General features: G+C 33.4%; 4 protein-coding genes across 9 annotated transcripts in view; 1 reads left to right on the top strand and 3 right to left on the bottom strand.

Annotated features, from left to right (window-relative positions):
• LOC124363074 (eukaryotic translation initiation factor 5B-like) overlaps positions 1 to 21,098 on the bottom strand; it is a 24,127-nt gene extending 3,029 nt beyond the window's left edge. For 2 of the 3 annotated variants that reach the window (XM_046818160.1, XM_046818162.1), the window contains exons 1-9: positions 20,289 to 21,097; positions 15,042 to 15,138; positions 13,010 to 13,729; positions 12,242 to 12,284; positions 11,562 to 11,622; positions 7,325 to 7,416; positions 4,627 to 4,681; positions 3,444 to 3,570; positions 324 to 460 (exon numbers count right to left, since the gene is read on the bottom strand). In XM_046818160.1, the coding sequence (XP_046674116.1) occupies positions 324 to 460; positions 3,444 to 3,570; positions 4,627 to 4,681; positions 7,325 to 7,416; positions 11,562 to 11,622; positions 12,242 to 12,284; positions 13,010 to 13,729; positions 15,042 to 15,138; positions 20,289 to 20,694 (1,738 nt within the window). In that variant the 5' untranslated portion in view covers positions 20,695 to 21,097. Of the gene's footprint in view, positions 1 to 323; positions 461 to 3,443; positions 3,571 to 4,626; positions 4,682 to 7,324; positions 7,417 to 11,561; positions 11,623 to 12,241; positions 12,285 to 13,009; positions 13,730 to 15,041; positions 15,139 to 20,288 lie in introns of all 3 variants that reach the window. The other variant, XM_046818161.1, reaches the window with a different exon arrangement.
• Positions 21,099 to 34,072: 12,974 nt separating this feature from the next.
• LOC124363072 (MRN complex-interacting protein) lies at positions 34,073 to 103,463 on the bottom strand. 3 transcript variants are annotated; one of them, XM_046818159.1, is made up of 5 exons: positions 103,336 to 103,463; positions 84,170 to 84,255; positions 41,670 to 41,738; positions 40,116 to 40,275; positions 34,073 to 35,586 (listed from the first exon to the last, which is right to left on the bottom strand). In XM_046818159.1, the coding sequence occupies exons 2-5, from the start codon at positions 84,179 to 84,181 to the stop codon at positions 35,078 to 35,080; spliced, it is 750 nt and encodes a 249-aa protein (XP_046674115.1). In that variant the 5' UTR covers positions 84,182 to 84,255; positions 103,336 to 103,463; the 3' UTR covers positions 34,073 to 35,077. The 3 variants fall into 3 exon arrangements, with proteins under 3 accessions (XP_046674115.1, XP_046674114.1, XP_046674113.1); XM_046818158.1 differs by lacking the exon at positions 103,336 to 103,463 and adding an exon at positions 92,992 to 93,205; XM_046818157.1 differs by lacking the exons at positions 84,170 to 84,255; positions 103,336 to 103,463 and adding an exon at positions 48,707 to 48,925.
• LOC124363071 (glutamate dehydrogenase, mitochondrial-like) lies at positions 57,821 to 77,792 on the top strand. Its single transcript, XM_046818156.1, has 9 exons — positions 57,821 to 58,312; positions 59,932 to 60,132; positions 62,915 to 63,001; positions 64,382 to 64,569; positions 66,584 to 66,700; positions 70,502 to 70,666; positions 72,261 to 72,465; positions 75,312 to 75,454; positions 77,608 to 77,792. Exons 1-9 carry the CDS (start codon positions 57,913 to 57,915, stop codon positions 77,722 to 77,724), a joined length of 1,623 nt encoding a protein of 540 aa, XP_046674112.1. The 5' UTR covers positions 57,821 to 57,912; the 3' UTR covers positions 77,725 to 77,792.
• Positions 103,464 to 110,952: 7,489 nt separating the features above from the next.
• Positions 110,953 to 139,492, bottom strand: LOC124363070. Of its 2 annotated transcripts, XM_046818154.1 has the most exons (7): positions 139,067 to 139,492; positions 129,466 to 132,747; positions 125,934 to 126,572; positions 116,658 to 116,756; positions 115,588 to 115,829; positions 113,457 to 113,608; positions 110,953 to 112,307 (listed from the first exon to the last, which is right to left on the bottom strand). In XM_046818154.1, exons 1-7 carry the CDS (start codon positions 139,134 to 139,136, stop codon positions 111,326 to 111,328), a joined length of 5,466 nt encoding a protein of 1,821 aa, XP_046674110.1. In that variant the 5' UTR covers positions 139,137 to 139,492; the 3' UTR covers positions 110,953 to 111,325. The 2 variants fall into 2 exon arrangements, with proteins under 2 accessions (XP_046674110.1, XP_046674111.1); XM_046818155.1 differs by lacking the exon at positions 129,466 to 132,747 and having other exon boundaries at positions 139,067 to 139,491.
• Between the last annotated feature and the right edge of the window lie 4,687 nt (positions 139,493 to 144,179).

Below are 144,179 nucleotides of genomic sequence, written 5' to 3'. Positions count from 1 at the left end.
TGACTTCATTATAATAATATGATCATTTCTAAATATCAATCAGCAGTCAGGTTTAGTGTTAGTGGTGAAATTAGTGTTTGGTTAAAACAGAGTGAATTTATCAACTTATCAATGTAATACATCTAAGACATGGTACATGGTAGAAACAAGTTTGAGTTCAATTTATCATCACTATGTATGTGACTAAACTACAAATGTTTAAATATTGGTTTACAGATTTGTTACTTCTTTACTGATTATTTTATTTCCAACTTGTATAAAAAGCTTAAATAAAGTTTTACAGTTATTTGTTACGGTAAAAGTAAAATGTAGGAAATTTTCACCTGTGTCCGTGTTTTTGATTAACATCGCAGGAGAGCCATTAGAATAAAATATCCCTCCGGTTCCATCAATTTCCATCTTAACCGCCAAATTTCCTGAAGGATAAAACTTGGTTTCCTCCTCTTCTCTCTGTCTGAAACTGGAAAATATTTTATGAGAAAATACTTTGGAAATACACTGGAACTATCTAATGTGGCGTACAGGACTATAATAGTTCTGTCAGCATTATTGACCAGGAATACATTAATTAGAGAAATACTAAATTTTAGAATAACAATGTTAACTTTCAACAGTGTTATTCTTTAGACAATAGACAATAGACAATATACTTTATTTGTACAATTCATAGAGAATTACAAAAGCGTCAATAAAAAATGTTGTAATAGCGTAATTACAGTTTTAAAACATGGTCTCATCAGGTAAGTTCAAATTAGTTATAATGATGGTTCAAAGTTCTCCAGTTCAAAAATTCGTCAATAGAATAAAAAGAATGTTTAAAAAGCCATTTTTTCAGCTTGGTCTTGAGATTCTCTTGTGTTTTAATATCAGCAGGTAGACAGTTAAACAGCTTCGCCCCCATGTAGGATGGTTTCTCTTCGTAACGGGCTGTACGATGTTCTGGTAGTGCGAAGTCAGCAGCATGTCGTGTGTTGTATTGGTGTAAATCATGACATCTTAACAAGTTCTTCTTATGTGCAAACATTATTGTCTCAAAGATGCATAATGACACCTCAGTCAGCATTGAAAGTCTTGCAAAAGCTGCTCTGCAACTCTCCCTTAGCTGCAACTCTGCTAGAACTCTGACACATTTTTTCTGTAAGACTAACAATCTTTGAATGTTTGCTGCACTGGAATTTTGTTTGCTTTGGTTTCTTATTGCTTCAAATTTTCACTAATACCAAATATACTAGGAAAGGAATGCGATTAGATTTACACACCAAAAAACATTCAGTACAAAGTCACTGAAACAAACACTCAGTATACAAAGTCTAATCCACTTCCTGGTGTCCTTGAAACCTGAAATTTGGCACAATTGTAGGGGTTAGACCATGTAACTACCAAAAATAATCTGGAACCTGAAATATTTTACTTTGAAGTAATCTAAAAATATTTTTTTATCTATTGAAGTCTTTTCTCCCGAGCTCAGTAGCACATAAACCAGAGGAAATAGCTCAAACTGAGTTTGTATTGGTTAAACAATCTAATTTTCTACAAAAAATAAAAACTGTTACTTATTGTTATATCTCTAACAATTAATCCACAAAATGCTATCAAATTAAAAAAAAATGTAAAATCCATAAAAGTAAACATACACTGATATCTAGTTTATTACTAATATATTTTCATTTGTCCTCAAATTTAGCACACATCTGAAATTTGGCACTACCTGGGGCGTAGCCCCCAGCAACACTAAGGCAAGTAATAGTACATACAACATTAAATCTATTTTGGTATGTGGGATAGATTATAATTAATTATTATAATGCATTATTTGTAAAAACGTAACAATATTCTGGCACATCACTATGGCCAACAACACAGTCTAGCTTCTAATAGCAAATCTATGCTGTTATAATCACAAAAGACATTTTGTAAGTAAAAATTAAGATTTCATTCTGTAATTTTGTAGAAAAAAATTCTAAAATTGTTTAGTTAAGTAATTTTCTGTTTTAAAATAGATTCTTTTTTTTTTTTTTGTAAACACATAATTTTACATAATCATGGCCCCACCAAGTCAACATGACTTATCGGTGAGGTCCATAATGAAACTTAAAAAAAAGCAAGATACAAAATTACAGTTTCATCAATTATTTGTTTTGATCAGTTTAGTTCATGCTTTTTCAAGAAAATGTTATATTGCTCTTTGTGTGGCTGTGGTGCTTCTATAACTCCAGATTTTTAAATATTGGCATTTTATATAGCATTAAGGGGATAATACATACATTATTCAGAGTATAAATAGATAATAAATTATATAACTGGATATATAAACAAAAATATATAAAATATTGCCCATCAACAAATAGCATTCTAAAAATAGTTAAATATAAGCAACAAATCTCTAAACATTCAACAACAATAACAAAAATATCAATAAATAATTCACACCTATAATGGCTTGATTACAAAGAAATTTAATTCTTAATTTACTTCGGACTACAGCATACCGGAAAATCAAGTCCCAAATGTTGCTATGGTTTGCAGCACTTCCGTGATAAGACTTATGGTCTTGCCTTCATGAAATAAGTGCTATATAAATATAAAACAAAGTCGGGTTAGTTACACCATTACTCACGAATGGCTGTACCAATTAATTATAATGATCCCAGATTTGTTGGATTCGTCTCCACCCTAAATAGTAGAATAATAATTACAATATTGACATTCATGAAAAAAATCGGATAAATCAGTTATATAATACAGATTTACAGAGCCTTTTAAATTAACCAACTGTTATGTGGAAACATTGTTTTATGACAGCTCATCAATACGTTTAATTAATTTAACCACTATTTTCAATATGTTTAATTAATTTAACTACTATTTTCATTTTGTTTACATAGTCTTAAAAGCATAGTGTAAGCTTGATAATAACAAAAATTCTGATGTCAACCTTTTCTGCAACCACTGTTAAGCACAGAGTAAGACAATATCCATGCAAGAAAATTTAAATTTATATTAAAATATTGAACATTTTAGCAGATATTAAGTGTGCAGAGATTGGTCAGTACTGTAATGCAGTCTTCTAAAGACAAAGTTACTATTTAACATTTATTATAAATTTAAAGACTGTTATAGAACCCATCTTAGTTGTCTTTGACAGAAGTAGGCATCTCATTCATGTGTATGTATATATTTCTTTGATCGGGGAAACAAGGGAGAATCAACTATGGCATCGGAAATGTGACCATAAATATACACTTTTTGACATATTTTCTTCATTGTGGCAACAAGGTGAACTCAACATTGGTATTATAAATATAATTCACCGGAACTAGAAGTGCTCATACACATGTACCAAAAAGAATCTGGATTTTGTAGGCTTTGCACATGCAAAGCCTACAAAATTGTGTGTGAAGCCGTGCGTAACTGCTAGTTATTATCTATGTAGACATCATTACCAATAAGTCTGAGGGTTAGCGGGGGTGGTGTGAAATGTAACCACTCTAGAGACAGTTCGGTCTGTTGGTGTCAATGTCCAGCCCATCTTGATAAATATAGGGTTGGACAGCACATAATATATTATATCTGAAAGAAATGTCAATATTTTGAATACAATCTAACACGTCACTAATAGTCAATACAATTACGGTACAATTTTTAATTTTTAAAACTTTAAACTACAACTCAACATTTTACACTAGTTTACCTGTTGCTCGGAATTGAACTATTTTACCAGTTTTTTTTATTTAATTTTCTTATTTAGGTGACCCGAAAATTTCCTCTAAGTGTGAAAATAGTTTCCCTTCCTCCCAATCCCAATCCATTCTACATACACATAGATAAGAGAAAGTATACCTAGTAAATAACTTATTAGTATGCAAATATAATAGTATATACAAATGCATACTGTAATCAGAAAATAAAATAAAACAATAAACAAAATTAGTAACACTGTTTACTAAACATTAGTGAAGTCAATTTCATACATGTACTGTATACATGCAGTTTTTTTTGTCAAATTTGATTTTATGGCAATGTTTAAATAGTTCTTACGCATTAAATTATTTGAATTTTTCAATGGCATCATGACTCTCTGTCTTTACAGGTAAAAAATTTCTTCGTCCATGCTATTTGAATACATATATATTATATTTTTATAGAGAAACTATTAATCATTTCATATAGTAACTTAGTATAGATCTATAATTTCTATTTATGTGGATAGGAAAAGCAATACACCAAACAATATGTCCCTTATAAGAAAGGTTAGGTATAAGTTTTCTTTGTGTAATAATAAAATCATAAAAAGAGTGGGTATGATGTTAATTATTTACTTTGGCTTGTGTTGAATAGTTATCATCATACGTTCATTAAATTTTCACTGTCAGTGCCTATTAATAAATAACAAAGTTTTACAGTGAGATGGTGGAAATGAAAATAATAATAAAAATTCTCTGAAAGTGCATTTTCAAAACTGGCTCTAACACACAACCATAACCATAAACCTACCAGGTAAGTTTTTTTCTGAAAACCATACATAAAACTGTTCTCCAGAACAAAATCCAAAGGTTTAATGAAACAAAGTAACTAATACCTGGTTTTTAAAACATAAGGAAATTATACATGCTTCTTTCTACTTACTTTCAATTGAGGACAATCTTTTACTTCTTCTCTCTGGCATAATCTGTTTCTCTTTCTGAAAAATTTACAATATAAAAGCCACAAATCATACAAAATGTTTGTATATGACATTTTGAGGAACTGTAGAGGTAAGCTGAGAAATATATTTAAAAAATCCTAGGTAAAATAGCAGAAATATGTAGAAAATGAGTAATTTTTCAACAACAAAACTTTGATATAATATGTCATTCTTAGGTACTATAGAGAATGGGGAGAGAGAGAATAAGAATGTTTTAGAATTTCTAGGTAAAATCACATAAATCTGTGGAAACAAAAACATGTTTGTAACTCCCTTATAAAGAAATTTGAACTTGTTACAGTAGATCAACCTTCGGATGCATATTTTGTAAAAACATTATAAAAATTCTGCAATATAAACACATATATTCAAAACAGCCTGCAAACCATTTGAGTTATGATATTTCTTAATATTTTTTTATATTTGGCCTTGAAATGATTTATTTGACCTGTTTGTCTGTTTTAGCTTAATTTTTCATTAATTTTTGCAGAAAATGCTTCGACTATATATAATAGTGAAGAACAATTTTTAGTAGTCTTCATCCTGAGATGATCTCAAACCATCGTTCGCAAATGTCCGCAATCCTGTTATCCTTTCTATCTGCGTACTCGTAAAAAACACAACCACTTTAAATCGTATTCTTTTAACTATTCAGACCTGAGACTTGACAATTTTAAACCTTATGGGCAAGTATGAACTGCCCGTTGCATCGCAAATAGTCACACATGTGGCATAAACTATAAATAGCTTCTATTAATGACATTAAGTGTCAAGGTTTAGTTTACCTGATCCTGAATGACTATGACACAGTATAAGTTTTTTTGTAACTGATGAAGTACTAGTAGGTCAATAAAAGGGAAGATGTAATACACTACTACTATACACTTTAAATAAATGGTTAAACTTAATTTGTATTCTGATGATTATAGCTATAAATAATAAATAACTCAGTATGATACAAATGTGAACTTTAATGATGATAAATTGACATACAGGTTTGAATTTTGAAACAAGATAGAGGATACAATAATGATAAATTTCTTTTAAATACAGTTCTTAAATTTTAGGGCAGGGTGGTCGTGCTGGCTTAATGAAATAGAAATATTAGGTATTGTTTTTAATAAAAGATATTGTAATTTTGAACAATAATTTTGTTAAATTTTAATTATATTAATTTTTGAATTGTTAGCCAAATCGAATGTTCCTGGGTTTTATATTCTTCCAATGGATCACTGTTAAATTTAAAAGGAATTTTCTCACCCAATGTCTGTCTTCTGCTTCTCTGTACTTCAGTGATAATATTAATTTAATAAATTAACCTTTCTTTTGAATCAAATACTGCTGAATAAAATGTAACCAGTTTCTTTATTTAAAATAATAATCTTGCTTCACTTCTTCTATATCCCTCTCTCCTCTCCACCTTTAAACCTTGCTCTCTTCACTCTTCAATAATCATCCCTGCACACTGTATCACTGACTTTAGTTTACTTTATAACTTTTGAGTTTTATATGTAATAAGGTGAATTTTGATTAATTTTGATACATTTAATTTTGTATTTATTATTATTTGTATTAAAATTTGAGACAAATTATAAATAATTATTCCTTAATTATTTAATTATTATTACTAATAAATTTTTAAATTAAATTAAGTATTCATATGAATGTGAGATGGGTGTATGAAATGAGTCATTACAATGATGATATATATCATAGATTCTTATAAGGTTGGTGTAATATCTTTGAAATGTGATTTTGGAAGCAAGAAAGTGGACAATTATCGATATTGAAACTGATACAGTCTCGTAGCATGGGCGTGTATATAAGAGGGGCTTAGGGGCCCCAGCCTCATTAATTTTTAAAAACAAACATTAAATAGTACCCAGTAGTCTGTTTCAAGCTAGAACACATTTATGAGGTCTTAAAGCTTATCAAATTTATGGATGATGATTCATAATCCCCTGTTTTGGAGGATATTTTACATTTCCTAAACCACCCAGTTTGTCAGCTCCCTCAGAAATAATTTTCAATATACGCCACTGCCTCATAGTAAGATTAATGTCTGCTTTCTGTTGCTTACGGTCACTCGTACAGAATGATCTTCTCAATAAAACTGCCAACAAGTGTAAGCCCCACACTCAGCAGCTTTGATGATTCATGATTGAGGATTCAAAACAGCCCAAGATGATTAATTGAGCTTGCAGATGTTGCACAAGTGGGATGATTTACGCTTAATTTGGGATGGTCGTAAGAACCCTGGTTATTCCTGGATGATCACAGTGCCTCAGTTATAAGTGGAGTGTTGAATGCCAAATTTCCATCCCTTCACTGCCATGTACACCCTTATAAGTTTATATCCAAATCATCAAGGTTACACATTGAAAATGTTCGGTGATTCAAAAAATTAAACTAACAATCCATACCACTGCGAACACTTACATTTCTCTGTACAAGAATAATCTGAATAAAATATATATGAATATTCTTTAGCTTAAATATCCCACCAAAAGGAAACAGGACAGCAGAATACATTTACATAATAGCTATTCTTACAATTAAAATGTATTAAGTATTATTAAAATCATTAAAAAGACATATGATTAATCACATTTAAAAAGCTTTAGTTTCAAAATCTATTACCTTATGTTCCAAGATTGTGGGGTGCTTTCCGTCTTTGGTTGTTGGAGATGCTAGGGACGCTTTAGACAGAGGTGACTTAGCCTTTCCCTCCTCTATAAAACAAACATTGAATTAATTTTCAAGTACTAATATTTGTAAAGGTCAAAATTAGTTATGTCCTATAACTAATAACTTCAAATTTAGTGATAACCTGGAATATTGGTCTAAAAGGAATACGAAGATAGATAGTTAGAAATAAAATCACTGATATATATTAATCATGATTTCATCATTACAAGAGAAATAAAAAGAATAAGAAGAAAAGAAACCGTTTACAACGCGAAATATGTTATGAATTATTGTGTAGTAAAAGCTTTAAATCGGTACCATACATGTGGGAGTAAATCTACATACAATACATAGTAATAATTGTTTAGTCTACTAGGTTAGAAGTTAGGAGGTAAACATTTTTATCTGACACTGAAGATGGTGGGGAGGGGGGTTACGTAGAGTATCAATTCAATTTTGCCATCCTGGGAACTCCTTAATAAGTGAAGAAATTGGTTTAACTTATTTTTAACGGTCTTACAACTTGGCAAGTTCCCTTCCTGGTTACTCACAACCTCCAATTTTCCGAGCTGTTTACGTAACTATGACTAACAACAGACATTGCACTTTTGTAATATTGCATTTATGTTTACAATATATATTTTAACTAATTTTTTCAACAAATAAAAACACTCCATCAATAAAATTAAGTATGTATATCGCTAAAATAAATAGTTTAGACAAATTTTACAAGATACAACAATTTTAATTACTACTACTAGTATATATAATAAGTTTCATTACTTAAGTTATAACCAGCTATTTTATATAGGGCTGAACTTCGAATAAGGTTCCCCTGATGATTCTATAAATTATACCTGGAAATTTTATACACATGTTCCGCCCAAATAACACTTTTGGTTTTGTATAGATAAGTTTAATTATTTTTAATAGATCTCAATACTATTCTACATAAAGATTTATGAAAAATTCTATCTATAAAGAACACATATTATGAATATCAGAGGCATAGGTAGGGGAATCCACGGCTTGCGCAAAACGTAGAGAAGTTGTAAAATTCTTTATGTGTAATTTCTTTTGTAGAAATAACCTACCGTTGGTTATGTATTTTATATCCCCAATTTTCTACTATGATTTGTTATTAATTTATTATTAATTTTAGTATTGGTATTAATAATAAGTAATAGGGTGATATAAATCTCAAGCTTATGAAAATAAGAATAGTTTATGGTATTGAACATTATTTAAATTAAATTTGTTGCATACTATCACACTCTTTCCCACCCCTGACCAGATGCTGCAGCATTTCATGTTTGAGTTCTCCAAAACTTGTATGTTGTCAATATACTATATTTTTTTGTAAAATAGTGATTCAAAATGAACTTTTAAATAATATACAAATTAAAATTACATTTAAAATGAAGTTTATTTGCAACACTTAGAACCAAATTAAATTTCTTTTTTATTTTGTAAAGACAAATAAAAAGTGTTAAATTAGGTTGATAAATTGTTGGCACTTTTATCAGTGAAAAATAATTTAAAAGAGGCAAAAAAACTACATTTTATTTTTAAATCCTACATATTTTTGTTTCCCAAAGTAACAAATATTTTATCTTATGTTAATTATGTGTTAATAAATAGCATTTTGTAGTTATAAATCCCTAAAAATGAAATAATATAATACATTTTAATGAACCATCAGTGATTATCTATTATCTTAATGTTATATTTAAATGTTTGAAAATTCATTGAAATTCCAACAAATGTATTACTACTAAAAGTTCATTGGTAATTATCAATATTTTCACATATTATTCAGATTTAAGTATGTAATTTGAAACATTATTTGTTAGGAGTTACTTAGGTCCCAATAAGTTTGTATTTCTAAGCGTCAGCTCCCAATTGTGGCGGAGATTTTGTGTTCTAATGAATGGATATTGTGATTTTTATAATATTAATTGCGGTCGAAATAATAGATCATATTTCAAAAGAAATGAAAATGCGCATTTTGAATCAAGTAAAGGAAATTTCTGGAAAACTGTCAATAATCATTGATGAATCCACAAGCATTAGATCTAAATCCGTCCTCATTGTATATTTAAAATGTGAATTTAGCAAGGATAAACCACCAAGTACTTTATTTTTGGACTTAGTCGAGCTTTCCGATCAAAAAGCTGAGACAGTTTTTAACAGTGTTCACCATTGCCTTGAAGGATATGGTTTTAATGGCGAGTACTTAAAACAAAACTTGGTTTCCTTTACAAGCGACGGGGCGAACGCCATGTTGGGAAAGCACTCAGGTGTAGCAAGGAGATTTTTATCTGTTTACCCTAATATTATCATATGGCACTGTATGAATCACAGACTGGAACTGGCTATTGGGGATGCCATAAGTGAAGTAGCCGGGGTTAACCATTTCCAGTCATTCATGGATAAACTTTATTCATTGTACAGCACATCTCCAAAGAATAAGCGAGAGTTAAAAGAATGTGCACAGGAGCTCGATATTCAAATGAATAAAATCGGCAGAATTTTAAGCACAAGGTGGGTAGCAAGCAGTTTTCGTACTGTTTCCGCCGTGTGGCTTGGTTTTCAAGCCTTAGTCAGCCACTTCTCTAAAGCAATGGATGATCCTGAGAGAACATCCACTGATAGATGCAAATATAATGGTTTATTAAAGAAGCTGACTTCCCATAAGTTTTTGTTAAACTTAGCATTTATGTATGACATTCTTGCTGAATTGGCTTTGTTGTCTGAAAGTCTGGAAAACAGAAGCACGCCCCTTGTATTTGCAGACAAACTGATTCATAGATCAATCAGATATCTAGAATCTTTGAAAGAAAAACCTGGGACAAGAGTTCTGGAGGCACAAGTCGCAATGAGGGAAGGCTGTTTTGCTTCTGTAAAGTTAAATAAAACCCTAAAATCGTATCATTTAATGGTGAGCAGTTGATTTCTAATATAATCAGCAACTTAAAGAAGAGAATGTTAAGAATTTCTTCGCCGCTAGCTTAGGCGAAGAAATTGTCAAGAACGAGGAGTTAGTAGAGCAACTAAAAGTTTTGGAACCCGAATACTGGCCTACTGATATTCAACCTGGGTTTAGCCAAACTCAAGTGGAGCAGCTATGCAAACGCTTCAAGTTGAACATCAACAGAGCTGTGACTGCTTACAGGGATTACTTGGACAACAGCAGGCGGGTACCTGATGGAATGCAAGAGCTTATAAACTGCACTAAAATAATACCCTGTAGTTCCGCTGACTGTGAAAGAGGGTTCAGCAGTATGAATAACATACTCACACCATTAAGGAACTCATTGACAGTAAGTCATGTCTCAACCCTACTGTTTTTAAAACTCCAAGGGCCCCCGCTCCGCAGATGGAAGCCTGACCCCTATGTCATGACATGGCTAAGAAGACATCGTTCAGCAGCCGACACCCAAACAAGAATAGCAGAACCTCCAAAGAAAGGAAATGGGAATGGAAAAGGAGAGGAATTTTGGGGACCTTCCTCTGAGGTTATCGCACAATATTCATGTTCGTGTTACCGTTGAAAATATGTAAAAATATTACTTATACAATATTTAATAGTTTTTACAATGCATTTTTACGGTATTCTTTTTCAGGCTACAATAATGTATTAGCACGACAGCACAGTAATTTTTCAAAGTATGTCTAAAATCATAGCTTATCTGTTTGTCATTACAAATTGTGCTAGCCTAGTTTACGAAATAAAATGTCCTTTATTAATAATCAATAAGATTTTTATTGCTATACCCAGCGCTCCCATGGTGTAAGTATAATATATTTATATTACAGTTTTCACCGTGAAATAGCTACTGTTATAAAGTGTATTTAATAATGAACCAGAATATATAAAATTTATTACTATCGCTCTAGTTTTAAGTGGGTAAAACAACAGTTTAAGTGGAAGTCTGCAAATGTAACGCCGCCGTCGGAACGCCAAGCTGACAACACGTGCCGACCCGTGCGAGGGAGGCGGGGGAATCTGCACGGTAGCACACCTATTATACTTACACCATGGTCGCTCCGGCACAGCTAAATTCGGCACTACACCACTGTTAGTACCCCTCAGATCCCTCTTTCAGCTGAGGGATATTTCATACTGGTGAACCCCCAAATATGATTTTTATCTACGCCACTGTTAAATATCATAAAATTTACTTACTTATCTTTGGCCCACTTCCTTCACTCTTTTCTCCCATCCCTTTTGTAGACTTATCCACTGGCTAGAAAATGATCACACAACAATTAGTAATGATTATCATTTCTCTGTATTACGATTAACAATGTGACAACCACAGTTCCAGTGACTAATGAATGGAATACATTGAATTGTGTAACTTCTTATATAAAACATAATAATGCCTACAAAACTTCAAGAACCTATAGAATCTGTTTGAATCTCAACCACTCGTCTAAAAAATAAAAACATTGTTTTTTAATAATTATGTCTAGTTTAGTTATAACTCCCATGCTGACTCTAGCTTGTTGGTCTACAATGTTGCCTCAACCTTTAGGCATTTAGCAATAGTAATACTGCACAAAAGTTCAACTGTGAGTTTGGAGCATTAGATACTGTTCTGCAGCCATTGGGATCATTACCCAGAAACTGTCTCAATAGAGGATTATCATCCTCCCAGTTGACCAGTCTAGAGCCAGGAATTCCTTGTAATTTATATTATTTAAAATTGTGTGGCTGCACCCCATGGTGTCATCTTTGACATTGGAATGTCTTGTACATTAAATTTAAAATTGTTGGAAACATTTTTTGAATTTTTCTACTACAATCGTTTCATCCAATAAGATGAGCTCCTTTATTAAGTTAATAAAAGTTGTAATACTCACAGTAACATCTTGGTGGTCTGAATCTTCTCCGACTTGTTTCTTTCTGAAATCATAAAAGTGACATATTCAAGCTATTATTGTTCCTCTACCAAATCAAACTTAAAATGTATTAATATTTCACCAAAGTGGTTTTACCTTCAGAACAGCAGGTCTTCATTTATTTGTCAACATTCTGTTGAATAGTTACAAATGTCCAAGTTACAACCATGTATGTTGTTGGAATTTAACGATAAAAATTCGTTTTTCTTATAACAGCTCAATTGATTTAAAACTGTTTTTGTATAAACTGCGTTTAATATTTTCAAACATAATTTAACTCATAGTTAAATATTTGTTTCCACTAACTTAAATGTTTGATTCATAGCAGTAAATGATTTTTTTAATTATAATTTTTCAATAGTAAAACTAGACAACTATATCATCATTGGAATTTTCAGTTATTTTATGGAATTAAATATATTTTGGGGTAATTTCAGTAACAGTTACAAGATTTCTATTCTGCAAAAAAAGAGAAATGTGATCTTGCCAACATTAATTTTAGACAGCCATGCTGCTATTTGGAAAACGATTCAAAATATAAACATTGCCTCCTTGATGAGCTCTTTACATTTTAGAATTGGCCGTATTTGTATATACAGTGTTGCCAGAAAATTTAGGGACAGGTAAATAAAAAGCGAAATTTACACTTTAAAAGTACTGTAAATGTAATATTTTAATAGTACTTACAGTTATACAAAAAAAGCCTTTTAGAAATTCAAAGTAACTTACTTTTTACCAACAGAAGGTTTTCTTGATTTGTTGGTTTCATCATCTGTTTCTTCTAATTTATGAGCTTTTCCTTTTTTATCTGATTGTTTATAACTTGCAGATTTGTCACTTTTCTCTGTTTGAGGCAAAGAGGCTTCTCTAGCACGTTTTTGCTTCTTTTCCATATCATCTCTTTTACCAGGTTCAGATTTGGTTCTCTTTTTTGAAAGATTTTCTTTACCATCTGTATCTGTTTTTAAATCAATTGCACTGGATTTTTGTTTACTTTTTGGGCTCTTATTAGTGTTTATTTTCTCATCCAGTGATTTTTTCTTCTTCTTGTCGAACTGTACTTCATCATCAGAATCAAGATCCTTTTTTCCTTTAGTTACTTTTCTTTTCTTTATTTCACTTTCTGATTCATCAGCATTTTTCTTATTGCCCTTTTTACTCTCTTTAAGTACATCAGAATCAGTTCCCTTTCCTTTTTTCTTAGATTTTGTTTCTCGTACATCAACTTTGTCTCCAAGTAATTTTTCTTTTTGAGTAATTTTTGCTTTAGGTTTTTCCTCTCTTTTTACTGATTTTTCAGCTTTCTTTGGCTTTTGCACTTTGTCCCTTTCTTTATCTATCAATTTAGTTTTACCTACAGGTTTTCTTTTGCTAGTTATATCTTTCTCATGATCATCCCTCTTTTCTTTTTTATCTTTCTTTAATTTAGCAGCAGTACCACTGGGCTTTCTGCAAAATTCATTCATAAATAAAAACAAATTTAATATTCCTTCTGGATCAGTTAATATAATTAGGTAAATATTGTGAGAACAGAAATATTACTAATGGGATTTATATGTAATCAGTATCTCAAAACCCATTTGAGATACAAACACATTTTCTGTAATAAAATATTTAGGAAGTGTTATAGCCATTCCAAAACACTCTTTTCTACAGTTCCATAAATAACAGGGATGTATATTAAAAAAAAAAAAAAAAACAAAAACAAAAAAAACAACAACTGCCACATTGGAATGAAATGGCTTACCAATTTGGCCAATGAAGGAGACTGAGAATACAATACATTCTTGTACCAGGTTTCAACTTGTTTGATCTTTTTTGGGACTGTTATAATTTCCACAAGTAATGTTATATAGTATTATGGAAACACAATAAATTATATCTGAGACAATAATATTAAAAGAAAAATCATAATTTACTAAAGTAATAATCTCATAAATTATACTAATTTATAGATAAATTTCACTTAAAACCAAAACTTGAGAAACTGTAGTAGCAAAATTTCTTGGTCCTAACTGAAATTTTCACAGCATCTCAGTGATAATCAAATAAAAAATAAAAAATTACTATTTATAATAATATCAAGTATAGTATACCTCATAATAACATAAATTAAGTAAAATTTGTATTTTGAAACACCTGAATTCACACAATATTTACAGAAATATATTGATGTACTTAAGGAACTTTTGTTATTGTTATAATCAGAAAAAATACTTTAGAAAACTAAAGTGTCTAAAAGGAATCATATCATGTTGGTACATTAAGTCAAACATAATTTGGATTTTAATAAATTTATCATTGCCCTAGCAGTAATTGGTATACTTATATTGCTATTTTACTTTGTTAAGTTGAAATATTCTGTTCTAAAAATGAAAGTTGGAAAATTTTTGTTGATTTATTAATTGGTTTTGAATCTTCACTGAGAGCAATTTCTTATTTATATTCAAGGTATATATTTACAAAATTTGCAGAAGCAACAGCCTTATTTAAGATGACTTCTGAATCACCACCAGAGAAAGACCAGTTGGGCTGTTTCAAAGGAGATGACCACCCCTAACCACAAAAAAACTATGGCTTAGGAAAAGTTATGGCTTTAAATATTTGCAAGTGACAAAAATCTTATTTTGTAATGATTTGAACATTTCTAATAAAATTACAAGACTAACACATTTATATTTTGCCCAAACGAACCTGAATAAATAAACAAAATAAGGAGTATAAAAACTTTGCTTGGATCAATATTATTAACTTTACTAACCTCTTATCTTTTAAGTCAGTTAAAGGGCTTGTTGTTTTTAGATTATCTCTTGGACTTTCTCCAAGTTCTGGATGTTCACCTCCTCCGACATCTGGTCCTAAAATTGAAAATCGAATTATATATACATATTCAAATGTAACCCAGTTTGTGTGAAAAAGCACCGTTATTTTTTTACTACTTTGGCTCAATTATTAGTGGTTGTCTCTTTATTCAGTGAAATATAGTTCTTGATGTTCAGCTATAATATTAAAGTCAGTTTAACTCCCAACCTAGTAGACGAAAGTCACCGGTTGATATGACAATAAAGGGAAGAGACACAACAACAATTGCCGTATATATGCACGCAGAAACGACGTAAAGAAACACAAAGAACGTATTCTTCGATAAAATGTCCGAAGAATTAAATAAATTATGAAACGGACAAGATATATTCTTATTGGGGACGTAAAAGAGTTGGTAAAATCTTGACAATAAAACAATGGACAATACAGGCAGGATGCAAAAAGTGAGAATGGAAGAAGGTGGACAGAGAGCTATGTGATCAACACTAATTAAAAATACTAAACGGATTCTATAAAGATATGTGCAAGTTTACATGAAAAAAAAAACAAAACACTTAATATCGATATTGAATAGATTCTGATAATGTAGAACGCCACTATTAGATCGTATGGCGTAAAGGTTTGAATAGTGTGTGGTACAGATCACTAACTAGTAAAAACTCCTGTAAAATAAGGTACTCTAAACATCATGGACATAAATGACAGAACAGCAAGAAAGAAGCTGGAGACATAGTCGTAAATAGTTTAAAAACACATATGTTTTCTTTACAAACTACGTGTAGCGCAAAGACTAGATGAAGAGAGTTACAAAATATTAAAATCAAAATAGTCCTTCATTTTCCAGTCCTATTTTGTAATCAGTTCTACTTTAGAACGAGTGGAGGAAAATAAGTACCTTAAACATTACCAGATTGCTATAAAGATAATGAAGAATGAGATACCTATTATAACTAATGCGATATACAGTACAACATGAAATTAAAATTATTGAAAATAATTCATGTGCTGAAATAAACCCAATGGTTGGAGGATCTGAGGATCTAGTTCTAAGGAAACTTAGAGAAGGTGTCTTGAAAGCCAGAATAGAAAGCTTAGCCGAAGAGTTCGAAGAACAAGGGATTTTAACCTGATCGTTCCTGTGTAGATAATAGAAACATGTGGCAAAAAAAAGATACTAGCAAGAGATTTGAACTCCAATTTTCCTTTATAAACCTTTGTAAGGCTTTCGACTCCATCCTATTGCAAAATTATGGATCGCAATGAGAAGAGTTAGCATAAACCTACTGTACATAAATGGTGTAAAAGCGATGTACAAACAAAGCCATGCTGTGGATGAAGTTAAAGGGCCAGATATATGAGGACACCAACAAAGTGTTGGACAGTTGGCTCCTGCCTCTCCCCAATATTATAAAACTTTATCTCAACAGCGGCTTAAAAGAGTGGATTACAAAATGCAGCCCCATGGGTATAAGAGTAGAAGACACTTCTACATACAATCTTATTTGCAGATGACCAGTTAGTTTTTGCACAACAGATATATATACAGGGTGAGTTTTTTAAAGTGATCCAATAGCTAACTTTTTAAATTACACGACTTAGCACCACACTTTAAATTTGGAACTTGCTCAATTTTAAGTTTCACTCAGGGATACACTTTCAAATTTTTTGAAGATGGCCGCCATTTTCCAATATGGCGGTCAACTTTAAAATCTCTTATGGAACACCCTGTATTTTATGTTGTTTTTAGATTTTACTCAACAAAATAATACATTTTTGCTTTTGAGAGTTTTTTAATATCTCTAATGGTTCAGGAGCTACGTGGACTGGAAGTTTTCATAATTTTTGCTAATATGGCGGCCAAGTTTAAAATATTATATGGAAAACCCTGTATTTTATGTTGTTTTTTATATTCTACACTACAAAATAAGACATTTTTGCATTTTAGAGTTTTTCTATATCTCTAATGGTTCAGGAGCTACGTGGACTGCAAGTTTTTATCATCAGTCCGAAAAAATCCGAAAACTTGCAGTCCACGTAGCTCCTGAACCATTAGAGATATAGAAAAACTATAAAATGCAAAAATGTCTTATTTTGTAGTGTAGAATATTAAAACAACATAAAATACAGGGTGCTCCATAAAATATTTTAAAGTTGGCCGCCATATTGGCAAAAATTATGAAAACTTCCAGTCCACGTAGGTCCTGAACCATTAAGATCCATAAAAGATTTTAAAGTTGACCGCCATATTGGAAAATGGCGGCCATCTTCAAAAAATTTGAAAGTGTATCCCTGAGTGAAACTTAAAATTGAGCAAGTTCCAAATTTAAAGTGTGGTGCTAAGTCGTGTAATTAAAAAGTTAGCTATTGGATCACTTTAAAAAACTCACCCTGTATATATATATATATATATATAAAACACACAATTTCAATAGACGTCCCTTGTAGACGTTTTACTAAGGAGTGAAATGAGATGAATTACTAAATAAAAAAATATATATATGTGTGTGTGTGTGTGTGCGCGCGTGTGTGTGTGTGTGTGTGTGTGTGTGCGTGTGCGTGCGTGTGTGTGTGTGTGTGTGTGTGTGTGTGTGTGTGTGTGTGTGTGTGTGTGTGTGTGTGTGTGTGTGTACACAATTTCAATAAAGACTAAATAACAAAAAGTAGGCTACTTGCTCCGCCGAGACTCAACCTCAGTCACAGGCTGAGCATGTTACTACTACACCTCAGAGTTCTTTCTTTTTATAACTCAATTATTTTGTATTTGACCGTTTCTATCATAAATGTGCTTGAATTTCCAAACTAACGTATGATCGGAAGACTTATATATGTATATATGGTTGTGAATCAAGCCTGTATTGATGTATAGGTCAGGATATTGTGTCATAGAAAAATATGCCACAAAACGTCTTGCAATCGAAATAATCTACTAGAAAAAATTTGCCGGTTTAACTTTGACCATGTCAGAAATTATACTATGATTAAAACAAGGAAAGTTAGCCAGTACACATATAACTTGTAGACGTTTTATTAAGGAGTGAAATGAGATGAATTACTAAATTTGAAAAATAATTTAATTCAAAATCTAAAGGCTCACACGTCACACACCTAGAAGAGGTAAACTTTGAACGCCATGAAACCCTGAGAGGTAAAATCAAAGAATCGTATAAGATAAAATAAATTATTTATTTATTTATAGATTGAATATGTTATAGTGAGCAATTAATGTTAGTCAATGTCACATATCATCCCCTACTTAACAATTTCGGTTCTACTAAACAATTTATACTAACAAGAAATATATCTTAACTTTTAGAATAAATAGAAATTTATAATTTGAGATTTAGTATTAAATTTTAAAATTTTCCTTAAAGAAACAAGGGATAACTACTTATATAAATGTAGATAGAAGTAATAGATTAGCAATATCACACGTAATTATATTTGAGGTTTATGTAACTAATCAGCCGATATTTCACATTTTAATAAATCACGGATACATTAATAATAATTATGTGTCAAATTAAAAATTATTTAGCTTTATATCAAGAAGTATAAATATAATTCGAAAATTATTAGTTGTTTAGTTACTAAAATATTATTATTTTCTTAACTACTGAAATATTAATATTTTTGCTTAAATAATTGAAAAATTATTTATATACAGATTTTCATAAATACACATCACGCTATACCGCATAGGTCGTCGAGGCAGAACCCTTACGCAAGAGCCCGCACTCTAAGTTTCGCTGAGGGAAAGATGATGATATGAATTAAGAGAATGCCTTGCAGACTTCATAGTCGGATAACAATTGAATTGGTACAGACACCTGAGAAAAATGAATGGAGAGATGATACCACTGATGGTTTGTAACTGGGCACCAGCACAGATACATAAACGAGAAAGTAAAAATGTGATATGGGTGGAACTATGGGATCGTGAAGGATGCACACAGAAGTCTGCACTAAACAGTAAACTAACTTTGTTCTTGCCAATTAAGTAGGTACTATAAAAGATTGGGTAACGTTAAAACTTTTTTAATTGTGTAAAATGTCGTAAGAATGGTTCAACCAGTCTATGCGTTTGGTTATACGCTCACGATCAGCCTAAGAGTTCTTTTCCAAAGTATATATATATATATATATATATATATATATATATATATATATATATATATATATATAACTAATATACTTGGAAAACTAAAACAATATATTGTCCAATCATATTGGTTTTAACGTCTTTAAGCATAATGCTAATTTATTTATAAACTTCATATTAGAGTAATGTGTGTGTAAATATGTTCATTGTGTTTGGGTACAAGTACTTTAAAAACTGTTGCTAAAATTTAAACATGTCTTAGTAACTGACAGGCGTGGAGTACTTTAGGTTAATTGGGATGTAAATACATCACATCCTTGTTGCCAATATGGCAAAATCAGTACAAGAATAAGTCACCGTGAAAACAGCAACCGGTTACTTGATCCGCACTAAAGTACTGTTTGGTTGATTTTAAAACAGTAACTTATTATCATTTGTAGTGGCAACGAGGTTATCTTGAATGGTTGACCAGAAACATATTAGATGTAAACCATTCAATCCAGTTACTCATTCCGCGCCAAAATAAAAACTTGTTATCATGGTGCACTTCCAGTATCCTATTACTTATGAAAAAACACACATTTCGTCCCACTTTTATAAATACTAGCTTTCCGGAAACACAGATTTTACCTTTATTCAAATCAAACAACAAATACAGGAAACGTACTAGAGCAAGGATAATATTCTTTTCTCAGCATAGAAATTGGCATGGATGACTGGTTAATCGTGTAACAGTGAAGGTGTTAATGCAATGTACACGTACTAAGGAAAAATATTTGTAACAAAGGTGAAAGAAATAAGGCAAATGTGATTGATATATATATATATATATATATATATATATATATATATATATATATATATATATCCAGTTGAAGATTTTTTAAACGTTCCAATAGACATTAAATCTTTTAAAATAAATGTTTACAATGAACTTTTTTGCAAAGTGATTCCTAAATTTTAATTCATAGATGAGCAATATGATTAACTGGAATTTATAATAACTGAATATTACAACTTTTACACAACAGTTACGTGAAGTAACAAAACTAAAACGAATCCTTATTAATTTACTATTTTACTTACTTAAATCTGAAGTAGCCAACGACTCCAGTTGTTGGACGTCTTCAGTTTTTACTTCATCTGATAAAAGTTTTCTTCCACTTAACTCAAAATGTTCTCTCCTACACTGATCCTGCGCTCTTTGAATCCTTGCTATCTCGGTCTCTGACAGCAGTGGCCTGATCAGTGGACATCTCCTGGCCAGGAAAAGGTCTTCGATGGTCGACAGGCTGCTGGACCTACGGAACAAGATCCCTTCCACACTCCCCTCTCCTTGCCTGATCCCCACATCTGCAGACTGTGGCCTGTACACTATGGTGAACTCGTCCTTGTTCAAGTACTCCCATTGCAATCCCTTCCTTGGTTCTCCCTGCAGCTGTATTGTGTCATCAGCTTTGTCGTAGAGTAAATAAACTTTGTCCCCTTTCATTAGTGACAATTTAATTTTACAACTAAATTTACAGTTTTAAATTCATCAATGCTTTTATTCTGAATTTAAGTATATTTTTTTATAAGCCCCTTAATTGATTCACTTTCACTCTCTATCTCACTGAGGCCATTAACTTCGCGAGAGTCTGGACTGTTCATCAACTTATGTTATAATTTAAATTTTGTTACTCATTGGCTAAACGGAGGCCGCCCACTAAGTACTGAACAAATAAGGAAAAAATGAAAGGTTTAAATTAAATAATAATCTATTTTCATCGACAAAATACGAAAATTTGTTTACTCCTTTACTTTTTACAAAACACAATTTATTACACAAGTTCCCATACCTTTCCTGGATATTTAGACATTTGGTTTTATTTTCAAACAAAAACACCATAAAGACACTAATAATTAATTGTGACATTAAGAACAGATGATAATTGTTACTCAATTTTCTTGACATCACACGATTGAATACAATTCAAAGTCTGCCACACGTAGGCTATCACGATATCGCCACTTCTCCCAACACTGATGACTGTTCTATTTTGCACCCCCCTTCCCCCTATCTGTCTACCAAATTTAATAATGTAATAATCTATGAAACGATGTGCCATGCAAGCTAAAATCTGTTGCCACTTAAGCCATTTCACTTTTAGATTGCGCATTACAAAGCGATAAACCGGGAATTGTAAAAATATTACAGAAAAGTATCGATTATATTATATTTATCCAACATTGGCAATGACAAAAATACACAATATTTAAACTTAATTCATCAAAATGAGATCGTTATTAGAAGTTTGAAATGGATTACATCTCTTCACAATGATGGTACGATAGAATAGTCTAGTATCTATAAATTGCCTCACAGGACAAATTTCCGTGATATAGGCCTAATTCCCAAGCACAGTATACCATTTTTACAACTGATTTGGCATTCTAAGTTATCGGACTGCTTTAAAAAGAAAATAGATTAATTATAAAAGGTTATTGTTACTAAATATAATAAAAACTATTTTCTTTGCAACTGTGACCATTTGTAGCATGCATGGTTGCACAACAGCGGTAGCGACCGATCGGACTTGTGACGTCATCAAGCCACTCTACACGCTATGCAATCATCGTTGCACAGATTCTGAAATTTATGCAGCGATCGCGTAGTGTGTGGGAGATTGTACAGGCTTGTTTTGATAGATGCACGATGAATGATGATGCCAATCTTTCTCTGAAATATCATCAAATCTGCACTGAATGGTAAACGGACTGTAGGTCCACGTCATAAAACTGCCGGAAGCATTTCCTACCTACTTCTTAAGGGGTGGACAGTGGGTCCCAGGCCGGGATCGTGGACCCACTGTCCGACTCACGGGTTTCATTTGACGAGGGGTTGACAGGGGATCTTCATACTCATTCTGCAGCACTTGAACGAGTGTTCCAGCTCTATACTCTACATCTGCTAAATATTGTTCATTTAAAACCTATCGTTAGCGGCATTATGTAAGCTAGTATGTCTCTGTAGGCAATACGTTTCGTTATTATTTATTTTTTATTTATAGGCAAGAGCCACTATTTAAAGTAATAACATATTTTGTTTTCGTATCGTTACCTATTTAAAGTAATTTTAAACGACTATAAATGTGATATATTAGATATAACCTATTGGTTTTTTTTAATAATCAAGTGTTAATAAAACAATTCTATTAACTTGTACTACGTGAAGAGTCTACTCGTAGATACATTATTAGGGCCTATACTAACTATGGACCAAGAGGAGGAATAATTAATACTTAATTACTGTAGATGTTTATGATTCATTAGGATAATGCCGAATTACTCAGATAATAATATAGTGATGTGTGGAATTTGTTCAAATATAATTCAAATTAGCAATCTACTTCATATGTGATAGCTTGGGTTTTTGTTTGAGTAAATATTTACTGCCTTAGCAGTCTACGCTGTGCGAGTGTAATGGAATCATCACTGATCACAATGAAGAATGAGCGCAGGTATAAAAACTAATACACGGCCAGGTCAGTTTTTAAAAGTAGGACAGTTAGTCCACGGGTGTCGGCGTGGACTAACTGTCCTACCCTGCAGAAAAGTGACGTCAGACACCCTCGTCAAAACTAGGCGTGGACCTACAGTCCTACAATCGCACTGAATACAGAGTCGATTCGTTTTTTTATCAGTGGCGCGACGTACTATTCTGAACTTTTATTCACAATAGCCAGCGGAAGGATGATAATTATAAAACCGTAACAAAAGCCTATTTTAATTCTAGCGACTAGTAGGGCCTACCTTGCCGGCTCTATATGTTTTGAAGGTTCTTTGCAATACATTTCACTGTTTTTGATCTTTATTTCTTAGTTTCCATATATTTCTGAATTTTATCCTCTGCAATGTGCCTTGCCGCCCCAAAAATCTGCCATCCAAGGCTTTATCCTTTTGTAAATCCAGTTCTGCCAAATTTAAAAATTGGTTATAATACAGTTAAACAAAAAATCTGTGTTGCACTAAAAGTTTGTTTAACATGTGCTATATAACAGTTCAACTACTGATGAAAGTTGAAATATTAATTTAATTCCTCAAAATTAATATTATTGGCTGAGCGTTATGGAAGCTTATCACTCGTAACGCTGGAAAATTTATTTTGTCTGTCCGCACAATATTTAAAAATAATAACTGACATACCGTATAGACTTTAAATTTTGGATTGAAGCTTCATTTCTATTGATTCCCCGAGAATATCATGTCACATCTCAGATGCAAAAAAAGGTAAGCATAAAAAGACTTCACTCTTTCAAAATCTGTCACAGAGCTGACTGTAGTGTAAAAGAAGCAGAATTTAACTTTCTCTAATTGGTGTTCTACATGTTCATTCCATTTTAGATGCCTCTCTGTAACTATACCGAGGAATTTAGAAACATGAACTATATATACCACCAAAGCAGGAAAATTTAAACTTTGTAATGAATTGTTTGAAAATTGTGGGAGTTTATCACTTTCCTTTTATTTTTATTTGGCCATTACTGCTGAAACAGTGACACTAGTGCGGTGTAATCTGTCAATAGTGTAACAGAAGTTCTTATAAATAAAAAAAAAAAAAACTGTGCAATAATGATCCTTGATGAAATCCATGCAGAACTTATTCCCAGGATGAAAAATGCGTTTCCATTGGGCATCAATACAATGAAACTTTTGTTTTCTATTTAAATAAATAATAAATAAAAATGTCTTTTTATTAGAGCGTTTCTAAGTATACAAACTTCTTTACAGAACAACTCAAGTCAATTCTACAACATACGCAAAATACTATAATTTAAATTAAGCTAACATTAAATACTACATACAAATAAATCATTGAAACTATATTAAATGGCTACTTACAGGAACAAAATCTACTCACATAATTTAGTTTTAATACTTTTATTAAATGAAGCTAAGTTGACTAGACTTTTGAGGCAATCGGGAAGGTCGTTGTACAATTTTGGCCCGAAATAGGAGAAACTCTTCCTTCCGAGCTCTAAATGTACTCTAGGAAGATGAAGACTTCCTCCGTGACGAGACACCCTTTGTGACACTTGATCCCGATACAGTAGTCTCTCCTTAAGGTACTGGGGTTCCTCAAGGGTTAGGATCTTGTGGGCCATACAAGTAGTCAGTACTCCACAGACCGCTTCCATCGGCATTAAGTTCGCAGCATCACGATGGGAGGATACATGTCATGATCAAATTTGCGGAGAGAGAACACAAAACGCACAGCTGAGTTTTGAACTCGCTGTATTCTGGCGATGTCCCCTTTTGAAATACTGTTCCCATAAGCCGGATAGCAGTAGTAGAATACTGACAAAACCAAAGACTGAACTATCTGCAATTTTGCAGACTCAGGGAGTAAAGATCTAAACCTGTAGAGACCCCGCAGTCGCCCTAGGGCGCGTTGAGTAGCATGCGTGACATGATCGGAGAACGAGAGCTCACTGTCAAGTACGACGCCCAGTGTTTTCACCTTGTCGCAGACTTGCAAACTCACGCCCCCGAGCACAACACCCACACCCCTCGCTCTCAGGGTCTCTACAAGATCACGTGGTGCTATGTGCAACACACTACACTTGTCTATGTTCAGCCTCAAACCATTTACAGACGACCAGGCGAAAATCGCCTTGAGGTCAGCATTGATCCGAAACAGAGCGTCCTCAGCAAAGGAAGCATCATAAGACAAGTGCAGCTGGCAGTCATCGGCGTACAGGTGCACGTTGCAGTTCTGCACACAGCTGGGGAAATCAGAAGTGTACAGATTGAACAACACAGGACCAAGACAACTGCCCTGAGGCACTCCTCGACGCCTGAAGAGTGGAGAAGATGTCTCATTTCCCAACCTTGTCACCTGACTTCTTCCACTCATGTAAGATTGTACCCATTCAATGACATTTTCACCAAAACTGTAGGACTTCATCTTGGCTATCAGCAACTCGTGGTTAATTGCGTCAAATGCTTGAGAGAAATCAAGTAATACCAAAGAGCTGCACTTTCCTGCATCTTTAGAGTCAATTAAATCACTAAACATGTTTGCTAAAGCCGAGCAAGTACTATGGTTTTTCCTGAAGCCGGATTGAGTTTTTGGCAATACCTTGTTTTCTTCAATGTATTCTACAATTTGGCTAGTAATAACCTTCTCCAAAATCTTTGATATTGCAGGTAAAATCGAAATTGGTCTTAAATTCTGGACACTTTTAGGGGCAGGTATCTTGGGAAGTGGCACAACGATACTTTTTTTCCATCGTTCAGGAAAGTCGCCTGATGAAAGAGATACATTAATGAGATGCGTTATAGCTTTCAGCGCATACGGACTCACAACTTTGATCATATCTATAGATATTTCATCAATTCCTACTGCTTTTGACTTGATGCTATTCATTGCAGCTCTTACATCATTATCGTCTGCAGGTGAAAACTGAAATATAGTCTCTGAACTGTTGTTACTGTTCTCTTTCAATCTTTCTATTAGTTCTTCACTTGCTTCAATACTATTACCCATTTCAACAAAATATTTGTTCATATCGTTGATATCCAAGCTGTGTGGTATAGTTCTGTTTGTAGACTCGGTTGCAACATCACACCTTTTCAAGCATCTCCAAAACTCCTTTGGGTCCTTGTTTGAAGCAAGTTTTTCAGAGAAAAATTCTTTCTTTGCTCTCCATACCAAGTTGTTCACTGCATTCCTTAGGGTTTTATAGTTGGTCCAATCTTCAGTGTTTCTAGATTTTACGTACTTGTTTCTCGCTCGGTTCTTAATTTTTATAAGTTGTTTCAAGTCGGCAATCATCCAAGGAGATTTCTTTCTAGTTACCCTCTTGCATACTATGGGAGCTTGCTTATCAAATACTTCTGTTATTTTCCCAGTAATAAACTCTTCGATTTCGTTTACGTTTTGCATCTGTATTACGCTATCCCAATTTGCACTGGATACCTCTCTAAGAGTTTCAGCAATGCCAAACTTAGAGAAGCTTCTATATTTTATTATTTTGGCAGCTCTTTTCTTTTCTGCAAAATATTTCACAGTATATATTAGCTTGTGGTCCGTGATCTTCACCCCTCTTTTGTCCATAATGCTAGGCGCATCAATAACGCCGCTCTTCTCAACTTCAACAGATCTATCCACGAATATGTGGTCTATTAATGTACTTGACGTGTTCGCCACTCTCGTTGGCTCGTTGATGAGTTGAACTGCATTGTTTTCCTTCGAGAGTCGGCGCAAATATACTGCTTCGCTGCAAGTCTTCGATGAGAGATCGATGTTGAAATCGCCTAAACAGATGATGGAGTTGACCCCAACAGCCAAGTTCACAAAGAGGGAATGAAACAAGTCAGCGAAGTAGGAGTACCTCACAGTTGGAGGTCTGTATACTGTACATAGGCCGAGCCTTAACCCTTTTACCTTTAGCACAACACTTAGAGCCCCTAATGCTGGATTGACATCATCACCGAGAGAACACACATCAAAAGGTATGCCCCATTTGATGTACAGAGCAACACCCCTACCAGTGACCTGGCTGGAGTGCTCACCCTGAACACCAATAGTGCGATCCCTCCTCAGCATAGTGTAGCCCAGTATGTTATAGTTATCTGAAGGCGTGGCCGGATGTAGCCAAGTCTCAGAGACAGCAAACACGTCATAATCAAAATCATGCACCAACGCACACAGCTCGTCAAAACCTGTGTTTAACGATCTCGCATTCAAATGCGCAATTCTGAGACGGTCCCCGTCCCCCCTCCAGCAAGTTTCCCGAACACTGAGAGGCATCAGCTTCCTCAGGAGCTCCATGGTTGCCGTCAACCTGCTCAGTGTCCGGACTCAGGCCAGAGGTTACGACAGGCTCATCATGGTCACTAGGGGAGGTAACTGACGACTTCAGTACACCACGAATGGTCTCCACAAAGAGACCTCCCAAGCGAGATGCGCCCCTTCGGTTGAAGTGAACGCCATCGCGTGAGAGGTCCCTACGACTAACACAGGTATTGGCCATCGTTCAGTGAAACAAGAAAACAGTAACACTACGTTTCGAGATCTGCAATCTGATCTCTTCTTCAGGTAAAGAAGAGGTATTGGCCTCGACGAATTCAACGCCAAAATTGATGCACATGACTTCAAGTTGAGCGTTGAAATCATACAAGGCCTTATACCCTATGTCTCGTCGGATCAAGACACTGTTTAGAACTATTTTTGTTCCAGGAAAATGGGTCTTAGCCACAAACAGCAACTCCGCCATGCTGTGAAGAGCCTCGCGCTTTCCGTGACCTCCATTATAGCCTGGACCTCCCCGATAACCCCTTTTAATTAAGATTATTACATCCTACATGCAAATAAATAACATTTAAACTTACACCTACATAACCTAACAGAACACTTTTAATGTCAACTATTTTTCCGCCCGGGCAGCACTCCACAAAAGCACCTTTCATCTGACAGTCCTTGGTTGAATGTCTAAGGTGAGAATCTCCTACAATCAAGACAGTGTTAAACTCTCTGTGACAGGCAATGTGTGTGTCTGTACTGATGGAGGGTGCTGGAGGTGTGGTGGCAGGGTGGTCCACTCTGCTGCAGGCTTGCTTGCTCGGCCCTGGATTACTCGGAGGAACAGTGGAAGTCGATGCCTGGTTACAGATCTTTTCCGACATTTACATTACTTACAATGGACAGCTCCGCCAAGATGTCATCTCCAACCGAAGATCGTCTCTGCTTGGCTCGGGATTCAGCCCTCCTCAGCTCCGCTCGCAGGCACTTCACGTCCGCCTCCAGCACCTCCAGTATTGTTAGAAGGTTCTTTCGATCTGCTGAAAGAGTCGTTATTTTTGCTTCATAGTCTGCAATTAAAACATCAGTTTCCAAACGTTCGTCCAGCATACTACGAAGCCTTAAATTTTCCGTCTTACAGTGAGATAATTGTTCAGTAAGGCTGGTCACTTCAGTTTCAAACTGATCCTCAATTTCGCAGCAAGCTAAAGATTTGTCTTTAAAACTGATGTCAAGGTTCTTACATCTATCCTCAGCAGATGTGAGTTTGCCCTGTAAAGAATCAACTTCAGACTTTAACTCGGAATTAGCTTTAGAAACGTCATTTAATTTGCTCAAAAGTGAGGTTATGTGTGGACCCAATTTTTCCACTGCGTCTTCACCAGCATTTTCAATCATTGCCTTGAGTTCACTGTAAAACTCTGAGGCTAAGTCAATAATTTCTTGATCTATGAAGAAGAGCCCGTCAATGAAAGAGAGCAATTGACGAGATCTGGTCAGAGGCGCCATTTTGTTTACTATGATTAATATTTAAATACAACTACTTGGTCTGACTAAAAGATGACTTCCAACTAAAATAAATATTATGTCTTAAGATTAAAAAAAAAGTCTGGAACAATAAACGTCAAAGGGATAATATTAATTAATTTAGTACTTAAATTCAAACAAAACCCACAATAAATTGCGACAACATCTAATTATGAAATGAATAACAAATTAAACGTACAGTAAATAAATTATTAATATAGTAGCTAATAACAATTAAACATTGAACACAACAAATGTAAGCTATTATAAATTATGTCATTTTTAAGACTAGAAATCACTCATGAAAGTACTGGGCAATGTTTTGTATGCAGGCAAGCTTATTAATAGTCTGTGTAAAATTGAAGGCGCCAAGACAATGCTTCCGCGACGCAGCTAGAGTTTTGCAGACTACGACGGGCGGGAATTGTTAGTGGGGCTTCTCCCGGCAGTAGGCAGCGACTCAGATCAGATGCGCAGTCCGCCTGATAACAGCTATCAAGTCCGCTCCTTGTCAGCCGGCCTCTCTTGTTAGTGACGATGTTACAACATTTACATTACTTACAATGAGCTCTGATGATAGCTGCTCGAGTAATAATCACGTCAAGGTTTAATCAAAATGTCCAGAGGCACTCACTATCATCAGCAGTCAGTGAAAAATTAATAAAAAGCATTTAAATACAGAGCGATACAAATACTTGACTATTCAGACAGACCAGGTCTGCCAATCACCAATCACATATTTGACAAGTATGACCACAATCAATCATTGACTTTTCTATGAAGACTGTGTAGTAATTAATTTTCTGATCCATACCGTAAAAAGATCTGATAGATCATATAAAATTGAGGCAGTAATTTGTTTTTTGTCAATGACATTTAAAAGCTGAGTCGTATAAATTGTAAACTGCTGATTTTGACGAATTTTTAATGAACAAAATGTATGTTTGCATAAAATAATGTGGTATTTCAGAATACAAGATGTCATGATTTTTGTTCAAAGATATTTTATAAAATATGTAAAAGAGATACCATATAGTCTGTATTTGAAACATCCCTCTTCTCATGTTTTAAGTGGTTCAACTATTGGGTCATTTTTATTTTTCTGGGAAACTTCATTGATTATGACTGTTTATACACTGAGGTTAAAATGCCATTCCAACCAGTAGAGTTTTTATTTTTAAGGACCACTATAATACTGTGAATTTCATAAAGATTAGTTGGTAATCAAAATATTTTTGGATATATTTGTTTATTTTCTATAAAATTTGCATAGATAAAAGGATTTTTTGTAGTTTTCTTGTTGATAGCCAAAGTTACATATTCTGTCTCTTTGGTGATCAGCTTGCCTGATTCAGCAGGTAACCTCCCACATAACTTTAAACTTATTTCTTGCACCTGACATACGCAAGAGATCCTCTTAGCAACATTAATTACCTTTTTCAGTACGTCTTGTAATGAGCAGTAAGTTCTACAATAGCTCACTTGTTCATATTTTTTAGTAAGTTTTTAGGACTTATAATAGATAAAAATTTAGCTTGGGATAAAAATGTAGATCATGTTACTAATAAGATGTCTACTGGTCTATATGCATTGCGACAAATGGCAAAAATTAGTAATTTACATACACTGAAATTAATATATTTCTCATTGATCCACTCACATTTAGCTTACAGAATAAGCATTTATGGAGCAACAACAATAAGCAATTTAGATAGGCTATTGGTCCTACAAAAAAAATCTTTGAGAATCATGAAAAATTTAAGATATACAGATTCTGTTAAACATATTTTTTCTGAACTTGGAATTCTGATAGTATATGGTTTACACATATTTGAATCAATATTTTATGTAAAACAATTTTTTGATCCGATACTAAAAACCAATAAACATACATATAATACTCGTTTTAATAGACATATCGATCAACACAATCTCGAATTTTACAAAAAAAAAACATATTACAGAGGTGTTAAATATTTACATAATTTACCAACAAAATTTATAATGGAAACAGGTCTGTTAAAATTTAAAAAAGAAGTAAAAGATTATTTAACTAATTTGTCTCTATATTCTTTTGAGAAATATTTCAATACAAAAACCGATTAATTCATTTAAAGAAGAATTGAAGATACATTGTTAAGATGTTACGATTTTTTTTACTTATATTTTAAAATTAATATTAGTATTTAGTTTTATTTCAGTGACGCTATTCTTTGTACCTTGTACATACGAGCCTCACAGCAGGAAACATCCACGCACTCTTTACACTTTCAATATCAACACAGAAATTTTCAACAATTTCACTTAACTGGGTACACTTTTCTCACTACCATCGTATTACAGAATAAAGTAGTTTGACTATTGACTATGACTATGACCATATATGAGCCTTGTGTTCATATTGACCTTTGATCCCAAAAGTCATCCAAGAGTTTTGCAAGTGATGCCATAAGTCATTCAAGAGGGAGAGCATTGCTTATTTTTAAAGCTTTGTGGTATGAATGGGAAAGATTCATTAAATTATTATAAAAGAAATTAAAGTTGTTCAAAATATTAGAATTGTAATTAAACACTTAAAAGTGTAATGCAAAACTTTTTTTTTTTTTTAATTTCTCCTGAATATGTTGTTTTATGCACTAATTTTGCAACTGCATATTAGTCCGGTCAATTTAGACATTGACCCTTGCAAAAATTCCCAGAGAAAGCTGAAAAATTTGCATAGATGTTAGGGACACCATTGTTATGAAATTGTGAAAAGTCCCCATCGACCCCATGTCTGCAAAATTTTTTATTCAAGGTCAAATTTCATAAAATGGGTTTTTATACATTTTCAGCGAAAACGATTAGTTTTGTGATAAAATATGCCACACAAAAATTGTAGATCATGCAATTATCTACAAAAATTTCCCTTACGCTTTTTTTCATAACGCTAACCATTTTTGAGAAAAAACCATTACAAGATTTTCTTACGCCGTATTGTCTATAAATAATCTATGTACACATTTCCATGCCACCTATGAGGTAGTGTACCTAGCGCGTTGTTTTTAATGTAGTTTCCACAGTAGGCCTATCCCACAGTATATTTCAGTAAAATTTAATGAATGTTTGGTTATTCTTCTTCTTTTCAGTCGTTGCACTCTTGTCAGAGCGGTCATTGTCGATCAGGTACAGCTTGAGTGACCAAGTTCCATTATACTTGGTTGTAAACATATTTTATCTGTCATTAATTATTTCTTCTTCTTCCTGTTTTCTAGTGCAGGTGGAAAGAAGCATGTGGGTTGTTTCCAATACATTATTGACATGCTTCCACCCCATTGTCCTGGGTCTAGTTGATTACCAAACCACACCTGAAACCTGGTAATATACACGATAAAAATGTTGGTGAGCAGAAGCCGCAGTTGGAGGGAAGCCAGCTAATTGCACAGGTGTTTTATTACGTGTTTGTTTTGCAAAAGATAAGTAACGTGATTTGTCTATGGAAGTAATTTTGTGGAGCTCCATATACAGACAGAAGAAAACAAATTACGTTGAAGATATAGTTTTCTGGTGAAGAGTTGATATCTTCAAAAGCTTGTGCACAAGAAATAAAACTTTATTTTTCAAACAATTAAAAATTTGATTTTTTTTACCCCTTCCAAACATTGCTGATGTTGTATCAAAGCCAGTCAAAGCACGTAAAACAGTATATGATTGAACCGACTGAATATCTTCTCGAATAATTGCTGCCGCAGTTTCTAGGAACTTCAATCGTTCTTCTTTGCCTTTAGGTTTTTTTTACTTTTCAATCCAAGCTTGATTGATTAATTATAATAATTACCAAGAAAATATACAAATGTTAATTGTCCTTGTTTCTCAGTAATAATGACTCTATTACCATAATTTAACTTCAATCGTAATTTAATTGTTCTGTTATCAACACTTACATTTGTACAAATATGTTTTAAATTCCTGTAACGTAAACTGGCAGTCATCACTACTTTCAATATATAAAAATATTTTCTCCATGGCGAGATTCAATGCTTCATCTTGAGGACGACCGACTTGGCCTCCAGTGGTCGGGTTTAAAAATGAAACAAAGCAATCATTATGGTACTTAGCTTCAGCAGCAACTAAATCATGTTCAAACCTATGCCTGTAACAATAACTTTTGCGGTGTCATCAGAACAAGACTGAGCTGCTTTCATAACTGAGTCTTTAAATGAAAGATTGTAACGTTACAAATTTTACGACGAGAGATTTCTGTGCTTGTTTCTTTTTGTATTCCTCATTCAAACTCATCACCGCAAAATAAACATAAATTTTTTTAAATAAAAAATATGACTCACTTACACGTGCTCTAGTACGAAGAGGACTTTTTTAGATGTACTAGCTAATTCCTCTTCATGTTGCCGTTTTGCTGCTGCAATTGTACTCTTTCGACTGTATTGTTTGTGACACTGCCACATGAATAAGTGTCACTGAATTTACGTTCTACAAGTAATCAGTAAATTGATCCCCCTCTTGAATACTCACGTTAATTAACGTCTTCATGCTGCAATCAACAGTAACACATTCACTTGAAGATCAAAGTTTAGAGCAAATAAAACAGAATTGCGACATATTTACATCAAAAAGTGAATACAGCACAAACTTTTAGCAGAGAATATTTTAAATAAGTACATGTTTTCACTACAAAGAAATTTTCAAGACTAACGGTGATGTAGATGCGACCTCAGGAAAGCAGGTAGACAGAACGGTCACGCGAAACAATGGAAAGGCAGGTAGTTGTTCAAGTGCACATGGTCCCTTAAAATTTAGAGACTCCGTTTTTTTTTTACATCATATTCTCAGAATTATCGGTCTATATGAATGTATTAGTCTTGCAGACTCATAGTTTTACTTATATTTCAATCCCAATGATGTCATAGGCAGCTTAGTCCTGCTTATTATGGACAATACAGCGTAAGATTTTGTAATTGCTTTTTCTAAAAAATGGTTAGTGTTATGAAAAAAAGCGTAAGGGCAATTTGTGTAGATAATTGTATGATCTACAATGTTTGTCTGACATATTTTATCATAAAACTAACCTTTACGCTGAAAAATTCAAAAAACCCATTTTTACGAAATTTGACCTTGAATAAAACTTTTTGCAGACATGGGATCGATGGGGACTTTTCACAATTTCATAACAATGGTGTCCCTAACATCTATGCAAATTTTCAGCTTTCTGGGAATTAATGCACGGTTGTACCTATTTTTGGGCTAAATTTACCAGACTATATGACAAAAATAACATTTTATGACCTGAAAAACTGGGTTCATATGTATGTCTGGACACAAAATTTGTTTTATTACCAATTTCAGTTGAAGTCTGTCATGTCACTCTTGTGGGTTCAAAAAGTTTACTTTGACTAAACATTTTAATTTTTTAATTAAAAAAATTTTTTTTTGAATTCCTGCAAATGTCTCTTTGTAGAAATAAGGTCAACATTTGTTTCAGATTTAAGAAACAACAATGAAAATACTGTTTTTCTATGCATTTTTGTGATCAGGATCTGCCAATCAATACAGTACACCATTCATTCAATACCATTTTAATTTCCCAACACGCAATACAGTACATGATTAATTCAATACCATTTTAATTTCTCTACATACTATATTATTAATACAACAGTTTTTTTTATTTCTTAATATAGTATATACATAAAAAATTCTTAATGTTACAGAATTTTACAATATAAAGTTATATAATATAATAGTATCCATTTTGAACTTGATTTGAAAATTTAGTAGAAAACTCAAGAACTATTTACCAGGGATACCAGCATATTCACTTAAAGAATTGCTAGGTAATATTGAATTTTGAAATATTAGGTGGGTATTACTAGACACAAATGAATTTAATTTAAATATTTATCTGTTTTTCAGTTTAAAAGTCTAAATGAAAGTGAATGGTTTAACTCATATCCTTATTAAGGAACAGGCATACAAAACGTTTGTTTTTATTGTGTATTATCATATTGAACTATAACAAGCATGATAATGAACAATTCAGTTTTTTCAACAAATTATTATTTTCATTAAAAAATATTTCTATATAATGATTGACATTGGACAAAAGATATTACAGTTAACATTTTTAGGAAATTTCATATTCTATAAGCATGTAAAATGCATTTTCTTTGGTAAACCCAAAATAATGTGTTTATATCTTTGACAATCGAGTAAGGATTGATGAAATTTCCCAATACAGGTTGGTAGGTTCCCAGGTATTTTGGAACTCTTCAAGGATATTTTTGTTTAACTTTGAAAGACTCACATTTTCTTCCCTTTTTCAAATTCTAGATCTTGAAGATTTCAACTGCTAAAAAACCAAATGGGTATTAATATAAAAAGCAAGTGACAAGCTGATTTCGGAAGGAAAATGCAGCGAGAGAAATTCGGATTCAAACCATTCAAATGAACTATTTATGATTGAGGAAACCTGATAAAAACTGTTGGTTTAGTCTACTGTGACTTTTTTTATGTAAAATATTTCAGAAAACTATATTTTACTGTTGTTGATCCAAAGCTTATTCTCTCAAAGAACTAGCAGGTCCTCGTGATTATATTGCTCATCTTCAACTAGTTCATCACCGAGATATTTGGCCCACTTGCTAAATTCGTTTTGAGCATCTGAATTTACTGGTTCTGCAGACATAACACTAAACTGGCTATTACTTCCTGTACTACCATCTTCACACAACTCAACGCTATAGTCTTGTTGTACAAAATAATTGTCATTTTGAGCACAGTTATAAGTGTTTTCCTTTATTTTCTTTGCACTTCCAAATTGTCCAGGACAGGAGAAACCTGAGTAGTCACTTGTCACTAATTCATTAAAATCAACATTGTAAGGATCCTCTTCTACCACATTTGTTTCAAAGTATTTTCTTTTAACATTTACATTGCTGTCAAAAGGTATAATGTTAGTCGCATAAGTATGATCCAAATTTTTACTTTCATAGTAATTTTGGTTTTCATTATTTATTTTTACATCATCCACATATTCGGACCACTTACTAGTTTTTGACGAAGTGGGTTTGCCTTCTGAAACAAAACATCAAAGCCTGTTAAATTCTCAGAATACATATAACATATTAACTAGATAAAAAAAATGTTGATGAATTTGGTTTTTTTTAACACAGAGTTATCAAAATTACTAATTTTGATCATAATGGCATATAAGAGGGCTTCCAGTAAATTGAAAAACTGTCCAAATCTAGAAAAGAATTCTTAATTGTCAAGTAGGTAGACACAATATTTGAAGAAGTTCAAATTCAAATTGTTTTTTTTTTTTTTTTTTTTTTTTTTTTTTTTAAACGACTTTTGATGAATTAACACTAATTTTTCATAAAAAAAGTTCTGAAAGAAGTAAAGGAGTTAAAAAATTCCCTTAGCACGCAAATTTTGGTCAGGCCTATGAATAGATTTAACATTTTGCAAGGGGAGCTTAACTAGTGGTCAAGATATATGCAGCAATGTTCTTGCCCACTGGAAGGAATGGTCTACATATTGAACATCTGTGAGGAATTTAAGGAGTTGCCTGTGAGATGTTTGCTGTATAATCACTGAACAAAATTGACATAAGACCTTCTTAAGCTGAACAAAATACTGTTGATAGGGCTTAATGGGCATAAAAAACATTGTAAATTCACTTGGAAATGTTTGTTTTAAACAAACAGGCAAGGTACAAACCTTGGTAGCATTCACCATAGATGTTCAAAATTAGTGTGATGAAATAGATTCTCTCAGCGAAGGCCAAGCATTGCACAGCAGTTAGATGATAACTTAAAAGAGCACTTTAAATACAAGTTGGCTTCCTATTCAGAGGCTAGGCTTTGTTTTGTTAACAATGTATAAATTCAAAACATATCTGTTAACAGCGTTTTTTATTCCTTCCCAATATTTTAACATGTTTGTATCGCTGTGACCGCTGGGGGGTCACAGGCCTTTATTATGGATTGAGTGACTCACCAATGGTCACACTGTTTATTAGAAATGTGTGTATCCTGCTCCATCGATAGGAGGATACACAACCATAGGTTGTGCAACAATGGTTTTCTAATTCTCTCCTAATGTTCACGGGCACTATTAATCACTCTAGAACATGTTCATTAATAAAAAGTATTTTTTTATTTTTGGACAAAATTGCATAGTAATTTTAAAAAGTACAATAATATTAGCCAATGCAAAGTGTTAATCGGCTTTCATTCCACTCATAAAACCTCTATGTAAGGAGCAAGAACATTAGCTGTAGATTAAGGACTATATTTGCTGCATGAGGTCAGCTAGCACGGGAATGATTTAATCACTTGGTGCTATACTTAGATCACGTATGTATTTAAACATTATAGGAAGAATGTGGCATTTATATTTGATACCTGCCCTTTGGAAGAGTGGGTTGCAGAAAGCTCAAGATCTACAGAATGCTTTCATCATGTAGCAACCTAATTTTAAGATTTATGATAATAAGAGTTAAGCAAAGCCTTCGATATGGTCGACCATTGCATCCTCATAGATAAATTAGGAAAATATGGCATCCGTGGACTCTTGCTGAACTGGTTCTGCTCATGCCTTGTTGGTAGAATTCAGTGTGTTAAAATTAAACATTGTGAAAACACCTACCAATCAGATTTTGTTGCTGTCAAATCCGGAGTACCTGAGGGCTCAGTGCTGGGACCCTTGTTGTTCTTTTGTATATCAATGATCTCCCAGACTATCTCATTAATAATCACAATATAGATTCATTTACGTTATCTCTCTTTGATGATGACATTTCTTTAATTTTTAATCACACTATGATTTTTTTCCAGTACCTTTTCACAGCCTCATCAAGACTCTCAGATTGTTTCTCCTTTAATAAGCTATTTTTAAATCTATCAAAAACGCACATAATTGCGTTGAGAATTTCATACTCAGAGGACATCAAATTTATGCCCACTAGTTTATCTAAATGACCATTGTGTTGATTGCGTACCTTCAATAAAATTTCTTGGCCTCCTCAGCGATTCTAATGTGAGATGGGACTCTCACGTAACAAAATTGGTTAAACAGTTGAATTCAGCTACATTTGCCCTGAGGTACCTTTCCTCATTTTCATCAAAAGAAGTTCTCAAACTGGGTTATCTTGGCTTATTTAAATCGAGGCTTAGATATGGGCTTGAATTCTGGGGCTATTGCAATGCAATACAGCATTGTTTAATAGAATTTTCTTCCAAAAAAGAGGGCTTTGAGAGTATGGGGCTTGAAGCAGCGGGCAGTTGTAGGGAGCATTCCGATCAAGTGTAATCCTTAAATTGGCTGGTCTCTTATTTTATCATACAATAATATTTCTTTACAAACATAAAAATTTTCAGTTCCTGATCACAAATATAACAGGAGACACAAAACGGATGTTATGGTAGTCATATTTAGATTAACTCTGTTACTATAAACTAAATACTATATTTTGGACCAAAATTGTTCAACTCAATTCCAACATATATAAACACTATAACAAGCCTAAAAAATGTCAAGTTCCATTTGAGAGCCCACTCGGCCAGAAGGGATATCTTTAGTCTTCAAGAGGTACTTGATGGGCCTATATGAAGTCTGCAAGTCAATCTGTAATAAACTGTACATACATATAATATCAGTAACATCAACTTTTTCCAAAATAATAGAAAAGACTATCCTGCAGAGACTTATGAATTATTTGAACCTCAACAACCTCTTAACAGACAACCAGCATGGATTTTTAAAGAAAAAATCTACAGTAACTGCCATAATCCAATTAGTTGAATATATTATTGACCAAATTGAAAGTTGTAATACAGTTAGTTACCAGTTTGTTCCTCGATTTCAGTAAAGCGTTTGACTGCATTGACCATGATCTACTGCTTAATAAACTACAACACCTTGGAATAAATGGGATACCAGGAAACTGGTTCAGGAGCTACCTCAGTGGGAGAAAACAACTAGTGGAACTGAAACACAATTTAAATGGAACAACTAGCAAATTTCAGTCTGAAACACTCACCATAAACCGAGGAGTGCCACAAGGATAGGTCCTTGGGCCAGTTCTTTTCCTCTTGCTTACAAACGATTTACCTAAGTGCATGGACAGGTTCTGCCATACAGTAATGTATGCAGATGATACTGTACTTAAACTAGCTAACACACATAAAGACCATCTTAAAGAAGAAACACACATGGCTTTCAACTTAGTTAAACAGTACTGCAACTCAAACAACCTTGTTCTAAATGAAAATAAAACAGTACAAATAACATACAGCACAAGAGGAAGGGAAATTGATGGCCTACCCACTGTAAAAGTGGATAAAAACACAAAATACCTTGGTATTACCCTTGACATGAACCTTAAATGGGATGCCCACATTGACATTTTATGTAAAAAACTCGCATCAGGCATTTATGTCATAGAAAGAATATATTGAACACCTGCAGCAAAAACTGCTTATTTTTCACTCTTCGAGGCCCACGTAAGATATGGCATTGCAGCATGGGGTGGAACAAGTAATCAAAACATGGATAGAGTATTTCTGCAGCAGAAAAAGGCAATGAGGAGTCTAGCAGGCATAGGATACAGAGACAGTTGTCGACATGTCTTTCAAGAACAAAAAATACTCACAATACCAGCACTGTATATTGGTGAGGTGATTCTACTGGTGGTATCGTCAAACAAACCAAAACTTGGAGACTATCACCAGTATAACACCAGAAATGCCTCAAACTTCTCACTCCCGTCACACCACCTCAGTCTATCAGAGAAGAAGCCAACTTACAAAGGAGCAGTCTACTTCAACAAGCTACCTGATCACCTTAAGTAAGTTACTGGAAGAGGCTTCAAAAAACAACTCCAAAAATGGCTTGAAGACCACCCGTTTTATTCAGAAAAGGAATTCCTGGAATGGAGAAATTAACTGGACAGTTTCTTAAGCACATACTCTTGTTTATAGTCTATAGTCTAGTCTTTAAAAACATAACTTTAGTAATATGCTTTTGCTTTTTGATGCCAACACCATTCTCTATGATTGTGTGAATAAAGAACTTTTTGATTTGATAAAAATTATATTTAGCATTACTCTTAAGTGTATTTCATTTACATGATGCAACTTGTATGTGTTCTGACTTGCACTAAAAACTGTAAAGTTCAACTGTGCCAATAAACAAGTACTATTGGGTATTAATGTTAGGACTGTTCTCTATTGAATGAACTTTTATGGTAAACTGAAAATACAGATTATATGTTTTCTTTTGATAAAGCGTTGTCTTAATTGTTGTTTAAAACCATCCTCAAAATGGATTTTTAACTATTTTAGTAAAGTGAATAATCTATAATATTCCCACTTCTGTTATTCTTTTAAATCCTTCATTGCCAATAATCCCTTTTTTTAAACATAAAGATAACACGCCACCAAGTTGTTCATTTTATATTCAGCAGAACAACTAGGACATCATAATTTTCAAATACTAAAAGTCTTTAAGATTAAGTAAAAAGAGTAACTGTTGTATTACTTATTTCCATGAATAAAAAATACAGAATGTAACAATACTAAAACAAAGCATGAACGTACTTGAAAATGAGGAGGTTTGTTTGTTTTGAGAGTTTTCAGGAATGTCTTCTGTCACTTCCTCCCATTGTTGTTCTATCTGGCTTTGTTCTTTTTCTCCCTTGAGGCCATTTAACTTCTGGGTGTGTACTCTGCAGTCTTTGCCCGAACCTCGTCCATATACCTTCAATCAAACATCACAGTCCAAGCAGGATTTAGTTGCATTTTCTCACTAAAAATTAAGAAACTATCATGTTGATAGAAATGGTATACACTATTAGTAGCAGTCACTCAAGAGAGGACTAGCAGTTAAGGAGTTAAAAAAATTGCCAAATAAATTTCTGTTAGCAATTAATTTCTACCACGTATTTCATTCCCACCCCGCCATGTTACTTTTATAAATATTAATTAACCCTTTTGGGACTGCCCGCACGTGATAGTCCGAAGGCAATGCAGACATACAGCTAACCATACTAGTTTTGCAAAGAAAGACAAGAGAGCGTATACCTGCTCACTTGCTGACTTTTGCGTAATTTCTCATAATGAAAGGATGATAGGATTTTTAAAATTTGCCATCGTTACATGTTAAAAAATGTTACGTTTTAAAAAAACCTTAAGGATACAGTTAAGCAAACACAAAAATTAAAAACAAATCAATATGTGGTGATTAACTCTCCTAAATCACGATTAACAACAAAACAGTTAGTTTGACTGTACTAGTAGTACAAAGTTAAAAATTTAAATTTTTAACAACACCCATTTAGACCAATTAATATTGTATTTATTGAGACAAATTAATAAAATTTGGTGTGGTATCTATTTTTTAATCATACATTTTTATAAAACAATCATAAATGCTTACTATTTTTATATGCTTTATTTATTTACATACAAAGTAAAACATTATTTAAGTATAATACGTTGCAAGAATAACTATTTCCCACAATTTAGTATATTTCATGCTGAATGTAAAGGGAATTAATCTTGAAAATCCATTCAAGTCTGAAGAACAGGCAAAAGTATGATGGATTTGTAGAAGATAAATTGCAGTAATTCGCAGGTATTTTTGGGAAATATTTTGAAAAAAAAAAAAAAAAAAAAAATAGTTGGGATTGAAAGGGTTAACGAGGGGGTTTAACCTTGGTGATGATTTCAGGAGCAATAATAAAATGTGAACCACAATAATCTTCAACTAAAAGGAAGAAAAATCACATTTCTGCAGGAACATAATTTTTTATTGTTGTAATGCTTAGCAATCAGGCAAAAATTTCAATTTCTTAATTATTTTCTGTATAAACATAAAAAAGTTTTTCAAACATTGGTCTATAGATTATATTGATCAGCGAATGTTAAATTGTAATTCAACTAAATAAAGAACATTATTTTAGACTACTTATTCTGTATATAATTCATATATCGCATATAAAAAATTAGGTCAGTCGGTTACAAACAAAATTGTTTTAGAAAAATTGCACTGACAAGAAATATTCAAAATTCTTGGCTTTATATCATAGTAGGCATAAAAAAAATATTTAATTACAATTTGGATTTATTTTGTTGGCAAATTAAGAAACTTACCTTCTTTACTGTTTGCTTTTCCCCACACACTTTACACGTCCACTTATTGGTCTTCTTCACAATATGACTCTAAAAGACACAAAATGAGGTATTTTATTTTATACAACACTGTATTATGATCGAATAAAATTTAAATATTATATGAAGTCCTACTTAACCCTTTGAGCATCATGCAGCAATACCATAGTTTTTATTTTTGCCAAACATGCCACAATTACGTATGATAATGCGTGTTCCAAGTGCTGTATATTTTGATTGCAAATATTTACAGAGTTTTGTATAAATTAGAACAATATGCAAATACAACAATGCGTTGAGAATAAAGGCAATGGAGGTAAAATTTTACAGATAAAATATATAAATAGATAATAATATAAAAGCTCACCAACAATGAATAAATATATACATTCATACAAATATAGTATTAATACAATACATTAACGATAACAACAGATAATAAATAAATTATAATACAAGATAACCAGAAAATTTGTAAATAATCACAGTTACAATGTAATTTCTTCTGATGTGAAGGCAAAGTGGAGAGGATAATGTGCGTGTGTGTTTTATTTTTATTTGTTGTTTAGAGATTGAATAATAGTTATCAAGTTACAAAATCGATCTGATGATCTTTTTTAGTTTTCACAGAAGGATGCAAAGAATGGAATGGAATGGAGATACCCTGTCAATGGAGATAAAATTCCTAATTTCAAATAATTTGTTCTGTAGCAGCTGTGGAAAAATTGTTCTGTAGACCTGAAGAACCAAAGAATTCTCAAAACAACTTGGTCAGCGATGCAGGAGAGTCAATGGTTCCATTGACGGTTCAGATTTGTTTCAAATGATAGAAATATTTATGAGCAGGTCATCATCAAAACATTATCAAAAGGAACCTTACACTAAATTGTGCCTAATTTGATACCCACAAGGCTCAAAGAGCAAATTGTATCAGTTCTAGACAAAATATGCATGTAGTGAGACTTCTACTCCACAGAAGCATATTCAAGGATTGGGTGTAGAAGAGTCTTGGGAGAAAATCAAAATGGAGTAAGCAGACAGGCCATTGATCATATTATCTTACTATAAGAAGCCCATTTAAGCTTATTAGCTCTACAACAAATAGGATATATGTGGTAATCAGGGATATGTTTATTACTCAGGAATAAACTACGGTCGAACCTCATCTAGCTATCACACGTTATCATGAATTTGCCAATTAGTCTAGAAGAAGAAATATTCAATATATTGTTTCTGCTCTTTTTAGAACTTTGCTCATTCTTTGTTTATATTTTTAAATGGATAGCAGCAACTGAAAGAGAAATCAATTTTATACTAGTCTGAATAAATTGTTTTACTGTATTCAACTTAAGCATTGTATACAATTTACATTGCCACCTTTACAATTGTATTGCAAACAGGACTATACATTTTAATTTCAGGAAAAAATAATCATTGAATATTTTACCTTAAGAGTCGTTTTCAAAAGAGCTAGTCTCATTTATTTCTGAAATTATGTCAGGTAATTGATGTCTCATTTTTCTGTTAAGAATTTGATAAATTGGTTTACATAAAAGGTGAATGAATACATGAATATTCATGATTAGACCTTCTGGAGTTTTTATCCATTGCCTGACATATACTATCTAGATGGATAGTTTGTGTCCATAGCTAGAAGTGTGGGAGACAGCACAATCTACTGTAGTTTGCACTGCTGGCCAAAGGTATCCGTGATCAGTCCTTCTAGAATATTCATCTCCTTTATGGTAAAGTATAAAATATTCCAAAACTTGTAATCACAAATGTCTCCATCCAGCAATGTAGGCTGCAGCAGCACCTTCATTAACTACTGACACACTTAAAAGCAGACACATCAGCTAGAAAATGTGTTGACTCTGTTGATAAGTTTGTGTGTACATGTAGCTACTTAAATGAATCTGTAAATTGACTTTACTTTACAGCACCTACCATGCATTTATAATGTATACTCCTTTCTTTAGGAATAGAATATCTCAGTATGAAGGGAATTTAAGGTAATATAACTATATATGATTATGTTTCAATACATTACGTCTGCTATCAGCAGCTGTGGCAGAAAGGCTGCATATACTTGCAACAGATATGCTATTAATAATTTTGTATACATTTTTCAGGCTATTTCAGTTATTGTTGTAATACTTACACTTCACTGAATACTTTAAGAATTTATCAATTATAACATTTAACTAGATTGTATTATAATGATCCAATACAAGACGGTGTTTTAACCCTTTCGATTCCAGAAATGTATAGCAAATAGCTCCTACAATCCCAATGACTTATTGCAATGCATAGCTGCTGAATGTCCTAGCAATATTATGCCTATTTTACAAATCTTTGTAAAAAAAATTATTTTTACTTAGTGTTCGACGAATTTTTAAGATTTAAACTTCTTTTTATTTCAAATTGTTTTTTTACTTATATTTATGTGAAGTAAGCTATAGCAAAATATGGTACTTTGGTATAAATACTCACCACACCCAAACAGTAAACGCTGTGTAAGACTTTGGTTGATCTGCTTATTATAGCAGTGTAGAGCAATCTTTATTAGAGAAATATTAGAACATTTTACTATAGAAAACCCCACCTGCCCCTAATGCTTGGTCAAGACTGAGTGGTCTATTACTATACATTGCTACAACAATGCCTTTTATGGTGCTTTGGTATAAATACTCACCACACCCAAACAGTAAACGCCTTGTAAGACTTTGGTTGATCTGCTTATTATAGTAGTGTAGAGCAATCTTTATTAGAGAAATATTAGAACATTTTACTATAGAAAACACCACCTGCCCCTAATGCTTGGTCAAGACTGAGTGGTCTATTACTATACATTGCTACAACAATGCCTTTTATGGTGCTTTGGTATAAATACTCACTACACCCAAACAGTAAACGCCTTGTAAGACTTTGGTTGATCTGCTTATTACAGTAGTGTAGAGCAATCTTTATTAGAGAAATATTAGAACATTTTACTATAGAAAACCCCACCTGCCCCTAATGCTTGGTCAAGACTGAGTGGTCTATTACTATACATTGCTACAACAATGCCTTTTATGGTGCTTTGGTATAAATACTCACCACACCCAAACAGTAAACGCCTTGTAAGACTTTGGTTGATCTGCTTATTATAGTAGTGTAGAGCAATCTTTATTAGAGAAATATTAGAACATTTTACTATAGAAAACCCCACCTGCCCCTAATGCTTGGTCAAGACTGAGTGGTCTATTACTATACATTGCTACAACAGTGCCTTTTATGGTGCTTTGCTGTTACAATAGTTCCGTGTTACTACTTTTCCTTCGCTGTATAAGTGTTTGTTAATGACGAGTGATCTGAGTTCAGAAAAGTACCGATCAGAAATGCCCCTAGCCATCAGTTCAGGCTTCGGTGCCACCCGGCACTCCTGGCGGAAAAAGAACCACATCTCTCAAGGTAGTAGTACCTAAATTCAAGCTCAGGTTACGTAATACAATCTAGAAATTGAAGTAGATACAATAATTCTACAGGATTATCATTTGTTTGTTTATAGAACACTTTTTTCCCCCAATAAGGATCTAGTCGGTATAATACCAAAATTTTAAAAACTATGCACTTGGTCACTTTATAAAAATATATTATTAAAAATGAGCATATACCAAATTTCAATAATTTGTGTTACAAAATACATAAAATATGGGATTTCTTTACAAATTGATGTATGTTTCAGAAAAGTAGTTTACTAAATGACTAGTAAAAATTAAACTAAATAAGACTATCATGAAATTAAAGAACACTTATGTAAAAGAAGCATGTGAAGAATAATACTAAAAGTAACAAAGTAATAAAATCAAACAACCATGCAATGCCCAGTGAACAATAAACTGTGTAGATTTTTGTCATTTACAGTGTTTTACACTTAGAAGCATTGCTAGGTGTGATGCCACCTATTATACCTTCTATAGCATGTATAAAATATTGTATGAAATTTAGATTATAACATTATTAGAAAGATTGATAATCATTTTGATATACCATATGTATAAGTTTCATTACGGTACGTTGGCTGCAGTCAAGGGTGTACTCAGCTTTGGCAGGCCCCGGAAAAAGCTATTCGACCGGACCCGTCATGTCCTGCTACCACGCCCCCATCAATCTATAGGCGTATGGAGGAGGCCACCCTCCCCCTCGAAAACATCGGTCTGAGTACGGGCCTGGCTGTAGTATGATATGCGGCCACCACAACAATTAAATAACGAGCCAATATCGATCATGAATAAGCTACCAAATACAAAAACATTCTAATTAAAATGAAAATTCTTGGAGTATTGGAAATATTTTCAATTAATACCACTAGTGAATTACAAAGCGAATTCTAATATTAATTTAATTTAGTGAGGCATTTTATTTGTGAAGTTGCCTGACGATGGAATCCTCGATTCTGAAAGGCCTCGCAAAATTAAATTAATATTGGAATTTGTTTTGTAATGCACTAGTGGTATTAATTGTAGTTATAGTTATTACAATTACTTTTTGCAAGTGTTTTATAGTGTATTAAATAACAATATTGTTTTAAATTAGGCTAAATAAAACAAAGTAAAATTACTTGTCTGTAATGACTGTAATGTCATTGTCATTAATGTAATGTTATTTCAGTAATGACCACAAGTATAGTGGCAATGAACATTCATTATTTGTCACAAGCTGTCAGATATGTTTATTGTTCAAAGAAGTTTTATACTGTTTTGTTTGTTAAATTTAATAAATACACAATTTAGATAGTTTTTAATAAATCATTAAATGATTACCGTACTTTTATAGATATAAAAACATAGCTGAACTTTACTATAGTATGAAATGGCAGAGTACGATTGGCAGACCCAGTTTTTGATGCTGATTAGTATAATCATCAATAGATAATATTCTTATATTGAATACGAACCAATCAATCTATAGCAATGCATATATAGTCATAATAACAATCGTGTTTGAATTTTAAATAATTAGTTTTTAATATGTAAAGTGACTATCTCATAAATAATAAAGAAACCATAATAATCAAACAATCAATTAGAACAGAAAATAGGAAACACTCATAAATAATAACAACACAACAAATATTTACAATACAAAATAGGAATGTTTCAGAACTATTTGTGTTTTCTACTGAGTATCACTGATTAACACTTTCAGGAAATGGTTAAAAGCTTTCTCTCCAGGAAACCATACCTGTCTTCTGTACAAACACTCACAGAGATGATCTGTAAACAGGTCGGTTAGTATGCCACTTTTTAAACTTCATTTCATGGCCCTTCACAAGCTTTCAACTGTTTGAGTATTAGCACCAGTTGCCGAGTCTTAAAAGTTGTAATTACGGTTGACCATAATATGCACAAAATCACATTCACTCTATCCAAAATATGCTTTCCTTACATCTGTGACAAATGCGCATCACACCAACATCTTGAAGCCAAGAAAAATATGTTTTCACCTTTTAATGCAATTTCATTAAATTTTTTAAAGTTGACTGTAATTTTGAATTTGTTTTAGGTTAACAACATCGATATTGGTAAATAATATTACTTAATTATAACTTTGATATAACCAACCGATACTGCTTTTTGAACAATAACTAACTTGTATAAACTATAAACACTTTTTTCATATAATAAACGTACTTTCTTTTATAGGTAATAACAGACAGTCGAAAGCTCGTAGAGGACAGTGAAACGAAATTTAAAAAGTGGCAGATCATCTCTGTGAGTATTTGTACAGAAGAGAAGTACGGTTTTCTAGAGAAGATATTTCAACAACTTCTCGGAAGCGGTTAATCACTGATACCCAGGAGAAAAGATATTTAAATAATTATGCATATTTCATATTTCCTGTTATAAATGTTTGTTTGATCATTAGAGCTCATTTATTATTTATAAGATTACCACTATGAGCATGATATTAATTATTTTAATTTAAAATATGATTGTTATTATGACTATAGGTATGTTGAAATGATTTATAAACATATTTGATAAATTGAATATTAAGTATCGATGATTGTACTAATCGATGTATAAATAAGGTATATCAGTGACTGCGATATTATTTATTTGTGGAGTTGCCTGACTATGAAACCTTTGGAATCGAAAGACCTTGTCCAAAAAATAAACGATGAAAGTGTTGTTAACTACTAGTTTAAAATTTTTCCAATTGCTCAAGAGTCTTCAATTACACAAAATGACTTTTTATTGTCTGATAAAAGTGTTTCCAGTTGATTTAAGTTATTTTTCAAATTATTAAATCAGTATCGACTATTATAATTTAGTATTACTGTTTGTCAATATCAATATAAAAAACTGGGTCCGCTTATCGTACTATACCTGGTATAACCTTAATTTAGTTTGATATTTTGTTGTTATATTGTTCAGTAGTTTATAAAATAAAAAATATTAATGATTCGGTTGATGTGGTAGCCTCTTATAATGCAGCCGAATACATACGGATATTAGGATTTTACGAAGATACAGTGAACATCAGTGTATACAAACATTAGGATCAAAAGGTTAAATTATGTATAATCATTATTTGGCATAAAACAAATTAAAAAACAAGGTTATTAACTTGCAATTCAACTTTGAGATTGTCTAGTAGGTAAAACACTATGCTTAGCCTAAATTCCTTTGTGTTAAGTAAATCTGATCTAATCTATTGGTAAGCTCTTTATTATTAATTAACTTGAAATTATCATGATTTATACACATCTAATTCTAAAATAAAATGCAGTTCAAATTTTTTTCAGAGCATAAAACAAAACGTTTATTTTTACGCAGACCTAGGCTATATAACAAAAACTTATTACCCTGTTTTTGTGAAGCATAAATAATTAATTTCAACTATCAAGAAAACTCAAGAAATGTCATTTATATCTTAGTTGTCACTTTTGGAACACACTGCAAACCCCACAAGGCCTAATCTTAGACAAAATATAAAACATAGCTTTGAGCAAAAGGATTAAATGAACTAACCTGGAATGTTTCACAAGAGAAACATTTTAATACATAATGTTCTTGAGGCATTTTAGACCAAATTAAATAACGAAATAATGCTGAGTGTGAAATTTTGTTATAGGTTTAATATCTACTTTAATAAAGAACTAAATTATTCCTAAGCAATCACATACAAACTCAACAAACAAACAGCATGTCCCTACAAATCATTCATCACAAAACCTGAAAACGAAAATCCAAATTAATGCTGATTATGATGAACCTCTCGTGTTAGTAGTGGTGGGAATAACTGAATGAAAATAAACTGGTTAGTTCGGTTTATTTTATTTTAAACCGATTAGTCGGTTATTTTTGCTGCATCCAGTTAAATTAGTCTATAGACTAATTTTTCTACCGACTAATTTTTCTATAAGTTAACTGATTGTGCAGACTTAGTCTGTACTTGAATTAGTCGGTGATTCTGATCGGTTATTTTAAATTAGTCTTTAGATTAGTTTTTCTACCGACTAATTTTTTCTATAAGTTAACTGGTTGTGAAGACTTAGTCTATATTTGAATTAATCGTTGATTCTGATCGGTTATTTTAAATTAGTTTTTTTTTAGATAAGTTTTTCTACCGACTAATTTTTCTATAAGTTAACTGGATGTGAAGACTTAGTCTATACAGTATTTGAATTAATCGTTGATTCTGATCGGTTATTTTAAATTAGTCTTTAGATTAGTTTTTCTACCGACTAATTTTTTCTATAAGTTAACTGGTTGTGAAGACTTAGTCTATATTTGAATTAATCGTTGATTCTGATCGGTTATTTTAAATTAGTCTTTAGATTAGTTTTTCTACCGACTAATTTTTCTATAAAGTTAAACTTAACTGGTTGTGAGACTTAGTCTATATTTGAATTAATCATTGATTCTGATCGGTTATTTTAAATTAGTCTTTAGATTAGTTTTTCTACGACTAATTTTTCTATAAGTTAACTGGTTGTGCAGACTTAGTCTATATTTGAATTAATCGTTGATTCTGATCGGTTATTTTAAATTAGTTTTTAGATAAGTTTTTTTCTACCGACTAATTTTTCTATAAGTTAACTGGATGTGAAGACTTAGTCTATACAGTATTTGAATTAATCGTTGATTCTGATCGGTTATTTTAAATTAGTCTTTAGATTAGTTTTTTCTACCGACTAAATTTTTCTATAAGTTAACTGGTTGTGAAGACTTAGTCTATATTTGAATTAATCGTTGATTCTGATCGGTTATTTTAAATTAGTCTTTAGATTAGTTTTTCTACCGACTAATTTTTCTATAAGTTTAACTGGTTGTGAGACTTAGTTCTATATTTGAATTAATCATTGATTCTGATCGGTTATTTTAAATTAGTCTTTAGATTAGTTTTTCTACCGACTAATTTTTCTATAAGTTAAACTGGTTGTGCAGACTTAGTCTATATTTGAATTAATCGTTGATTCTGATCGGTTATTTTAAATTAGTTTTTTAGATAAGTTTTTCTACCGACTAATTTTTCTATAAGTTAACTGGATGTGAAGACTTAGTCTATACAGTATTTGAATTAATCGTTGATTTCTGATCGGTTATTTTAAATTAGTCTTTAGATTAGTTTTTCTACCGACTAATTTTTTTCTATAAGTTAACTGGTTGTGAAGACTTAGTCTATATTTGAATTAATCGTTGATTCTGATCGGTTATTTTAAATTAGTCTTTAGATAAGTTTTTCTACCGACTAATTTTTCTATAAGTTAACTGATTGTGCAGACTTAGTCTGTACTTGAATTAGTCGTTGATTCTGATCGGTTATTTTAAATTAGTCTTTAGATTAGTTTTTCTACCGACTAATTTTTCTATAAGTTAACTGGTTGTGAAGACTTAGTCTGTACTTGAATTAGTCGTTGATTCTGATCGGTTTATTTTAAATTAGTCTTTAGATTAGTTTTTCTACGACTAATTTTTCTATAAGTTAACTGGTTGTGAAGACTTAGTCTATATTTGAATTAGTCGTTGATTCTGATCGGTTATTTTTAAATTAGTCTTTAGATTATTTATTTCTACCGAATAATTTTCTGTAAGTTAACTGGTTGTGCAGACAGTCTATACTTGAATTGCTCGTTTATTATAATAAGTTTATTTTTATTACTGAAATATCGTTCTTTAGCGATTAACTTTCGTGATTCGTAATTAAAATAAATTATAATTTTGCAATTTTAACGGTAATTATCTTGTAGTGTTATAAATGATATATGATAATATAACATTTTAAAATGTTATGACTATAACGTATGCACAGGAAAAAGTAATAATACAATTACAGAATTTCGTTTTTCAATTATGGTTCTGCCAGTGCGGGTTTGCTTGGAATTTTTTGATTGTATATTAAGGTCCAAACTCAGACCGGGTTTTCGTACAATTTCTTCCGGAGCCAGTCACACGTCTATATGAAGGGACTGTGTCTGGTGGGGGGACACGACGGTGCCCGACCAAATATCTTTACCAGGGCTCACCAAAGCTAAGTACGGCCTGTGAGTAAATTGGCCGCGCCGCGCCGCGTACCTGTCTCAACAGGAATGGTTCATTCCCCCACCACCCCATGCCTAAAATGTGGATTGAATTTAAAAGGTAATCGGTTATTCATTCGACTGAAATAACCGATTGACGACAAAAGTAACTGACTGGTTAGTCGGTTATAAAATCCATTCGGTTATCCCATCACTACGTGTTAGTACAGCTGTTCAATTTGTTTGTTTTCTCGTATTCCCTCCAATTCATTAGCAACTAGCAAGAGGAGTCAGCTGACCAGTACCTAACCCACTTTAAGATCAGCTGACTTCTGTCCAGAAATCGGAATTGGAATTCAGTGCTGTCAGTTTTTATTCCTATACTGGCTTGATTTTACATTTAACGTGCGTCAATGCATGCTATATATAATACAAAGTAAAATAATTTAATTAAGCATGCAATGCGAAGGGGCTTGCTTTATATTACCTTGGTTATAGTTCATAGTCAATAGTTTTCTAATATTCTACTAAATTAGTATACAAAGGATAAATTCACATTACTACCAATAGTTAGGGGCGTTTCAAAGAATTCATTATACGGTTGAGGGAAACAGAAATTAACCTTAGTATTTTTAAGTTTAAAATAGCTTTTAATACTTAATTGTACATCAGCTTATATATTTTTCAATACTGTAAATGTGTTTTTGCAACATTCATACCACTTAATATTGATGTAATTTTAAAAGATTTTACTGATATTCTTTGCTTCTGACAACAGATAAAACAACTTAAAATTGTTATACTAATGTGTCGACCCTTAAGTAACTACGAGAAGAGGTATTAAAATTAATTCTACTCATGTTTCGAGCACCTAAAAATTGTCTATGGACATCATTATTCCTCTAGCAATCATTATCTTTGGAAAAAGCAAACTTCATTAATATTAAATATTTAACAATGAGTAGCATGATAATTTATAATCGCACTTTTATCTTCAGGACAAAATCCTGGGATCTGGCGTCCAAAAGTCGGCGAAGAACTTATTTTAAAAGAACTCTTTCCATTTTTTTACATCAGAGACACCTAGACTACACAAGAGCTCTGCCTGGTTTACATAGCAGACATCCATTGTAATCTAGACGAAGATGATATTCTCATTTCTCATCAAATTCCCAATTGAGTGCACCACGATGTTTTAGACACGATTCCAAAGCACGGCTCGGCGGTGCAACCAAGTATTTTATACGTAACATAGCTGTGGTGGGAAGGGTTGATTTGATGCAAACGTTGAGTTTACCTCCATTTCACCTTCCGCTTCCAATTTCATCAGATTTCAGACGCTGTGTTTCTTTAAGCACACACAGAACTGCTGCTGCGTTATAGTTAAGTTTTTCTAAGAATTATCTCTGAATTAGGATATATGTATAACTAATTATGTAACTTATGGCAGAAATTGCTATTGTGAGGGCAAGTATTATACTTGTACCATCAGCATAATGGTTGACGGAATAATCTACAGTCTCAAGGTTAGAAAATCAGATAAATCATTTATGAAACTAAGATAAAAGGAAGACCCGATATCAGGCCTTTGAGAACATGGAAAAAATTAAACCTTTTCAGAATGCTGTATTTCATAATTTCTTTATTTTCAACAGCATATCCAATCCACAATAACTACAAAATGAAGGTTTTTTGGTTAATTTCTAATGAATACAATTGCAGGTTATCTAAAGCAGCAGCCAATAAAAATAAGAAACTAAGTGCTAGATATATTACCACAGGTTATGCCAAAGGTAAATACAATAATAGTCTATGTTTCAATACTTTAAGGTAGAAATCAGACCAACATAACATTGAATTGTACATCACTGAATTAAATAATATATAAACACATCAAATGGTGGAAGGAACAAAATCATCTATCACATACTAAGTTAACTAACCTAGATAAGTAGTAAATAAATAACATATCAGTAAGTTCAAAAGATTCTTATGACAAGAAAAACAATGTAACAAAGAAATTGTATAAACTAGTGCAGACCTCAATAGATGAAAAGCAGTGGACATACATAACTTAGTAACTAGAATTCTTAAAATCAATAAATAAATAGAAAAAACAACAGAAATATTATAAACACAACAATACATATATATATCTGGAGATAACACTAATAAGTAGACAGAAATCACAGAACATACTAGATATGACAATACTAACTAACTTATGCAACAAAATCTGGATTAATAAGTGATAATAGATAGGCACAACGTTAACAAATATTATCTGTGGTAGCTGTTTATGAACCAGGGACCTCTTAAAACATATAACGTGGGGTTAAAAAAGTCCATGATCTCATGTAATCGGTTTCCACGCCGCTGTGCTCTCAACGTCGTGCTGTTGGCCATATAAGATGACTAGGAAGTTGACCTCGAGAAAAGGGTCCTAGAACGGGTGCCACTAAAGAGCCTAATGCTGACTAATTCAAGGAGAGCGGGTCAGTCAATTTCCGTATTCAGTAGACAAAAACTCAACGTCATGAATAAACTGCTTGAACTCCAGAGTTTACAGATTTAGCATCTTCACCATCACATCAGTTTGGATTTCAAAATATCTAAAACCCAGCTCCGCTAGACAAAGGAAACGTGTCTGGACTTTGTCCAGCTCTTTTCGAAGGTAGAGTTGATAGGGTGACCACACAGTACAGCACTACTTCATGTGAAGCCGAACAAGTGTACAGTATAGATCGTAGAATTGGATTACCATAGTTACCTAATCGGTTATTCAAACTTAGGGGAATTGACAGCATCGATTTCTTGACTGATATGACAGAACAATCATAAAATAAAGCCAGTCCCGTATTTAGTAATTGTGCGCCCCTGTGTTATTAATCGTTCACTGTACCCCCACCCTCCACACCATCACCATTTATCCATTTCCATAAATCACGAGCCAGCCTTGTACAGTAACACATCCAGATGGGCCAAACGATCTATGCGCGCGGGCCACGGTTGGCCGCTTGATCAGTGAACAAGGAGAGGTACGTCTTTTCTAAGAACATCGGGCTTTCCCATAGGGCCCATCCCTTAAGAACTTCCCGTGACCCAAGGAAGCAGGGGCTGGCTGTAATATGTACTGATTTATTCAGTTATCAAATGGAAATCGATCAGTCAGAGTTGTTCAGTTACAGTTTACTTATTGAGTGATATAATATTGGATTTATATTGGTAACATCATGGTAGTATTAGTGTAATAGTATAGGTGTACTTTGAGTTGGTCGGTCTTCAACAACGGATATTTGACTTCAGTCAAAATTAAAGGAACGTGTTCGTGAAATAATTTATTCAATTACAAAGTTTATACTTGTTTATGAAGCGTGAAGTTGTTATAATAAAGAATTCAGCATCCCCATATGAAGAAAACGTGAAAGAACTACGGCAGCTGTTGGTGTACAGAACGGGTATTTCTCAAAAATAATAATAAATTAAACAAGTTAAATGAGAGTAACAGTACATTAAACAAGGTTTAAGTCTGAATAAACGGATTTCTGTGAAAAAGTTAATAACTAAACTGGACGACTTCAACAAATGCGTCATTTTCTTTTTAAATGAGCCAACTTTAAAAAACAAAAAAAAAAAGACATTACAGATTTACTTGGATAAAATAGCATCCCTTATAGTAATGACATGTTTGTCCCAGGACTTTACAGATTGGGTTTCTTACATAAACGCTACCTATTGGGTGAGATAGAACAAAAGTAGGCCGTACTATTTTAAGACTACCCTTTCATCACGACCTGAAAGCTATCGAGCGGCCTTTTAAGGTCATATCGCCGCCATAAACATAAACTGCATTTTTTTCCAAGTTGAGAAAATTGTAGAAGAGAAAATATCCCACGTGGGAACTCTTGATTAAGTAAACAATTGTACACATGTTAAGAGGGTCAAAGACACATATCTTACAAAAGAAGGCAACATCGACGATCTTACGGAATCACTTGTCATCTCTCTGGGTTGTGATTCGGACTCAGCAGAATCTGACGGTGACGACATGAGCGGGATCAAGGAAATTCAATAACGAATCTAAATCAAAAATTAATATGAAAGCGTTTGTTTGTTTATTAGTTCAAATGGAATAATGTTTTTATTTGAATGTTTTCAGTAATTCTGCAGTTCATAACAATGTGGATACTAATTTATTTAGTTTTTGATTGTGATGCCTAATTTATAGAGTTGTATATTACCTACAAGAAAAAGCTGGAACGAAATCAATATTATTAATAATAGTCTTCTTTATCACAAGTAGAGAGTTTCGGCAGTTCAGTGCTTTTAAATCAACTACAGAATGACAGTACGTAGGTGAGGTCAATGTTTCGTAGATGGCTAGCAGAGCCTCGGCCGCGCATGCGGAAGATTTCTTGGCGCAATTGTACATTAATTTACACCTTACACATAACGCACAAAACTATGATTATTATACATTTTAAACATTTTTATTTTGTTGTAATCAATAAATAATTATAATGGCATTTCTTTAACAATTCATTGTTAGTTTCAAAGTTTTCCTAAATAAACCATGAACAAATCTAGATAATTTTTAATTAGTCCTCTTTATATTCATACGATTATAGCCAATATTAACAATAATTATAGTAAACAAAATTGTTGGCCTTCAAAAGTCTCTCTTTGAATTTAAAAAATGATATATAGCTTTCTTAAGTAAGGCAAGGCTTATTCTAGCTTGCATATGGGTAAATCGTCAATCACTCCATAAAAAATTAGACTGTTTGCTATCTAAAAATATGGTACTATACCTTGAAAAACAGTTCTAAAATATTGTAGATGTTCACTACATGTTTCGAAAAAATCGTTTCATCATCAGATGGTTAAAAAGTTCTATAAATGAGGTGGAAGCTGAAGAGCTGCTGTTCTATCTGCACATAGGTTTCGAGATTCAGACCTACACCCCGATTCTGCAAGGTAAAATATGTAGAAATAGTTTTACTTTATTTTAAAAAGGCCAGAGTACAGATCGAAATATTTTAAATGGCTTTTTAGTAAGCAATGCATTTTTAACCTGCCATAGCTGGTCTAAAGCCCTTATGAGAAACATTTGTTGACCACCTGATAATGAAACGATTGTTTCGAAACATATGATGAACATGTACAATATTTTGGAACTGTTTGACAAGGTATAGTAGGTACTATATGTTTAGTTACCTACACAGTTTCGAGGCTACAGAACAGGAATTCTGTTTGTTATGTCTGATTCAACGCAAATCACTGCTGCTCAAACAGATCGAATGTAAATATTTGAAATTTGCTTCTTAGCAAGCAACTTTTAACTTTTAAACCTGCCATTACTGGCCCAAAGCTCTCATGAGAAATTGCCAAATATGTTTAAAAACCGTTAATACAACTTCTTTTTGCAATCCTGGACGCGAGCAGGCCGCGCATGATCATTGCAGTCCCGCCTTTAACAGTCTGGCGGTTTACGTGTGTTATTAAACATGCGTGATATATTAACATCTGTTCGATGAAACCGGTGTTAAAATCTAAGTTTCGAATAGTGGTTAACAAAGTTAAACACCCAAGATAATTACTTTAAAACTTCTTGACATTACCAAAGCGGAATTCTGTTTTAACCACCAGATCAACTATTCTGTTTTGTTATACTTAGTTGAATAAAACTTTATATTTTACTACTTATTCAACTAACTGAATCAATCAGAAAATAAGCAGCCCAATAGTTCATTTATAAGTGCAAGAAGAATTGTGGTTTTTTAAACACCTATTTTAAAACATTTTATCGTAAATATAGGAGTAACTTAAATTTTTATAAATGCTAATAAATTTCAGGCTGTTTTCATGAACCTGATACTGGGATAGCCACATACTAGTGGTTACACTGGTTGAAAACTTTCGATTTTCTATTGTACCTCAAGGTGATACCTCAAGCTCTAATTACTCGCTTATTTTCTTAAGTTCTTAAGCATTTGTGATTGTTATAGCTGTAGCTTCTGCCATACAAACTCTCAATACATTTTTGAAAAACTGACCAGCGTAATAATATACGCACCACAATGCTGCTAGAACTCAACAATCAGAAAGTAGCTAAAACAAGCAATTTTAAATTTGATCCCTTCAGCATAACATATTATTTTTGGACTTTCCTCACACTACTTGAAAATTTCACTATAACCGTTTTATGTGCTTTAGAGTGGAATCTTTGAAGCAGGCCAATTGAGTTAATTTCCTAGTTTTTCACAGCTTGATGCGGTTGGTTCAGTATAAGTAAAAAGATCTGTACTGATGGAAGAGACCACAAAGTTTACAGTTGAAACAGATACATCAGGATATTGTTGCAGCGCTTGTGTGTGTAAGATAAAATTTAATACCTTTCTAGTGATTAACTTCATTACAAAGACACACCAATTAAACAAATAAATGCAAAACAGTTGTGGTTTATTATTCACATGTCTCACCCCATACATAGAGGGTTGGATAGTCTAAGTTATAATTTTATTCGCCACGATGGTTTTAAATAATATAGAAGACAATATAGATACTTACTATTTGTTCTCGTTTGTTACTATATATTTGATGATAAAAATCATATGGATTACAGATTCAAAACAAATACAGTTTTAATCATTGTTACTTTCTTGTTAATAAAATAAGGTAATTAGTTTTTAAACGCTCATCTACAGGACAAATATGCTTTCTTTGCTTCGACCGCTCTATAGTATTGGAAACAAGCCAGTAAGAAAAAGTATTTTGAAATTACAGGCCAATGCAAAATATACAACCAGTGACTTTCCACAGCACTTGAAGGATATACCTGAAGCGGAGAATCCTCAGTTTACCAAAATGGTCGAATACAACATTCACAATGCAATACGAATACTGGATTCTCGATTTTTGGCTAGTTTAGTAGAAAGAGGGCTGAAGACCGAACAAGAGAGAGAACACAAGAAACATGGAATAATAAAGTTGATGACAGAATGCAACAGTGTTCTAGAGATAAAGTTTCCCATCAAGCGAGACACAGGGGCATACGAACTTATAACTGGGTTTAGAGCACACCACTCTATGCACAGAATGCCTGTCAAAGGAGGTATGTAGTTGAAAACAATTTGGAAGTTTAGGTATTACCTGAAAATTAACCATATAATCATACAACAAATTTAATAGTCTAATAGAAGCTACAAAATAATACAAGTAAAACATAGCTACAAATAATAATGGGTATTTAGTATAATAATACGGAGGCCATTATTTTTGGAGGAGTCTTCCTTATCAGAGATCAAAATAAACTTCATTACATGATACTAGTACTTTCCTTGTTTCATAATGGATTTAAAAATACTCGATGAGTCATACTTCCTGTCGCCAAGTCGCCTCCAAATATGCCTATACGAGCGACCCTCCAAGTAGGCCTAGAAACACGAATCACATGTCACTTCGAATAATTAATTATTGTTCTTTTATATTTTGTGTTCACTTATTGTCGTGCGTTTGATTAATTTATAATTTCATCGTGAATAATTATCTCCGCCTCTGGGATTTAACTCATCGACATCGGGACATCGCTTCCTTTTGGGGGACAGAATTCGATAATCGTTCGTCGTAATGACTTGTACATTTCAAAATAGGTTAAATTAAAACTGTTCTATTTAAAACTGTTATTTATTTTGATTCCCGATAAGGAATACTCGACCAAGAATAGTGGTCTCCTTGATAATACCAAAGTACCAAATGCCACTATTTCAATTTAATCAACTTTTTGCTTTGACATCTCCCTTTGAATGTAAAATAATATTCGTTTTTCATTCACTCCAGAGAATGTTGAGAATATTAGGGCTCACTGGAACACAACTTGAATTGCGTGATTTCAGCTAAAACACATTCACTGCTCACAAATAATTTGAAACTCATTTGCCATACTGCAGATTTCAGCGTATGTGGAAACAATGGCTGAGAAGGTCTCCGACCTGAGACGGCAGCACCCGAAGGAAGTTCGACGTACATCCAATCGGAGACGTTAGCAGTAAATGTGTTTTAAGTTATTCTTTATTAAATTATTTATTAATAGCTGCTAATATTGTTTAACGTTTTGCACTTAATGGCTTTACATTATGTAAATTGAAGAATAAGTAGTTTTCACAACGCCAATTATGGATTAGCAATTATGGACAGTCTGCCATCCTAGTTTTACCGTTCAGAAATGGTCTAGGGCACTTGCAAAAGGACCGATTTCGTTAGGATCGGTCCTGAACCATTGAATACTAGACTGTTAACTCATAAAACCACTCTAGTTATACCACGCTAATTACTACTGATCATTGAATAATTCTTATTTCAGTGCCTTGCATAAGGAAATAGAATTTGATAAATAATAAAACTCAAAGTATGGAACAAAAAAGTCAAACTGTTTAAACTCTTAAATAATCCATGGGAAATTGTACAGTTAAATAAGTAAACTAGAATAGTTTCCATTATATATTTTTAAAATTTATAACTGTTTAACATAAAAAATAAACTCTTCCGCATTTTGTCACGTGGAAATGAAATCAAACTGAAAAACTATGTTACTTCACAAATTAAGATCGTAGATAAGTCAAAAATATCCGTTTCAATGTATATTTTTGAGATGTAAAAGCATATTTTTCTGGATTAATAATGAGCACCACAGGATTAAAGAAAGGTTTCGCTCTATGATTTTTGTACTGGCAGGTATCCGATATTCCCCCGAGGTTGAATCAGATGAGGTGCAGGCGCTGGCGGCTCTTATGTCCTTTAAGTGTTCATGCGTCAGTGTTCCCTTTGGAGGTGCCAAGGGAGGCATCAAGATCGATCCCAGGAAGTATTCTTCGGACGAGATAGAAAAGATCACCAGACGTTATGCGCTGGAGCTGATTAAGAAGAATTATGTCGGTGAGTTAATATTTGAAATGCCATTATGAACAGTTTTAATCCGTGTCGAGACTTTTTAATGTTAAAAGAGAAACTTTGCCTTTATAAAAAATAGATTTAACTGTTTTCAGTATGGAAAGTAACAAAAACATATTATTTATAAACTTACATTTGAATCACTGAACTTACACAAATCAAGAATGTTTATGAGAACAAAAAATTGTATTTATTATTTGTGTTTTTCTACAGAACTTCTAATAATTCAGATGTCTTCTAAACTTTAAACATTCTATTCTTATATGTTTGCACTAAAGAAACGGTGTTTATAATAACAAAATTTATAAAAAAGATTGTGTAACAATTTTAATTTAATGGATTTACTAAAGATTGCCCATCAGATCCTAAATAAAACGGGACACAACGCTTCTCTCTTGAAATTATCTTTTGAAAATTATGAAAAATACAATTTGGGTTAGTAAGCAATTTATATCATATTCAGATAAATGCAATTTTCAAGGGTTGCTTCAATGTGAATGTTGGGTTCATCTCCAATTCGCCTTCCATTTAGTGCCAGAGATCTAACAAATGGTATCTAGAGTCCACGTACGTCTGAAGTGATCCAAAATAGGTTGGTGATAAAGAAGCTCTAAACGAACTCTGCGTTGTTTCGACATCAGAGATCTAGACTACGAAATCGAGTGTAATCTAGACCTAAGAAAAAACATATCTGCCTGTAGCGCTTTTCTGGTTGGTTACCGAGTATAATTTAGAACTTACCTGTGCAAGACCGTTGCTATATTCCTCAACAACACTATAAGTATCTACAATTGACTGTAAGTTGATCTGTGTCGATAAATGTGGAAGTTCTAGTAACTGTTTTTTTTTACTCTGAAATATGCAACTAATCTCAACCCTAGGCTGTTGATTAACAGTATTAGACTTTCAGGTCAATCTTATACAGAGTGAGTTTTATGTCCCGGCACACCTGGATATAATTTAAACGGCCCGAGATATCTATGTCAAACCTTGACCCTACCTATTATAACATATTTTTTTAATTTTTCAAGTTGTTGAAAATTTTCCCCCCTTTTCTAAAGGGGTGTAAAGGCGGGCAACTAAAACTTTTCAAATACAAAGCCCTATCATGTGACCCCTCATTTTAAAAGGAATAAAAAAAGAAATCCAATAATGCAAACTAGAGGTCTTTACGTTTTTTTTATCAGATGCTATGATAAATTTACAATTTAGTAAAAGGGGGCAACTAACAATTTTCAAATACAAACCCCTATCATGTGTGAAGTTTTTACACACGTCTAGCACACTGTCAAACAGCCGAAGGTGAACAGTTTGAACACCTGCTACATTAAAACAAGTAACTGTTTTTAGAATTTGCGTTAGTGTTGACTCATGTTACGATAAACAGGACGAGACAGTTACTGATTTTATTATTGTAAATTTGTCATAAAATGAGTTAAAATAAACGTAGAGACCTCTAGTTTGGATTATTGAATTTATTTTTTTATTCCCTTTAAAATGAGGGGTCACATGATATTTGTATTTGAAAATTTAGTTGCCCCCCTTTAGAAGAGGGGGGGAAAATGTTCAACAAATTTAAAAATTAAAAAAATATGTTATAATAGGTAGGGTCAAGGTTTCACATAGATATCTCGGGCCGTTTAAATTATATCCAGGTGTGCCGGGACATAAAACTCACTCTGTATATTGTTCCAAACCGTTCCAACACCCAGACCAACAGTTCACAGCGTATATCTATGTGTCATATCGTATGCTTGAATCCGCATGAGGAATTCTTACTCAGCTGAAATCTACTGCCTTCTTGATCTCGACTCCAACGTTGCTGGCTGTACTATAAAAATAGGCATTTAGCATAACACTTTTCGTGTTTCCTGTTTGTATTGTAAAGGTACGTGTGTTTTTTTTTATAACACGTGGTTATTGTTATCTTGCAATTTTGCATTCATAACTATATGTATTGAAATGTATAATAATATCTCCACAAAAAAACCTCAATCTGAGATCGGTGTTTTTTGTCAAAAATATTTCCTGGATAGTGAAATGGGTATCGAATGTGATTCTAAGTTAGTTTCACGCTAAATTTCCCCACATATCTGATGAATAAAAAATACTGATGTTTACTGTAATTTATTTGTTAGTTATTGTTATGACTGTTGGTTTATTATTTATTATTCTTAAAATGTTGTTTTTATCTTTATACATATTGTTAACTCTGTATATTGTTGCTTAATTGTCACATTGTTAACTAGTTAGTGAATTCCTCAGTTTTGTTCTAGTTTTTGTTGAATTGTTTCACTATCGACATATGTGTTTGTGATTTTTATTATTTCATTTATATTTTATATAATTACAGTTCTTTTGTTTTTTATTGTTAGGTGGTATGAACTTATTATGTACATAAATTGAATGTATTTATCTATATGACATTTTTGTTATGCATGTAATATCTTGGTGCCTTGATTTTGTCGCCAATTATTATAGACTTCCTTGACGTATTTGTTCTTTCTCTTTTAAGAATATATGTAATGTTTGCGATATTCCTATGTTGTAAAAATGAATTTTCCGTCATATAAAATACAATACCTCATCTCATTGTCATACCAGGTGCACCACGATGTTTTAGTGTCTCTGTTGAGTTAGAAAAAGAGAAAGTATAAACATCCTAATGTTAAATGTTTCTGTTATATGCAAATTGTTAATCTTGTGCCAAAATGGCCAAGCTGACTACCGTAAACAACTTTCACTGACAATGCGTATGTTACTTTAGGTCCTGGGATCGATGTACCAGCACCAGATGTAGGCACTAGCGGGCGAGAAATGGCATGGTTCATGGACACTTACATCAAAACACTGGGTAAACCAAAAAATCATATCAGAATATTAATATCATCTCTAATACTGCAATTTAAAATTTAAGATTCGATAAAGGCTTTCTTTTACCAAATAAAGTTAGACCTAAGAAGCAATCTAGCATAACCTGGCAGTGTTAAACCACCACCGAGTCCCATTGTTACAACCGAATTCGTTGCATGGACTCAGTTAACTTGTAATACCTATGGGTTATTCTCTATAAAAGTCAATTGACAGGATTTAGTTTGGTGTTCAGATTATATGAATTATAAATGAATCTCTCACTTTGGTTTAATGTTACGACTATAATTGCTTATACATTTATTAACAGTTATTTGAGTTCATTTTCAAAGGTTAAAACAAAGTATTAATTTTTCTAAATTTATAACAAGACAATATGTACAATTTAAATCTCATTGCTTTAGCAGATTCTAAATTAGGATTTATAGATTAATTCGTCAATTGAAAAAATAAAAAATTAATGACTAGTGAGATAATTGTTCTGAAAAAGGCTGCTGAAGTTTCATAACTAACTATAGCCAAATTATAAAATAAACTATTTAATGTAGCAAAATGTATTTAAATGGGCAAAATAGAACAAAAACTTTAGTTTTTTCCACCACCGTAAGAGACCGGAACAAAAAGTTATGTACTATTACTATGCCTTTTCTTATATTTATTTATACACTTACAAATCCTCTGACATCAAGAAATAGATTAGTGTAAAAGCTTAAATTATTTTTTTTATTGTAGCTATCTAGAGAAACAAGGCGTACTCTGATTGTCCAATAGATACTTTTGTATTTCTTTCTTGATGATCTTTCCTGGTAAAACCAGAGGATTATCAGGTAATAGGTTCTTCAGTTTACTCATGATGTAAGAGGAGGTTTTCTCAAAGAGAGCTGTCTGGTTTCTGCAGAGGATGTATCTTGCTGCATGCGTTGTGTTATAAGTGCGGAAATCATGGTTTATTTCGAGTTTGAAGTTTTATTTTGGTGCATAAACAATCTCCCTATCCTTCATTTCAGTTTTTTTTCTCTTTTGTATTTTGTAATTAATATCCAATCCATAATGATCACACAACATCTTTGTTGTATTTGTTCGAACTAAACAGCAATCGTTAATTTTGTTTTATTTGTCTGAGTTTGAATTCAGCTCGAGAACCCATGGAACCTTGTTAAGGATAATTGTAACGTAAAATCCATTTTATAGCGTTGTTTTTCTTGGCTACCTCTCTCAAACTGTGCCTGGTGCGGAGCACGGACCTAATATAAGTCTGAAAGGCATTAGGAAGTTATTTTATTTTTACTCTTTATAATTTATATTTAAAGATGTTCCCTCGTATGTGAATGCAATTTATATTGAATGCGAACTATCTCCACAGGTCACACCAATATCAACAGTGTCGGCTGTATCACAGGCAAGCCTCTTTTCCTCGGAGGTATCAGAGGTCGTGTCTCTGCGACAGGTCGTGGTGTGTTTGACGTTGCGAATAATTTCCTCAAAAATGAAGAGCTCATGGGAATCGTTGGACTCACTCCAGTGTGGAAAGATAAGACCTACATTATTCAGGTGAGTATCACATTCGTTTTTTTTTACATTATAGAGTCTATTCATCTAGCGTTATCCCGTCTAGAGCGTGGCAAGCCTCTAGGGCTGAATAATTGGGAAGAGAACCTTAATATCTCCACGTGGACTGTGTGGATTCCCAGAATTTCGGGCTGAGTTTACAGTTGGTCACATTCGTCTTGCTTTTTTCCTAAAGAAAGGACTCCTGACGTGGTGGTGGAAGAGGTTGATGCTTATTCACGGGCTCATTATAAACAATCCACCGATTATATCAGTAATGTAATCGTTTGATGAGACGTTGGTTCAGACGAGAAATGATGAGACGTTGACTGACAATATAAGGGCTCAAGAGGTTGAATTGACCGCATTACAATCGGCCTGTCACACGTCAAAGCAGTACTGGGTGGCATATCACTATCAACACAGTAAATCAATCATAAGGGGCAGGTTCCCTCGTATAATCTCAAGTCCACACTTATAAACCATAATATCAATGAAACAATATACTAGTTTGCAAAATATTTCCAACTGATTGTCTATATTAGATTAATAAAACTATTTAAAGTTATAAAATACATTTTTGGCTAAGCAAAGGCCTATGTAAAGGGATTATTTACATTATTATTAAACCTAAAGTTAAATAATAGTTCAAATATTAATTTTGAACAAAAATATTCAAATAATATTTGAATTACCAAACAAATTCTTATCTTTTAAATCTTACTAGCTCTCGGAAATTCCTTGATTTTTTAATATTGTTTGGCAATAAATAGAAAATACGTTTTTGAAATATGAGTTTTATTTTATTTTCATTCCTGTAAACTGAATAAAGTACAGTAATTATTAATCTGTTACTAAGACACATACTGGGAGTCCCCATCTTAACTTTTAAACGGTCAAGAGTTTTCTAATACACTATTTGGGATCTGCAATAACACCAAATAGAACATGTTTGATGTATTGTATAAATTACACCTATATCCCTACACATAAGTAATGATAACTAGACTACTCTTTTATAAGTTCATATTGAGGATGGAAGATTTTAAAGAATAACAGGATTTCGGACATTTGCAATCGTTATATCTTATAAAAGGTTTAACGCAATGTTTCGAGGATTGGAATCTATCCTATTCGTCAGATGGGGGAGGGATTAGTACATGCACAAATAAAGAGCAGAAGAAAGTAAAGAAGAGAAAGAAAGGGGTACAACCCTCGAGATTGGAATCTATCCTATTCGTCAGGTAGGGGAGGTATTAATACATACAAAAATTGTGACAACGCCTGGACTGGACTCCAAGCAGCTTTTAGGTATGTTTGAACCTTTTTCTTTCCCTTATTTACTTCCTTCTGTTACAATAACTGCCATAACAATAGTTGCCATCGTTTAGTGATACAATAAATCAGTAACATTGCGTTTCGAGATCTGCAATCTGATCTCTTCTTCAGGTAAGTAACCTAACACATAAATACAAACTAGGTTAAAATCAAAAATCATACCAAAGCGTTGTGAGACGCAAGTCAGAAATCATCATGGTGTGTGTCAACTTAATTAGCTCTAAAAACATATACTTAAGAAAAAACAAAACACTAATTATTAAAACTGGACTACAGAATACACGTCACATAGGTCTGCATTCGCCGACCAACCACCTACGACGGACCAGAGGCCAATATTAAATTGTAATCGTCATGGCAGACACAAGATGGCGGCAAAGAGGAAAGGAACAGGAGTGGGCCCTTTTATATTTTTGGTTTATGCTAGATGAACTTCTTAAAACCATACTGTGACTCCGCATTGGTTTATTAATGTACTAGGCTAGTATTTACCTGAAGAAGAGATCAGAGTTCAGATCTCGAAACGTAGTGCTACTGATCTTTTGTATCACTGAACGATGTGAAATGTCCGGAATAATCAAGTTCACTACACACATGAACATTACGGTATAAATTTTGTCATATATTAATAAATAGCACATGGTGTAAACATAGCCTGTCTATAACTTTTATTTTTCAGGGATTTGGCAATGTAGGATTCCACAGTTTGCGGTACTTGGAGCGAGTAGGTGCCAAGTGCATCGGAGTTGCAGAGCACGACGTCGGCATTTACAACAAGGACGGCATTTCTGCTCACGTTTGTACAATAACAGAATACTTCTCAATACTTTAAGCAGCGTTTAACCTATGAATAAGCAATCTTTGCGAAACCGATACTACCCCACCTCGTGCCACCACACACCTTGAAACAAATTGAAACTGGCATCAGAAATCACAGTTTTATTTAAATCTTTGATGACTACCGCGATATTACTTTGGAAAACTCGTAGAAATTCAGCTAAGGAATAAAACCCATTCCTAATGTTCAAACTAATTAAAAAATCTGCACATTCAACGTTATTGCTGTGAAAGTTGGACGAAAACTAGGAATATGCCGAATATTCAGCTTCTTACTCTGTATGTATTTGTCAAGAAAATGTTGGCAAGCTACAAAACAACTTGATTGTTTATTAATACTTTTATTTTATAATCACTCTTACCCATTTTTAAATGTAAAGCAAAGTAACTTTTTCTTTGGTTAGCAGTTTCTAAAATTACTTGCTCGTAAAAAAAGTATCTATAACATTTATCAATCACAATTAGTACCTTAATTAACAAACAAAATACTGTAATATATATTTATCTTCAATAAACATTTATTATTATTTAAATAAGAGTGTAGGATTTTGTTTATTAACAAACTAAGTAATATTAAATCAAGATTGCATGTACCTATATGATGTACAGTAACAAAAATTAAAAATATATCGTAATATTCTAAACCTTTACGTCTTAGTAAAAACAAAAAAGAGAGTACCGGTAATGTACTTAGATGATTTATATTCGTACATAACTTAATGAAACCGAAGTTAAAACAATACTATCATAATATCGTTATATTTTCCAAAACGTAAAGGTAAATTATGATGTAAAGGCTAAAGCTTCTGTGGACCCAAGAATGTAGCCAAGGCGAAAACTTTGTTCGACGTCGAACCTACTTTTCAATTCATTTTCCAGCAAGACTTTCATATCCATGATTTCTTTGTTTTTGTCATTTTATATTTCTAAATATTTTTGTAAGGTTTTCAGATGAGGTATTACTTTAGACACTGAAGAGTAACTTGGACTTATAATCTTGGTGATCTCTTCAAATTGCTTCAGAAATTCAATGCTGTTTTCTAGTTTTTTCCACTCGTCATTAGAGAAATTTCCGAAATTTGCCGATGTTTCAGCCAGATATGAAGAAATACCCCGTTTTTGTTCGAAAAGGCAAGATATCACAGAGTATGTAGAATTCCATCTGGTACATACGTCTTACACAAACTGGTGGTCTGATAAATTAAGGTCTTGCTGCAAATCATGAAGTTTTAACTGAGCTTGATTCGAGTGGTTAAAGTGTGTCAAAATTCGTCACGATTTTACAAGTATTTGTACTATGGTAGTACTCTAGCGCTATTTATTGCTAGTTTTAGAGTATGTATAAGACAAGATACTCCCTTATAAACTGAATCGTCGATTGTTTTCGTCAATTTTTTGCCGTTGTCTTACAAAAGCGTGAATTTTGGTCATACCCTCGTATATCACATAAAGTTGGAATTTATTCTAAACAGTTTTTTTTTATATTATAGGCGGTGTGTTACAGGGAAATGTTTCATTTGCAATACTGCGTGATGGTATTTGAAACTATCCGTCAAACTAGTGAGCTGTAAAACTTAAAAAGACTTTCTTTGTTCCTTATGTTTGTCCACATGTCAGTAGTTGACTGAAATTTCAGCTGCACTCATCACTCCTTTTCGTATTTCAGATTTAATCTCTTTGTAAAGTTGAAGAATAATGTTCGCTGTGAAATACTTTCTGCCCTGTATGTTGTATTTTGGTTTAACTTTTCTCATCAATTTTCTAAAACCAGTATTTCCAACAATTGACAATGGCTGGTTGTCAAGTGCAATCATTTCACCTATTGCAATATTGATGTCTCTTGATCTTGAGTCTTTATGTTGGCTTTTCTGACATAAACTGACCTCTGACAACACTGAAGTTGACATAGAATGCACTGTTGTAGGTATTTCTTTTGTTTGGATTTGCGACTGAGAAGAATCGTCTCTGGTCGAACATTTGATCATAGAACTTAAATGAAGTATCAGGGTCGGACGTCGGTATTTAATATAGTAGTTCATACATGTATTATTTGCTGTTTTTCCCTGCCCACCACGAGAAATTATCATTTGGCATTGGTTACACTTTACTGCAATCTTCGCCCAATTGTTAAAAACTATCCATACAAGCGTCTTTCTTTTCAACATAAGTAAGTTTTAGTTGGGCACATTCATTTTAACTAATAGTAACAGTTGTAAACGAAGTTCAGCGGAAATCTCCGGAATCGTGATCGGTTTGGCCGACTACTCGACCGCTTTACAACCGATTAATCGGCTAGTCGGTCAAAGTTATAGTTGGCACATCCCTAATGAGAACATTACAGTTTGGATAATAAAAGATGTTTGAAGGGTTAAGAGGGAGCGTCAGTCAGTACCGTTCGCGCGTCTGATGTGCTTCTATCATGGAAAAAGGTTAAGAAAAATGTTTCTAATAGAGCAAATGCTGAACAGATTTGCATAACCTTTCCCATAGTTTTTAGCTGTGTGCATGATGAAACATTATTGTAAAATTAGAAGCAAGTAATATACAAGGTTTGCAGCAAAATAACTTGATTCACACTTTGAGGGGCTGATGGTTTCATGCAATTTCCCATTAAATTGAGATGATTTATTGTCATCCAGGGATAATTCCATCAAACTTTCTGTTTTAAAGAATATCTCAAGAGACTGGATTTAATAGGAAATTAAATAATCTGGTAAGATGATATCATATGATATCAATATCATTTCAATAAGATGATACGACTGATTAGTCTAAAAGCGATTCAAGAATTAGAATTAGAATTCAATATTATAATGACAAGAATTAGGGAATAAACCATTCAAAATTAAATGTCAATATAGTTTTTGTTTTATGCAGGAAAATAAAAAATATTAGCAAATATAGCGAAGAATTGTTCTCTAGTAGTCAAAAGGCCTACTATGATTTTTTCTACCATACATTAAGCTTACAACTCTGGGGATGCTGTGCAAATACAAAATGAAATGGATCACCAGGCTATAAAGATGTTGTCAGAATCATTGCTAATTTTAGTTTTAAAGATTAATGCACTGATGATTTCATGGAGCTCAGATTTCTGACTTTGCCTTGTCTCAAGTTTTAGAGGTAATCATGTACTGCAAAGCTTTATGCTGTATGGTTTGAAGCAGGTTGTACATTTACCACCATGAAACCAGTGTAATGAATAAAACAAACTGAAACCAAATCCATCAACTGACGCGACAGTGGCTTTGTACTTCATCTGTTTTGAAAGGATAATAGGATTTAGGACGTTTGCCGTCATTATATTTTACAACAATAGAACACTATGTTTAGAGAATTGAATCTATCCATCTATCAAATTATCCATCGCCAACAAGAAATTGTACATAAGAAAACGAATCCATTTTACTTACGGAAATGCATTAATCAGACATAATTAATTAGTTAAATTCATTGACATTAACGGTGTCTTTATATTCACTTTAACGTTTAATTGTATTTTGGTAGTTTCCTTCATTTAGAAATACCAAATAAATTATGTTTAGCCTTAATAATACAGCTTATAGATAAAACCAATTAAGTTCTCTACTTGATAAAAAATCTATTCAATTTATCAATTCTGTGTAAATGCCAGAGCTGCATTTAATTTTAAATATAATATTTTCTATTTTGAAAATTATCTAACCAATGAGTCTGGTTGGATATTGTACTGGTATATACGACAACACAGTATGAATAACATCACTTTATTATTGTTTAGGAGTTGCAGTCGCACAAGATGAAGAACAACACGATAAAAGGTTTTCCCGGAAGTAAGGAGTATCCTAATTCCAAAGAATTGATCTTTGAAGCTTGCGATATCCTCATTCCTGCTGCTTTAGAGAAGAGTATTCGGAAATCTAATGCTGACAAAATCCAAGCAAGAGTAAGTATGTTGGCACCATTTATGTACACAACATTAACACTTCATTACTTCTTTCCAAAATTTATATAGGTAAAAAATACTGATCCTTTAACTAGTATCAATGAGTTTAATTAAAGATTAGCTAAGAGTTGAAAGTTACACAAGTATTACAGGACGCAGTTATATAATAAACTATAACCAAGCAAGTTTCAACTTCATTATCTATTGTAAAAAGAACCTTTTTAGCCCATGAATGGTATTGATTAGTTCTATGGAGGCGATGTTTTATAATGAGAGCAGCTAGTTTTCGCAATTCACTTTTCCAAGCCAAAACTCTGCTTGATAATTTATGATTTCCTCTGACTTAGTTAACCTTACAGCATATAAATTATCATGTACTCGTATTAACATAAATAGCATGTTTTTAACTGTCGATAAAACTGTTGCAATCAAGTTTGGTAAAATGTGCCAAGATTTATACTTATAATTAATAATTAAATAGAGACATTCATAAATAATGCGAGTAAAGTAAGTAGATAAGTAAGATAATATATCTAATGTTTTTTTTTTATAGGAATGTTAAATTTAAAACACATTTATTTTTCAAAACGAAGCAATAACAATGCCGAAGAGCAGCCTAAACATTATATGGGTTACACTAATGTAGGGTCCTAGAGTCTAATATAGGTACTCATTCCTTCTTAATATCCCGTGTAGAGCCATAGAGACCCATGCCTTACCACTAATACAGACCAGCACGGGGCTCTAGAGTCCCACTCATTCTTTCTTAAAACCCCGTGTGGAACTCAAGAGACCCATGCCTTGCCACTACCTCAGACTGGCATGGGGCTGCTAATTCTACGTCTATAAGCAATATTGGTTAAGTAGATAGCTTATTGTAATCTTCAGACAACAAACATTTTTCTAACAAAACTTTACTGAAACGTTTATAATTTTTTTTTTCAAATTCCTTTCTAATTATTTCTTAATTCATTTCAAAACATGAACATTTTTCTACATAGAATATTAAAATGATAATGTGATTTTCTGGTTCAGTACCATCTTTAGAATTACAGAGTTATGAAAGAACATTATGATTGTAATGCAGACGTACGATAAATAAATCTCTACAGTTTATAAAATCAACATTGTGATCTGTTTTCAAATTGATTTCCGTTCTTCCTGTTGCATAATTATTGTAGGGATAAATCGAGAATTAATTTATCTTTATAAGCCCAAGTCGTAGGTACTCTGAAAACATTTTGTGTTTTGAACCATTAACACGCACTTACCTCATGCTGTATGAATATCACAAACTTAAGTGATCAAAGCCATCAAAAGATGTGTACTGTATACAACTTTAAAGTAATTGGAAAGTTAGCTTTAGTATGAAAAGCTATTATACATCTTTGTATATATATATTGTGAAATGTTATGTTAAGAAACAAAAATTTTACACATAAAATAAAAATTGTTTTCTACTTTTGAATGTACTTCATCGCATTTATATTTCTTAACTTATAGAACTTTCTCAGCAAATCATTTTTGAAAGGATGATAAGATTTTGTACATTGTTATATGTTACAAAATGTATAACACTGTGTTGAGTCCACAGATAGTCGTGGAGGGTGCCAATGGACCAGTTACTCCGGCAGCGGACAAGATTTTGCAAAAGAAGAAGTGCCTAGTGATACCAGACATCTACGCCAATGCTGGTGGAGTCACCGTGTCGTACTTCGAATGGCTGAAGAACATCAACCACGCATCATTTGGCCGACTCAGCTTTGGCTACGAACAGGAGAACATAGAGCTCCTTTTAGGTATGTTCTTGAAATTTCCATTATATTCTAAACACTAATTCAAACTGACTTTAATAGATTACTAGCTGTTCCCCGCGGCTTCACACGCTTTTCGTAAGCTTTACCCGTGTATGAACACTTCTGGTTCAAGTTAATTATATTTCCAACACCGATGTAGAGTTTGCCTTGTTGCCACTATCAAGAAAATCTGTCAAAAGTGGATGTTTATAGCCATTGTACACGTACATACAATGTATTATAAAGTTGTCTAACACTCAAGCTTTAAGTTAAACCAGAAATGTATTTGAAATACAAATATACATCATAACTTAGCACCTTCAAATAGTGTTTGGCTATTTAATATACTAACTCAGTAAAATAAGGCAAAATGAGGATGCAACCTCGGAATGAAAGATAATAAACTAAAAATTTGCATACGTCTTTATTTTGATGGTATAAAACTTACCTCAAAAGTCTCATATAATCACATGTACGCGTCTTTAGATATTTAAGGTCAAAGTTCACGAAAATCAGTTTTTTGAAAATATCTCGTTTCCCTTACGCTAAATGACTTTGAAGGTGGTTAGAGAAATTGTAGAGCAGAAAATTCTCTTCAACTTTTGTCTGAAGTAATTTTATGTACGTCCAATTTTTTTTGAGATACAGCGCAAAGAGTAGGGGACCGCTTACCTGTATATACGATAATGCGAGGTCAGCCAGTAGAATACAATAAATAAATTAGTTATATTGTTAATTATTCACTTTCTATTATTATTATCAATACTTAATACTATTATTATTGTTAGCATTACCATCATTATTATTAAATTTGTATTGTTATTAAGTTTGTATTATTATTTTATATACCATTTTATAGATATTAATTATAAATTATATATTCTCTAAATAATACTTATTTTATTTTTACCTAACATACAATATTAAAAGAAATACTATTCGTCCATGTTACTATATTACTATGAATATTATATCTTGAAATACAAATCTCTTGTACGACGTTTGCTGTTTCTGCGAAGCTGTAGCAGATGTTCCATTTTTGACCGGGTTTTTTGTTTGTTGACTTTCTACACACCGTCACGAATGAATTTGGAATTTCTATGTATAAGTACAGTAGTGGTGGTGAGATATTTACTTGATGATGGGAATGGTAGGGTATTTCTCTGTGTTAGTATTTCTATACCGATAAAATTTTATTTTATCCCTTAGTTGAAAACGACATCTTAGCATTAACAGACGTACAATTTTGAGTTAATATCAGAAAGTGCTTCTGTGATCGGTATAGAAATACTAACACAGAGAAATACCCTACCATTCCCATCATCAAGTAAATATCTCACCACCACTACTGTACTTATACATAGAAATTCCAAACTCACTCGTTACGGTGTGTAGAAAGTCAACAAACAAAAAACCTGTCAACAATGGAACATCTGCTACTAACTCAGTAAAATAAGGCAAAATAAGGATGCAACCTGTTCTGCTACAGAATCTGCTACAGCTTCGCAGAAACAGCAAACGTCGTACAAGAGATTTGTATTTCGAGATATAATATTCATAGTAATAAAGTAATATGGACGAAGAGTATTTCTTTTAATATTGAATGTTTAGTAAAAATTAAATAAGTATTATTTAGAGAATATATCATTTATAATTAATATCTACAAATATGGTATATTAAATAATAAATAATAATAAAAATTTAATAATAATGATAATAATGCTAACAATAATAATATTATTAAGTAATAATAATAATAGTAAGTGAATAATTAACAATATAACTAATTTATTTATTGTATTCTACTGGCTGACCTCGGATTATCGTATATACAGGTAAGCGGCCCCCTACTCTTTGCGCTGTATCTCAAAAAGGGTTGGACGTACATACAATTACTTCAGACAAAAATTTAAGAGAATTGTCCGTTCTATAATTTCTCTAACTGCCTTCAAAGTCATTTAGCGTAAGGGAAACGAGATATTTTCAAAAAAACTGATTTTCGTGAACTTTGACCTTAAATATATAAAGACGCATACACGTGATTATATGAGACTCTTGAGGTAAGTTTTATACCATCAAAATAAAGACGTATGCAAATTTTTAGCTTATTATCTTTCATTCCGAGGTTGCATCCTTATTTTACCGGACTATACGTAACTGTCTCGTAATTGCAGCTTATAATGAGCAGCGCTTTAAAAACTATTATCTTCTGCAGCACCGCCTGGTGGCGAGTTATATCAATGGGAATAGCATATAAACGTTCTCCGTGGAAAAAATACATATACATACAAATTTGCATATGTTCGGTCAAATAGTTTCTGAGTCTACCAATGTCATATATACCAACATGCTCTTTTATATGTATAGATCAGATAATTTGAAAACCCAGCCAGCCACTGCACTCGCATCGGTTTGTACCAAAGCTGAAATTCGCGGAAAAAATCTACCAATATAAATTTATTTAATGTTGCAATAAATATTTATTTATTTAAATAAACATTTATTTAGTGTCTGTATATGTCTTAACTATATTTATGAATAACAATGGTTTGTACCATTTAATTCAGTATTTTAAGAAAATCAGTTAAACATGACTTTTCACATGAACCTTTTTGTATAAAATATGTAAATCCACGACGGAATTGTAAATCCATTGTAAATTAATAAATAAGTAAATGGTTTTTTAATGGCTGTTGGAAGAGCTTCAAGAACATAACTTTAACCCCCATTTATGCTTATTCCTAGCAACAATGTTTATTAAATAAGTTTTATGAAGGAAATAACAGATTTGTGATAAAATACAATTTCTTTTTACAAAATGTCTAAGAAAATGCATTTAAATTTACAGGATCCGTGGCAGAATCTTTGAAAAAGACTGGGAAGGATATTCAGATTGATATGTCGAAAGCATTGTCGGACCGAATGATACAGGCCAATGAGAAGAACATTGTCCAATCTGCCCTCGATTACTCATTGGCCAAAACTGCTCATGTGAGTTCAAAATACATTCTGTGAAGAAATGAGTGATGTGTGTGTGTGTGAGAGAGAGAAAGAGAGAGTGTGTGTGTGTGTGTGTGTGTGTGTGTGACCTATTGAATACACTACGCTGACATTCGGCTAGTTAATATACATGGATAGTAGAAGGAACACCCTCTCTGCCATTTCCCCAGGCTGCATGATTGATTTAGTTAGCTCATTGCTCACGGTAATTCAAAATTGAGTGATATTTAGAAGGTGGACCATGTGGATCCTCATTACTAATTATTAATTATGGTGAGATTAGAGTGGAAGTGAAAGGAAGTTTGAATGTTATTTCTTTGGTACGGTACGCTGTAATCTTGTAAGGGAAACTTAAAGTTCGGTGGAAACTACATGCAGGAAAGCACTCAGTTTAAAAAGTGTCCTGACAAAAAGTATAACACAGGTCAGAGGGATAAGATAATATGTTAATTTTCTACGTAAGTAGTTTGAATTTTTACAACTGTATGATGAGCAATTTCTTATATTACTGATTAGAGTTCTTATTAGGTTCACAGGAGGAAAAAATATGAGGGACTTATAATTGAAATCCCTATTTTCACGTTAACTTTAAGTACTTTAAAGAATAATATTTACATTATTACTTGATTGTGGATTTATCAAGAGTGCAAGTATTAGAACAATACGAATTACGTAGCGAAAAGCCTATTTTATCTTGTCAACACAAAGTGAACTTATCAAATATGGAGCCAGTCACATGATAGACAGTCATATTATATGCATTGCATTTCATATAAGCTGACAAACCATGAGCAAAGCTCAGAACTAAGTTTTTATTAAAATTCAGGTGAAAATGTCTGTAAATACGTTTAGGGCTGTTTACGGTATCTGTACGCCTAAGAAAACAGCTGTTTGCAAGTGGACTGTTTTCTGTGGATCGTCAAAAACAACCTGCAGCTGTTATCACCTTACTTCAAGCTATGCTTAGATGACTATTTGTAGTGAAATGAATGAGCCCCAGGTTGAACGGTAAAAAATCTTAATCAATAATTTCATCAAATTGTGTGTCACTAATAGGAAATATCGTAATAAAAACTATTAAAAATCAGAATACTAAGGCTCGACAATCTGGTTGGTAGTGTAGTAGGTCACTGACTGTATGGCAACTTGAGAGGTAATGCAAGTAGTTACGATTTCACAAAAAAACTCTCAATTTGAATTAGCTCACGTTACTAATTAACAAACCTCATACTGAGTAAAACGTGCGCAGAAAAGTTTGAAAAGTGACCACGGTCTCCTTTGCTAGACCATCTGATCACATAGATTCGTTGATGGGTGGATCTTATTTTGCCTAACTACAACAACTTGTATATCTGATAGTACATTAATGGCCATGTTGTTTTTAATGTAGCAATTCAATGCGAACATGCACGCTTTTAGCTCTTAAAATTTTAAATTTCACTTAAAAAAATCAACAAATACTAGTAAATATCATAATAAATAATAATATATTATATAATAAATATTGATCAGGTTGGGCACCTTTATGGTAACTTTCTCACAGAATGTTCTTGAGTAAGATCAGTTTCAAACCTAAATTGATTATTTCAAATACAAAACGAGAAATGTCCAAACTTATTTTAAAAATTGTTTATAATTGCTGCCGGCTTAATGTTGTAGATGTGTTTTCTCATTGCTACAAGTTGCTCAAAATAAACAATAGCAATTGTTTTATATTAAAACACGAGTGTAGAAAAAACTATACTCTTTAATATTTCATTGTAGCAATAAAATTGGAGGGATAAATCAAATCCTCAAAATCAAGCCGTACCTATTTGTGACATCTACAGTGATGTTTTATGAAAACACAAACTTTGTTAGTACACAAAGTAGTATAAACTTTTGTACTAAAAAAGTTTGCCCGCTAAAGCAAGCAAGTTTCAAAACTTGACTACTATAATTTAATTTACATATAATGAATTCTTTGTATGGAGATGCTGTATGAGTATGAGATGTAAATATTTGAGTTACAATACTTTGATTTAGGATTATTACTAAATGAACTTTGATTTGAGCTACGACACATTACATCTACATTCTTATACAGAAACTAGATTACTGGTAACGTCTCCTGGGATGTAACGGTATGCATTATGAATTTACAGGAAATATATCGAGAGAGCAAACTCAACAATCTGGGTGTGGATATGCGTACTGCTGCCTACTGTCTCAGTGCCTACAGAATATTCAAGACATACGAGGAGGCAGGTCTCTGCTTGTGATCTCTACTTGTTTTTGTATTCTTTATTTGAATGTTATTGGGATAAAGGTTGTTACATTGTTGTTTCAACTGTGTGTCCTGTTTTTTTTTCTAAAATGAAAAATGTTGCATTTTATGGTTACCATACCGTACATTTTTAATTATTCAGCCTATCTAAAATACAGGCAATGAACAAAGAATTTATTTTGTTTATTAAAGAGTTTCATTGCACATTTAATCCTATTGAAGAGTCTGCCTGAACCATTGTAGTATCATTAGCGTATTAAGTAACGCGAGCTTCAGGGACAAAACCGAAGTCGTTCACATATAATGCAAAGAGAAGAGGTACCAAAATAGAACATTGAGGAACACCCATAGTGACCTCAACGAAATCTGACTTTGCCGTGCCAAAAGAGTTAGTAACCCGAACACTCTGGTAACGATTTTAAAGATGAGACTTGGATCACTGTATGACACAGCCTATAAAGCCATAGATTTCCAGCTTATTAAGAAGTTTAAAATGGTTAAATGTTTCGAATGCTATCAGATCGCAAAAAACACCATTTACGTGATTTAAATTGTAAATATTAGGAAAAACATATTTAAAAAATTGAGGAACGGGTTCGGTAGTGGACTTAGACGGAACAAATCCAAATTGAGTGTCACTCAAAATGGAATTCTTGAGTAAGGAGTCAGCGAGTCTGACATGGAAAAGATGTTCGAAGGCTTTACTGATGGATTTTTGCTCGTAGGACAAGAAGCTTAGAAAATTGCACATAGTCCTATAAGGACCTTGAATATTCTGGATAGGTAAGGTTGGGGAATAAGAGTCGTCTCCTGTCGAGATCCATGAGGAAAACTCTAGGGCACTAATCTCAAGTCATGGCCCCTTGGAAGGGGAAGCCAGCTCCAAACCAGCCTTTCCAGTCAAAGCAGGCAGGGGGTGGCACATCCTTATGTGTAGGCTGCCAAGAACCTTTGACTCTTAGGGAACGAACTCTACCCACTCCAACATTCATATGCCGTAGTAAACTAGACCTTTCACCCTTGTGAACGGAAATTTCTTGTCGCAAATCACTACTTTGATCTTCAAAAAGTGGCTCATCAGGTCTGGTAAAGAGCCAACTAACATTTTGGTGTGCTCAAAAACTCGGGTTGCATTTCTTATCAAACTGTCAAACAGATATTCACAGAACCGAAGTCTAAGCCTGTTTGTAACACTACATTTTAGACTTGTGCAATCTAACAAAAGTCAGAACAATCTAACAACTTGGTCAGAAGACCAAATTTCAATGGCTAAATAAAACCTAACACGAGAACACCGTTTGTATTGTGGCCACTACCGTTCTGCCGCTTTACCACTTACCGCTCGTATAGTGGCCGAGGCCTGAGATGTGGATTGTATGTGTTCGGGTGGATTGCCGGAGTAGAACTAACAAATGCTACACGTGGAATTAACCTTGGATCAATTGGTGTAAGAAGGGGCTTACGAACATATGTCGAACTTCATTCACAGTTCTACGTCGCGTTAAATACGAGATTAATCAGGTCCTGATTTAAATTGCTGTCAAGTTATTTTTTATTTAATATGTTATTAGATGCAGAAAAATTGTTCTTGAAATTTTCCCGGTTCTATAGTAAGATTCCCGGTTTCCCTTGTCAGGTGGCCAACCTGTAAAACGAAAAACCTTTTTCTCTCAATCGGTACCCAAACTCTCTTTAATGTTGAGTCGAATTGTCACAGGAGATGAAACATGGATGTAAACGTGGAATTATTGCACACAACTTCTCCTGTAATTATGGTAACTGTGTTTTGGAGCAGGTGTAGAGTTCTCCTGGTTGACACAATCCCACAAGGAACCATCAATGCAGAAACATAATGCGCAACATTGACCAAGCTCCATTGAGCAAAGATAAAAAAAACACAAGTTGAATTTTGCTTCTGCACATCAATGCAAAGCCTGATACTGCTGTGAAAGCTCGGGAGTTATCAACTCTTTCGGCTGGGAAGTTTGCATTAAATCGCCAACCTTACTCTGAGCAATTTCCTCCTCTGTTGGCATATGAAACACCATCTTGTCATGAGACACTTCAACACTGATCAAAGACTAGCCAGCGAGGGGGTCCAAGGGGTCCCAACAACAAATTTTTAATTGTTTCAACTTCTTGTTTAGTACACGATTATTATTATTTAAATAATTCGATATTACTATCATGTACATGAAAGATCGTTCTCAACATAGAAACTGGTCAAGAACTTTCTAAGGAACAAAATGGAGCCTTACTTTCTGTCCACTATGGGAAAGTATCAGCTGTCTTGACCCCTCCTCCCAATTTTTTTCCTGGCTACGGTCTTGACTCTGATGAAGACCTGAAAATGGCTGTGAATTTCTGCACGTCAGAGAGCACGAAACAAATTTCTTTGTAAATAATTCTGCTCAACTAAAATGCATATTTTGAAAACAATAAGCCAAAAATTATAAAAATCACTTTTGTGTGTATTTAATTTTTTATTATATTAGCTAAAATAATTTTTGTTGGAAAACATCAGATTCGTGTTCAGCAACCCTGAAAACATAAGAAGCCAAATAAAACCGGAACTTTCCGTCAACCAGGGCTTGCCTTTTAAAATACCTTTTAATTGGTCTAAAAATAAGAAAAAACGTTATTTTAATATAAAGACTGTAACTCGATCTGTTCACCTGTTATTGAGCAATCTTGTGTGCAGACTGCATGCATTCTTCCTGGTCAACCTCATAAAAATATTCTGCTTTCATGCTCAACCAAAAAGACGAGATATCTTATTTTGTGATAACTTAGAAAAATACACTAAGGCTAACTTTAGTCAGTACTTATTTTAGCCAGTTGTTAGTCCATATGATTCATACACCTCTAAAAACCAGGAATTAAAATATTATTCTTTCTCATTATCTACCAATGTCACAAATCTCAGGAGCATTACAATACTCAGAAAATTTATTACTACAACTATTGTGTATTATTGTTGGTTTTCTTTACTGATCACTCCAAAATTAATTTTGAGAAATGATAAAAATTTACAAAGACAATTTGTGTGAGAAATATATTAATTTTATTCACTGCTGAAAAATAAATTATCTGTGACCTATTAGATTATAATTTATTATTATTAGATTATTTCCTCACTGATTGAGTAATTAACATAAGTTTAAATTAGACAGTTTCATAACCATGTCCAAATAAAATCTTTCAATTATACTGTATAGGGCATAGGCTACTGTAAACAGTTCATATCCATATCTTCATCTGTTTTTCTTTGGTCCCAATTATAAGATATTCCAACATTCTGCTTCAAATTCCTGCCAATCATCCCGTTAAAATGAAATGTTTCTTTCAGTCTTCGGAAATGGTATCTTAATGGAATTTAACCAAAATTACCTTTTAAATATATTTTAATCAAAATCAGAATGCACCACCTAAAGTATTATTAAATTTTAAGGGCTTTGTTAGAAGGAAACAAGAAGTTAACTTTTTTAAATCTGTAGTTTTTATTGTAACAATACAGAGAAATACAAACTATTTACAGTTTTAATAACTAACAGCTAAGGCACTTAAGTATTTATCACTCTTTGGTGGGTAACCTCCATCGATGTTAATACTACATATGTGTTATCTCATGGTCAAGACATGAAGCTTGTGAAGAATGTGGACTTAATACAGGGCAAATAACAATCAATGATAAACATAAAAGTAAACTGGGTGGACTGTTTCAACGATTACATTATTCATAGTTTTAACATTTCAATTACACATACATCGTTTACTAATCTGAATGTATATAAATTAATATTTGTAGAGATACATAGACAATTTTATAATCAAAACCACGAAAATAATTGTTAGCTTTTTTAAGTTCAATAAAACCTCCTAGTGGTTTTGTTTCATAGAAATCTTTAGAGAAAGTATTTTAATATCAAGTAACCTAATCAATAACTATGCTAACAGTAACTATCTACTTGGGAGTTTTCAGAACAGATTAACCTTGTTCAGAAACATACTAAATTTCTGAGGCGCACAATTTTAAGTAGTATTTTAATCATTGATAAAAATATATCTAATAAATTCAACAGTAATAAAATATTTAGAGCTGTTTAGTAACATAATATAAAGGTCAGTCAGAGTTACAACTTTTCTATTTACAATTTGTATAACCAATTCTTTATTTGAACTTCCTGTTATTTACCATGTAGCAAAACAATTAATAAATGAACAGTGATTTTGAAACTGTTAGTTTTGAAATATAAAGGCATAAAAAAGTACAAACCTTAAATCTATCTCAAAATTAGAATTTTTTACAAGTAACTGTTCAAATTGTAAGTGGTTGAATAATTTACAGTATTAACATGAAATTGGTTATAATAAATTGTATAAATTGCCATAAAAACCATTTGAGAAACAGGAAACTGACATGTCAAAAGATAGCTAGGTTATCTTTTGAGTAATGTAAGAAAAGGAACTTAATTTTGTATACAGCGTTGCATGTATACATTTGTCTTAAGTGTTACAATCGGGTTCAAAATAGAGTTCATCCATGTTGAGGTAGGATTGTAATTGCCTGCATGACCTGGCAGGAACTACTCGTTTCAGAGCTGTATCTACTTGTCGTGACAAGCCAGGCAAACAAAATGTCTTGTCAGACTTCTCTTCTTTGGTCAGCTCTTTTGAAGGCCTACCAACTCTAGAATACTTTTTCTTTTCCACATATTTCTTCTCTTTAGACTCCTCTCTTGGAGGCCTAATAACTCTAAAATATTTCTCCTTTTCAACATGTGTCTTTTCTTTTGGAGGCCTGCCTACTTTGGTAGATTTATTTTTCTCGCCTTCATACCGATGACAATTCCATTCCATTACCCCAGATATCTTAGCCTCACTTTTTACAGAAGATAAAACTGGACTGAAAGTGTTTTTGATATCCTTGTATGTCTTTTCACCAGCTATGCTTGAGGGAACATTTAAATTTTCTTGAACACCATCACGGAAAACATCACTACCATGAAGATCAACTATCTTATTAATAGATATTTCATATGGTTTGGCACCTACTTTTGGAACTTGGGATGGTCTTTTTTTGTTCTCTGCTTTGATCCCAGGAGACACTAAAGGTGTTGATCCTTCAATTATTTTTAGTAAATCATTAATGTCATTCTGAGAAATTACATCTCGAAACTGATTTTTAACTGTTTTTTCTATCTTATCAAATTTTTTATGGAAAGACCTTACAATCTTTGTGAATTGGTTAAGTAAATTAGCAGTATGCTTATCATTTAGATAAATATCACTGGATAACATTTGAGCCATAAGTTTTAATGATTTCTGAGTAGATATAAGAGTGCGAGATGCTTCAATGATTCCATCTTTCAAACCAGATATATCAACCTCGTCAACAGTTTTATTTTGTGTTTCCTCCCAGTTTTCATCACAACTTACACTTTCAGATGCCCACTGTGCCAGTGTTGGGTTATCGTTCACATCAACAAAATTTAATGGTTCAGACTTTTCTACAGCTGGGAACATTTTTTATATTTTTTTTACTATGACACATTCCCATAACAGCTTGCATCTCTAGCACTTTCTTCAATCTCTCTCTTAGCAACAGTTCTTTTTTACGGATCTTTAAATTTTTAGCTTGTAGTTTCATCTTATTTTCAGAAGACTCCAAGTATTTATCCTTAATACTAAATATTGCATTAGCATTTGATGAAACACTGTTAATCAGTTTTTCATTGGGTGGATGAATGTTCTGGGCTGTAGTACATTGTAATGAGCCATTATTTACATCTTCTGGTATCATATAAAATTCATTTTGTTCAATCTTATGATCAGTTTGAGAATTTTGAAGTTCTTCTAAAGTTTTAATTTTTATTTTTGGAATAGTAGGCTTACTGGTTAAAGTTTTTATTTCTTCTTGGAATTCAACAAATGGAAGTGCATCAGGAACTATTAGTTGCTCCTCAGAATGAACGTTATTTATTATTTCTTCTGACTGGCCAACAAAAGAGATATCAATAGACTGGTTTCTTGATGGGATAGTCAAAGTTTCATGCACATTTATACTTGTTGGGATAGTCAAAGTTTCATGCACATTTATACTTGTTGGGATAGTCAAAGTTTCAAGCACATTTATACTTGTTGGGATAGTCAGAGTTTCAAACACATCTATACTTGCCGATTCAGTTCCATCCATATTTCTCATTGCTTCTTGTATACAGTCATTGTATGCCATATCAAATCTGGATCTTTAAAATAATCCTATATTGAACTACTGATTATATCAAATTAGATAATTAACAGAGTATTGGACAAGAAAAAATATCACCAATTTCGTAATTTAGTCTCAATTATTAAATCATCAAAATCTAATCAAAACAATGAGACAACCATTATTCCAAATGGTGAGAAGTTTGTTAGTGAAAATACAAATAACTCACCACAATAATCATCTGAGATAACTAACTTTGTATGAAGCGAAGCATTATCAGAACTTTGAAACTATGCCCTCATTTCTTCCAGCGTCCTAAAATAAAACAAAACAAAAAAAATTAAACTTTTAGGAATTTAAGTAAGCCAGATTAAATAAAAGAGCAAAGCAATCAATGAATAAATCTTGCTTATCTTTAGGATTGCTGATTATTAGGTTTACCTTTCATAAAAGTAGGTTGACATTACATTAACTCTACTGTATTAAATAATGTAAAATTATTGTTGGGTTCATATTCTTAAAAATAAAAATTAACCATAAGCTGAGTTGCCAAGCACTAATCTCAAGAACAGCCTGACCAATTAACTCGGCTATTAATTCAAAAAATATATTCATTGGATTCCGTTTTTACGAGGAGAAAAATCAGAAATAGTTTCCCAGAATATTTTAGAGTTTGGAAAAATTATGATAATATTTACTTTACATGATTCAAATTTTATTGACAGTATACAATTTTAGCTGTCGACACTGATATACAGCTAAAATTTGCCAAAGAGGCAGAAACATTTGTTAAATTTAAATAATTATTTAAAAAAAATATTGAATACAAGTGTTTGATCGGTACTGTAAAGCAGATTGCAAAGACAAAGTTACTATCTAATTTTTGTACTGCAGATTGAACCAGTGACAAATTTAAACCATCTAAAGGATTGGAAATACTAAATGCTGCTATAAAATCCAACTTAATGAACAATTAAGGTCTGAATGTTTGAACTTGATACTTGGGATGCTGGCTTGTTAAAATGTTAGCCATTTTTAAATTATCAGAATTTTTTATATTATTTGACAATTTGTACACCTTTAGAAACTTATAAATGCTCAAGACTAAATTATTCTTTAACAAAAAATTACTTGATGTGATTATTTTAAAATTAACAATTCTTTTGCAGTGTTTTGTTTAAATTTGACAAGTGTTCCAGTTTATAAATGCCCAAGACTAAATTACACTTTTAGAAAATTATTTTCTATGCTTATGGAGATTTTTGTGTACGTAAATTAGAGGATTTTCATTACCATATAAAAACACCTACAAATCTCTGTGTTTTATTTGTTCAGAAACATATTCTGTATCAATTGATGATCGTGTGTAAAACATATTGAATGAATCTTCAATATTCTATACAAAGTCAAACTGAAAATATCCCTTCCTGCTTTGTCATAGGTAAGTATCCATACACATAAGTAATGTGGCTGTCATCTTGCAATTCCAAACTTAAAATTCATTAATTAGTTTAGACATTCATCTTGAAATCTTTTATCGATTGAGACTAGCTATTGAATTTCTTCATGCAATGTGTTAGTAGTGTCTTAGTATTATATAGTCAGAATCATGTAGAACTTACAGCAATTGTAGTGTCCATTATTACTGAGTAGCCTACTGTTCAAAAGTACATGGCCTCTGCAAGGCAAACCTTTGGAGGTATCAACACTATTTGATTTTACCTCTACGATACACAGTAAATGAGAGAGGCTTTAACCATTTTCTAAAGTTAAATGGCCACCATCTTGAAACCTTAAAAGGTATATAAAATATGCAAGAATAAAACATACTTAAAACTATCTAATATTTTTAAAATATTTTAGATCTAAACCAAAAACAATTATATGTCCAGTGCTTTTGTACGGATCCAAAACGTGGAGGCTAAATAAGAAGGATGAGAAAAAGCTTCTAGTTTTCGAGAATAGAATTCTACGTAAAATTTATGAGCCATCATATGAACAAGGGGTATGGGGAAGAAAACATAATAGAGAAATCAGGGAGCTCTACAATAGTATGGATGTAATAGGAGAAATAAAGTGCAGAAGACTCCGTTGGGCAGGCCATGTTTTGAGAAGAGAAGAGGAATGCAAACTGAAGAGGGTAATGTACGGTAACCCAGAAGGAAGACGGCCCCGGGGGAGACCAAAAGTGAGATGGTGGAACCAGGTGAAGGCTGATATGGAGAAGATGGGCGTTTCAGAGGAAGATGCAGAGGACCGTTCAAGATGGAGGAGCTTTGTTGGTGCGGCTAAATATCACCTCCGATATAAATGGCCCTGGGAGTAAGTAAGTAAGTAAGATCTAAACCAACCCTAGTACTGCAATTATAAACATAACATTTTCAGAGACAAAAGAGAAAATAAAAATACTGTACAAACACAAGTTCTAAGTGGAAATCCCGAAAACAAGCTACAAATTAGGGCATATACTGAATTTTTATACTTGTTTTGAAAATATATTCCACATAAAAAAAACTAACTAGGTAATGGAAAATTATTAGAATATCACAATACTATAAGGAATAAATAAAATATAACATAATATGTAACTGACACTTGCTAACATATTTTCACTAAAAGAATTGTATAGAATTTTTTGTAAAAATAAATTGTAAAAATATTATTTATTTGTCTATAGCGTGTTTTGTTAAAATACACACTGTGAATTAATACATAATATAAAATATGTTGTGATATGGTTAAGTTCTTTTAAAAATATATATGAGGACATACTCGATAATCAACGAATAATCATGAAAAATCATAAAATATATTCCAAATTATAAGATACAATGAAACAAAACATTATAAAATTATGTTTTCATCTAAGGAAATATAGTACTTGAATATTCCATTTGAGAGAGATAGGCCAAGAGCTTACAAAGAAATTTGAACTTAGTCACACAAATAAATAGTGGTTTTAACACTAAGACATTCCACTTTTATTACCATTTAAGTATAAAACACTTTAAAATACTACTAAGAACAATCCTTAGTAGTATATTATAAAAAAAAACTTACTGCATTTCACAAAGGTAAACGCTCATGAAACAAGACACTACGAAACTCAACTCGGATCGCTCGAACAGCAAACTGACTGGACGCCCACCATTGTGGGAGAGAGAAATTGCCTCTAACTTCGTTTTGAAACTGTTGCCAACCTCCCCCCCCCCCCCACACCAAAGTACAAAATACTTACTTGACAATCCTTTCAATATATTATATCTTCATCTTCAAAGAGATTTTTTTTTTATTTAGATCCATACAATTGTATAGGAGTTTGTTTTTACAAAAAATGTATTTTATGCAATTTACCAGGCTCGATGTACGGTAAGGGTTTGGGAGAATATTTATGGTAAACAAACTAAGACACGGAATGAAATAGCAGTTACAGTGCTGAAATATAGTTAAATTCTGTATATGGTGACATTTGGCAACGGTGTAATAGTCACATCATATCAGTCCTGTGATTGATTGGTTAGAATTGACTTGATTTTTTTGAATTATATGTTTTTAAAGCGTTTACTCAAGGTGCACTTCACACACTGCCACAATAAACATATAATCGAATTATAATTTTTTGCAGAAATTCAAATAGTTGCCATCTTGAAACTGGCATCAATCTTATTACTGGAAATTCATAATATAAAATACTGAACGGTATGAATGTAGTATTAAAACTTAATAAAAATTTACTTCAAATTTGTACAGCCCCAGCTAGAAATTTTATGAGGTATTAAAAAAAGTATAAGACTAAAAGTTGTTTGTAATTACCAATTACTTTTTAATGAACATATGATTTTGTATCTATAATGGGAAATAGCTGAATTAAAATATTTGCATATATACAAATGACCACCGTCTTGAAATGTTTTGTTTGTTAACCCTCCAACTAGTTATATTGCACAAATACTGTCTTTGGTGTGCAAATACTAAGTTTAGTATAGATATATTAAAAATTATGGCAGTTATTTATTTATTTATTTCCTTCCAACGGTCAAAAACCAATTTACATTTATTAACTTATAATAGATGATTAAATCATACTTAAACAAAAGGGCCAAACCAAACATGCAACTGGACTCTAAATCAGATCTAGGCATAATTAACGTATAATTAATGTAATAAGAAAGTATAAATTATATTAAAAATTAGTGAAAGTATATAATAAATTAGTGATAATATTAACTTAAATACACTACTGTAAGATGTGATACCATATGGAGAAACAAACAGACAAACAATAACAGTGCAAATAAACTATAAAATTATTAACAACAATGAAAGATAAACTTCATGAATGAATAACAAGAGTAAAAAAATATTAACATTAATGACTGATAGTGGTAAATAAAAAACTGAAAAAAATAAAAAATATTTAACTTAAATGCATATTTAACTTAAATGCATGCACATTACTGTCTAAGACGTAACATATGAATAAATAAAGAGATAAATAGTAACAGTGCAAATAAACTATATAAAGTAAACAACAATGGGGAAAATACTGTAAATAAATAACAAGAGTAAAATATATATAGGTACCAACAGAGAAAAAAAAACTATAAAAACAACAAATGCAAGCAATAAATTTAAATATATAACCAAGAGGCACAGTCGTAATTATAAATGTGTAACAAAAGACAAGCAGAAACAATAACAGAGCAACAACAACAGTTAACAACACAACAAGAATAATGGGGGAAAAGTTATCAGACGATATGTAGTTACGTTCAGAAGCTCAAATTATTTTGAATAATAGCCTATATAAATTTTGATTATGGTTGTTTTTGGTTCTGGGTGCCTTGACTAAAAAAACCTTTAAAAAGCTCCTGGAAATTAAGTAATGGGGGTTATTGCAGTAGACAAATTTCCATAAAATTACCTATAATATCCATACAAAATGGTAAGAAAACTTCATTTTTAATTCATAATGTAGAACATTTTAATACTGACTGTAATTCCAATATTCTTTATAAAAAAATCAAATTCTAGCCTTATATGATCATAAATCAATTATATGAATTTTAATCTGAAAAATATCTAAAACAATGCTGGTCCCCAAATTTACTTGTAATTCTTGTGCAATTTTTGTTTTGTGTGTGCTTAAAAATGCCTGCAGTATTAAAATATGCCACCACAACAATCGAATCGACTATCAATTAGAAATATCTACGCTATTGAATGTTTAGGTCAAATACATTTGTGACCTATAGATATTCTTAATTAATAATTGTCAGCTGTGTTTATTTTGTAGAATAACACAATTGATTAAAATTGAGTTAATTCAAATACAGTAAAATCATTTGCATGGTGAATAACGACATCAGAAAGAACAATAAATGGGCATTACATGCGCTTTTTGTGTAAAAATGTATTTTGAAACAATGAACAATGTTTAAAATGGCTACAAAATAATGATCTTGTTCCTTTAAATCCAGTTGCCGGGATTGTAGTGATAAAATGAAAACTAGAAGTAACTTAAAGTTGGAAATCAAATAGTGATATGTTGCAAAAAAAGTAAAAACCAAACTCATGCTACGAAAAATACACTTCAGAATTTTTTGAAAACTCTAAATTTGGTTAAATAAATATATTAACAATCGTATCTATTGTAAATTGGAAACAGATCAACTATGACTTTTCAATAATTAAATGAAGTTTTTAAGGCATCAATATGTGCAGAAATGCCATTGCAGTTTGGCTGTCGTTTTTTTAGAGAGGTTTGCTTTGTACGGTTAGATGGCAAACATGAAAATGAAATAGTGGTGGGAATTAGTGAAGGAAAATAATTGCTTAGTTCGGTTATTTTAATTTAACCTATCAGTCAGTTATTTTTGCTGCAACCTGTTAGATTAAGAAGTAAAACATAGTGCACTGTGTCTGCAACATACTACAGTATTAGCCAAAATAAACAGTACTGAAATGGTAATACAGTATTTTATTATGGTAAACTCAGTAACATTATATAGATTTTACCAATAAATACAAGTCAAAGGAAGCAATATTGATTAAACTCGGGTGTTAACTTGTTCAATATGACCCCCCCTCCCATTCAGTTTGAGGCAACACTCATACCGTTCTTGTAGGTTTTGCATCATTGTTATGAATAGCACTTGTTCCATTCTCCTAAATGGTGTTTTCTTTTAGGTAAACGATTGTGGATGGTGGGTCCTTGCGGAAAATGTTTTTGAACATTCTTTGCATTGACGTATTGCTAATATTCAGTTTAAGAAAGCTTGCATTAGGATTCTTTTCAGTGACTGTAACACTTGCTGCAACACTCTTCTGGTTTTCATTTCTACAGACTGTAGTTGGGCGACCTGAAAAGCCCTTTTGCTGTGTCAAAACACTACCTGTTCTTCGAAATTTTCAACAACACTAAGAATCACACCATTAGTAGGCAGGTTTTTCTGGAAATGTTCCTAAAAACGTAATGCAGCGTATGACAAGCTTGGTCCACCCGCACGTCAATTCCGTATGAGCGAAAATAATACTCTACGATAAAATCTTTCTCTACCGTTGTTACCACCATGTTACCAAAAACTAACCTCAAATAAGAAAGAAGTAATGAACACAAAACCGTGGCAACAATCCACAATTGAACCAGCTGATCGAGAAGGCAACTATAGCTGATTCAGTTTAAGTACTGTTTATTATGGCTAATACTGTAGTATTATTTAACCCTCAAACTGGTGGTGTCTGCTCCAGTACTGGCAGCCTTTTTTTAGCCATTTGTAAAAATTACATTAAACTGTACACCTCTAAAAATTCTCCAAATATACAACTTATATATCATTGTTTTCAGAATATTCCAAATAATAATAATAAATTGTATTTATTAATATTTTCTTATTTTCAAAAAAGATGTCTGTGTTTGAATATGCTTGATATGAATTTGTTTAATATTTTATAACTTTGCACTATCCTATCATATGAAAGATTTGTATGAAATCCGAAATAAACAAAAGAAGGACGATTTTCTCCTTACCCAAAATATATATAGTTTTAGTGGCTTTCTTTAAAAATATTTACTTTTTTAGAAATTTTTAACTTTAGCGCAAAATTCACTAAAAATATATTTTCAGCCATTTATACAATGGCTTTACAAAACAAGAAATTAAACCTACAGTAGAACCTCTCATATCCAACCATAACGAGACTGAGCCATGGTCGGAACAGCCAAAAGATCAGATATCGGAAGGAGCAAAAAAACGCCTTTCCCAAGTAGAAAAACTACATGTATGCAGTGTACTACAATAAGCGAACAACTTTATTGTACTTGTAAATACCAACATTCGTATGTTGCTGAATACATTTCAGACATTTAAATTAAATGAAAACGTGAATAAAATCTAAGCGTATGTAGGCCTATAGTATCTTATTTAAAAAATTCAGTAATGGATATTTGTTTCAATTATGTCAATTTTGACCTTGTGGAAGTGTCCCTCCATTTCATTTGCCCACACACATCCATCGGGGTTGCATTTGGATGTTGCTCAATGTATTTCAGTACACCGTCGAAGACATCATTAGCAGCAGAATGGCTCACTACGTCATCATTGGTGGTTTCTTTTCATCCGAGTCAATTTCTTCTTCCTCGGCTTCGTTCTGCACAATAGCGATGGTTTGGTCATCACTAAGTTCTTCATTAGCTGTAACTTCCGAAACATCACCTTCAACAAGCCACTCTTCTACATCTGTCATCTGAAGATCATGCTGAAGCACTTCTACATTTTGTAATGTTTCAGTTTTGTCTGTCTCAACATCTGCTTCTGTCAAAATTGGCTCATGATCAGTCTCAGGTTCTTCTTGTTTTAATGATGGTCAAATCTTTTTCCAAGTCTTCTGAAGGATGGTTTGTTTAATTTCATACCAAGCTGCACCAACGATAAACAAGCTGATGTGATCTGAGGTCTGGAAAATATGGATCGGACATGCCCCTGGCCATCAGTGCAGGCTTCGGTGGCACCTTCAGAACCACCCTGCACTTCTGAGGAAAAAAGATAAAACATTTCACGAAATAGTAACTAAATTCAAGCTCAGATCACGTGAACGCTCATACACATGTAGATTTAGTCTCAGTTTACTTGCAACTTAGTAACGTCATTTCAGTAACAGCATGATGCTATTACCGACATTGGATCAGCTGCTAACATGATACCACGGTAATGAGGTACATGAACGTAATACCTCAACACGTTATTTTGTAATAGTTTATTGACAAATAACAGTTAACATATTTCCCACGTCTAGCGGCCATTATTCAAATACCACACCAAATTTAACTTCGTTTGAACTAATTTAGATCAATAATGTTGAACTGAATTATGTTATGGATTTTTAAGGTTTTATTATAGTAAAGCTATATTTGTATATATAAAAGAAATATTTTAGATTAGAAGATAATATTCTATTTATATTAAGTTTGAGCAGCATAGTAATTACTTTACAGTGTACACATCTGACAGCATTTAAATCGTTCTAATCGGCTTTTATTCCATTTGAGTGTTGGGCGCTTATCATACAGCCACCATTTTCCAAACCTAAGATCACATGCCAAATTGTCCAATGTAATCCGACATTGGAAAAGTTTACCTTTAGCACCACCCTGCATTTATGAAAAAAAATTAAAACATCCTCGAGGTACTAACTAAATTTAAACTCTTATCACATAAGCACTAGTAAATGGTACATTTTTCTATTTGTAATATAGATGGTTCGATTGTCGTGGTGGCCACTAATACTTCAGCCCTAAAAATTTTATGTGGTATGTACATGTATATTAATTCCAACAAAGCTAGTAAATTAAACCTACTACAGCTAGTTTTACATCATTATAGGTAATATTACTAAATTAAATACTATACTAAATAATATGAGTAAAATAATGTGCGAGCATATTAGGCTATTGTACCTGTTTAATTTTAATTAAATAATTGTTACATTGTTATATTTCATTATTTTTATTAGTTTTAAATGTTCTCTTAATCTTAGTTAGCTTATACTTACCCTACTTGTTTTTAGTTTTGATTTTCATACAGAATGTGTATGAAATAGGCTTGTAACATTTAATTTTGAATAAACCATAGACTTTTATTACATTAAAATATAAAACCAGGTCATAAATAAACACACACCAATTAATTTGAATTTCTCGTCCTAACCATAACCTGAAATGTAAACTCTAGTATATATCAGTGATCATTTCCTAACCAAACTGTCAAAGTAAAATGCAGCCGTGACGTGACAGGCCTGTCCTAGACAGACTTCCGTAAAAAAATTCATTTTTCTTCTCTTTCTGGGCTTTGTATTTATACCATGAAACTGCACGTATTTTATCTTAATCAATTAATAATTATTGATTCCAGTTAATTGCCATATTTCTTCTCTCTAACTTTTATTCCATAAATACTTTGTTAAGAAAACTTTTATTTTCATACTATTTAAATTTATATATTGTATATTTGTACCCTAAAACCTTTCTATTTACGTATATTAGAAATCTCAAGATGTGTTCCCAGAAATGAAAATGATCCGTCTGAAGAAGGGTTGGTAAATGTGGTAGAGTTGCAAAATGTTCTTTCCTCAATTTTCAAACTTATTTTTACGTTCCTAATGTAACCAATGCATTGAATGACTATATGATCAATCGATTCTTCAGCACCACCCTACATTTTTTACAATTAGGACTATCTGATAACTTCACCTAATGTAATCGTTGTGCGTCTAATATAAATTAATTTCCGAATTCTTACTGAATAAAATATAATTTTAAACTAGATTTAAATATACTGAATAAAAAGTTACAACGGAATGCCCTGGACAAATAAAAGAAAGCACAATATAAAATGCTGAATGTAATGTACGTATCTTAGATTTTCGACAATGTTCTGTGCTCTGTACATACAATTTGTTTTGTATTCTTTACTCTTTGGTTCAGATGTTCAAAATATATGACATGTAATTATTTTGGCACGGATTCTGCCTGTTCACCTTGGTTGATAATTAATTTACTTGTATAATCTCTGATAATATGTAACAGATTGTATTTTATTTGCTATGTTCTAAACATAGGCGTAGCGTGACCTAATAATTTGGGGGGGGCACGGGGTCTCCGGGGGGGGTGGTCCCGTGGAAACTTTTTTTGAAAACTACCACTTAAGAACTAAAAGTAAAAAGTATATGTGTATTTTTGTTGTTAAACATTGGTTTTAATCAATTTTTACTATATTGATGGATTGTAAAAAGACTCAATTTCAAAATTATACAAGTTTATTCTATTCTAGACATAACTGCAAGGACATTTATAACACAAAAAACAAATTTGTGTACAAGACAAAGTTTTAAGGTGAACAGAACTACAGTAATGGTTTTCAACGAACCAATTTTCGTTACTTCTAATGAAGCATTAGCCTCCTATCGGCTAGATTTGAAAATCTGTCAACTAACAGATCTAGTTTTTTATCTTTCATGTATTCAGACGTCAATTCTTGCTCAATAGACATCAGGGCAAGCCCACTTAAGCGGTCTTTCTGTCATGGTGCTTCGAAGAAATGTCTTTAGCCTTCGTAGTGTAGAAAACGATCTTTCTGCGCTTGCTGTTGTGATAGGCCACGAAAGTGATATTTCTAGTAGCTGCCAAACATCTGGTGCACTGGCTTGAAGATCATTCTCAATAAAAAAATCAGCCAACTCTTGGAACGTTATTCTTGTGGTTGCTTTGTCTGTTTTGACAAAATTGTTCTTTGCATAACAGTGAAAAAACTTAAGATGTACAGAGAAACTTAAAGACAAGTTATAAAACTTTTGGATTGCCATAACAGCGTTGTTGTCAATTTCGGTCCAATTAAATAGTAACTGGGCAATGCAGTTGATTTTATCATAATCGTTCTTGGAAAAAAACGAGATTGCAGGTTTACAAATACTGTGTCTAAAGCAAGCAAAGTAAATGCCAGTCTTGAACATCTGTTCAGGTTCAGGTTCAGGTGATTGATGAAATGCAGCATCTGAAGAGCTACTACTAGCTTCAAGTTTTTTCGGAATCTTCCGTTTGCGTGGTAGTGAAGGCCTTTCAAACTGACAAACCTTTCATACCATATTTGTTACACTGTTCTTCTGACTCATTCCACATCTGAATAAAGCCATCATCATTTCTGTCCAGTTTTAAACAGTCAATGACTGATTCAACTTTTGCAAAAACCTTAGAAATGTCAAGAGATTTTCACTCTGCAGTTCTTTGGAGAGTATATCAGTCTGACTCAAAACGCTGTGCAATAGTTTTTTAAACTGAATACAAATTCAAATGTGCTGATTTGTTTGGCTAGACCATCAGCTTCGGCTGCAATTTTACGATTTGATACATCGTTTGCAATAACTTCCAAAGTTTCGTACACTTCAGGGAGCTGCTCTAGAATTACATGGATTGCTTTGTGTCGAACTGTCCATCTAGTTCGAGACAAGCTCACCAGTCTTTTCATTTTTGTTTCTCCGCTTTGCTTACATATTGATTCAAATATTGAAAACCTGTTAGCTGATGCATTAATTAAGTTATATACAGGTGATTTACTATGGATAAGCAATTCCGAAGCTGTCTTATTTCTTCACAAAATCTCTGAACAGCCAGATCAAGCAAGTGGGCATGGCAGTGTGTGTACAAAGCTTTAGGCTCTTCTTCTTGGAACCTTGAGGCAACACCTTTGAATTTGCCGCTCATGTTTACTAGCTCCATCATATGCCTGGCCGTGCATTTTATTTAAGCTTATACCCAACTGCTGCAGATACTGTTTAATAGTGTGATGTAAATTCTTCACCAGTAGTGTCTGACACATCAACGAAGCCCAAAAACCTTTCATTGATTTTAATGTGTCCATCTATTTAAGTAATGTATCGAATGCAAATGCTAAGCTGTTCACGGGTTGAAATATCCGTAGTTTTCATCACAAATAATTGAGTAGGCCAAAGCCTCACTCACCTCTTGGACAATTTGTTGAAGCATTTCACTTTTTATGCAATCTATTATCTCATTTTGTACCTGGGCACTTTTGTATGAATGGACTGGGGATTTCATTAATGTTTTGGATTCCTTCCTCCATTTGAGTAGATCTCAGTTGTAGCAGTTCTATAAAGTTCCCCCTGTTAAATGAAGCAGTACTTTCATCATGTCCTCTTAAGGCAAGATTTCTGTTTTCCAAGGAATAGGATGTTTTCAATATGAATTTTAAATACCTCCTATTCATCTCAACCATTTTAGTATGTGCCGAGGACAACGAATCTGCTACCGTGCTTCCTGCTTTTCTATACTCATTGAGAAACTGTTTAGATTTTTGATGCATTTCACTATTCTCATGTTTCCTGAATTTTTCCAAAGCTTTCTTCCAATTGTTCATGCCCAGTTTAGTGAATGACTCCTCCCCCGCGACCAGACTTATGTTGACAAAATAGTCGGCATGGGTAACAAAATGCAGCGTCTTTAATGGGGCTATATTCGACCCCAATTAAATTCACTGTACCAGGATTCTTTGAACTGCCTCGATTTGGATTGAATCTTGCTTACCTTAAAACAATCAACAGGCTGAAAATGCTCCTTTTGCAATATCTGCACTTTGTACTCCAATGAAAGGGATCTCTACTTTCGCCCTGGAATGTAGCATCACGATCTGGGCGTAAACAAGATGGCGATTCATCACCAACGCTACCTCCAGTGCTACTTCCCGCTAAATGTCTATCTTCATTTACACTTTCACTTGAATTTCAAGTTTTTTTAAAGAATGTTAGTACAGAGGACTGTTTCTTAGACATGATAACAAACGAACATCCGCAAAAATTACACAAACAATAGCAGCTCAGCTAGTAACAATAAGCTTATTGAACGAATAAAAACGTGGCGACCACCTAAAAACACAACACACGCGCACTGAGCTGGTATGATATCCTCCGCCAGGCGTCGTCAATGCTCGGAGGCCCTCGGCCGGCGTCGGCTGGGCTCGGGTGCATTCGATCGGCTGCTCCAGCTCGGGCGCAACCGGCCAGAGTCGGCTCACCGGCACTTGTAAATTTAGTTGTAACACGCGCATACTTTACACACACAGAATCAAATTAGATGCATACAGAAAAATTGACTAACGGGGGATCTATATTAGTTATTCATTCGTAACTTTTAGTGTATACATATACGTAATTTAAAGATAATTTATATTATTTTTTTCTTTTTTTGCATAATGTTGGGGGGGGGCACGTGCCCCCCCGGCCCGACGCCACTGGTTCTAAACTGTAAAATGATAACAAACAAGACCGTGAAGATAAAAATAATACAGTATGCTTTTTACAAGTCTGTCACCGTTGTCTTTGGCTTTTCATGTTAATACATGGTAAGGTGAATCATATATTGTTTGAAAATATCACTGATTTAGATAAGATAAGTTAACGTTTACACAGTAAAATTATTACTAGTTGTTTAAAAAATAATAACTGTTATTTCAACTAATTAAAATTTATAGTAAATTGTAGGTATTTTAGAACCAAGTAAGCTTTCTAAGAACTCTCCTATAAAGAGACTAAAATTTACTCGCGGCTTTCACCAAATTTCTAATAATGCAGGATTTTATAAGCATATCCTCTATGAATATCATAATAAACACTCATGAAGTAAATAATGTCACTGGAAGATATTCCAATCTCTTGATCAATTTCAGAATAATAACTGGACTCTAAGTGGAACAGTGTTTTGTGGATCTGAGTGAGGCAGTTTTTAAAAGCACCAATAAAACAACTATACAATTCTTTTCAATATACCATATTTAAATGGAAGTTTAATAAAACAGACTGCCTGGATCTATCTCATCAACCACTTAAATAGCTATCAAATCAAATGTATTATGTTATAATGAAATCAAGTTATCTGTTTGGAAAAGTAACAATATTGATGACATCTCGAGATAAAATGTAAAAATTGTGTGCTCGATCGTCAATCCTAGAATCTCGTGTAACAAGCGCTGAAGATGAAATTAGCAATATCGAAGGGTGTCGTGATGTGATCATATCATACATAGCTTCAAATTTCACTAGAATAAACTTTCTTGAAAACAAATCTAGCCACGGTGGAAGCACTGCTGAATCAATAATTAAGGAGGAAAATGAGACATTGCTGAGATAAAAAAATGTTATGATATTTTTACTATCTGAAAAGTGTTGTACAAAACAGAATATAAGGTTCGAAGAAATGAAGCAAGCATGAAAACAGATAGATTCAAACCTTAAACTAGAACATTGCAAGTTCTTCCACATTGGAAAATGACTAAGAACAAACCTAGGCCAATTAAAGTGGTTGTTGGTAATGAACAAAACCCCATGGAAACTGTTGAAGGAAGCCATCAGGACTATCTTACAGCGTCTTAGTCCTGACTTTTCAAGTTTGAACTTTGCAAGGGATAGAATCAAACAATTGGCTCACCTTAACGATGTACGTAAAAAGTTGTCTCAACCTTTTGAAAATGGCGAAGAAAACCTTACTCTCAGATATATAAAGAGAATTTCTAAGGTTATTGAATCAAAAAACGGACAATAAGTTACGGCAATACAAAATTTAGTACGCTCTTTAAAAATTCCAATGGATTGCGTTCTAAAACACATTTATTAAGCAACAATGTACCTCAATTTATGTTTGATGCTTTAACTTTTACAGAAACAAATCTAAATGCATCTGTTTCTTCATCTGAACTTGGTTATCATCATTATTCTGTATATCGTAAAGATACATCTGATTCAACGGTTACAAAAATTGATGGTGGAGTGTTTTAATTGCTATAAGGAAGGAGTTTCAGTCTGTAAAAATTAACTTCCCAAATTTGTCATGTGTACCTTTATAACCTGTTTCTGTCTACCTTTGAGTTCTGATTTACGTAGTCTATATACCTCCTCAAGATCCTCTGCAAATGTTTCCAGAGCCTTTCCTTTAAATTTTTGTTATAATCACGTTTAAATACCACCCACCATCCCAACCTCGTCGAAAAAATGTATTGTTTTGTCATAATAACGTTTAAATCCCACTCACAGTATACATACATTGATAGGACTAATAAATACACTTTGTTTTAATTTGATACCGAGGCCTTCCTGGGATATGTTCACATGACGGCATCTGTTCATTGACAAGGAGAGAAAAGAACGGAAACTAGTTGTTGGTCGGCTACGGCTGGTTTATTTGCTAATCAGCGGTACCAATATTACACATTTTCTATATAAAGATAATACAACTGTACATCAATATACAGTTCCCAAGCTGTTGAAGATGCTATATTAGGCCGCCCTTCATTCAACGCTATCATCATCGTTGGTGTCTTCAACCTTCCGAACTAAATTAACATCTTTAACTGAAAAAGCAATATGAGATTTGGATCTCCTCAACTATTTATTGTTACTGCTGCGCTGGACCCTCTTTTGACTAATAAACCATGTCATCCTCCAATGTCTACCATCTTACGAGAACATACACTGAAGAAATTCATCACCTGGGAATTGTATATTCATTTATAACTTTAAGAGATGCGATCTTGAGGGAATATTGAGAGATCTTGAGAGTCGGCTGTTGCATGTTCACCTTGATTGTGAGGATATTAACTCCATGTTTTCTAGATTTTGTTCACAGCTTAGCCGCTGTGTAACAGCACGCTCATCGCTTAAAAAATTCGATTGTTCTCCCTTTCTTCGGTGCTCTAATAAGGAACTGAAGGAAATGGTTATGGTAATGGGTAATGGTTGACATATGCAATATAATGTAACTCTCAATTTAATATACTATTGCGCTTTCTAAAATGTCTGACCAGAGTGTTGCGCAAGATTCAACAACCATGTCAACGAATGCTACCATTCAATCAAAAGATATTTTGGAGATTAGTCAATGGTCTCAATCGTAAGTCCTTTACACCTGTCTCGTTTGTTACTAACAACATTGAAATATCTGAGCCAACCAGAATATGCAATTTGCTTGCCGACTATTTTCCTTCTGTTAAATATTCACATTCATGTCTAATAGTTCACATTCAACATGTTTTTTTTTTTTGTTTAACACATATTTTATCTTTTTGAAATGTGCGCAATAAGCTTTTGGCTCTTTATCCTTCTAAGGATGACAGTCCTGATGTAATCCTTCCTGGTGTCCTCTTACACTATCACACTGTGTTAACTCAAATTCTACAACCTATGTTTAGTAAAAGTTTATCATCTGGAATTTTTCCATCAATAGTCAAAGAGGATTTTGTGGTGTATATTTCAAAGAAATTAAATAGCAATATACTGGACATCTGTTGTCCTATTACTACCTTGTCTTCATTGAGCAAACTCTTCAAAGGTCAGGCTCTCGATGTTATGAGGCCTCTTTCAAGCAATACATTATAGACGAGCAACACGGTTTCACTTCTAGTAGATCAACAGTCACAAATCTCCTATCCTTCCAAAGCCAAGCACTGCAAGCTTTTGGTAGGAATAGCCAAATGGACGCTTTCTACATCGATCTCTCTAATACATTTGACAGGATTAGCCACAGTCACCTATTAGCCAAGCTTGAAGTTTATGGAATCACTGGTTTGATGTTGTAATAGTTTATAAGGTGTACCTAACGCAACAGATTCTGATTGTACGCTTCATATTGAAGACCTTATGCACTTTCTGTGCTACTTCAGGTGTTCCACAAGGATGTCCTTACTTATTCACTGTCTATATTAACGATCTAAAGGAAACTCAACGTACCCTTTTTAATGTTTATCATCATATTAGGCTATACTTGAAAATATCTTTGATTGAGGTGATCCTGCAACGTTCTGTGGACTCAATGTTACAGTGGTGCCATGACAACAAAATGACCGCAGACACTGAATAAACTAAGGTCGTCGCTTTTGGCCGAAAAAAGTCATACTGGCTGTATAATCAAGATATGCAACATCATTTGTGATCTTGGCATTGCCATAAATACTTCTTTTGAATTTGGTCCTTACATCGATGACATCTGTGGCATGGCCTCCAAAGTGCTTGGATTCATTATTCGCACTACAAGCCATGGTCTCTCCTCCAGTACATCAACAGTATTGTACAAATCAATTATATGCCAGCTACTTATATACTCTAGCATAGCATAGTCTTCCTATCACCTTGGTTCATTGGCAGACTTTAGGCCATCCAAAAAGGTTTTCTGCGATTCCTTGGTCATCTTGCCCGCTAAAAAACTACCTGCATGTCCCTACAAATGTACTTTCTGAACTTCATCGGCTTCACCCAAGTAGGAGAATGCTCGATACAACGTTTTTATACAAGATATTTATCTCTATGGCGGACTGTCAGTCTCTTCTACAGCAAGTCACTTTTCTGACTTGTAGAATTAGGTCGCTGAAGTTATTCGAGCTGAGCCATGTCTTGTTTCTTAATGCCAGCCCAATGTCTAGACTTCTTCGACTTGGCAATGAGATTTGTTCTCGAGTCGACTTCTTCATTGACAGCCTCAGCACCATAAGAGCTTCTCTCCATTAATCACTCGCGGTCACCAGAATCTCTCTCTCTCTCTCTCCATTATTCATTTGGTTCACCTACATAGATTTTTTCCAGTTATGACTTTGTTGTCCTTGTTCACACACAAAAACATGCACACGTGCATACACAAACTTATAACATTGCTTTTTACTCAATATTTTATCAATGTTTTCTTAATTTTATCCCACTTTATCTATTGTATTATTCCTTTCAGTTTTTATTGCACATAATTTTTATCACTGATCTCTCAAAAGTTTATATAAATTTGTTGCTTGTTAAATATTATTGTTTTTTATTTTTATATTTATCACAGTTCTATATTGTTTACTGTTGTTTTATAGATAGTTTTTGTTATTGTATACAAGACATACAAGGTTTATTGGCAAATATGGTGTTGGTTTTTACTGCAATTTCTCTTTAAGTGAAGTGTATTTGTTACTTTCTTTGTATTGTTGCATTTTAGCATCGCTTTATACTGTTACTGGCTTTTAGTAAATCCATTTTATTCTTAAAAAGAATATTTTGACTGTGGAACTGTTAGTTTCTAGATATAAAATATTTAGTTTAACAATTTTGAATGTTAATGTCATATGTTTTTAATTTATATGACTATATTAATTTCTCAATGTTATATAATTCTGTTATTGTAACTTTTCTTCACATAGATTACACTTGATTTTATAGTCTACTTGTCTCTGATGCGAAAACGATGTAAAGAGTTCGTTGTGGGCATCTTAATCAATGGCTTTTTTTATTTCATGATTGGAAATGTACCAGCGATTTTTAACATAATGATATGTATAGTGAATAGTAATAATTTAAAATATGAAGGAAGTTGAGGTTTATAGATATTAACAGACAATGACGTACCAAAAGATAATTTATAATCTCAAGAAGTTTTTAAAAAAGTATATAAACTTATAGAAGTCTAATTTAATGTATAAAAGTAAAGATTTAAAGACTAGAAAACCAAATTTAAGCAGAGGTAACGAATTTATATGAATGTAATTAAACAGAAAAATATTTTAAAAATCTGCTTAAAATACATCTGTAAGTAATTAACTTAATGTAGATCAATTAAAAATAATAAAAATGAGATATTTTTATCAGACACTACAATAAACTTAAAAGACATAATAAAAAAATAAATGTTCGAATCAGAATTTAATTTACTTATAATCAACAGAAAACTTGAAAAATTGTGGACTATTGAAACATTTGTAAAATTTTGGAGAACAATTTTATTCCAGTGGTTAAAAATGTGTACCTTATTTTAAAAAGGCTGCTCCAATTGCAAAACAGATGTTTCCTAGTCAGAAATATTTTAAATAGGTTAACTTAGATAAAGAAATAGGTGTTATTGGATCTGTGTTAGATAAAAAACTATGTGAAATGAAAAATTAAAAATTTGAAATAAAATCTTTAATACTCAGAGAATTGGAAGAAATTTGGGGTAGGGTACGATAAGCGGACCCGGTTTTTTATATCAAAACTGGCAAACAATACTGATTAATTATTTTGAACAATTAACTTAAATAATCTATATCAACAGCTGTAAACACTAAAATAATACACGTCATTATTTGGAACTGGTTATACGTTTTATGTGAGAAAATCAAATATACCTATACTTTAGACAAAATGTGATCAGATGGTTATAGATATGGTGCAAAATAGTGTTTGCACTGATCATCATTTACAGGTTTATCATACTTATTACACAAGTTACAGCTGGGTCCTCTTTGTATCAATGACCCTGTGCTCTGTGCTTGGATCCAGTGCACCTATGGAAATCTGCAACTCATGACACAAGTTCAAGATCTAATACCAACTTACCTCACTGATGACCGTTGTCATATGTTTTGTATAATCATTTCAATGCATGTTGTCCTCAACAGTACTCATGCTAGTATACAAGCATGTGTAGTCTACCCTTAATGCATACTATCTAACCAGCTCGGTTAGGCCTATCTGCCCTGTGCCATTTTTTATTGAAATCAAGAGACCGACATTGTGATTTATATTTATTACACACTAACTAATCTTGATTGGTTGTGAGGATTAAATGCATCGATGATCATACAGATGGTGTACATTAGCTGCAGATATTAGTCATATCTCCATTGGGACAGATCTGCATCCGTGATGGATATCCATCAACAGGTTTCGTCGGGCCATCAACAGCCATCGTGTAAACTACAGCTAACCACAGTCCGACAGCAATAAAAGTTGGGTGAAGTGTTTGTTGTTCGTTCAAATTTCGTATCGTATGAGCCATTTAATCTTCTTCTTTCTATTTTCTAACTTTCTTGTTATCGAAGTTAGCTTACATATATTTTCTACATTGATAAAAAAGTTAATTTTGAACTTGGAGATTACAGGTAGCCTGCTACTTCGCAGCAAAGTTTTATTACTATATATTGTTACATTAAAATATGAAAGTTATGTTCAACCCTCTTTACAACGCATATAAATACAAAAATTTAACCCTAGAACCAGCATGTATGTTAACTCTGATACAGCTTCTTAACCCCTTGCAAAGAGTTAAACCAACATTTAACTACAAAATCAGTTCATGTACTACAGCAAACATAAGGTGTTATATATAATTTTATTCAGAATAGAATATAATTTATTACACAAGAAACAAAAATTGGGGTTAAGCTGTCAAAATTGCATAGCGCGTTAAAACATATTTAGCTTTTAGCAGCCAGTAAAATATAAAGAAACATTTGATGTAAAAAGAAAGTGTATAATCTGCCAATTTTAATGATATAACTTTTATTACGATTTAAATGATTTTTCGAAAGATGGTGTTTAATGCGCAGCAAATTACGACTACCAGTTCACGGCGAGAAAAAATGTGTTGTAAATGACGACTTTGCCAGTTCAGGGGAGATAACACATTCACAATTTCTAAAATATATTGGTCTTCTTAATATGACAGAGCTAATTTGGATATTACATGACCCATGGCCAAAATTTATTTTTTCAGAAGGCTTGTTATGGTAACACATCATCAAAAGCTAAAAATATTATTTTAAATTTACATTTTTTATTTTCATTGTTCGACACACCAGTGAGTGAAATTGATAAGTGTATGGTGACCTCATAACAGTGAATGACAGTGATATATAAGAAGCATTACTGTGACTCTGGAAGTGAATGTTTTCCATCGGATTCTGGAAATAGTGATTCAAAAGGTGAGATATATCTGGGCAAGACTATAAGTAATAAATGCATTTGTATTTTGTGATGACTCTAATTATTCTTTATATGTGTTGCGACAAAACTATTGAATTATATTTACTAATAAATGCACGCTAAAAATATTTTATGTTTCTCCTATAGTTTCATATTTTAATATATTTTGATTTTGCATACTTCATTATTGGAGGATTTATTTCTTACTGTAATTGTTATATACAATGTTTCAGAAATAAATAGACCTCATTTTTAAAATCCAGATGTTTATTTCCATGTCCAATTTTGCAAACTTTATAACTAACGGTAGATTATTGAAGAATTATAACTTACAGACAACCACGAAGTAAAAATATGTTTCAGTGTATGTTAAATCATAGATTGGTCCCTTATGGGCGAGGTGTAATGGATTTATTACTGTAAGAAGCTGATTGGTGGATGATGCGAAGGAGTGGTTAGAAAGTGGGGGGGGGGGGGAGGTGAACAACTGTTGGCAAAGGGGCGCACAATTACTAAATACGGGCATGTGTGTGACACAACACTAATATTACAGTTAAGCGATGTTTTCACCACCCAATGTAAACAAAATATTACAGGAAAATTTTATAAAATATAACGCTAGTTGGGACAGATGAGGTTATAAATTTTCCAACAAAATTTATTGTGCTTTAAATAAAATATACTATATATTTGAAGATAAAGTCAAAGACCTCTACACACAGATCAGTTTCTAAACTAGATAAGTATAAAAAAATGTAACATTATACTGATAATATATCCGATAACAAAATGCTTCTTGCACTAGCTTATTCCTATTTACAATAAAATGCAACAATGATTAGACAAAATCCAAGTGACTAAACTTTTTATAATGATCTGTTATTGTTATACTTATTTATTGTTTATGAAAACCTCCTTTAACACGTTGACTGCGCCAAATAAGTGAAAATACTCAAGATTACTCAGTATAAAGCCGCAGTGAAAGTGTTAAATTACATAAAAATTATAATGTGTATATTTTGATCAATATTAACAGCACATGTATTCATACAAACAGTACAGCATGTATGGTTAATCTACTGGCCAGGTTAAATTAATGCTACACTAAATGTAGGTATTGGAGTAGGTCGGAACCAATGCTTTGAGCAGTATTTAAGTTTTATACTGTTATGGATTATGACTACGATGAATGAAATAAATAAGAGGAAATGAATATTGTGTCTCTTCAGTTCAAGCGTATAACAATAACACAAAATACACTAACAATCACAACTTAAATATTATCTTGAGAACAAAAGTTATAGTAGTGTAACGCAAAAAGTAGGGAGAGAAGCATATAATAGGTGTGGGAGAAGGGCTTTCTACAGGGTATAAGAAAGAAAAGAGAGGAAGGTCCACAGGCTTATATTGGCAGCTTTGCAAGCCTGAAAACCAACATTAGACAACTATGATGATTCTGGAATTATATTGTTTTATATAAAGTATCAAAATGTATATATATATAGGATATTAGGATATATTATTATAATAATACAGCTAAATAGGATTAAAACTATAACAACAATAAATACAAATTACAAAAAAATCTTAACTTACTCGAGACTTGGATAGTGTTCAGTTCAAGACTTCTAATTTAATTTTTTTAAATAATAACATTTATAAAACATAAAGAAAAGATTTTTATTTACAAAACTCTCCAATAATTACATAAGCAACCTTTCAACACATACCTACCAACCAAATTGTAAATATATATATATAACATATAATTTACTAACGATTAAGTAACAGCGCGTAAATACTATACATTAATTGGAAACTAGTTTTCAAATAATGATTAGTTACCATAATAAAATGATAACGTTCTTTATTTGCTTGCAGAAGATGGGAATGTGTCTATGTACAGAGTCATCATTAAGTCACACACATCAAAACGTAATAGAGTAGTAAAAAGAAAAAATGAATCAGTTGAATCAAAATATATTTTACGAACTATAATTATTATTAGTATACACAAATTACTTACATATATTCTCACGATATCTGGTAACAACATACGCATATGATCGGCTTCATAAATACCGTTCAACAATGAAAACTCGCTGCTCTTGAGAAAACTTCACGTTTACAAAGCAGTAAACTCAACAATACTACTGACTCAATGTGGCTAGTATCCATTTCAATGGTGTCTATATTTTTTTCGGTAGTACATTTGATGCTATTTTGCAGGAGTCAATATATCTATTCATCAAAACTACTATGTACAGAAACGTTCCTTTTGATGTGCATAACTTAATGATTACTCTGTGCAAAAGGTCAACGTACCCACTAACAGTGATGTAAAATGGAAATCTTGACTACAAATCTATTATTGTGTAAGATTGACAAAAATAATTACAAACTTAATAAAGGAATAGTTGGATTGACAGTGTTACCAATTCTGACATTTTTACATAACTTTGTAGGTGTAACGTATAACTGAATACAATATTACGCTTATTTAAGAAACAATTAATATTTGTTACCTTAATTGCCTCAAGAAAAATGAATTTTAATTTAAAATTGAAAAATCAAAGTTTCATATATCCTAGAACTTTAATCAACTTTCTGTTTGTTTTTGGCAATAAGGTACGGTATAATTCTGTCCAAAATGAAGTGTATATTAACAGTTTAAGATATTTCCTTCAATTATAACTTTCACTTGATTTATTGTTCTATCAAACTGTTAATTTTCATACAGGAATGTGTAATAAAAACGTAAGACTTGTATCCAAGACACACACAATACTTTAATATCTCATCCACCGATCTTATCTTAATCATACAAAGGTTTTAGTTTGAATCAGTTTACTCTTTAAAATTAAATATTAACTACTCAAATTATTAATTGCTTAGCCTTTTGGTATTCAGTATAAGACAAGATTCAGCATTTCAAAGCCCATGTGAGCCTGCAGAAGTTTTACAAGTAAAAAAACTGGTTAGCTAAAATGCATAATGGTTAGTGTGGAAAATATATATACAGCGTTCTGATAGTTCATTTAAATGATATTCCTATAACACCACTAACATTTGTGAAATATTGATTTATGTTCGTCACTCTAGTACTGGCAAAGCACTTTCCTCCAGTTTAGTTTTGGAAAGTTATTTTTGTCCTTTCCATAATGTACTTGTCACAAATTTCATATGTGTGTGTTTATTGTACATTTAACCCTTACCGAGCCAATGACGTTAGTAGACGTCATGCCTAAACTAGCGCTAAAAGCCAACGACTTCCACTGACGCAAAATCAATTATTTATTTTAATATTATTTAAAAGCATTTCTGGGTAACAAACTTAGTAAAAACTGTCAAACAAGGTTTATCTAAACAAGAGACAATCGTTCGTGTCTATTTTGAAGGTGACGGCTCTTGTTCGATCGACAAAATAGTGGGCGGCCGATGTTCATAATCTCCCGCAGAGCCAACGACGTCTACTGATGCGCGCTCAGTCCGCCTGTAGCCGTCCGTGAGGTTAGATGTTTATTCGCCCTTCCATTTTCGATCCGCGTATTTATCTTTTCAATTTTGATGTTAATCAATATTTTTAATCAATTTGCAGTGTAGTTTATGTATTATTATCGTGATGTAGGGCTTTATTGTCAAGTTTTATTTATAGTTCATTGATTTTATTTAATTTGTATATATCTAAATTTTTACTATATTCTTTATATTTTCTCTAAATACAAATTACTATATGCTTGTTTTTTGTAAAATATAACAATAATTGTGTTCAAATATTATTAATTTTATATATGAAGACATAGAATGTCAAAATTAAATTTTTTCAGTGAAATTATGATTTTACCATTTTTTGGCTGTAAATTAAACAATAAAGAGTGAAAAAAAATATTTTGTCGTTTTTTTTTTACCTGTTATGTTATAAGAATTATAAAAAAAAATTGGTTTTGGTATGTGGGAATTTTTTTATTTTTAAGGTGTATGGCTCTTAGGAGTAGTTTTGGTTATTTATTTGTGGCTCGCTAAGGGTTAAGTTAGCTGACTTGTTTTTAACATAAGGATGCCACAATATTTATTTTAACAAGTTTTTATTTGAAAGTATTTTGTTATGACTGAATTTTTATTTACATAGTGCTTGTGTAATTTTATATAATAATCCTTAAATCGATACAAAATACTTTGTAAAATAACTTAAATGTTTAATATTACTAGGTATATATGAAACAGATTTTAACAAGTCACACTAGAGTAATAAAAACATGTGAGCTATAATTTTATTATTATAATAAACAATAATCTACATACCACATTGTACGTATACCACTGGAAAAACCCAAAAGTACAAGTATTTGGATTGAAATTTTTTTTGAATAACTTCAATTTTTAATAACATTGCAAACATTTCTGATAGAATTCGGTAACGCATGAAGGGTAGAAGCAGAGTAAAATATAGTTAGGCATGGAAAGTATACAAGTAATATATTATAATCTAATTTAACCAGTTATGTTGCTGAACGGAAACTTTTTTACAAGCTCGGGACTTCTTAAGCTCATGAAGGGAATTGAACTGTCAATCGGATTGCAACCAACTTAGCCTTGAGCTCATGATGAAGATTCTTAATCTCAAAACTATCCCCACCATTTAGTTAAGATCATAAATATAATACTGACTTAACAGTGAGTTCTTGAAGTAATTAATCTATTTCTGCACAATATCTTTATTTAAAAAAACTAAACTTGTAAACCCTGGACATGTGAAACAGTAATGTAGATATATTTGTTTATTTCCTCTAACAGCAGCTGTTTTATCCCTTATAGTGAGCCAGCTAACTTTTCAAAAACTATTCAAATAAGAGCTTAAAGATATTCATGTGCAGTTTGTAAAACAGTTTAAAAGAACAATTCCCAAAACAGTATAGAATCATACTATGACCTAAAACTATTTACCCATAACATATTAAAACAGAAAATCACAGCAAAACAAGGATAAATTGTCTCAAAGTAGATGCCATTTATTAGGAATACTCATTTTATATCCTACCCTTTCCCAACAACCTCACTATTTTATCTCACTACTTTACCACTAAGCCTGGGGATGACAACAGAACACGGTTTAATGACATAGTTGCCGGGCAAATAAGATACAATAAAGTCATGTGAAAGCTTCCTCTCTGATGAACGCAGTGGCCTTTTCTGTGGAGATGGTCTTCTTCGCAACCTAGGATCAATTGTAGGTTTCTGCCTTTGATTGGTAGGTAAGAGGTCATCCTTCAACACTTGCTTAGAGGGTCGTCCCCTTCGTTTTCGTACCGAACCATCTTTATTATATTGTCCTTTTTTTCTGAGGAAAGAACATTTTCTGCGTTTTGTATCCCACATGCTTCGCTTCTTTGCTGAATGCCTCAGAATGTTCTGTCTTTTCAACAATTCTTTCATTACTGGGTTAGCTTCTTGACGTGGGGCATCACCAACAGATGGAACATGACCAATGGGTGAACTCCAATCGCCTGGGACTCTTTCAAGGTCCTCTTTTGTCACCTCTGGCGTACCTAAGATAACCTTCTTACCCAATGGATTGATATCAACCAGATCTCTAGTTCTATTTATTGAGCTATCAGTGGTGAAATCAGTGTTTTCTATTTCATCTGGAGCATCACTTAGCTGCTGAGATTCGTCTGGGAACTCTTGATTTAACAAGTCTGAGTCAGATAAATCAATGTTGTTAGAATGTTCAACTCTAGATAGATCTTCCTCCACTGAACTAGAGTCAATATGTGATTTTTTTGAATGGAAGTTAGATTTTTTCATCTTTCGTTTCTTTCCCAATTGATTGGAAGCATTGGAATCCAATGTTTCACCTGATGAATTTTTGATTGATTTCAAAATTGAGTCAATATCATGGTTTGGCAACAAATGTCCATACTGATTCTTGACATTTCGGTCAATCAAATCAATTTGCTTGCTACATGACTTCAAAATGTCTTGAAACTTTGTCACCAGATCCACGGCTTGTTCAGTACGATATAAGAGATTACTTGAAATTACTTTTGCCAGTTCCTTAAACCGCTTTTGGGTGCTGACTAATGTGCGAGAGGCTTCAATTATTCCTTGTTTTAGACCAATGACATTTACATCCTTTGATACTTCCGGTGAATTTGTTTCTGATGAAACAACTGTTACTTCTGGTGCTTTATTTAATTCAGTTACTTCTGGAACTGGTTTTTCATCTAATTTAGTTACTGCTCGTTCTGGTTCTTTATTTAATTCAATTGTTTTGGAGTTAGTGATTGGGTTTTGAGTGTTTTTTTCAATGTCAACATATCCTTTAACCTGTTGAAGTTCTTGTAAAGTTTTAATTTTTATTTTTGGAACATGGCTCTCCACAGATGTGACAGAGGTGTTTTTAGTCTGAGAAGATATTAAATCTTTGTTGTCACTCAAATCGACAACATTATTATCACTGCCATTTTGTGGCACTATACTCTTTTTCTGGATATCCAGCAGACGTTCTGTCGCAGTCTGTATGATAGATTTTAAAATTGGTTCTTCAATGTCTTTGTCTGCATCACTGGTATTGGCAGGAATGGCTTTTGGCGGGGCTGCAGGAACTGACTTAGGACTGACTTCAACAGTTTGCAACTGTTTTTTTCATTGACTCTATACTCTCGCTCATCAACACAGCTCTCAAAAGAGACTGTTTCTTTGATTTTGGCATGGGTCTACTTTGTATTTTCTCCTTGAGCTTCTCTCGAATTGAAATCTCTTGCAATGGTTCTTGTTCATGAGAAATAAGTTCTTGTGGTTGGTCGGGTACTATCATATCCCCACTTTCATCAATCCGGTTGGTCACCAACATTCCACCGGGAAGGATGTGTATGTTCTGTATCGTAGGAGATTGAAGAAAATTTTTTACAGACCCTTTGACCTGGTCGGGTGTAGAAACGGTTTCAGTTTTAACCAATTTATTTGACGTTTGTGGAGGAGCTGAACAGTCAACGAATGTTGGAGGTGTATACTTAGCCGTGTGGTAATTGGTAAAGTTCGAACGATTCAACGAACTGGGGCTATAACTGGATTCCAACACCGGGTTTCCTGCAGACTGAGTTTGTGGTAATGAACTCATCATATTAGGAATGCTTTCAGAAGTAAGTCTGTTTAAGTTTGGAGGCTGCACTAGAACATAATTTTTATCCGGATAGACATTGTGTATGTACTGAGTCCCTGTGTTGAGGGTAACAGAAGGACCACCCACAGAGGCCTGGACATAAATGTGACCTGGTTGTTGCTTTTCGACAATGAACACTTGAGGTTTAGACAGTCTTGGGGTGAAGTCAGATTTATTATTGATTCGAGAGTTGACATCCTGTGGTGATCCAATGGGCGGGCCAGGATCATTGTTGATTTGTGTGTTTTTGTTCTCAGCCAAAGGAGAGCCGGGAGGTAACACTTGTGCACCAAGACCAAGATTAATGGAAGACTCAGAAGACAGTTCCCCGGATTTCTCTGTGGTTTCCTTGCAGCAATTTGATTTATCCTCATCAAAGAATTGTGTTTCATCTGAATTCGCAATATCATTCTTTGTACCGCTCTTCATCAGCTTTTTCAAACTGGAAAGAATGTAAAAATTCATTCAATATCAAAATTCTATGTATAAAATACCTATTTAAGCCTAATAGTGGCAATACATTTTAAATGACAAGCTGATTTGGAATGTCATAAAAGGTTTTTTTAAAGCATCAAAACTAAATATACACCATGAAAAGTTTATTTGTTATATAATTTTTGTTGGCCTGGAATAAAATGTAATAATTTGGAAAATTATTTAAGATAGTATAACATAGTATATACAATATTTATAAGATGTAAAAATAGATTTGTGTTTTGTGGAAGTTAAAAAAAAACAATTATTTTTACACAAAATGGGTGGGAGACCATGGTTTTAAAACATTTTTAATCTTACATTTAAAAATTTAAAATGGTTATTTTATTGTTTTTGAACATATACTATATATATATATCCAGCCATAGGCTCATTTTATTTTAGTGTACTGTATGTATTTAACTACAAATGTATTTGTATAATGACTACAAATGTATGTCTCACACAATCAACCTCAGGATTACTGTCCAGTGTTAGTGAAACCATACACTTCAAGACCCCTATAATGTCCTTTTTACATGAATGTGTATTATTTTCCATTTTACAATTATTCACACAATATTGAAATATTTGTCTTTGTACTTTTCTTGTATGTAATAAGTTACACTATATGCAGAACAGACGTTATCCGGGCAGTTACATTACTTAGAGACAGAATCACATGAAAATCTAGGTCACCTGGAGCAGTTCTGATCCCTTTGGATATCACCATCCAATTTAGTAGGTAATTATTATATTTCTTTTTAAGATAATATCTTTGCCAAAATACAGGCTACTGTTCGGACAGTCCCGTCGATTAGTTACGCATAAGAACGTAATATCATACAATATGATGATTTTATTACATAATCAACCAAAATAGCACCAACTGGATAAATTTCTTCAGTTACAACTTGGCCGCATATTGAAAGGCGTTTTGCCACTGCAAACGTGTTAAATTTAATTATTCAAGCAGGAATATTGAATTATTGAATATGAATTACAATTTGTTTATGTTCTTTTTCATGTTTTCATTCAATATACTATGTATAGTGCGGTTTACAGTTACAACTAAATCTTATTTCACAATAAACGCTGTCTTAAGACAAGTACTAACCAAGTCAGTTGAGAGTAGTGACGGAGAAGGCAGTGAGCGATGGCACGGTGCGGCCAGATCTGTTTATTGTTGCACAAAAAACACAGCCAATTCTTTGTTTTCTTGAAGTTGATTTTCCACCAACTGTGGCCAAAATTTCGTTTCAAACAATTCTGAAATAGATCGGACAGTAATTACTCAGGGTGATAAAAATTGTACTTTATACAGACTAATTCTGATAGCATTAGAAAGCTACAAAAGTATTGAATAAGTAAATTCTTTTGTAATGGTAAATTAGTGATGTGCCATTTATTCCCATGTAGTTTTTCTACACATAGTTTGGTCTAGTCATTGCCATTTCTACCGGTCTACTCTTCTGTCTCGACTAAAGCTGCCAGGTAGTCGTGTAGCTCGTGTTCGTGTACATGTGAAAAGCTTCCTCCCTCATAGTGCTGGCAGGATATTGTTATAATTGTGTTGAGTGTTACGATGGAGTACAGATGTACACAACATGCATTGTTAGGTTCAAATATTGATATGTACATGGTTAAAAAGTCCCAGGAATTGTTGCATTTCAATTTATTGAAAATATGTAATTTTATGTAGCCTATACCTTAATTTTAACCACTCACACAGAGTATCCTTGTTCATATGACTGTTTAAAACACACCACACATATTCTTTTCCTAAAAACCTTCTTCAGTTTTTTTTTCCAGCCTCAGAAACAGGTTATCAACTAGTGACAGGTTGGGAAAGTCAAGAGGGTGTTTTAGCGTGGTAATGTTGTACTTTATCACAACCCTAAGGCAGTGTGGTGGAGCATTTGTTACAAAATGTCCTGTGCGGCCCCTTAACCCAGCTCTAGAAAAGCACAGTGTTTTATTATTTGCTTTCATCCAGTTGACAGAACTTTTGCCTGATGTTCTTAAAGAAAGGACTATTCTCATCACCAATTTCTGTTTCAGAAGCGGTTACTTCCTGCCTTCGGAATTCATGTAAAATTTCAAATTTTGGATATTGCATATATAGTACTTATTTAACTGATCGCAGGCACAATTCCTCAAATGTGATCAACCCTGTCATCACCTTTGGAAGTCGGTCTTTCCCACTCAAATGATCATCTATAATGTTTGAGAACATACCACTCATGCACTAACCTCTTTTCTCTTATTCTCTCAGTATGCTTTCTTCAGCATTTCAAGGGTGAAAAAAGATGATTTTTCACACAAAGTGTAGAATTTATTTTGGCATTTTGCTCTGAAGATTCGTATTAAACACAGCTCTTTGTAAAAACCTATATACATATCTTGATACCAGCAACGGATATATAAGATATCTCAGCCCTTACAAACCAAAACTGTCAACTATAACAAGAAAATTTTCTTTTCATCGATGAACCTTTGCTGACAAGATCGATGTTCCAATTCAGCTGCTAAAAGCAGTATCATGACTATGACTCCTTAAAACAGCAAATAATTTTCCAACTGAATTGTTTGTTTAAAAAACTAGGAAATTACTTATATTTCACTTAAAAAAAAAACGTTATTGATAAAACAAACAAGCAGTCACAGGCAGATGACACAATGTCGCTTAATCAAGCTATGAGGGCGTGAAGTCTAAGTGACATGGCATGAATTGAATTGTAGATCTGGAGCCCTTATACAAGTGTCACTAGTATGTGGTTAAACTATGAGGTAATGTTGAGTTTGGACAGTTTTATGGGATAAGTGTTTTGTGTAACAGAGAGAAAAAAAAATCTTTTTTCACTTTTTTACATTAAAAATCGATGAAAAATGTGAACATTAATTACTCAGGTTTTGTTGGGTACACAGTATGTACTACTACTAATACACGACAACCCTGGAACAATTATTTTTTTAATATAAAAATAAAGCAAAATTATCACTAACAATGCTAAAATGCACTTATCTTGTTCTCGAAAAAATTTGATTATTTGATTAGAGATCTAACAAAAGAATTAAAATGCGACAAACTTATGGAGCTACCCTCTAAATCTTAAAACCAATACAAATTTTAGAGCTGAGTTTTATTTATCTGGTTAGGCTTTTTAGGGTACTCTGATTGTGTTGATCATTTTGTCAAGAATCAATAAAAGATCCTTTTATGTGGAATTGTAAAAATAACTACGTACATCACAGAAATTGGCATGGCAAGACGAGCAATAGAAGTGGGTCTCCTCGTCACATCGGCGACACCAGAAACAGGAGGGGGCTTTGGTTATAGCTTGCGTCAGTATGTAGCATTGTACGCACGTCAAGACTCCGAGTCTGGAGTGGAGCCTCACTCGCTCCTTCGCTTCACTCGCCTTACTGCCCAGGTGGCAGTCGCACACGGTGCAGTGCAACCGAAACTTCTCTATCACGTTGGTGTGTTCTGCAACATGGGCTGTCATTATACCACTGACATGACAGAACTGGGAGAAATATTTCAAACTGTCCAGAAACTCTCATGATAAAAAAGTTGTTATTAAAGGGTAATGAGAGTCACAACAAATACTAGTACTGCTAAGATTAGTAAAACAAATTAAGTGTACGACTACTGATTTTGATTATTAAATAATGTAAAAACTAGAAATTTTCTAAAAGATCCAAATCAGTAAAAAATTCATTGAAAAATATGAATAAAAATTTGTCAGATTTTACAATAAAATTATGCTAAATATAGACTATTGACTATTATAGTTGTTTCATTATTGTATATATCAATCGATTCTATGGGTAATCAAACAACCACACTGACATAATTATTGTAAGTATCAATCTCGATAAATTGATATTTGGTATCCGATTTTTTTAACCATTTAACCTTATATAACCCAAACAATATTAGTCAAACTGTATGTTAATAATATCAACGCTGAAAATTAGAAAAACTGCCCTCAATCTTGGGCATTAAAAATGTATGCAATAATTTTGTATTAACTTTACAAACACTCTCATAAATATTTAAATATTATTTGATTAATTCTACTTGATAATAAAAATATATGTATGAAAAAACTATCATAAGAACTATTTTACAATGGTACAAATACTGAACTGAACATAATCCAAATGCTAACTGAAACATAAACACAATGTAGAACTCAGCTCACTTATGATTTCAAAATGCTTTTTAACTCAAAATTGCAAAAACTACCACATTCATCATTAAACTAATAGTAATACATTCATAATTTAAATATTTCTTTATATACATTACCTTTTTGAAAGCTAACTCTGTAAGCTTTTTCTTCGTAGGATATAACATTGTTTATCTTCCAATTACTAACACAAAAATCGTCTCCATCAGATGCATCCGCTAAAAACAGTGAATTGTTATGTTATTTTTGAACATAGATTAAAAACATTTCTTTTCAAAACATGTCACAAAGCTGTTGTATGAGATCTCTCTGGAAACACTTTGTTATAAGTACACATTTATCATAGTAAACATTGACTTTTACCTCCATCACCTTATCATAAGTTACAAAGTACCCTGGGCCTCCAATTCGATCTCCTCAGCTGCACTTCACAGCCCTCATTCAGTAACTACAACTACTTAAATAATAAACAACCAAATAATATTTCAGTCCCACAAAACCTCTGCCAATCACACCACATCTACTACAAACACTAGAGATATACACATTCACATGGCAGAGAACATGGCAACAGAAGAGAAAGTACAGGGTTAGCCAGTGAAACGGGAAGATTGGAGATGGCCTTGACAGTTGGAATGTGAGTGGTGGGGGTAATATTGGCCGGCTCATTTCTACCTGCGTGTCCCGCCATTTAGTTAAGATGGATCGTTGAACGGGTGAACATCGCGGCTACGCGGTTAAAGCGTATTATACGAATGGTGAGAGTTTGGTGAAAACGCGACGTGCTTTTCAACGCCATTTCAACATACCGCGCAACAGGCCCGTTCCTTCGGATAACGCAATTCGTTCGTGGATAAACAACATTTAACAAACTGGATCAACGTTTAAAAAACGGGGTGGGAGTGCAAAACCGCTCGAACCCCTCAAAATATCGCTACTGTTCAACAGGCAATGCTCAGAAGTCCAAGCCGATCTGCCAAACAACATGCTCTACGCCTTGGAATAAGTAACACTTCGGTGAGAAGGACTCTTCATCAAGATTTAAAATTTCACCTATACAAAATACAGATTGTGCAATCTCTCAAACCAACTGACCATCAGAAACGATTACAGCTTTGTGAGGAAATGGCCAGAAGACTTGAGGAAAATTTCGACCAAGTAAACAACTTGTGGATGAGCGATGAGGCGCATTTCCACCTCTCTGGTTTTGTTAATAAACAAAACTTCAGATACTGGTCTGAGGAAAACCCTGGCGCACTTCATGAAACGCCTCTTCATGCTGAAAGTGTTACGGTTTGGTGCGCAATGTCAGCAACAGGTCCATTTTTCTTTGAGGATAGCAATGGAAGTGGTGTGACTGTTAACTCTGTACGTTACGTTGCAATGATCCAGAACTTTCTAACGCCACAACTCTCCCGTTTTCCAGTAAATGAACACACAATGTTCCAACAAGATGGGGCAACAAGCCACATTGCACGAGTTGCTATGAATGCTGTGAATGCTTTGTTTCCAGGTGGCGTCATTTCCCGAACCGGGGATATCCCTTGGCCCCCTCGCTCTCCAGATTTGTCAGCCTGTGACTTTTTTTCTATGGGGTTACTTAAAAACAAGAGTTTTTCAGAACGATCCACCTAGAACTATCCCTGCCCTAAAAAAACGAATTCGGAACGAAATCGAAGGAATACCAGTCAATATGCTGCAAAATGTCATGAGAAACTTCCAGGCCTGGCTGCAGCAGTGCATATAGATTCCAATGGAGGACATATGACAAGTGTTATATTCGAAAAATAATTTTTTCACTTATTGTACAGTAAATGGCTTCTTTTTTTCTTTATATTTATAACCATTAAATAATAAAACTAATTTTCTTAAAGAATTAGTTAGGTACTTATTTAAATCTTCCCGTTTCACTGGCTAACCCTGTACATTCTATCAATCTGCATTTTTAGGAATTCCCACGTAGACCAAGACCCACACATAACCATATTGCAACAAAACATATGCGGACTGGCAAAAAAGGTAAACAGACTTAACCACCTTCTCAGCAGGCACATTACCTAACATACTAGTACTGACTGAACGTGGTTTACAGCACAAAGATTTAGAAAGGCCAAAAATAACTGGCTACACACTAGTCTAAGATTGTAGTAGAAAAGCTCACAAGCTGGGAGGAGTGGCAATTTATTGCGAAGACACTATGGCCAACACAGTTGAGGCTATTAACATCTCCAGTCACAATCAAGAGCTCCTAAATAACGTGGCAATGATGGTTGTTAAAGCCAAATACCATGTTTACATACTTGGCATCTACCGAAACCCAGGAGAACATGTAAAACCTGCTTTTGAAGTTTTGTCAGACATTCTGCACCAAATATAAACCCAAAGTGAATCCATAATGATAGTGGGTAATATTAACATAGACAGTCTAGGGGTCTAGGAGACGGGTTGACCTTAGTTCGGGTGAACCCCAATGAACTGGGAAAGTACCTCTCCAGGGGCGGCACCGCCAAGGTGTCGCTCAAGACCGAAGGGGGATCCGAATCCAACCATCTAACCAATGGTTGGGCTCGGATAAACGCTTACTTAGCGTCCTGCATGAGGTGGCCCTGCTGTCAACAAAACCCCAGGATCTAGGGTAGTGCCTCGATAGTGCACTCTGCGCGGTGACGGCCCTCGGCGCCGCGCAGTAGTGGTGCCAGTCCGGGTTCGCCTGGAATCGTACCACACAAAAACTTGTTTTTGACTGAGGGCACCCCAATCCCACGGTGTGAGGCGACCCGTGCCTAAGGGATGCATGGCGCAGGGGTTGTGCGTCGTAAACGGAGCCCTTGGGGGTCGGGCGCCCCCCCAAGCGTAAATAGCCTTACCTGGCCATGCGGGGCTCTGGCTGAGTGGACCGTTATTTCCTCGGTACTCGTGGGACCTTTATGGATTCTGTCAAAAAAAACAAAAACAACACCAACAGATTTAGATCTGGAAGAACTGCAACAGGCAGTTGCATCCGGCACCCAGGCCTTGGATGTATCTGCCTGTTCCTCTAGCGCTACCACCATCGACGACGATGTAGTAATCGATGATGCAAGCGGAAAGGTTGAGTCCATGGACACAGACACTGGAGCATGTGTAATGGACTACAACCTTAAGCTCCCCTTTAAACTGCGCAAGCGTTGGGCGATGGAGCAGAAGAAGGCCGACGGCACCTGGCTTCCGGACAGTCAATGGAGGAGGCAAACGGGCAAGATGTCGGCCAACGAAAGAAGGAAGGTAAAGAAACAGAGGGAGGCAGCACTGGAGGCAACTGCAGGTGCGGTCTCTACTCCTAGTGGGAAGAGAGGGCGCTCGGGCGGTTCTTCGGCGGAAAAACCCCTGCCGAAGAGGCGCCCGACCGCACCTCCTGAGCAAGCAGAGCGTGCGAGGAGTACCAATCCCTCAACGGAGGAGGAATTGGGAGAAACATTCAGGGAGGTTCTGACGGGACATAAGCTAGTCTTGGTCCCTGCGAACTTTCCTGGGAGGCGCCTCTCTGAGGAGGAGGCTATGGAGCTGCGGGGGGCGCATTCTCGACGAGGTACTCTCAGCAGAGGGTGTGTGCCTGCAGTTCAAGAGGTGTTTCCCGGAAAGGGGGGCTCTCGTCATGCTGTGTGGCAGTGGGGGACGAAGACAAGAAGGGAGGTGTTAGATGTGACCATGATGTCGGAGGGTATGGCTGGTCGGATGCATGGCTGGCATGTGTCTGACGAGCCTTCCCTCTCTGATCATGCTCACATCTGTTTTAAGATCGGTGAACAGATGCTGGAAAAAGTTCAGTATAGGAATCCGAGGAACACAAACTGGGTATCATACAAGGAAAACCTCAGTGCACAGCTGGATTCTGATTCCACTAATGGGAAACGGATTCACAGCGCGGCGCAGCTTGACGAATCTGCTGACGGTCTTACTTCTGCGATTGTCGGCTCCTTCGATCTCAGCTGCCCGGTTATCAACAAAAATAGATCAAAGGTAGCCTGGTGGAGCTCTGAACTGGCCTCTTTGAGGAAGAGGGTCAGGGCTCTATTCAGGAGAGCCAAAACTTGGGGCACTTGGGACACCTACCATGAGGCTCTTACACTGTACAACCGCAAGGTTCGTACGGCTAAGAGGTTAGCCTGGAAGAAGCTCTGCACCGATATTGACAGTGTGCAGGGCTGTGCAAGGCTACAAAAGCTATTAGCAAAGAATCCCATCTCGCCGCTTGGTAGTCTCAAGGACGATCAAGGTGTTTACATTACTGAGCCGGAAGGAGTTCTGAAAGTTATGATGGGAACACACTTCCCGGACTGCATTGTTCATGAGGGTGAACAACCACCCGACAGTGAGGGGAGACATGCGGGTCGCGCCACCCATTTGCAGTGGAGTCTGGCCCACCGTATTGTTACCTTCAGTAGGATTGAGTGGGCTATCAACTCATTCAGTCCTTACAAGGCTCCTGGGGGTGACGGGGTGAGACCGGTTTGCTTGCAGCGGGGGTTGGACATTCTCCTTCCCCAGCTGTGAAGACTGTTCAGAGCCTCCGTGGCTCTCAGGTACATCCCACTATCCTGGAGAGTGTCCAGAGTGGTGTTCATACCGAAGCAGGGGAGGGCGGGCCTGAAAGACTTCGGCCGATCCATGCCCGTCCTCCTTCCTTCTCAAAACCATGGAGAAAATGGTTGCCAGGTTTGTTTGGGAGGGAGCTCTTCTGGAGCGACCTTTGCATCCTAACCAGCATGCCTACACTCCAGGAAGGTCATGCGACTCGGCCCTGCATCAATTGGTATGCAGGATTGAGAAGACGCTGGCAGCAAAAGAGGTAGCCATAGCCATAGGAGTCTTTTTAGACATTGAAGGTGCCTTTGACAATACAGCCACTCAGGCGATTATCAATGCGGTCTCAAGACGTGGTGTTGATGGTCAGGTGTGTGACTGGATAGGGGCCTTGCTCACGGACAGGGTTGTTGTTACAACCCTCATGGGAGCAAGTGTTAGTGCGAAGGCTACGAGGGGCTGTCCTTTCTCCTCTTCTGTGGAACCTGGTTGTGGATGACCTGCTAAATTCTTTGAATAGCAGCGGTGTCTTTGCACAAGGGTACGCAGATGATATTGTGATTCTTGTGAGTGGCAAGTTCAACACAACAATCACGGAACTGACCAATGCTGCTCTGAACATGGTGGGAAATTGGTGTGATAAGGTTGGCCTCACCGTCAACCCCACCAAGACTGCCGTGGTTGCCTTTACCAGGAGGCAACAGATGGAGGGCATTGGTCCCTTTCTATTTAAAGGCTCACCCGTTGAGCTGAAGCCTGAGGTCAAGTACCTGGGCGTGATCCTAGATAGGGTTCTAAACCGGGGACCTCATTTAGAAAGGGTCATTGCCAGGGGTAAGTGGTCTCTAATGCAATGCAGACTTGTGATAGGTGGGCCCTGGGGACTGAAGCCGAGGCTCTTGTACTGGCTTTATGTTTCCGTGGTCAGACCTGCACTAATGTACGGAGCTGTCGTATGGTGGCCAAAAACGGAAGCCAAGACGGTGGTAGCACGTCTGGCGGGTATCCAAAGGATGGCCTGCCTTGCTATCACTGGGGCTTTTCCTAGTGCGCCAGGCGCGGCTCTGGACTGTTGTCTTAATCTCGCCCCCCTGGACATTGTCATTCGAGCTATGGCCAGGAGGAGTGCCTACTGTCTTCAGCAGATGGGACTCTGGACGGGCTACAGCGGTGGGCACTGCAGAATTAGCACTCTGATACAGGAGGATGTTTTGCACATGATCTCTGATCAGATGCCACAAAAGTTTTCCTTTGACAAACCCTTTAGGATTATTTTACCCTCAAGGGATGATTGGTCAGAGGGGAAGAAACCTCTTCCACCAGCGAAGCTCGAATGGTACACAGACGGCTCCAAAACAAAAAGCGGCACAGGCGCTGGAATTCTGGGAGTGAGACCATGTAGGGAGCTGGTGGTTCCTATGGGTCCGTATCCGACAGTCTTTCAAGCGGAGGTCGCAGCCATTATGGAATGTGCTCGTGAGAATCTTCGTCTGCGATATAGGGGCAAGACGATTAACATTTTCACGGACAGTCAGGCAGCGCTGATGGCGCTGGATTCTTGCGCGATCAAATCCAAATTGGTTTGGGATTGCTATCAGACCGTTTCCTCCCTTGCCAGAATCAACAATGTAACCGTTTGTTGGGTTCCTGGTCATGAGGGGATTCTTGGGAACGAAAGAGCTGATGCCCTGGTCAACCAGGGCTCAGCAACAATTATGATGGGCCCTCAACCGTCCTGCGGTGTTCCAAGGTGTGAATCCTCTAAGGTTGTCTCGAAATGGATTCGCGCGGAGCATGGGAGAAGGTGGAGGTTGCATCCGGGTTTGAGAGTGAGTAGAATGGTATTACAGTCACCTTCCTCCAAGGTGGCTTCGGACCTTCTCTCATTAAACAGATCAATGTCTTCTAAGGTCATTGGTCTCATTACGGGGCATGGTCAACTGAGGAAGCATCTACACAGAGTATCCTTCAGGAGGATCCGCTCTGTGGAAGGTGTAATGAGCAGGAGGAGACTGCTGAGCACCTACTCTTTGATTGCCCTGCAATAGCAAGAGAGCGGTATGCCATCTTTGGTAGCTTGGACAGGGGTAGTGAATTTTCCCAGGAGGACTTGATAGGTTGTTTTCGGCGGTTTGTTGAACTGCTGAAGTTGTAGACTGGTGGGCCTCATGGTGTTTCCAGGGTGCGCAAAAAGCCCTTGGGCTTAAGTGCATGGCAGTAGGCCGCTCCCAAGGAAAAAAAAAAGTACTGTTTATTATGGCTAATACTGTAGTATTATTTAACCCTCAAACTGGTGGTGTCTGCTCCAGTATTGGCAGCCTTTTTTTAGCCATTTGTAAAAATTACATTAAACTGTACACCTCTAAAAAAAACATACAGTCGAAACAAAGCAGATATGAAAAATACTATGCTAGAAGATGAATTGGCCACATACAACATTGCCAGGCTGCCTCTACCAGCAACACAGATAACGCATCACACTGCCACATCCATTGACTGTGTTTGCCTCAGTAAACCGGACGAACATATAAATGTCACTATTATTCGATCAGGATTATCAGACCATACAGCCCAACTCACAATACTTAATACCCAATTCAAGAAACATACTGTTATCTATGAAATGAAGTTTGAATAATCAAAACCTAAGCTAACTGAAAGCATTCCTTAAAACCAAAACTGGGAAGCTGTTTTAAAAGCCAACACTGCTGAAGAGGCCTATGAGAAATTTAACAGATCCTACATGTAGCTCTGGATTCTACCTGTACCATCAGATAAATTAAGAAGAAGAAGGATCATTGGATGTATTATAACCAAGAAGCAAAGATACTTAAAGAAAGTTTTATTAACGCCCTTAATAAGTTTGAAATGACTGGGAAATTTCAAGACAAAGAAGACATGGTCGCCAAGAAGAGAGATTACGACTTGAAATTGCGACGTAACTGGAAGCCGCAGCACTTCCAGTGGAGTATATGAATACTCATAAAAAATGGTGCATCAATGAACTTACAATACCGCTAGCTGTCATCATTAACCAATCATTTCAGCATGATTTCTCTTCAGCACTGAAATTAAGTAAAGTCTATCCATTACACAAAGAAGGTGCATGGTTTAAAAGTTACTTGCAAGGTTAAACACAAATAATAGAACTGACAGATTACACAAATAGTGTGTCACGTACATTGAGGTCTAATCCACTATCAATGTCCTGAGGGGTACCTCAAGGGTAAATTCTGGGGTCCGTCTTGTTTATATTACTGGCGAATGACTTTCCAGGGTATAAGTTATCCAAGTCGAAAATACGGCAACCGTAATGTACACTGATGACACTACCCTACTTTAGAAGAACTGTTTCGCAGACGGCCTACACCAAAAATGCAATAACAGCCTTGAATAAAACATTGCAGTACTGTAAAACCGACAACTTGGCAATAAACCTCCCAAAAATAATTGAAGTGAACTTCAATACAAAAAAAAGTAATGTATAAGAAATACCAGATATAACCAAAGAAACCAATGTAAGATTCCTTGGAATAACTCTGGATAGCAAGCTATCGTGGAATGACCACGTGAACTGTATGTGCAAACAACTTGTCTCAGGAGGTTACGTTATCTGTCAAATGATGCATATTGCTGGCATACCCGCAGCCAAGACAGCATATTTTGCCTTTATCAAGTCGCACATAAGATGTGGTATAGGGATAGTGGGGAACATCAGCCACATCCATGAACAGAATGTTAGTCCTGCAAAAAAAAGGCAGTGAGAGCCATGGCTAGCCAATCTTCGCCAATCATGACAGCAATATACCTTCAAGAGGTCATTTTACTTACTGACAAGTTGAATGCACAAAGAGGCAGAGATCATCACTCATACAACACTCGATATGGCTCAAGATTTGTTCTTCCTATACATCGGACCACCCTCCTGGAAAAGAGACCATCCTATGCTAGCCATAAGCTGTGGAATCTGTTCCCAAACAACTTACAGACCCTAACTGGGAACACATTGAAGAACCTAAAGAATGGCTTGTCAACCGACCCTTATACAGTTTGGGCAAGTCTCCAAAATATCCAATATTTATTTATATTATTTTGTATTAAAAATTATTATCTCTAAATCTAGTTAAGCAAAAGAAACCAAATTTTGAACATAGGCTTGAATACATAAGAGAACAATTAAAAAAAAATAATTGTGTTATTTTCTTTAACATTAACAAAATGGTGCCTGTTGAAAAAGTTTTAATTCAAAGAATACAAAAAAAAAAAAAACAGTATAGTTATAAAATATTTACTATTTTTAAAATATTATTTCAATTCCAACGGTACTCATTTCAACGAAATCAGTCAACGCATAAGCAAGCACGACCAATTTAAAGATACGCTTGCTGATTAAATAATGTCAAGATAGACAAGATTTTGAAAATTTTTATTTCTCCACTAATTAATTTCAAGACAACTGTTGATAAACCAATTTTTTTCAACACATTCCAAATCCATTATATTTTTTAATGGGGAGCAAATGGGTTGAGTCTACAAATCAAAGTCTCAAGGCAGTCGTAACCTGACGAATGAACCATGCATTGGTTTGTACATTACAAGGAATGTTCACTAATTTATTGTTATTTTCTAACATACCAACTAATACAACTGGTTTATTGTTTTAAACATCAGTACAACTGTTGGTGAAGTCTGCAAATAAGTACAATCTATAATTCAAATCATCCAGTTTTACAAGGAATTCATAAAATAATTCTTCACAGCTATCATTGTTATTATTCAACATGTTGTAATTACAAATGGACTGAATGACCAAAATAAATGATAAAATTTACCTGAGACTGTAATCATTGGTCCCCACCCGTCAATTGTAGTTATGTCTTGGAGATCAGGATCTGCGAGAGTGAACTCTGGCTCCAATGCCTCCGACTCAGTTCTCAGACTCTCAGTGCTAACAATCACAGGTGTTAGAGTTTCCTCATTATCTGATAAAATCACAGTTTCGGTTATGACAGAGCTCATCGTTGTTGTGACAGGTCTTATGACGGACATGTCAGGACTTGCTTGAGACAAAAGAGGCGTTGTCACCGTTGTAGGAGTCATACAAATATTCTTCTTCATTTTCGTGGGTAACCATTTGTCTATTATATACTTCTCAAACATTGGGTTGAAACCCCAGATATATTCACCACTTGAGGTCATATCGGCGATCATAAAAAACTTCTTCCGATTCGTCAAAGCTGAGTAGATTGAACCTTGCCAGCTGCCTGTATAATGTCGGTAATAATCATGTTTATTGGCGATCAACTCGCAGATCTGGAGGGCAGTGGCACGTTTGTTAGGGCATAAGGCCAGTGCCTGTGTGATCATCTGGCAGTAAGAGCCAGAGGGCTTGCTGAATCCTCGTATCCTCGTTGGGCCAACATTTCTTCGTTTCTTCTGAGATTTTGTTGCTTGCTCTGCTGGCACATCATCTTGAACATATCATTAAGCAAAAATTAATTTTACACAAAAATGCTCTAGATAGCATAAAATACCATCAATTAAATGTATTATATATATTTGTATGTTATCAAAAACAAAGTTAAGACAGAATAAATTCAGTACAGTTTGGTTGTGTTACTAATATATTTGAGGAAATTATACAAAGTGATCAAAAAGTTACCCAAATCTTGCTAATTGATTGTTTTGCTCAAGGTCGATAAAGGAAATTTAAACAATATTTCTAAGTGAACTGGACTATTTTACTACTGGTTTTATTCAAAATCAAATGACACTTTAAGTATTGGAATTGGATAAAAAATAACTGACATTTCAAGTGACGACCATTTTAATTGATTGTTGATTCTTACACATTTATAAGAATTAATTTTTCCTATAAATCATAATCACTATCTTACTGGGACTATTAGTTGGTGTGTCGTCTATGTCCCTTAAGAATATAGGCATAAATTCAGTCCTTGAAACATCCAAGTTAACTAATGTTGATCAAACCATTTTTTTTTTAATTAATTGAATCCCAAGTCACTATATGTAATAGTGAATCCCAACTCTCAAACTCAAATAATATTGGTGTAATAGCTGGAAAAATGTATACTTCATACACTTAATGTCAATTTGTGCTGTGTTTTTTTTTAACTAAGAAAACAACATTGGTCTTAGTGTACCACCTTGAATTACTCAATACCTAATTAACAGTATTTAAATTACTTATATCCCCCTTTGATTGCAGTATACTGTGTTTGTCTTTCCAAATATGGCTCAAACCAACTGAATTCATTCTTACACCCAATTAACACCAATCTTTTCAACAACATGATTCTGTCCACAGTGTCAAAAGCCTCAGCTATTTCCATAAATACAATAAACTATGTTAAACTTGATATACTTAGTCAACTGAAGAAGGGAATTCGAGATGATTTTTAATTGTCTATTGGTTGACATTTTTATATCATCAAAATTAGTATTTAATTGATTTTTTTCTCTCAATCACTTTTGAAAGAAACTGACACTGAACAAGCTAATAGGATAGAAGTTAGATTTGACATTTATTTTGCTGCTTTTAAAGAAAATAATAAATACCTTAGCGACTTTGTTGAATGATTCAGGTATGAACTAAGGTATATTTAACTTAATTTTAGTTTTAAAAATGTAACTCTCCACAAAAAACAAAAGACATTTTGAGAAAATTACCATGCATAATTTGTTATAATTCAAATTATTATACTGACATAACTAATGAGAAAACATAATTTTTTAATACTGAAGGTAGATGGTTAAACAATTAAATTGTTTTCAACCTTTGTCTTAATGAGTAGCTGAAATTGTTATGGGAAATACACAATTAAAGCAGCACAAATTGTCCAATAAATAGTATCCAATTAACTCTTTGGACCCCCAGGCAACAGCGTTACTCTACAATAAATAAGATCCTCCTAGTTCACCTGCTGCTCAAAGAGATAACATTCCATATTTTAGCTAGTTGGGCATTGCCATACAACCCTCTGGGTCCTGAGCAATCATTTAACTCTACAATAAATGTGACCCTTATCAACTATATTTTCTTCTGGACTCAGAGATGTAAAAATTCACTAATGTTAATTTTATATAATCCATAGCAAGTGATTTATATTTTATGTGTTTCTCTGAACTAATATAACAACATTGTTTCTATAGGTTGCTTACCAAAACTTAACTTTGAGTACTTTCTACATTTATCTAACTTGGCAATTTACAGCACAGAAAATTTCAAAAAATGTTATTTTAAAATAAAACATTTTCCCTGTAAACATGCCTACATATAATTATTATGATTGTTAATCAAAAAGTAATGGACATTTTGAAATAAACAAATTAACAAATCAAAATAGAATAAATTTTATAATGCAAATTTGGAAGGTACATGGTTTTATAATCACCATAAAGTACTTATAGCATAGCACAAGTTTTTCAATACTGTTACTGTAGAAATCGTTCACTTTGAATTTCAACCACTGGTTTAAACCGGCATAGAGTTCAAACTCAGTATTTAGCAGCATTAGACCACACATCTATGCACTATTCATAATTGTGGAACAGCGATGTTCACGAATTTAGTTGCTGATTTCCATTACCAATTCATAAGTAACAAGGCTCGGCCTACCACTGCAGTTCTCATCGTAAACACTAACATGGACATTTTTAAGTCAATGTATCACTGCCTCGCTCAGATTTTACTCATTGTTCTCTTCATGTACAGATTGCAAATTTTCTATTGTAAAACACACTTTAACATGTCACAGAGAGCAAAGTATGAGGAGCATAAGTCTGTTTGTGACCACAGCTGGATGTGTTTTGTACGTAGAAAGGTTTTGACACTAAGATGACACCTCTGTGCCTGCCCATCGCCATGATTAGCCAAAAAATCTGTTACTTTCTCAATACCCCTTGTTTCAATATGATTGAACACAATTGGTTTTAAAATTCTAAATTATTATAAATATGTATGGCTATAAATAAAATGCACATTATTTATTTTGAATTTTTACAAGTATAAAGTTTTGCTGTTTATTAAAAGACACTCTCAAATGCAAGCACAAAATATTTTTAATAAACACAAAAATATATCACTACGTCAATTTTCTGTTAATAAGATCTACTTCATATTTTACAAGTAAGGGAATTTGCAGACTGGAAGTTAAAGATCCTGAAAGTAAAGATCTTTTACTAAGCACGGCTACAGTAACTAACATTTTTATATTACAGAAGTGTAAAACAATTCATAATATTTGAAAAAATGCAAAAAGACCTGAAAGTACTGAAAAAAATGTACACATTTCCAATTCGCCTCTTTGTACATTACATCTTTAATTTTCAAATAGAATTTACCTGGAGAACTAGGAAATGATGACACAGAATTATCATTGCCAGTTTGTGATTTTGAACAACTTGCCAATCCGATAATGCCTCCTCCATCCGACTTAATTTCATCTGAATCGCTTATTTCTGAACTTCCGCCTTCAGCAGATACTTCTTTGAATAAAGCTCTACATTCTTTCATTTCTGCAGAGCATTCAATATATTTCAAATCGTGTGAATAGTTTTTGGAACCAACAGGAAGACTCGAGGAGCCACAACTTTTATTATTGGTGTTACACTCTATGCCTTTGTTAGAAAAAACTCCTGGAGGAAACATTTGAGATGTAGCAGTTTCTATTACTGGCATTGAAAAAGTTGAATGCAACTCTTTCAAATTTTCTAGTGCTGATAGATGTATATCAATGTTCATCAGAGATATTTCCCAATCAGCCTTGCTTCTCTCTACAGTCTGGCTAACACAGTCAACATCTGAAGATTTGTTATTTGAAGATAATTTGGAAATGTTTATATCATCATCTTCACTTTGTATTGATGTATTGATTATTATAGGTGTATCACATTGTAGCGTAACATTACTCAAATCATTTGACTCTTCAACAGATTCTTTTTGACTGGAGAAAGTTGTGTTCACTGATACCTCCAAATCGTTGTTACTGTTAGTATAAATTCGACTGTTTAGTTTGTTATTTTCAACCGCAAATTCACTTTCACTATTGCTATTGGATGTAGAGCTCTTGGTTTCTCTAGCAGAAATGAGTCCAGAAACGGGAACTTTTGTATCCATACAATTTTTAGACTGAATAGATTTTATAACATAAGAATCAGCAATTAAGTTTTCATTCAACTTAGTTGTATTAGAATTCTCTGATAAATCTACAAGTGTACAGGATTGTAAATCCATTTTAATTAATTTGTTTGTTTCATTCAAAACACTCTTAGATATTTCCGAATCAACATTGGTCCTATCCACAATTAGACTAATACAGTAAGCATCTGTGGATTTGTTAGTTGCAGATAAATCCATCATCATTTTTAAACTATCATTTTCTATTTGCATTGATGAATTAGTACTTATAATTCCATCAAAATTTGATGTAACATTATTACAATGACTTGATTTTTCAATACTTTCTTTTAAACTATCATATTCTATTTGCATTGTTGTATTGGTATTTATAGATCCATCACAATTTGATGTGACATTATTACAATGATTTGATTTTTCAACACTTTCTTTTAAACTATCACCTTCTATTTGCATTGAAGTATTTATAGATCCATAAAAATTTGATGTAATATTATTACAACGATTTGCTTTTTCCACACTTTCTTTTAAACTACCATCTTCTATTTGCATTGTTGTATTAGTAGTATTTATAGATCCATCAAAATTTGATGTAATATTATTACAATGATTTGATTTTTCAACACTTTCTTTTAAACTATCACCTTCTATTTGCATTGAAGTAGTTATAGATCCATAAAAATTTGATGTAATATTATTACAATGATTTGATTTTTCAACACTTTCTTTTAAACTATCACCTTCTATTTGCATTGAAGTAGTTATAGATCCATAAAAATTTGATGTAATATTATTACAACGATTTGCTTTTTCCACACTTTCTTTTAAACTACCATCTTCTATTTGCATTGTTGTATTGGTAGTACTTATAGATCCATTAAAATTTGATGTAACATTTTTACAACGATTTGATTTTTCAACACTTTCCTTTAAACTGTAGAAACTTGAATTTACCAGTGCAGTTACTTCAGTAGTGTTGTTATTGACTGTGTAAATTTGGTGATTTAATTGTCCATTTCCAACCACAGTTTCACTTTTATTACTGCTGTTGAGAAAAGAGCTTTTGGCCTCTCTTATAGATACTGGTCCATAAATGGGTATTTGTAAGTCAATATGAATCTTAGGTTGGGCAGAGTTTACAAAAGGAGAATCAGTATTTAAGTTGTCATCTGATTTGGTACTATTAGAGTCATTTGGTAGATCTGCAAATGAACAGGATGAATCCACTTCAGTTAAGTTGTTTGTTTCATTTAAACAAGTTTGGAATGAAGTTGAGGATTCTGATGAAGCACTAATTTCATCTGTTGGTTCTGATGAATCAATAAAGTCCATTGGTGAACAACAATCTAATTCATCATAAACCTTTGTTTGGCTGTTTGTTAATACCTTGCCTGAATCTTGAGAATCATTATTGGCAAAAGTAGAATACAACTCCTGAACTCTCTGTTGTTGTATTTCATTTGCGCCAGTATTACACTGCGCTGATATTTCAGATAATGTACTGATCGGTTTACTACAAGTTGAAGATATAGTTGGAATAAAGGATTCGAAAGATAAATTCATCAATGTGTTTGCCAATGACAAACTCAGTCCACTATTTAATGGACTGTCACAGTCTGCAAATGTCCATGAACTTGAAGCTCGCTGTGTATAATTGTTAACATTTTGCTGACACATATTGTTGCAGACATTTGAGTAACTATTTCTGAAGATTTCATTCGTGTGGTACCTATGAGAGGAGTTATTCCCGTTATTAAGTGATGCACAGATATTACACTCATTGAGAGATTCTCCAGTGACTGGTGGCCTATATGGTTGATTTTCAATTTTAGAAAACACATTATGTTGATTAGAAAAAACATAATCAAAATTAGGTTTTCTGACATCTAAACTAGCATATGAGGTTTTAGTATAATTAAAGTTCGTTCTGCAATCCAATACTGCATCTTGGCAGGTATCTTTGACTGAACACTTATATGAATAAAATTCATGACAAGGATATGAAAACTGATAACTTTGATCATTTTTTGATTGGATATTGGAACCAAAATGCTTATTTTGAAACGTCACTATTGGATTTATTCGCCAAAGATTTGTTTCGGGCTCCGCCACAAAAGTAGGATCTGAGAATAGAACATGTCTTACAGCACTTTGCCAAGCCCCTCCCGGCTTATAGTAGGGAAAAGTTGCTGTTATTAGGAAATATATATCACGTAGATCCAAAGGCTTTAGCTTTACCAAATCAAACACTTTCAATATCAATTCCTTGTATGAATAAGGTGGTTTACTAATTTCAATATTTTTGGAATACATAGACCGGCTCATATCAGTCTCTTGGCAACTATTCACTTGAATTTTACCAACAGATGGATTGTTCACATTGCTGAGTAAATATTCAATGTATGCTGACTTCGACAGATCTGCTTCAGCTTTGCCTCCGTCACTGATATCGTTTTCATTTCTTCCATGTGAATTGACAGAAGAAACTGAAACAATTCAATCTCTAATAGAGACTGGTAATTTACTTGATTTACATGCAGTTAAAAACAGCTGGTTTCTATTTTAACTGATACTTTATTACTCATTAATAATAATACTGCACTAGTTTCACAGTAACTAATAAGTTAAGATTGTAACTGCCGCATTATAGTCATTTTTGTTAAATCCATAATTTACTTGCTTACACAAGTCTAAAATCCAAACATAATATTATATTCTGTCCAAGTGATATACGAGGCAAGTTTTTTTTTTTTTTTAAATAAGTACCTTTTTTATAAACAAGTAAATTTTTTGTAAAAATTTCAATTTCACATGGAAGCCCACGCTTTTATCTACTTTCCTAAACTGCATCAATATAAGGAATTTACAGTATGAGACAACTGTGTCTCTTGAGGCAAGAAAATCAACATCCCCTTCCGGGCACTGAAACTGCTTAAACTTCACTTTCTTGGACAATGTTGAATGTTACCATTTCATGGACTGTTGTTTTGATTTTGGTGCAATGTAGGCTACTCGTATTACATCACTTGGAAATTTTGCTTAAATAATCATTACCTTAAGCGTCATAATGCTCAAGAAAAGTCAAGGCATTGTTTAAACATTTGTTTTTATGTGCCTCGGTCAGCACTTTTGATTCCCATCATGAGCACAATTTTCGATACAACATAAAAGATTAAGTAACAATACTTCATAAAGATCACTTGCTGAAACTTGAGGAAATTTCTTCTGATAACAAAAAGATTGGGAAGCATCTGTTCATTTTAACATTTTTGTTCACTTTCTGCACCAAATCATCAGTGATAATTAAAAGTCACGCCCATTACATTTATCATCGTGAACATTCTTTACAGGCTCTTACCCATTTGCGAACCAGTCCATCACTAATGTTATGTTCATACCCTTCACAAATTATCTGACAGTGAATTTCAACTTCTTACACATCTTTAGCACTAACAAATAACAGTGCATATTTCACTGTTGGTTGAATTTTTAGAATTAATGGAGGTATTTAAAATATGCATTAAGAGATGTAAACACAACCGATTGTTGCTGTAATGGCATCTGTGACTTGCCAATAGTGGTGCACAAGCACCGACTACAGCACTGAAGTGACATAGTTTCAATACGGTACTTGCATAAAAACACCCCTCGTACACTACAATGTTTTTCTAAAAGTATCTAACATTATTTTTCTATGTGAATAAATAACAGTGAGAGCTTCAATCAATGGCATCTTGATGCAGTGAATACTAACACATGCATATGTAAGCATATTATATATCATTACCAATGCCAGTTGGCTGTGTATCACTAAATATTTAACATTGTAACAAATGTTAATTGTCTTTATCTTTGTGCTAATCCCATATCAGCTTTTTAAATTGAGTTAAATTAACAAAAGTGTGTTTTTTACCTTGTTTGTTACACATTTTTAAGAAAAAAAGCTAAACATAATAAAAAAGACTAAATTTTAGTTTAGTAAATTGAAAATAATTACCCTATTTTGTTTTTATTTCCTCAATAGTTAGGTTCAACACAGCCTTCAAAGTAAAAAACCCCAAACTACATACACCATATACAAAATATGGTACACACTTCTACAGACTTAAGCCTACATTGTATTCACTGCACTGGGTAGCGACAGTTTTCGGTAAATATTATCTAGATGTTTACAAAAGAACAGGGTAAAATGATAACAACAATTGGTGGCAAAATAACTAACCGTGTATTAATGTTTAGTTAATAATTTTTCACTAAGTAGACCATCATTCATAACATAATTGATCAGGTAATTGTAGTGTGACAAGATAATTCATCAGTTGCCCTATTTTTGGTAAATATCCAGAGCCAAGATGACTCGTGAAAAGTCTTTAAGGAGTTAACACTGATATTGCAATAGATTTTAGTACAAATATATAAAGTAGTGTTACAACAGGTTCAAACGTGGCCACAAGTAAACAAATTTTAATCTCTTGCGTAGTGAACAAATCGCTAATCTAAAAGACTCGTTAAGCCTTCAATTAGTTAAATTTATTATGGTTGGAGGATCAATGCAACAAGATACATTTTTTACATTGATGGAAATCAATATTGTTTTATTTACCACTTTGAAGCTAGCGAGACTGCGCTTGCCATGATGTCACTTCTCAAATGCGTTCAAACAAGCATTTCTTACATACTTACTATCCCTTTTCTTGTTTCAAGGATCACTGTGAATCAGTACTAGCGCAAAAAATGCCATAGTGCACTAAACGAGAATTTTTTATAGTCATCATTCCTCATTCTTCGCAGCATAGAAAAACTGAAGGTGGTCTTAAAAAACGATCAGTACAAAAATTTCCTTCCAAATTCTATATTTAGCAATAATATAATGTAAAGATAAAAAAGTGTAAATTTTGTTTTAGGAAATTAACTCTTGAAAACCTTGCGGAAGTATGCTGTTCATGTAAGTCATGTTAGTATAAAAAAGTTAACATTTTTATAATGTTTAAAATAATTGTCTTCACCTCTATACTAAGGTCTTAGACTAAACAATATACTTTTTTCACTATTGAACTGAAGAATATTTGTCAGGAACTACTAAAATACAGCTGGACAATACACAGTATAAGTTAATAAGTAAATTATGTTCTTTCACATCAGTAATCCTCCTGGTCCTTCACCAGAATTCTGTTAAATTAAATTAGCTTGTGTAGCATCTGGACCGTAATTGTGGTGAATTCAACATGCACTCAAAAGAAAGCATAATTTTTTATAACATGTATTGATAGATGATAGAATATTAAGAAGTTCCACTTTTTTTGTTCCATAAAGAACTTTATTATTTGTCATTTCCACCCCCTTAAAACTTTTTGTTCGGGAGGATGATCAATATGTTAACACCATGAAACTCATATGCTGTCATTAATTTCACATTTACCATACAGTGCACACAGAAGAAACAGTAATTGCTGACAAGTTGAACATCTGATACCTGAGTGACAATATTTACATAGAGGTTAAAAAAAAAACACCAGGATGAGGAACGGACAAATTTCATAAAGCAAGTTTCATACTTCACTCATAGAGCTCAAATTATATGGCATTTTGATTAATAATAAACCAATAAATTAAAAAATACAGTGGACAGGAGTACTTTATACCTGCCCCTGCTGTGAGTGTAAGTTTTACTACAGGCTTCTATTAAGGCCGACTGCATTAAATTTATGTTATACCTCAACTGGTCCAGCAATCTGGGTGACTCTCAAGAATTTATGTTGAGACCCATCGGTATATGTGAAACACTTCCTACTTATGGAAAAATCACATGATGAACAGGAATATACCAGTCTTATTTTTATCAGAAATTGTTTCAGATTACATAAAATGACTAAACTTCATGTACCGACGCTTAAGCAGGGTGGGGTAGGGTACGATAAGTAGACCCGGTTTTTTATATTGAAGAAAATAATCATTGATACCTAATATTTGCATCTCGAATCCTAGACTATCAATTGATATGAAAGTATCTATAGTATAGAACGAAATAACAATCATATGTTGTAAATTAAAATAAAAGTATATAGGAATATAGGAAAACACATAAATAATTAAGAAATTACATAAATAATAAACATACCAGAACGAGATCGATCAAACAGGAAAACTCATAATTAATTATGAGCCATAATTCATATCGTTTATGTCATAATTATTGAAATGTTTATAATTATACACGCGTAATTATATTTTATTACGTGTATGTATAATAACAATTATTGTTGTTATATATACACGTAATCGTATATATAAAAATAATAATAATAATATGATTATGTGTATTATTTAAAAGTGTTTACAGCTGTTGGTATAGATTAAGTTATTTGTTCAAAATAATTAATCAGTATTGATTGGTTATATCGATAGTTATAATTAAGTAATATCGTTTGCCAATTTCGATATAAAAACCGGGTCCGCTTATCGTACCCTACCCGCAGCGTGGTACTTGTACATTAGCCAATCTAAAATAGTTTTTCTGCAGGTATGTACTGAAGCTGTCCATAGTACATTCATTAAAAAAAAGTAATAGGCTAGTTTGTTTGAATTGAACTAAAATAGTACATAATTTTACATTATATTCATAGTAACAAATTTAGAATGTTTAAAAGAAGTCTTCTTAAGATCGTTTTTAGATATGTTGTGTTAGTTCTTACTTTTCTTGCAAAAATAACAACAGCTGCTAATGACGCCACTAGTCTAAATATAGAAAGCTGGCAATGATTATTTATGAATATCCATAGTCAAATATCATATTCGATAGTATCGATATTTAAAATCGATAATAATATCCGATTATGTTAGTGGCCGCATATTATAGGTACTGTAGCCCTCACGTGATTTGAGCTCGAATTTAGCTTATTATACCCCCACCTAGAAACCTCGATTCTCCTGGTCATCTAGATTGTTGGGACTATTCAGGATATATAGCCTAACCTAAAAGTTCAAACATCGATGGCCAAGGGCGTTTCCGTTGTAATTTCTGTTACTATTTAGACTTTCTTCTTCTTCTTTTTCTATAGGGTGGCCTACTGCCATGCAACTCAAAGGCCTTTTGCGTACCCAAGAAGTACATCATGAGACCTACCAGTCTATGATTTAAACAGTTCCACAAACCGCCGAGGTAGCTATAAGATAAAATGCCGGGACGGCAAATCATGAATTTGATGTTATCAACGTATTCTGCTCACCCTCCTGAACAAAAAATATATAGTATTAGGGGGTACAAATGACAGATAACATGATTTTAGGGGGTATATTCATAAGTAGTTAAGTTTCTAATGTTTTAATGTTCAGTTTGTGTGTTGTGTCTGGATAATCTGTTTACTTGAATATTATCTGCGGCCGGGACTGATAGCAGCCTGATAACGTATCTGTTATCTGAGTTCTCCAGGGGCATGAGTCAGTGCTTCAAAAGATATCGTGTTCAGTTTGTTGGATTGAGTGAGTGCGTTACAATTATGAATCAACTATCCACTAGTTCGACCAACCTAGTGAATTGTGTGTGTCGGAGTGTTTAGTAGGGCACGTAAAGAGTTTACGTTTTAACCGAAACAAAATTATTTCCTTTTAATTGAACATGGAATTTTTAATAATGAGTGTATTTGTTCGTCGTGCGGTCGCGTGTTGTTTTAAACCGGGAGACTTTGTTGTTTCGTTGCGATAGGAAAATTAGAAAAAGTACGTTAGTAAAAAAGTTTTAAATGTTTGCAATTTTAAAAAATCCACTTTTTTGTTGCTGCTGCTCAGCTATATCCGCCAACACACTAATGGTAATTCTCAACAATATATAGTGTTCTGTGTTAATATCCATCTATATATTTATGTTAGAGTTTTTCATGATTTATTAAGTTTTTTTCACTTTACATAATTGCCTTTGCATTAAATTTCAATTTATATTTCTGATCAGCCCCTCTAGATTTTGATATTTTACTGATAGGTACTATCTCGAGGGATGTTTTTCTTTCATTGACATCAGCGCGGGGCAGCACCATCTGAGTTCTGCACCTTTGGTGCTGCCCCGCGCTGATGGCCGGAGGCACTCGTCTCATTTTGATAACAAGTAATTAATTTGTAGCTCATAATTAAGAAAAACATTGTTCATTTGGATCAAAATACTGCTTATTTCAGTATTATTTTTCATTTACGTTTGCAAAGATGGCGGCGCAACAGATGACGTCATCACGAGGTTTCAAATCATGGTCACAAAAGGTCACGTGACGCTCGACGTGGATGTAGAACATGGAAATGTTACTCTGCGCATGAATAGTTGTTTAATTTGTTATGTTTTAGAACTTCGTTTTTCTCATTTCCACCCCATCAAACCTTATACTTTTTTTGTTCTATAGGACGATTCCAATAAGTTAATAACGCAAAACTCGTATTTTTCCGCTCCGGCCGTTAATATGATAATTACCACCGCCGAAAACAACCCATCTGGTTCTTCTGGGGAAATTCACCACCCTTGTTTAAACTACCAAAGATAGCATACCGCTCCCTTGCTATTGAAGAACAATCAAAGAGCAAGTGTTCAGCAGTTTCATTCTGCTATTTAGACTTTCCTACCTTTTATATCTATTGTACTAGTATCCTATACATTTATTTTATTTTTTAATTTGAAATTTGGCAAAAAGTGTGAAGTGGCTAAAGTAAATAGTTTACCCAAAGCTCAATCTTTTTGTATTGGAAAAAACCATTAAAAACCAAGTATTACTAATAAGAACCACAACTATAATAATAATATGCCTATCAATATGTTAAGTGTCATACCATTATCATCAATCTCCACAATCTCCACATCATCATCCACAGTGATTACTGGTTCTCCTTCACAAATCATATCCAAGTAAAAGATGTAATGTCTTTAAGCGATGTTTAATAAATCGCACTGCTAAATTTCTAGGTTCAAAAAAACTTAGGTCTTTTATATTTATAACCCTGATACATTACTTTTGCAACATTCAAAGACACTTTTGGAAAAACGGTGTAAGAAAACTATAACTAGTTAAAATCTAACCAATGAACCGTAACATCACTGCAATCAATAACATTTCATCTGAATTGATAACACCCGTCGGCAAATGTGAATATGAATCACGTATTTGGGTATTCACAACTACTCACGATCACCACAAAAGGATTCCATAGAAATATTGGAATAACGAATAGAATAACAAGTGATGAGATGAAGTAACATAGCAGCTATTTTTTCACAGTGAACAAAATTCACTTTTTTTTTTTTTTTTTTTTTTATTCTTTTTTAAGCCTCAGCTTTTAAGCTATGCTGGCTTCGATGTACACTGATATTTTATTACACTGGTATTTTTGATTTACAAAGTACACTATCAATCGTGTCTAAGTATTTATTTACAAAGTACACACTATGAATCGTGTCTATGCCTGATTGGACCTCCCCGGGATTTGAACCCGTGATCTCTCGGTTAGAGAGCCGAGACTATAACCATTAGTCTACGGAGGAGGACTAAAATTCACTTTATAGTCTATAGGCATTCTCTAGTCAGCTGGGAGCCTATGGGGCGCGAACTTCAAGGAGGGTGGAGCAAGCCATTTACGGGGGCGCTGGACCATAAAACTATAACTTTTATTAAAAATATAATAGCAATATATACCTTAGTTTACCCAACGACAATGTTCAAAATTCATTCTTCACGAAACTGTTTGGTTCTAATATTTAATTAACATTATAGTTTCTTTCATATCTGTATTTTTTCCTCTTCTTGTTTGGTGCAAATATTATAATGACACAGGATAGAAATAAGATTCAAAAAAGCCTCCTTGAACATTAAACACTAATACGCACACAAGCTTGTTCTGTATTTCCTTTCTCCTCTGTATTGTGTTGTTTGAAATCTTTTGGTTCTCTCACTATGTTAGTTATCTCATGTGACTAATAAAAGAAAGGAAGACTATTGAAAACAGGATGTTTGGTGGATGTATACGTTCTTGATTAATCATCCAGCCAGAGGTACTTCAGATTTTATTCTCATTTCATTTTATTTCTAACTGTATACCATTTTACAATGTGCAAAAAGAAAGAAAAAACTCTTACAAGATAGCTACCACTAGCTTTAAAGTTCACACAGTCTTCACATTAAAAATTTGAATGTCTTACAAACTATAAAACAAAAACACCATAATTTTATACAAATTATATAATTGAAAAATATAACTATAATATGCGTATGTGTATTACACAGGCCCAAAAAGGTAAAATGAGCAAAAGGATATCATGCAAGTATCACAATTTTGAAGCAGAATTAAGGAAAACAACAATAACACTAAAGTATAATCTGAAAAATACCCTAACAACTTATAAATTATACAACAAGAATACACTATGTAGTGCAATAACAATAATATGCTTAAAGTAGAAACCGCAGTTTGAGAAATTGATATCACTATTCGCTTCTATAACACGCCAAGATCGACTCTTCGTGAGAAATTGATATCACTATTTGCTTCTATAACACGCCAAGATCGACTCTTCGGCAGCCACTCTGAAGTTAGGGGGCTTCATGTTTAAAATGTCTACACCTGAAGATATTTCGGAGCCGATTTTCTACATCCTAGGTACTGTTCTGTTTTGTCTGAAGAGCGTATGCAGCTGCAGCCTCACGAAAAGCTCCCAAGACCCAGTCTTGAAGGCACTCTTAGGCTTAGCCTATCCCGAAATTGGATTGGATCATGGTGCCGGTACCAATGACCAAGAAAGAAACGCTGCTTTATATAATCTATATTTTTTGTTTTTCTAACTCATTTTAAGTTTCTCTTACTTAATATAATAAATTGATTAATTTCATTATAGATATTAAAATCCTCTAGAGCTAATATAGTATTTGATGAACTGTATAGCATTGTGAATAATTGGTTACAAATATAATGAAGTATTAATGCCAATAATCAAAGTTAGTATCAGATTCAATTAATCGAAATCAACTAACTGAAATCACAATATCAGTTAGAATCAACATATATAAGTTAACATTTTAGTTCAGCGCATCACTAATTCGGATTTACCTTCTTCCTAAACTTTCTTGTTTAGTAGAATGTGGTTAAAGCACTAAGCGTTAACTGCAAAAACATTACTCTCAACCCAAATTTAATTACCCACAAGCTACAAAATCAATAATTTATTGAAATTAATATATATATATATATATATATATATATATATATATATATATATATATATATATATATATATATATATATATATATATAATAATAGACCACAAACACTTCTTGCCAAACATACTGTGACATTAAACAGTTTGGAGCTTACTTTACAAAATGTTATTTTTCGTTTTCAGCAAGACGATTGCAAATTGTTTTAAATTTAAAACTCCCAAAAGTAACAATTTGACGTTTTGCATTTACTTAGTACCTCGGCCAAGTTGACCTAACTCTATTATCTCAATATACTGTAGAAAACTGCGTATACATACACTCAGTTTAGAAAACAAACAACAGTTTTATGTGCACAGTATGATTTAATTTGAATCACTCAAATTTCGAACATTGTTTTAACCATTTACTTAGCATGTATCCATTTAGATAAATCATCATGGCGAATTCTACTCTCGGTATTGTCACACACTCACTATATACTGCCAAGAAGAGTTAAATGGATACTGTGGGAAATTAAAACATTTACCTATTGTTTTTTTTTTATGGAAACATATCTTTCCATGTTTACGTTGTCTAAATTAAAGAATTATAACCAAATATACGAAGAGCCGTCAAAATATGGTAATAATTGACATTTCCATCTATAAATAATAATTCTTGAAGTCTACATTTTTCAAATATGTTTGGTTACATAACATCAGGCCCATAATCCTGACTGCAAACGAACATTTCTCGAGATATGCATCATATATACTATATAACACCTTAATTCTAGAGGTTTAATATAGAATGATAAAAGTATTAATTACCTTTGTAATTTCAAAGGTAAAAATTTAAATTGTCATTTCCCCATATTTATACGAATTGCCACGGTTAGATTCCCAAGAACAGTAAAAACACGCTTCCTCTGAAAATCATAAACAGCTGTCTCTTAAAAAAGTTCATATATAACTAGATTTTATATTCGGGGTTTTCATGTCAGCGTGCTTAAATAAATAAATAAACTACAGTACCTGAAGCTGGTTTTAACATTAATAAGGAGACATAGACATCAGTGCATTATTTGTTATTAGAAAACCAAATCCAGTTCGCTAAGCTAAGAAGGAAAGAGCTTCGCTATTGGCTTTATGGAAATCCTTAATCTATCCTGTCTCCATTTATTCTGTCAGAAGTTACATGGATCCGGTACAGGCACGTATTAGCAAAAACCATTTTTACGATGTAGATCAATTCCGTATATTGGTAAAGTATCATTGGACTTTATGGTTTTGTTTCTCAAAAGTTTCCTATTCAGTCGTCCAGCTGCCATTGGACGAGAAGGTTTGTGCAACTAAGTCCAGTGCTGATTCAAGATGTTGTTTTTTATACCTGAGTCTGCTAACCTATGAATTAAAACGTTTCTTATTAAATCAGATCCAATATCACACAACAAAATTAGCAAAGTGTTATTTACATATTCTATATTTAGGTGCTTGTTTAAATCTAGGCATTGTCCCCAATGGCCTCACAGTAAAATTTCCTTTATCAGGAATACCAAAGTACATGCATGATTCAATAAATAAAATTGCAAGAAGCACTAACACGTCTTTGACTTCAACAGTATATGAAATGTACAAAAATCAAGCAACCATACACAGTCAAGAATTAATGAATATTACAAAACGTTTTACATCAAGTTTTCCAAATCAAATATACTTAGTAAATAAAATTACCCTAGAAGCAACACGTTTCATGTCTATTAAAGCCAGTGAACATCTTAATAAAATTAAAAAGCTTCAGATTGATTATGCAAAAAAGGATGTGAATCCAGATATTAATTGCGAAGAAGAAGGTAAATGTGACATAATTAATATATGTCAAAACACTGTAGAACAATCTAACATTAATCCTTCCCTTGATAAACATATGCTTTCATACCAAAGCGAAAGTAAACCAAATTTTGTGAATTTATCAAAATATGTCTTGAATGATGATGAAGTAGATGTGATATCAAAAGGACTTAATTTTGCCCCCACGCCAATATTCGATCATATGAAACTAGTTTCGGATACATTGGAATTTGCTAATAAAGTTAGGACAAAACACTATTTTTCAAACAATCCTACCAAATTACCATGCATTGAAAACAGAATTGATGAGTCACTAATTAAGTTTAAATCTAAATCTAGTTGGGAAGCACCCAAACTAAGTTCGGATCATCCTCTTGAACAATTTCTCAATATTGTTATATCTAATATAGCTGATCCTAATTTTCCTGATTTTCTTCCGAAAACCACTAATATTAATGACAAACAAATAAAAGCCATACAATCTTTACGAAAAAACAAAAACATAATTATTGTTCCCGCAGATAAAGGAAATACTACAGTAATAATGAATACAGTTGATTATGTGTCAGAAATAAACAAACAATTAAGTGATGAAGATACATATAAGAAACTGGACAAAAACTTAACAGAACAGTTCTATTCCGACATTTCAAAATATTTAAATGAAAATTGTGAAAATGAAAATCTGTCCAAAAGTTCAATAGCTTTAATGATACCACAACATCCAAGTACACCAGTCTTTTATATTCTTCCCAAATTACACAAGAAAATTATGCCACCACCAGGACGCCCGATAGTATCTTCTTGTTCATCACCTACAGAAAGAATTTCTGCATATGTGGATCATCAGCTACAGGACTTTGTCCAAAATCTACCATCATTCATAAAAAATTCTGATGACTTTT

The sequence above is a fragment of the Homalodisca vitripennis genome, chromosome 5, assembly GCF_021130785.1.
Source record: "Homalodisca vitripennis isolate AUS2020 chromosome 5, UT_GWSS_2.1, whole genome shotgun sequence".
Classification (NCBI taxonomy): domain Eukaryota; kingdom Metazoa; phylum Arthropoda; class Insecta; order Hemiptera; family Cicadellidae; genus Homalodisca; species Homalodisca vitripennis.
This window is presented reverse-complemented; position numbering and strand designations above follow the sequence as displayed.

Coding starts and splice junctions, on each gene's coding strand:
- LOC124363071 (XM_046818156.1), top strand. CDS start 57,913: ATGCTTTCTTTGCTTCGACCGCTCTATAGTATTGGAAACAAGCCAGTA. Junction 63,002..64,381: donor CACTTACATCAAAACACTGG/GTAAACCAAAAA, acceptor CTATCTCCACAG/GTCACACCAATATCAACAGT. Junction 72,466..75,311: donor GAACATAGAGCTCCTTTTAG/GTATGTTCTTGA, acceptor TTAAATTTACAG/GATCCGTGGCAGAATCTTTG.
- LOC124363072 (XM_046818157.1), bottom strand. CDS start 48,757: ATGCCTCAAGAACATTATGTATTAAAATGTTTCTCTTGTGAAACATTC. Junction 41,739..48,706: donor TCTCTTGTGAAACATTCCAG/GTTAGTTCATTT, acceptor TGTGTCTTTTAG/AGTCATATTGTGAAGAAGAC. Junction 35,587..40,115: donor ACAAACCTCCTCATTTTCAA/GTACGTTCATGC, acceptor GTTTTGTTTCAG/AAGGCAAACCCACTTCGTCA.
- LOC124363070 (XM_046818154.1), bottom strand. CDS start 139,136: ATGATTTGTGAAGGAGAACCAGTAATCACTGTGGATGATGATGTGGAG. Junction 115,830..116,657: donor CAGAGTTAGCTTTCAAAAAG/GTAATGTATATA, acceptor CCCATGTTGCAG/AACACACCAACGTGATAGAG. Junction 112,308..113,456: donor CACTACTCTCAACTGACTTG/GTTAGTACTTGT, acceptor CATTCTTTCCAG/TTTGAAAAAGCTGATGAAGA.